This window comes from Schistocerca nitens, chromosome 6 (assembly GCF_023898315.1).
Source record: "Schistocerca nitens isolate TAMUIC-IGC-003100 chromosome 6, iqSchNite1.1, whole genome shotgun sequence".
Classification (NCBI taxonomy): domain Eukaryota; kingdom Metazoa; phylum Arthropoda; class Insecta; order Orthoptera; family Acrididae; genus Schistocerca; species Schistocerca nitens.
Window position 1 is genome coordinate 637401570 of NC_064619.1, and position 144179 is coordinate 637545748.

At 42.6% G+C, this 144179-nt stretch overlaps 1 protein-coding gene across 1 annotated transcript; it reads left to right on the forward strand.

Moving 5' to 3' along the window:
* The first annotated feature begins 43348 nt into the window (after window positions 1–43348).
* LOC126263548 (G-protein coupled receptor dmsr-1-like) lies at window positions 43349–101379 on the forward strand. The gene is made up of 4 exons (XM_049960641.1): window positions 43349–43458; window positions 78533–78907; window positions 83652–83883; window positions 100873–101379. Exons 1-4 carry the CDS (start codon window positions 43349–43351, stop codon window positions 101377–101379), a joined length of 1224 nt encoding a protein of 407 aa, XP_049816598.1.
* Window positions 101380–144179: the final 42800 nt, after the last annotated feature.

Genomic DNA, 144179 nt, shown 5'->3' on the forward strand with positions numbered 1-144179 from the left:
GCATGCAGTGTATGCTGGAGTCACTAGATGTGGAGCAAGTACAACCCCAAATTCAAAGTTGTTAAAACCGTCTGCCACACTGGTTATTGTAGGGGTGTAATTTTAGATTAAGTGCGTTACAGGAGAGATTGCACTCCTGCTTGTGTTTTTAATGCGATATTTTCTAATATTTTATACATCATAACAGTGTAGCTGACGTTGCGAGAGAGTCTAAACAGGGGGACCCCGTTGGTTGGTCTGTTGTTTTCGTGTATTGTGTCCTAGAGGTTCGGCTGCTTCCAAAATTTATTATCTTCAACACAGAATTGTATGTTCTCTTGCTGGTGCTGGAGCAAATGAGATATTCTTCTAGAGCTGAATTTCTTGTCTGTTCCGATTCTCTGAGCGCCCTTCGCTCACTCCAATGTTTATACCCAGCAGATAAAGTAATCCAGAACATCCATCCTCCATCTACAACAACTGGGAAAGATGTTGTCACTCTGCTGGGTACGAGGGCACATATGTGTTGCAGGGAACGAGAGAGTGGGTCTAGCATTCAAGGAGTCGTGTTGTTCTCCACGGTTCAGTCAGTGTGCCATCCCCCTGCATGCTATCACCTCGCTGTTGAGGTACAAAGACATGTGTTGGTGGGAAGAAGAGTGGCTAGAAGTTGTGACAGTAAACTCCGTGTAGTGAAACCAACAACTTGGCCTTGGCGTACCTCCTTCCACTCACGTCGACAGGACGAGGTCATTTTCGTCTTCCCATAGGCCGCAAGCCTATGACTTAAGGCATCTTAGTCCAGCGAGGGGACCCTCCAATGTGTGGTGCATGTGGCGTACACATAACTGCGCGCCACGTTTCATTGGACTGTGTTTTGTTTTCTGACCGTCGGACCACTGCGAATCTGCCTTCTACGTTAAGTAACGTTCAAACGAATGTAGTTCGAACCTTACAGCTCTGTGAATTGCCCAATATTTTTCCCAAGGTTTTAGGGAATGACTTCAATGCATTCACAGGGTAACTGGCTCACTCATGCTTTTTGTAAATGGGTGGAACATTTCCCTACGCCTATCTTTTAGCTGTTCTGTATTTTATTTGTGTTTTAATCTCTTGTACAGCAAATTTTAGTATTTCTTCGTTGTCTCAACGCTTATGTAAATATTTCGCTGTTTTATCCGCATTTGTTTCCTTTAATGTGTGTACAGGAGCTGACAGCCACACCGTTGCGTGCCCGTAAGTTACAAACACACACACACACACACACACACACACACACACACACACACACACATACACACACATTGTGTCTCAGTGGGATGAATCTCTAACGCTTTATGGTTATTACTTCTGAATGGATCGTTCTTTGATCGAAATGTGGCAGGTGTTCAGTTTTCATTGTACTGATCCTTATATCTCCATTCCCAAGCAATTGGTTTCCTTCTGCACACGTGTGCAAACAATAAAGAGATAGTGACATAATCAATCATCCTTAGTATTTCATAAGCTGTTTGTGATATTGAATCTTGTTGTTAACAAATGGAACCACTCAAACATGAGAGTATTTTGGCACATCATTAATATCGGAAACTTTCTTTTCTATCACTATTAACGAATACATGCGGGTTTTTGGAAATGAATAATGTAACATTTTTGAGGTCCATCGATAACTGGTGAAATAAGAATTAGAATGGATTTGCAGCAACATAAGTGAAGAAATTACATGTTAATTTTTGTTTTGAATAGAAAATTTTGACGAGTTATTGACTTCACTTGTTCTGTGTTGCACTGTTTCAAGATTGCGTCATAGCGACCAACAGTGAAAGAGTGTCAGTGGGTGATGTTGTGTAAATGGCAGTGTGATACGACAAAAGAAGCAAATTATAAAGTGTCAGCAACAGAAGAATTTCCATTAGTCGAAACTCGCCATTGATGATAAATCTCCAAAAGAAAAAGGGAACAAGTAAGACGAAAATAAAATCGCTTCTTTAGCAGCTTAATTCTCTAACGCTGTGTGTTTTTAATAACAAATCGTTCACTGGCGTAACCGCTTTAAACGATTGTCTGCACACCCAGCAGTTATATTTTGCAGGCTCTGCTTATGACTGGCCTTCTGCTGTCGATTTGCACCTCCCGAACCACGTGGTGGCCACGTGCAGTGGAGCCCCCAACATTCTTGCTTTCTCGGACGGAGTCCAAATGTAAAAATGCTTCAAATGGCTCTGAGCGCTATGGGACTCAACTTCTGAGGTCATCAGTCCCCTAGAACTTAGAACCACTTAAACTTAACCAACCTAGGGACATCACACACATCCATGCCCGAGGCAGGATTCGAACCTGCGACCGTAGCGGTCTCGCGGTTCCAGACTGTAGCGCCTAGAACCGCACGGCCACTCCGGCCGGCCATATGTAAAATTTATTGTTCAAAAGCTATAACGTCTTGAAGAAATTAAGAAGTTAGATCTACTTTGGAAAATTATGATCATATAAATAAAACTCATGCTGATACATTTACCAATAAATGAATAACGCAGAACGTCGAAATTATTGCAAACATTGACGTCCTCGCATGGAAAAACAGTGTGCTACCTCATCATTGATTCTAGATTAACAATTCAAAACACACATATAATGCAAGTATATCTGCAATAAAGGAAGTTAACACTTATCTCGAATTTGCCCACTGTTCGAAGGGAATACGCTCACCATCGAGGGTGTTGTGAAAAGCTCCTATAATATAAAACTCGCCATTGATGATAAATCTCCAAAAGAAAAAAGGTTAACAAGTAAGACGAAAATAAAATCGCTTCTTTAGCAGGTTAATAATATAGTTTATTGCTCTCAGATTAGGTCATTGGCGGAGCGGCCAATTCTAACATCAAGGTTGTTGAAGTTACAGAAAAAAATTAAATCTTCATGGGTTTCCTTCCGTAGAAGACCGCAGTGTGAGCATGACTTTTCATAAAGACGTTCTCTATTGCGAGATTTGAATGTTTGCTGCCGTTCCCCGTATAGGGTGTAACTAAATTCACTTTATGGAACTTGTGGACAGGTTCCTTACACCAAAACAGGAAAAAAATAGGTTCTACATTGCATAGCTTAAGAGATGTGAGCACTTGTCTAATAGAAGAGATGTGTTTCACAGTAGCAAAGATGAACAAGTGCTCAGTGCTCTTAAGGAATGATTTTAAAACCCTTATAGGGAACTTGTGCTGACCTTCTAAATGGCGTTTAGTTATACCCTGCATAAGGAGACAGATTGTTACACGCCGCCTCTCTGCCAAAAGATGCAAAGAGAGCTCAACACGCTCACACACACACACAGACACACACACACACACACACAGACATACATAGAGAAAGAGAGAGAGAGAGAGACAGGAAGAGAAACAGAGAGAGAGAGAATGAATGAGGGAATGAGAGAGAGAGACAGAGTGGACTTTCCGGAAGGTGACGCTCACAATGCGGTCTTATGCGGCAAGAAACCCGTAAAATCTGTATTGGATTGACCCCCCGCGAAAATATTCGTAGATAAATACTAAACAAATATTTACGAGTAACGACTCGCGCATACTGTTACCGACCAAAGACTTTGAAATTCCGAAAAAATTCATGTACGCAGTGATGTGTCTCCGTTATCATTAGAAGGTTCCTTGAACCAAATATTGTAATACTAAAGTGAATGCAAAATATTTGTGCCCGTAAAATCTTGTCTGAGTTGTAAAACAATTAGTTATGCGTTGTTTCAGTTTCACATAAGTAAACTACCAAAATCTGACAATGCTATAGAGTTCTTCTCGTATGAGTGGCACGTGCAGCAGAGAATGCAGGAAAGCAGTAGAAAAATGTTACGATTTGAGCACAAAAAACATGTTTCCGTTTTGAAATACTCCGACTCAAATGTGGAGAACCAGCTACCTCATTCTACTTCATCGGCACTTTTAAACATTTGTCATAATAACTTCACTTCACGATGGGAAGGGAAGACAATATCATTGGGAAGGAGACGAAAAAGTAATAATGTGATATATGAAGAGCGATACGTACAACGGCAGTGTGAGAGAAAGAGAGGAACGTAGTGACAGCAGAATGTAGATGACAGTGGCGTAAGAATGCTAGGAAAAGAGTGAAGGAGACAGTGGCACTAAGATAAGAATAAAGAAGAAAGTGGAAGTGGGTGAGAGCCAGAGGTAGTGAGAGACACACACATGACAATCACCATGAGGAAGAGAGAGATAGTGTCAGTGAGAAGAGACAGCAGCAATGGGATGGAATGAATGAGACAGTAGCTGTAAGAGACATACAGAGGAGACACTAGTAGCAGAACAAAACAAAGGAGACAGTGGCTGTGAGATAGGATGTATTGATGGTTAAAGACACACAAAGATATAATCAGTGATTTGGGCAAAATCAGTGAATGAGAATGGCCAAGTGTAAGTGGAGCGACATAGAACGATGGTGTAATGGGTGAGAATGAGTTACAGTTAGGAGAGATTGTGGAAGTAAGAAATGTGTTGTACATCAAAAATAGCAGTAATATGTTGACTTCAAAAAATTTCCGTGAAAAATTTTAAAGGGGCCGAGGAATGTTGAGGCCGCTGGCAACCCACTTTTCAGTCAGACTGTTTTAAAACTGGAGCATGTCAGTGACTTGCAGCTCCGCTAGGAGTATTTTCCTGCCGGTATTTTTACTGTCTCCCTTTGGGGCCTATTAGTGCGCTGTGAGCTCTTCATAGTGACACCCGAATTGAGGTTGTAGTTATACCAGTTATAACTTTTCACAAAGCTAGTTCATAAGAATCACTCGCTGGCGCCTGCAGTGATAACATTGGTGCACAGGTAAAGCACATACCGCACGACAAACGCGTAGTGGAGAGCCGGGCAAGTTGGCTAGGCTAAGATATTCCTATTTTTTAAGCTGAGTAGCAATAGAGAGAAATGCATATCACCGAATTATTAGAGCCGGCAGCTATTGATGTATAATGGTGAAAGGTTTAATTACCTTAGGAACAAATTAAGTTCTTTATGAATTCAGTTTTCGCACTGTGGCAAACTGGTCACTGTGACCGATATGAGCGGTCAAAGTGGTCACTTAGCTTTAATCTCAAAAGTAAGCGGCAAAAAACATTTTTGACCAAGAATAAAATATATTTTATTGTAAAACATGTTTCTAATTAAATTACTTTCCAGTTTTTGCAAAACAGAAGTCAAACTGTGTTTGTGTACAGAATTCATAGGCCCAAAGGGAGCACAAGTGGCAGTATATCCACTGCTCTTCTGTCTTTGAAAATTTTTCTTCGCAGTACGTGCGCTCTCTCTCTCTCTCTTGTGTTGGGTTTCCCGCTCTTCGCACCCTTCTTTTTACTGTTCTTCTTATCTTCGGTGGCTTTCCGTTTATCCTTTTTTAATATGTCATGTTTCTCCTCTCTCTTTTATTTGCCTCTTCTAGGTCACTGTTATTAGGACTTGCTGCAAGTTCCTCTGCGGAGGCGGTCTCCCGGCCGCTGCTTTGTCGTCTTTCCGCTGCAGAAGGTCGCATGAAGCCAACGCTGCTGCGGCCACTTCGCCTGCAGTGACGTCGTTACATAAGATATGTGTATCCCCTAACAGCTTGACCGAAATGTCCCTAACTAAAGAAAGATCATATACACATTTCTATAGTGGTGTCCCAGAAAATCAAAGAGCAAAATGGGGGATATCGATATTGATGAAAAACAAATTCAAAAGAATGGTCACAAACTGGGAACCTATTGATGAAAATCTGATTAAAATTAATATTGATATTCATGGATACAAAATTACTATTATAGGAGTATATTGAATAAGCGAAGATGAACCAATTTGTAAATAGGATGATTTCTATAATAATTTAAATGGAATCATAGAGGATATCGGGAAAACCAGGGAGATTATTATTGCAGGGGATTTTAACAGTAGAACTGGAAGTAAAATTGGAAATAAAATTATAGGACCATTTGGAGAAAATGTTATAAATGATAATGGTAATAGACTTATTGATATCTGTGAACAAAATTCATTGAAAATATTAAATGGCTTTTATCAACATAAAGAAATACATAAATACACATGGCATAAAGATACATTGAATCAAAAATCAATAATAGACTATATTATAATTAAACAGCAAACGAGGATAAAAATACATGACATAAGAGTATATAGAGGGGTAACTCTTAGCGATCATTATTTGGTAAATTCCAAATTTTTGTTCCCCTTCAGAGGAAAAAGCACTGAAGAAAATCGAAATTGTCCTATAGAAAATATACAAACAGAAATCAAAATTCCTAAATATAATTTGAATAGTTTTGAGAATGAAAGCACAGTATTTTTATATCAAAAGAGATTAGATGAAAAACTGGTAGAAACAGAGTTTGATAATACAGAAGATCAGTATCATTATATTGTAAATAAACTACATGAAGCCGCCAAGGAAGCTTTAGGAGAAACAGAAGAAACACGTACAATCCATCCATTATACTACTGGAATGAAGAAATTAAAAAGGAAGTGAAATTAAAGAAAGAAAAATATTTAAAATGGTTAAATACCAGAAATCTTCAAGATAAAATAGAGCTTAATGCACAACAAGCGAAAATCCGGAAAAAGGTTGCAGAAGCAAAAAACTAAGTTTGGGATCAGTCATGTCAAAAAATTGAATGCTGTATTGGTGGTAAAAGAAACACAGAAGCATGGAAAACTATTAAAAATTTAAGAAGGAATTCCAAAGAAACAACACATATTAAATATATTACTCATGACTCTTGGGAAAAATATTTTAAAAGTTTATTAACAGAAAACAGGGAAGAATATTTGGGAAACCCTGAATATAATGAAATGATAGATCTACAAGCAGAGAATTACATCCGTTTGGAAATAGAGACAGTAAAAACTGCAATAAAATCTTTAAAGAATGGAAGGGCTACAGGCATTGGAGGTATTCCTGCAGAATTATTAAAATTAGGAACAAAAAGAAATTAATGGAATTGTTAAGAAACCTTTTCGAAAGATGTTTAAATGGGGAAGATGTCCCAAATGATTTGAAAGTAGGATATATTTCAGTGATACATAAAAAAGGAGCGAAAGATGAGTGTAAAAATTATAGGGGAATAACAGTGACCAATACCTTCAGTAGATTATATGGAAGAATTATTAAATATTTGTTAGAACAAGAATACAAAGAAAAGGAGGCTGAAGAACAAGCAGGTTTTAGAGCTGGAAGATCAACAATTGATCATATCTTTTGCCTACAACAAATTATTGAAAAAAAATGGTTTTGGCACAACCTATACATTTAGTATTCATAGATATAGAAAAAGCCTATGATAGTGTGCCTTTATCCAGTTTATGGAAAGCTTTAATATCAATAGGAATAAATCCAAGAATAATTAAAGCAATTCAAAATTTATATAAAAATTCTATTTCAAAAATAAAAATTGGTAAATATCTATCACATGGATTCCAAGTCACAAAAGGATTACGTCAAGGATGTAGCATCTCACCTACATTGTATAAAATATATACAGAAGTACCTTTACAGAATTGGAAGAAAAAATGACACGCTATGGGAATACCAATAAATGATAGAACAATATACTCGTTACAATTTGCAGATGACCAACTCATCATAGCCCAAGACTATGAGGACATAGAGTATATGACCAGAAAATTGATTCAAGAATATAAAAAATCAGGTCTAAATGTAAACATGAATAAAACAAAGTACATGGTAATTGGTGGAGTGAATGGAGACTTAATATTAGAAGAAGGGATGGGAACAATAACAGCTACTGAGGAATATAAATATTTAGGTGTGAAAATTACAAATTATGGGAAACAGGACAAAGAAATTAGATCAAGAATAAATTCTGGAAAGACGACAATCTCTTTATTGAATGGAATTCTCTGGGACAAACACGTAACAACTGATAACAAAATAAGGATTTTTAAAACAATAGTTAGGAGCATTATTACATATGGTTCAGAAGTGTGGACAACAAAATGGCAACTGAAATCAAAATTATTAGCCACAGAAATGGATTTCTGGAGACGTTCAGCAAGAATATCAAGACGAGAAAGAATAAGAAATGAAGTAATCAGAGACAAGATGAAATGTAAAAATTCAATTATTGATTTCATCGAGCACAAACAACTTAAATGGTATGGACACATCAGACGAATGGAACAGGAAAGGCAACCAAAATGCATAATCGACTGGGTACCAATTGGAAGAAGAAAAAGGGGACGACCACCTGATACATGGATACAGGGAGTTCAGTCAGCAATGAGGAAGAATAACATTCCTGAAGATTTATGGACAAATAGAGAAGAGTGGAGAACAATAATTAGTGACTTACTGTAATCTAGAATAGGTGCTGGAAAAATGTACTCACATTGTAAATCCAGAATAATAAAATAATAAAGAAAGATTATAGAGATTAGATGTGACCCTTTAAACACGGCTTCATTATACACAAATGAGTCATATTCCCTTTTCACAATAAATACAGAAACTGACTTCTTGTCTTACATCAGGGTAACTAAAAAACAAAAATAATATTATAGCTCTCAGGAGTGGCACAGCAAACAGTTGACTTGGCCTCCAAGGAGAATGCGTTGAAGCACTTCCTGCGCCACAGCCGCACCTTACATGCGCCAGGACCGCAGTAGCCACGTTACCCGCCGTGGCTACTGTAGACAACATTTATTCGCTGTGGACTCAACCATAGTTTACACAATATTAGCTTCGTAGTTGCTAGCCATACAAATCTGACGGTGTTAATTGTACAAAAAAGTTCGACAAATGAGCGATAGACGATTCACGTCAAAACTGTGACAAGTCCGTCCCCCCCCCCCCCCCCCCCCGATAAATGAAGCCCTCCTCAGAATAAAAGATACATAGACTAAAGAAAATGGCTTCCGTTACATCTGCTGTTGAATGTTATCAGCTGAATTTTTCCGGTGGCATACACGTGGAAACAGCGCTGGAACATAGTCACACCCCCCTTCTGGAAACATTTTGCCCTTCGAGTGATTCATCTGTAATCTTTTTACCGCGCTACAGATATTAATGTAAAATTGTACGAGCGTATTGCCGGCCGCGGTGGTCTCGCGGTTCTAGGCGCGCAGTCCGGAACCGTGCGACTGCTACGGTCGCAGGTTCGAATCCTGCCTCGGGCATGGATGTGTGTGATGTCCTTAGGTTAGTTAGGTTTAAGTAGTTCTAAGTTCTAGGGGACTGATAACCACAGCAGTTGAGTCCCATAGTGCTCAGAGCCATTTTTACGAGCGTATCCTACGGTGTTTCAGTAGCTCTGCTCCCCACATGGTCTACTGAAGTGGGGTGCTTTTCGTGCTATGACCAGTCTGCATTTATATCCTCTCTACCTCGGCCTGTAGCAATTATTTAGTGCCGAAACAGCAGAAGTAACCAGTTACTTTTACTGTCCTGTTTGCTAATCAAATTCGCTTTGCTTTGCAAATCTCCCTTAACGAGGTCTATGGTTCATGAGAGGGTTTGGGCTGGGGGAAGCGGAGAGCGTTATTAGGTATACGAAGAGTGTACATGCTGTTAACATATGTGTCAAGCGTTTTGTTCTGCACTGCATTGGAACCAAAACCTATTGTCGCATGCGTTGCAACCGGTTACTCGAAATTTGGAATGTGGCGTATCAAGTTCATTTGAACTATGTGAGTTAGGAGCGGCTTGGAAATAAGTTCGATAAAACCCTTGCCCTCTTTAGCACTTCAACCTGTTGCACAAGCTCACGCACCCGCGCACATACTGAAACTGAACGAAGGGTTTTAGATAATGGCAACTATGCTTGTACTCCTGTCATAGTTGTATTGGAGCTGCGTGCTGTCACATCAACCGTTTAACCTCTTGTTTCAGCATGATTATCGATGCCCATTATGCAGCCGAACTATAGAATAGGCCTGAAAATACCAAAAAACTGTAAATATCAGGATGCGTGATATTGTATTCTCACAAGTCTATGTGTTGGTGCTATATGAAAGGTTTCATCTTACATTCAGGAACCGTTCTGTGGGAGCATGGCTTCAGCTCAGGGCGTTAAGATATTCTCAGACTTATGCCCAGTTACCACTCAAGTCATCTAACACATGGAAAACTGATACGTCACCTAAATCCAGTCTGAGGAACGGATCGCAGCGTATTTCAATCATTCTAGACAGCAGTCTGTCTGCGTGGTACTGCGCACCAACATATGCTGGAGCCTGTGTGTCTAGTATTAAATAGTAGGAGACAATATTTACCTCTTACGTCAAACACCCCACAAAATGAAAATCAGTAACAGTGCATTTTTTAAATGCTGAGTGTTAATTACGAAGGCGCGCTGAAAAGAAATTCCCCCAAACTTTTTATGTTAAAACTCTTAAAGCCTTTTAGATAAAGCAAGCGTTATGGACATTCTACAGTTTTATTCTTCATATATACGTATTTGCCGCCCTCTGCCGCTAGAGGGCTCTGAATTTTAGCGACTGACGGTGTGTAATGTAACTATGTCGGTGCGTGCGAAACAGTTTACTCTAATCGAGTTTCGACCGCGAAGAGTTCTTCGCACCCTCTCCGTCAGCGTGACAATACCAGGCAATACAAGAGCGATGCGACATCTACAACAATGCGACACCTTGCGTTCAATGTCGTCGGTCATCGACTATAGAGTCCCGACTTCGCCCCATCCAAAGTTTCTTTAAGCTTCTAATACTTGAAGAACACCTTCGAGGACTTCACTTTGATTCTGGCGAAGCTGCGTAAGCAGAGGTGAGTTTGTGGCTCAGCCAAAATGTCTGAGATTCTACACTGACGACATCAAAGAACTGATCTGACGTTGGCAAAAACGTGTTCGTCGCCAGGGTCACTATGTTGACAAATACACGCGTAGACGCGAAGAATAGAGATGAAGAACGTTAACAGCGTTTGATTTATATAAAATTTTACAGAGATTACAAATAAATTCTAGGACGTAACTTTCAGCATGTCCTCGTATAAACAACAGTCTACGCGCCACAGCTTTTTTTACTACCGAAATAGGCTTCAATACTCAGAATTCCATAATAGTACAACACTTTCTGTGAAAAAGTGTTTTCATTGTTGATCTGTTTAGTGGAATAAACTTTCGCTCTCTAGGAAGTGTTTGGTGGAAGCGACTGGAACAGCTAACAGCACGTCTAGATCTGAAACGGAACCATGAAACAGCTCACTTCCCGCAAAGGGAACGTTCTGCGTGGAAACTCACAGGGGCTTCCGTAGGGTAATTACGCGCGCTCACATAGCTGCTGTAATTCCGTCTCCATGCGGAAAACGAGAATTGATCCTTTGGGCACGGACCTAAAGCCTCACATATCGATATGCGCTAGTCGAGTGGGATATCATTTCTAATGTGGGCCGGAATACCACCTGCCTGAATCTCTTTTGTTTGTCTCGCAGGCTTGGTTTACCGCCTACATCGTACTCTGTCTCCATCGTACATGTTACCACTCATGAATACATTAACAGGACTGCAGTTTCGTGGTAGCGTGCCCTGATATACACATTTAATTTCGATGAGTCAGTGTGAAACTTCGTTGAACTGCCGATGGTTGAAACTTATGATTCTTGATTCTTGCAGAGTTTTCGAGTAGTTTCAACACAGATATGTCGTTAACGTCCTATTGCGGCAACGCCTGCGGTTGTTGATGTTGTTGTGGTCTTCAGTCCAACGACTGGTTTTATGCAGCTCTCCATGCTACTCTATCCTGTGCTAGCTTTTTCATCTCCCAGTACTTACTGCAACCTACATCCTTCTTAATCTGCTTAGTGTATTCATCTCTTGGTCTCCCTCTACGATTTTTACCCTCCACGCTGTCCTCCAATGCTAAATTTGTGATCCCCTGATGCCTCAGAACATGTCCTACCTACCGGTCCCTTCTTCTTGTCAAGTAGTGCCACAAACTCCTCTTCACCCCAATTCTATTCAATACCTCCTCATTAGTTGTGTGATCTACCCATCTAATCTTCAGCCTGCGGTACTGCAGCAAAAATGAATACTTGCAGGGGACGACACCACATCGACTTTAACCGACGTAAATGTAACGTACTGCGCAGGAACAGACGAACAGGTGTATTACTGTTAGATTGCGCTTCTGGGGATTATAACTAATTTTAGAGGAAAATGAGGTGGTGTCGGGTAGTGGATGTGTAGGACAATAGTTGCTTTTAAATTCTAGAGCGAGCTGCAGCAAATGCCTTACCCCTGCAGTGTGTCCTACGCAGAAACATCACTCGAGCCATTTTGAAAGAAAACAAATTGCGTTTCGGATTGTCCAAAAGTAGTCTCTTACTAGTGAGTGTAACAGCTCAGCTTTGGAGTGATGTGTTTTGTTTACAGCTAAGTAATGATACTTTCTCATTCTATTCTTAGCCACAACCAAGATGATTATGTATAGTGAGGGATATGACGTTGTACAGCCCAGGAAATAACAATGAAAATGGGAAATTACCACAGTGATATGTTTGGCTTTTGTCAGACAAAGTAATTTAGTGTTGCAGTGGAAGAACAGATGGCACAATCATTTCATTTTGACGGTTTTTGGGGTTGCGTACCTCAGTTGATGAAAACGCATTCTTATAGGATCACTCGTTGTCTGTCTGTCTGTCTGCCTGTCTGACAGTTCAGAACCACTCTTCGTAGGATTGGGTAGATGTATCAGGTTGAAATTTATGTCACACGTTTAAGTCTACGGCCGCCTGAAGGCAAAAATTAGAAGCCACTAAGGTCAATATAATCAAAAGATTCGGCTACAAGTGTTACATATGCTGATACTCGCAAACCAACAGGATACTTCCCGTTGACGTGGAATCATTAAATTTGGCAACAAGATAGGTTTCAAACTAGAAATAAAGGGAAAAACTCGGAATTGTTAATTTGAAAATGTATAATACGAAAAAAATAGTTGTTTGTTATACCGCTATCGGTCTGTCCCTCCGTCTCTTAAAACACCTTTCCTGAGGAGCAGGTTAACGTATCAAGCTGAAATTCATATCACGTACTAAGTCTAAGTACGTTGGTGCCACAAAAACGTTTAACTTGTAAGTCCGTGCAATCAAAAGGCAAAGCCATTTATGTTTCATATTTTGATACCCACAAAGCTGTAGATTATTTCCCGTTGAGGTAGAATCATTAATTATTTCCAGAATAGTGGTTTCATAGTACAAATAAAATAAAACAAAATCAGAATGCTATTATTTTTTCTTATATTATCATATGAAAACATTTTTCTTTGGTCATTTGTTATAGACTTCGAAACTGAAATGAAAACATTCTCGAGAGTAGTGGAATCCCTGGGACCGATATTTGTCCAGTGTCAATGCCGAAAATAGGCAAAAATTGAGGAATTCATCTATCCCTGGAATTGATGAACTGTCGCTATACGTAATTAAATTTGTTTGGAACCTTAAGTGCAAGACTCCTACTTGCACCTGGCCAATATTTCTTTTAGCTGGTGAAGTCTGGACATAAACGGGATGACAATAACACAAAGAAAACCGTAAACAAAGTCGGAGATTTTGAGATGACGACCAGGGAAACGAGTGAGAAATAATCTTCCAAGAAGTGCAATAGGTGATAGCTTTATGAGAAAACAAATAAGTGGCAGCAAGACCTATGACATAAGTAGTGTGTTCCGAATAAATGCACTGAAGAACAGGAAACTATATCGTACGGCATATTAAAGGCTTAGATATCCTGTTTGTTAGTCATTGGGTGAAGACGATTTGTAAAATGTTATGTACAAACGTGAATTCCAACTGAAAATAAAGCACTGGCTCATTAAGGCAAAAATGAAAGCAAATAAACACTCTTCATTTTGTGAAACGACTTTATGATATAAATCTGAGGAAAGCTAATCAATTAGTTTGCAGCGAGTATGAGATTTCAGCTAGAGAAAATCTGACAGATTCATTGACAAATTAGATAATATGATGGCCAAGTTCAAGTTTGTACAGTTTACAATTAAATTAAAACTTTTTCCCACATACTGTTAAGATGTACACATAATGATTTTAGTTATAAATAGCGGTCTAAAATTGTAAACGATCAAAATTTAAAGGGAGGAAAAAAATCGGAAACATTAAGGTAACTCTATTCCTATGAGTTCAGGGTTATAGAACTCAACAATACTTCGCAATTGCTACATATCTATGGGAATTTAATATACGTCTTAATCCCCTTCTCCCCTCTGTCGATATCTCCCCCCCCCCCAATCGCATATCTTTGTCCATCTGCTCCTCCTCCCCTTCTCTTATCCCTGTCCATCACGTTCTTCTCTCCTCCTGCCACATCTCTTTGGCCATCTCCATAATCTATGTGCATTTCTTCCCCCCATTCCCTTTGCCTATCCTGTATTTCCTCTACCCCATGTCTTTGATCCTGAGTCTCGTTTAATATTAGTGTAAATTCAGATTCCTTAATAGTGTTCTAATCACAGCCTGATAAGATATGAACACAGTGTTCCTGTGTTTTCTCTGAAAACCGACTGCGAGGAAGAAAACAAAACAGTGCATATTTCTAGACACAGATTTTTTTAAAGAAATATGGTAAAAACCATTTGTCTAAAGATTATACAGGGTGTCCCAGCTATCTTGTCCACCCAAAATATCTCTGGAACAATAACAGCTATTGGAAAACGACTTTCACCGGTATCAATGTAGGGCTGGGGCTCATGAATGTACATATTTGGAAACATACTAAAACGAAAGCATATGTGCTTTTTAACACTAACTTATGTTTTTTTAAATGGACCTCCCATTTTTTTTCATCAGCAATCCATAGCATGACAAAGCACATACACAATGGCGTTGATTGCATCGCAATATTCCCATTACATCTCGAGATATTAAGACGCGAAGTTGACGCTTGAAACACCCGACATGCGCTGCTAGCGCACGTCCTGAGGCTCAGGCGTGAACCCCATTCTGCCCGTAATCGCGATGTGATTGACATGCGTAATCACACTTCCATACTTATCAAGAGGTCCGAAACGAATAATACGGTCTGCTGCCATCCTGCAATTACGTCGTACATTCCAGCAGGTATTTATCCCATAGGCTAGGGGTGATGTGGTTCTGTAACATATCTGTGTACCGCAACGTTAGTCACAAAGTTAACTACGCTTATCGTTAATCCGTTACTAAAAAGGTAATGCCGTTCAACGTTAAAACTTTACTTTACTGTAGATCTAGCGCAAGTGACAGTTAATCATTCACTCGTAATAGTAAAATTCATGTTGATGGTTTTAGTGAAACGAGCAAGTGGACTAAAAGTTTTACCGTTGTTTAGGTAAAAATGTTTTGCTTTGGGAAGTTCAGGTAGGACATAGAAGATGAATGTAAACATGTTCAACCAGTTAGTTTTATTATCACATAATTATCAATGTTGTGTTTATCTAATGCGTTAAATGACAAATTGTTGCAAACAAATGTTTCTTAACATCACTGGGTAAAATGGCCCTTTGTAGAAACTTCCACTGTGATACGAGCACTACATACTAAACATAGCGTTCACATCTCATGCTCAAAGTGATGCCCATTGGCCTGCATACATAGGGTCACTCTGCGGATGAAGGATGCCCTACTTCGTGCTACTGTTTCCTCTTTGATGGCTGTACAAGCATCAATAATGCGTTGCTTCATGTCCTCTGGTGTTGTTCGTTCAAGTTGGTAAACAGCATCCTTCACTGCTCGCCAAAGAAAATAATCCAGCGGTGTAAGGTCCGGAGATCGGACAGGCCACCTAACTGGGCCACCTCGTCCAATCCACCCACCAGGGAACTTACGGTTCAGAAGTCGTCGTGCTCGTAAGGCGTTATGTGCAGGGCATCCGTCATGCTGATACCACATGACCATTCTCCGGTTCAGAGGTACGGTGTCCAAGAGAACAGGAAGATTGTGTCGTATAGATCTGGAGAATTGTCTGCCATTTTGGATGCCATTTATAAAGAAAGGTCCGATAATGGTATCTCCAATAATCCCACACCAAACATTAACTTTCCACGGACGTTGATGCTCTACCTGACGGAGCCATTTTGGATTGTCTGCGGACCAATAATGCATATCCCTCATATTGCCAATTCCTTTGTTGAAGAATGATGCCTCGTCGGTAAAGAGAACATCTGCAAAAAAATTTGGATTAGTCAGAAGTTTTTGCTGAGCCCACCGACAAAATGCTACCCTACTGCGGAAGTCATTTCCATGAAGATCCTGGTGTAAATGAACGTGGTAATGATGAAATTTATGACGTTTAAGAATGCCCTGTGCACTTGATTTCGACACACCAACTTCACGCTCAATTTGACGTGTGCTGATTTGAGGATTCACAGCTATGGTAGCGAGCACAGCAACTTCAGCACGTTCATCTGTGCGTGTTCTAGGACGATGTCGAGGTCTTGGATTTAAGCTTCCCGTTTCACGTAGACGAGATGTGAGACGACCAAACATCCGGCGTGAAGGCGATGGCTTGTCAGGGAATCGTCTTCTGTACAGTCGTTCTGCCTGAACAGCATTTCGTCCACCTACAACAGGGTACAGTACAGGTATGTAGAGTAGGGTAGAAAACAGACATATTAACTTAATAATCATAATGTTCGCTAACAGTACTATCAACAAACAAGCAATCTCATAACGTATTTCCCGTCAACGTACATTCTCCATAGATCAGCAGCATTTCTACCATATCTTCATGTGTGTACATTATACTGTACAGTATAAGTTCCACAACACAACGTTTATTCACAATGTTTACTACCTCCGTGCCGTCACTAGATTACTCTGATGCACGACTACACTGGCAAGCGGTGTACTGCACGCCAAAGCAACAACAAATGGAATGCTCGGAGGGTGCTGGAGTACAGGAGTTTGCATGGGTCGCAAATCATAAACAAGGCGAAGTGGTAACTGTGGCAGTAGTGGGAACTACGTTGGACACTTGACTAGGTAGAGCCAGCCCCTGCGCGACAGGCACAATGGCTCATATAACGCATTAGATAAACCTTATTTTGGGTATGCAGGATAAATAAGAGAACCTGACGGGTGTACACCGATCGGTACTGGTTCATATTGTGTACGTAGATACGTAAAACGTGCAAGAGGGAAACCATTATGTGCTTGTGAGAGTTGATGGCAGCAGACCGTATTATTCGTTTCGCACCTCTTGATAAGTATGGAGGTGTGATTACGCATGTCACATCGCGATTACGGGCAGCATGGGGCTCACGCCTGAGCCTCAGGACGTGCGCTAGCAGCGCATGCCGAGTGTTTCAAGCGTCAGCTTCGCGTCTCAATATCTCGGGATGTAATGGGAATATTGCGATGCAATCAACGCCATTGGGTATGTGGTTTGTCATGCTATGGATTTCTGAAGAAAAAATGTAGGAGGTCCATTTAAAAAAAACTTAAGTTGTTGTTAAAAAACACATATGCTTTCGTTTTAGAATGTTTTCAATTATGTACATTCATGGGCCCCAGCCCTACATTGATACCGGTGAAAGTCGTTTTCCAATAGCTGTTATTGTTTCAGAGATAGTTTGGGTGGACAAGATAGCTGGGACACCCTGTATACCCTGCTCTCATGGTTAAAAATGACAAAAAGCAGATTTTCACAACAGACCAGAGGAAAGCATTTGCCTTCTCAGAGTCCGTTTCAACAAAAAAACTGTGAACCTAATTTGCTGAAAATTACATAGCTCATGTTCATCTGAGTGTTTGTTAGAGCATCTTGCATACACGCGAAGAAAATCGGTAAAGAACTTTTCGATATTTTTGAGAACAACATTTCCCTGCTTAACTTTAGATACATATGTAGATTATGTGTTAAAAACGTAAATACCCTGCGTGTGAACCTATGTTAGAGCAACGTCTAAAATTTAGCAACGTCTAAAATTTTGAAGCAACTTTTGGAAGATTTTTGTGAACATCGTTTCCCTATTACACGCACACACACACACACACACACACGTGTTATATAAATGTATATCTGTCTGTTTGTTCACTAATATCGTGTAAAAATTTGAAGTACTTCGATCAAGATATATTCGATATTTTTGGTAACAATGTTTCCCTGTTAAATATTAAGTATCCATATAGTATATATACATATTTAAAAAAAATATGTAGCCTATCTCTGACCGCATGTTCATGAGAGTTTCAAGTATAAATCTGAACTCAGTCAAGAAATTTTACAGAGTTTAGATAAAAACAGTTCTCCTTTATTTATTTATTTGCATATTTATGTAGTGTATATATTCAAAACATGTATAGCATATGTAAAATAGTAGTGGGGTAGAGGGGGCTACAAGCCATTTTATTTGTGCACACATTCCGGGGCAAATTAACGCCCTCCCCGTTAATCTATTGTTCTGCTACATAACAGCCCATAACCTACTGTTCCTCTACATCACTTCTGATTCTTTAACCTATTGTTCTGTGCACACTTTTGAAATTAAAGTAAAATTAATTAACTAATCAATTAATTACGCCTCCAACCGATGATGTCGTGGGTTTTGCATTTCATCCCCTCCCTCTCTTGAATATAATGAGTGGCTTCCTCTCTGGCACCACTTTTGATATAAAAAATAGATCTATTGCGCTACAAAATGATTGACTAATTAATTACTGTTCTGTTCCATGTCACCACATGCCATAAGGTACCCCACCACCTCCTCTGCCGCAGTGGGAATTCCTCCAGACTTCCTTCCTCCCTTTCAGGACCCCTGTGCCGTTTTGATATAAATATGGTGCTATCAATTTGATTGACAATTTAATTAATTCGCTACCCTTTTGTGTATGTCGGACAGCATTTTTTTTCTTTCCTTGCATTCTACTGATGCAGTTCGCTGAAAAGCTATACTGCTTCGATCCCACAAGCCACAGTTCAGTCCCTCATTCCGATCTCGGTAAAAAATAGCTAAAAAATAAAAATAAAAAGAAATAAATTATTTATTACTGCAAATAATATATACTGACATATATACTGACTATTTACCGGAATATTTAAATACAGGGTAGGGCCGTGCATCTCAGATAGATCGCTTAGAACATATCTTGCAAAATAAAAACATACCCCGATAACATCACCTGCAGCTCCCGCGTGCTGCTGGCGCCCACTGCCCGGCACGCACTGTTGAGACATGCGCTGACTGCTGCAGCATGCTTTCTCGAGCCAGTAAATGAAGAATGAGAGCAGGGTTCCATTATGAAATGCGTGCAGTCTTATTCTCTCACTGGTACCATTGAGGATTGCTCGGTTCCCGGCACAAGCAAGAATACCTTCTAAGGAAACTGACAGTACTATGCCAAACCTGGCATCACCTCACTTTGCATTGTTGGCACATTTATTCAAGACGCGAATATAAGATGGTGGTGATAGATGTAACAATGTCGAAACGACGTCATGGATGGAAGTACAAATTTTGGTGAGAAAATATTATAGTCGGGCTATCTTCACTACCGTAAGTCATCTAACCAACACAACTGCCTTGGAATTGGCGGGAACAGGACTCAGTCTGTGCTAGGTTGCTGGATAGGATGGACGTAACTCTTTATTGTGAATGCATTGTTTATTAAAACAATTTGAGTTGTCATAGGCAGTAGGTCCATCCAATGTGTTCACCATGAGGTCGAAGTACAAAGGACCGCTACCAGAGGGCGCAGTCGTGACTCCCCTTTCCCCTTCCCATGACATAATCCAATATGGCGGTCAGGGGAAAATTGGGGGGAAAAGGACTCTGTGTTCAGCTGCTGAAAAGGAAGGAATGAACTTTACTTATTCCCAGTGTGAAGTTGGAACAACTTATTTAGCGATGGATTTCACCTAGTTTATTTATTATGCTGATGCAAAACACTCACCCTGACGTGCATGGAGTGTTAATAAATAGCCTACAGACTCGCAAACTACTAGTAAATTACGGAAAGAATGCAGTACACTGATGTACAAACAGCAAACAATTCGTAAAGTGTCAAAACAATAAATCTAAAACGCTCTGCAAACGTGCGCAGTAATTATAAACTACCAAAATAAAGCTTTCAGACACGTTCATCAAATAATGCAGTACACTGTTATACAAAAACATTAACTACGCCTAAAATTCACAAAATAATGCACGTATAATGCTCTACAAACATGCTCACCATGCTTAAACAGCCAAAAAAATGCCGTGCACAACACTCATTGTACATAAAAATGCTTTCGAACTATCGTTAAAAAATTCTACCGCAACGTATCGGCCACCTGTTCCATACTGAGGTACAAGCCGGAATGATGACCGGATGTGTGTTGGTCGTGCATGCCAGTCCAGCCTATACAAAATGCGAGACGCCTCCGGCAGCCCACGCATTTACCTAACCACTGTGGCTGACGCATAGCCTTTGTACCTGCAAGTCCAGCGAGATATTTTCCTAGCGACTCACCCTTTCAGGCGCAGATAAAAGGTTGTCAGTGTTATTTTGATGTCACGTGTCTATGGATATAACAGCTAAGCCTCCCTCTGGACGTGCTAAATAAATCTTTTGCAATGATTTCAGAAACTCTTTACGAAAATGTTTCAGAATGGCACAGGATGCATTCTTCCTACCGAACCTAATGGGACAGCTCGTTGATCACGTGTTACTCTTAACTGTAATCGTAATGTCTCGCTTTCGACATACGTTTTAGAAACGGTAATCGTTCGCCCTTTTTCTCATCGCTAAAAGCCTAATCAAGTCTGTGTATGCTTGCAAAACCAGTGTTAATCATGAAAGCATACTTGTTTTTTGGAAAGAGAGTACATAGACCAAAAATTAGAGAAATTACACAAACAGTATTTGAAGCCCTGTCCTACAGAAGAGAAAAATGGCTGGAATTTTTGGTGTCCTACAGCTGCTGGACATGTCCTAATGGCACAATGTCGGATGAGGCAACACATCATGCCAGAGATGGACGGTTTGCTTCAACTTGTCTTTGAGCAGTTGAACTAAGAAGACATCACATTACTCTCAGAACTTTCTGTACATAAGTTGATCCCATCTTCTTCGGACCAGTCTGTAGAGGCTTCTATGTCCCAGCACAAAGGACGTCTTGAGAATGAACGGAGCATTCTGATTGGATCTTACTGAATTCATCCGCCAAATGCTGTTGCTGCTAATGTGGGAGTACTGTCCGCCATTTCTTTCTGTAGACGAGACTTTCAGGGCAGTAGTATTTTGTGCAAATTGGCAGAATTCACTGACAACTATACTCTGTGAAGGAGGTCTACAAATAATTCAATACGGGACGATACTTCCTCAACTACACTGCCCTGCTATTGTTGAGGAAAGCTTGAATTTTTCGGTGTGAAACCCACCGAAATACTGCTGCTGGTGTGGGAGCATTGTGACCCATTTTCTGCGGACGAGACTTGCAAATGGCTCTGAGCACCATGGGACTTAACTTCTATGATCATCAGTCCCCTAGAACTGAGAACTACTTAAACCTAACTAACCTAAGGACATCACACAACACCCAGCCATCACGAGGCAGAGAACATCCCTGACCCCGCCGGGAATCGAACCCGGGAACCCGGGCGTGGGAAGCGAGATGCGGGCCGAGACTTGCAGCGGTCACACTACTTCCCGGAGATCAGCATACCGCACTGGCAGTTAAACCTTACAAAAGTGGTCTATAGATCATGAAATACTGAAAGTCACTCCCTCAAATACAGTACTGTGCTACTGTCGAGGAAAGCTTGAAGGGTGAAGCCGATCCCCAACAATGTTATTTTACCACATACCATATCGATGTAGTAAACACACAATTCGTATCCTGCGCCATACAAAATCAGCACTTCTGTATTCTACTTATGGCTGTCGACGACCAGACACTCGTACATATATTACGAAGACAGATAGCATAAGCACCCGCACCGTATATTGTCCTCACAACAGTGTATACTTCCCCCGATCTTGGTGGGTCATCCACTGTTGCCGACAGTATGTAATCTGCCCTCGCACACACATTGGACCGATGTGTGTCCAGAGCACCCCCATCAAACTGAGGTCATGCTCCGAACTGTTGAACAAAGGCTGGGACGTTTCCCATTGCCGCAAAAGCATTACTGTTTCTGACCACGACCTGCATGCTTGCTTGCTTTCTACACCAATCTTCATTCTCTGACATACAAGAACAGATGTATTTTTAGATGATTTGCTAGAATATCATGATTTTTGCGTCGTTATCACGCACGTAGTACTATCGCTTTCATAGCAGTGTCGCTTACACAGTATAATTCCAAAAAACTGGAAATTATTTGACTAGAAACGCGAAACTTTAGCGAGGTTCAGCGAGGTGGAGCATGCTGTAAACCACTGAGTCACTAGAAACGTATCTCGCCTGTGAAGTCCTTCATGTGCAAACTGGAGGACTACCATATCATGTGTGATGAAATGTGACCATCCTATTTCGACACATGCCTCTAAACGAATGGAGATTTATGCGACGTTCACCATTCCGCTGTCACATATTGGATATAAAATCGAGACTTCAGTTTCATAACTAAGGCGATTCTAAGTTGGTGACAGGTGTCTATGAGGCACTGCAATCCCTGTGTATATAGTAGCTGCTTGACAGAAGTCCTGTTTACGGAGCTAGTGGAGGCATGACATGTAATTTCACGTGTCAAACACCACTGCTATGCTTTTATATGTTTCTTTGTAAGAGATATTCTGTGTTACTTATTGTCACTTTATACGAGTGATGCGAGCAAGGTGTGATGTCTGAACAGTGGACGCTATAAACCTCTGGAAAGCTATATTGTGCATGTATCACACATAATCGATGTTTTGAGGAGGTAGTTTTTTTTTTTCATTTTGCAGTTTGTCACCATAGTTTATCGTAGAGAAACCTTTAAGACCGTTGTGTGTCATGCGCTGTTAACATATTTCTTACACTGGTACATAAATGGCGTTTCCTTCTGCATGAATAATAGGTTGCAAACTGCAATGATCTAACATTATAGCCAGTTTTAAGCGCAGAATAGTGTAGCCTTAGGAATGCATGTACTTATGTTCTCTCTTACCAGTTCCTTCTTGATTCCGACCCAAGATACTAGAAAAATTCTTTAGAATTGATAGCGTAGTTGATTTACGCAAAATGCTTCGAACTCCGTCTGTATGAAGCATAAAAACCACTTGTTTCTTGTTCTTCTTAATTTTCAGCTGTTACAACACTTTCATATCCACTATAATACACGATAAGGGGTGCTAACCTCCTAGACGTGCATGGATCTGGAGAAGTCTTGTGCACTTGAATGGATGCGAGCAGCAGTCATGGATTCGGTACACTCCATTCTTTGAGGAGACGTGGCATGTATCAGTATACTTCTGGTCAGCTGCAGATTGAATCAGTGAAAGTGCTACAGGGTGGGCTGGTTAAAGATAGTACGAGGAGAACTTTTAGCCTCTAACTTTGTCTTAAGAACTGTGGGACGTCTAGGTTTTTGAGAGAGGCAATGGATCAGAAGGTGGTAATGTCAGTTTAGAACCTGACGCAGACTTCGAAGTTGTGGAGGAAAAAACAAAATGTGTGGCATGTACAAAGCGTGTTACAACAGAAGAAAAAACAGTGTTTCAAATATTGACACAGGGCCCTCTCTTGCGACTGTTTGTTGTGGGGTATGGTCCTCCTACAGTACAGGCGTTGACACTTTACACCGGTCTGTACCTAAGATCAATACCTGAATATTTAATAGGGTCGATGCGTATGCTCAATGCTGGTATGCATACGGTACTTTTTTTCGATATATCAGTAAGAGAGTTCAGGTAATAGTCTTATCAGTTTCCCTATCGAATGTAGTTACTGGAGATTTTATAGTTCGTAATTTTTCCCTGTTGAATGGTACAGAATAACGATGATAGATTGAATGGGCCCCGAGCGGCGCGGATCTGCTTTGGATTGCAATACCTGTGTGATGTTGAGTCTGTCCAGTTTTCCTGTTAAGGAACACCATCCTAACTGTTTGCACTCTCCTTTATACAAACTCGCTCGTAGCACAGGAGAAGGCTTAGTTTGGCGTTGACATTACACATCGCACACGGTTGGCGGAGCTACGACATATTCCCATTTCTACAGAATAGTCGAAACACGGTCCAATCGCATGAACTTATCTCACTCTGTTTCTGCATGGGCTGCAGAAGTTGGTAGATGTAGCTCTCTCCGACTTCTGATCAGTTCCGACTTAAATTGGGACGAACACATGAGCAAAGCAGCAAGGTTGGCAGAGCGGAGTCAGAGAAGCAGTAATAAGATGCACAGTGACTATCTTAAACCACGTCGTAATTTTACTGTAGCAGATAACTTCGAAAAAGGTGACTCGTTTCGAAGCATGAGAGTGTCGCGATTATGATGTACTAGTCACTGTAATCATTAAAACACTTCTACATAGGATCCAACGCAGGAATGTGGTTGAATAGAAAGACTTGATTCGAAATCGCAGACACCATTTCTACCAGAAAGCGTAACAGTATAGATCCGAAGAGTCTGTGTTTAATTCTTACGACCTCAATCAGCAAACCATTTACAGTATGTGATCGTTCTCAATTAACCATTACATACACTACTGGCCATTAAAATTGCTACACCAAGAAGAAATGCAGATGATAAACGGGTATTCAATGGACAAATATATTATACTAGAACTGACATGTGATTACATTTTCAAGCAATTTGGGTGTATAGATCCTTAGAAATCAGTACCCAGAACAATCACCTCTGGTCGTAATAACGGCCTTGATGCGTCTGGGCATTAAGTCAGAGCTTCGATGGCGTGTACAGGTACAGCTGCCCAAGCAGCTTCAACACGATACCACAGTACATCAAGAGTAGTGACTGGTGTATTGTGACGAGCCAGTTGCTCGGTCACCATTGACCGACGTTTTCAATTGGTGAGAGATCTGGAGAATGTGCTGACCAGGGCAGCAGTCGAACATTTTCCGTATCCAGAAAAGCCCGTACAGGACCTGCAACATGCGGCCGTGCATTATCCTGCTGAAATGTAGGGTTTCGCAGGGATCGAATGAAGGGTACAGCCACGGGTCGTAAAACATCTGAAGTGTAACGTCCGCTGTTAAAAGTGCTGTCAATGCAAACAAGAGGTGACCGAGACGTGTAACCAGTGGCACCCCATACCATCACGCCGGATGATACGCCAGTATGGAGATGACGAATACACGCTTCCAATGTGCGTTCACCGCGATGTCGCCAAACACGGATGCGACCATAATGATGCTGTAAACAGAACCTGGAGTCATCCGAAAAAATGACGTATTGCCATTCGTGCACCCAGGTTCGTCGTTGAGTACACCATCACAGGCGCTCCTGCAGCGTCAACGGTAACCGCAGCCATGGTCTCCGAGTTGATAGTCAATGTTGCTGCAAACGTCGTCGAACTGTTCTTGCAGATGGTTGTTGACTTGCAAAGGTCCCCATCTACTGACTCAGGGACCGAGACGTGGCTGCACGATCCGTTACAGCCATGCGGATAAGATGCCTGTCATCTCGACTGCTAGTGATATGAGGCCGTTGGGATCCAGCACGGCGTTACGTATTACCCTCCTGAACCCACCGATTCCATATTCTGCTAACAGTCATTGGATCTCGACCAACGCGAGCAGCAATGTCGCGATACTATAAACCGCAATCGCGATAGGCTGCAATCCGACCTTTATCAAAGTCGGAAACGTGATGGTACGCATTTTCCTTCCTTACACGAGGCATCATAACAGCGTTTCACCAGGCAACGCCGGTCAACTGCTGTTTGTGTATGAGAAATCGGTTGGAAACTTTCTTCATGTCAGCACGATGTAGTTGTCGCCACCGGCGCCAAACTAGTGGGGGCCAGTAGTGTATAACCCAGTGGATATATCACAAAACTCTGACGTGGCATCGAGACAGAATGTGTTACAAATACTGCAGAAATGTATAAGAAACTATCAGCCTCGCTTGCGGCTATGAAACCAACGCATACCTAGATTTCAGCCCAAGTAATTGAGCCATCTTCAGAATATGTGCCTGATTCTATAATATATCTACGAGGGCATGGTCTATAAATAAAACTAAAACTGCCTGAATAGGCGTAGTCACATTTTAAAAATGCGGTACATACGTACTAAGTCACCACCAAGACTTAAGCTCAGGCGAGCGCCTCGTCTCCATGGACGCCGTGTAGCGGGCCTCAGGAGCTCACGTGAAACTAAGAAGGACTAGATGACGCGCTGCATATCAACATGGCGGGGAACATTGCGCAATGTCCTGGTCCTTGTCCAGGCTGTTATTCCGTTTGACATTATCTGTTAGAGTTGTTGGACATCATCATGAATGATATCGTGCCTCATTGAGTCCAATTAGTGCATAGCATCTTCGAAAGACCAGGAGAGTTAGAAGGCACAACACATAATGCCTCAAGTGTTCTCAGTTGTGGAGAGATCCAATGACATTACTGGCAAAGATATGATTTGGAAAGCACGAAGGCTAACTGTAGAAACTCTCGCCGAGAGCGGGGGGGGGCATTATCTTGCAGAAATGTAAACCCAGTATGGCTTGCCATGAAGAGCAACAAAATGGTGCACTGAGCACCGTCGACGTGCATTGCGCTTTAAGGGTGCCATGTATGACAAGCGAAGGGGTTCCGGCTATGAAACGAAATGGCACCATCACTCTTGGCTGTCGAGCTGTCTTGCGGGCGACAATCAGATTGGTATCCCACCGCTGCCCAGAGTGTCTCAAGGTCCGTCTTCACTGGTAATCGGGGCTTAGTTCGAACCAGGACTCATCACTGAAGACACTTCTACACAGGCAATTTGATACCAGGGCGAGGACGTTTCTGGAGACGCTCCAGACAACGGTGGAGTACCATCATGACTGTCGTCTGCCATACGGACCGACAACCCGGAGTGATGGTCTCGAGTGCCATTATTTTCGTAGTAGGACTGCTTTGGTTCTCATCCGCGGCATCCATACAGAGCAGCAGTACGTCGACGATATTCTGCGACGCAGTTTGTTGCCCTTTATGGAAATCCATCAGGGATTACAATTCACCAATGCCATACCCACCAGCACACGGCCAAACCCTGTCTTGGCCAGCAAGTTTGGAACGCTTGTAGCATTATGGAGAGGGCCCTCTAAACAACTCGGGCTTATGACGATCCAACGCTCTTATGTGAGAGAATTTGGCACGATATGCCTCAGGAGGACATCCAGCAACTTTATAATCAATGTCAAGACGAATAACAGTTTGAATAATGACCAGAGATGGACCAATGCGTTGTTCACTTGCTCAGTTTTTAAAGCTATTTTCCGTGAATGTTACTGACGCGCTCATTTTGTAAAGCTATTTTTCGTGAATAAATCACTCAATTTTTTCTGAAATTCTAATCCTTAGTTGGTCTGTGCATGTATACCGCATTTACTGATTTCCGTCCCATTTGGATATTTTCTTTGATGTGTGCCCTTACACAACATACAGTATGCAAACTGTATTACACTTTACTCGGTGACAGCTATGAAAATACGTGGCAAACGTCTGATCCGAAGCTTTCTTACGCGCAATAGTTCTATAGTTCTTATTACATTTCTGAACAGAAGATAGTTAAGAGAAACTGCTTGCCAGGTCAGTTTATGACCCGTAAACTAACTTTTCCAACATTAATATTTATTATCTAATATGAAATTTTTGAGTCCTTTCACAAAACTGCTAATTGTCAATCAGTATCAGTATCACATCAATGAATTAGATGAAATAGCTATCTCCACGTTTCTGCACATAAATTGGTGTTAAGTATTTAGTGACCGTTTCTTCTTTGTTTACTTTATCAGCCCGATTACCTATAAATAGTGAAACGGTGCTACGGACTATTCTTTTACTTTCGTTACACATTGTTTTAACATCTACTATTGTAGTTACACTTACATGTCACTTCGATTTCCCTTCCACAAACTGGAAAACTGCATTACAGTTGTGTGAATTTCAAAAAGTCAATTTCACCCTCCTTTTACATTTAAGAATACCATTAAATTTATCTTAACAGCATGTGCAGTGTAATTTATGCCATAATATAATAATTAATTCATAATGAATTTGTTTATCGAACTTCATTCTGTTAAGTAGGATGCAAAGGAGAAAATGTGTGTCTGCAAGTGACCACTGCTTTACATACGGCGGTGACTTGTAAAGAAACATGTGGCAACGAAATGTTCTACATTCTTAGTTCTAGATTTCCAACTCTGCTTCTCCCGGTGACAGAATTTAGAGTGTAGAATTAAGAGTAGTCTAAATAAGTACATCTCAGCAGTCTTTTCCGAAATTCGTCTCATATTTCTTGAGACGGGACGCAGTGCCCGTCACCACGTTGTGATTTACTACAAAGCAGGAGGGAAAGCCATTTATATCGTCTGTCTGTGTGGCCTGTAACTTTTTTTTTGCCTGTGTTCCTCTTCCTACAGCGTGTGTCGAGTTTCTGAGAGTAAGATGGACGACCAGGCCAGTATCCGCCTGTGCGGAGTGAGAAACGATCTGAGAGAGGCTGGCCGTTTCCATGACCAACAGTTGCAACCTAAACAAGGGAATTCAGTAGGTACAACAGAGGTGACGGTCCCTCTGGTTTTCTTCAGCACAGTATCCTAACTCGAATCTGAAACAATACTCCCCCGAAGTTCTACCAGAATAGCCTAACTCAATATTTCGGTTTTGACACGCTCACACAAATCACGAAGTGTATCTTGTTACTTCGAAAATATTTATCGGAACAGCGAGCATAGTGAATGGCGAAAAAGATTTCCTGCCCGGTTGGGGAAGGGGTGACATTATAACCAGACCAAACCCCAAGAAACAGATAAATCACAATATTTAAGTTATAAAAAATATTAAAATATCCTTTGAGTAAATACTACTAAAATTACACGATAAATTATCCAGTTTCTATAACGCTCTCGCGGGTATGTTGCTGTATTGTTGTGCCTTCATGGTGCATAGAAGATAGAGAATGGTTACAGGGAGCAGTAGTTACCTACAAACCAGTAATATAAAGTTTAAAAAATCTTTGACCATCATAAAATCCAATAAGAGGAATGTTTAAAATATTTCAAACTCAATACGAAATTAGACAAAATGACGTCCGAATACACATGCGGCTGTGTCCGCCGAAAACGTGAACCCGGTTGTATCTGAGTGCACATGATTCAGTTTGATCTGGCGATAGTGACTGTAACAGGCAAAGGAACCTCGTGTGTAGGGTGTTCTACATAACGAGTCTCCTTCCCCAGCACTGCTGAATACGGTGGTGAACACGGACACAGTAAATAATTTTACTAATTCTTTAACTATCGGGCCAGGTCACAACACTGCATAAAAAACGTGAACTGTATCTCTTTCTTACACACCTTTCCTGTGAGTAACACCTGATTTCTCAGATTGATACAAGTTTTAGTGATAAATTCTAATTATTATGTTTCATTAAAGAAGCGTGAATTCTCATAAAAATAAGGTCCATGTAGTAAACAATATCTCTTTGGAACGACAACATTCATTCACTCAATCTGTCTAGTCGGCGCAGTTCTCTGTTGCCTACAGGTTTGCCGCAGTTGAATGACTGCGTTATTAAATTACACCACGATTTAATTCCCGAAAATCTGTAACGTCCTTATCGACTGGGAGATATAGGGACCCGCTGCGGCAGGCTGTAGACTGAGTTGCGGGCAGCCGACGTTCAGGGGAGGGGGATCAGTCGGTAATGGCCGGGCGGTCGCTTATCTATTCAGCGGCGGCAGCGCTCGGCCTAATTAAGTTGTTTGGCGCAGGGCATGACGCTGCCTGCCGATGGGCACTCCGGGGTGGGGCAAGGGGGGGGGGGGAAGGGTAGCGGCAGAAAGAGCGGGGGGGGGGCAGGGTCTACGGCATCAACACGGTGCGGTCAGTGGTCCGGCTTGCGACAAAATATGTTCGCTATCGGACAGTTCAGTGTGATGTCCCTTATGATTGTTGCCAAACACACGCAACAAACGTGAAAATGCGAGGGTAATGTCATCCTACGGTTTTACACATTAGAGAGTTATAATTTTAACATTTTATTCTCGAATATTTATGAATGAAAGCAAATTCTCTTACGCATTTGAGTTTCAATCATGTGTGCAACTATATAAGTAATTTAGCCATACAGGGTCAAAAACTGTGACTAAGGCGTGATAAATATAGACGACGACCACATCTAGTCCACGTAACTGAACAATAAACTAAATTCATATGGAATACAACTGCAGTTAAGATTATTTGGAATTCATGATTTTAAATGTTACATATTTAGAAAAAACATTATTGCCTTTCGTAATTCATATCTCAGTGCAAAGATGAGGTGCAGCATGTAGAATAAACGTTATAAGTTCTGCAATAACTACTGAACCTAGAAAAATCCAAGTCTGTAGTAATAAAAGTGCGTATTAGAATGGTGCGCAAAACTTAAGGACAAAAGTAACTTTCACTAGACGTGTCACCCCCAAGTTTGATAGTTCGATAAAACCTCGACCATACATAGAACTGTTATAATATTGCATAGAATGTAACAAAAAGAAATATACAATGAGGTGAAGAGAAATTACATTTTTATTCAAGAACAATAGTTGCACTGAATTCACCACAACTCATAATGGTCTCCTAAACATTACAGATGACAGTCTTATGGAAAAGATAAATTATTACTCACCATACACTGGACATGTTGGGTTGCAGATAGGAACAACAAAAAGATTGTCAAAGGCGTTAGCTTCTGGCCAAAAAGCCCTTCATCGGAATTCTACAACATGCACACAAATACTCACCCTAACGCAACACACACACAAACAGTCATATTCTCTGGCTTCCAAGGCCAGACTGCGAGCATCAGCACATGATGGAAGACGCAATCTGGGTGACGTATGTAAGGAGGAGGCGGGGGCGGGGAAGGGAAGGCATAGCAGGTTGTCTGAGCATACAGGGATGAGGTAGAGAGGGCAGGGCAGCTAGGTGCAGTCAACAGGTTAGATGGAGGGCAGCATGTTCAATAACTGGATGACTCAGCTGTTTCTTGGCCAAATTTTGTTAGTGGCCATTCACATGGACAGACAGCTTGTTTTCTATTATGCACATGTAGAACACAGCACACCTTGTATTCTTCAAGCTATGGTGCAATCACTGTGCTGCATTCTACTTAGGTATGATAACCAACAAGCTGTCGGCTTCACAGCCTGTGCCATCTGCATCCTTCTTACCATCAGCTTTCCTGAATTGCACAGGTGAGAACTCTCCCTGCATTATATCCTTCATTCCTGTAACCCTTTCGTTAGGCATTTTCCCAGACTCACCTAGCCCCACCTCTGTTGACACTCTGGCACTACACAGCACTCTGTTCCGCCAACACACCTATAGTCTTTTTACTTTCCTCCTTTTCCGCTAACCCCCGCCCCCTGCACTCTCTTCTACACCTAGTAGCCTGCTCTCTCTCGACCTCACCGGTGTATATTCCCACAAGCAGCACTTTACCGACCCCTATCCTTACCCTGCTATCCTCCCCTCCCTGCCACAGCCTCCTCCTTACCCCTACCACCCACAATTTATGCCATCATGCACTGCTCAATGTCTAGCCTTGGCAGCCATGTGTGTGTGTGTGTGTGTGTGTGTGTGTGTGTGTGTGTGTGTGTGTGTCTTGTCTAATCACAGTGAAGGTCTTTCTGGTGGAAAGATTACTAGTCTGACAGTCTTATTGTTGTGGCTAAATGTGATTCAACATTTCGAGTATATGGCCGATAGTAATCTACCCTTTTTATGACATTGTCATTATTTCACCCTGGATATTAAATTGTTAAACATTACAAATGGTGGTACATGATACTGAACAGGATGTATGACCTCCACAGAAGGCAGTTTGTTTACTGCAATGTGTTCCCAAGCTGACCACAAATTGGTAAAGAGTTCTTGTGGTAGAGCATTCCATTTCCTACACCAACACAAACGACAACTGCTTAATGGTTGTTAGTATACGTGCAAGAGTTTTTATATAGCTCCCTGATGTATCGCAACAAGTTCTCCATGGGATTTTAGTTGGAGAATGGGCAGACCAGTGCATTAGCGAAATATACGCTCGTTCCAGGAGCTCATTCACCTGAGTTATTCGATGTGATCGTGCGCTTGTCATAGATAAAAATGATATTCGGGCTCTATCCACCCTTCGAATCACACACATGGCGAAGTAGTACAGTGACCAATAATGTTGGCCAGTGAGTATACTGTGTTGAAAGATTTGGATGTCATTACGCCCATGCAACATTAAGGCTCTCAACATCATACCACCAAAACATCATTACCGATAATGCTGGACATAACGGCTAATGGTGGAAGTACGTAGTGCGTCCAGGAACATGGTCGATCATTGTCGTTTTCGTGATCTATTTAGTCTAGTGTTGAGAGACATGGTGTTCCATGGACATACTGACCTCCAAACCTTTGAACATGGTACATTCACCAGTCAACATTATTGTATGGGGTACTCCGTCCACATTTATGTCTTTTCAAAGCAGACAAAGCACGACCTCATCAAATAACACAGCTGGAGGAGCTCTTCGAACGAGAGAACAATCGGCGAATGGACGTGCCTCACAGTTCCTCCATATTAAATCCCATCGAGTATGTACGCGATGCGTTGAAGACACATATTGTAGGACGTCCACATGCACCAACGAGGATCCAGCAGCTGTCAACCATGCTGATGAACAGCAAGAACTCCTTACCAACCTTGGCGCCGGCATGGGAGCACATTGCGCACCACACATTGACATAGGTGGTGATATCACACATTCTTTCGTAATGTTCAGGAGACCATCACGAATTGCACTGAGTTCAGCGCAAGACTTCAGTGCATTTATTGTCATTTCTGTTTATTTCATTTCATATTCCTTCCATTTGCCTTCTGTAATATACTGTAACAGTTCACTGTATACACATTCCTAGTTTGATCGAGCCATGTTATTGGTAATGACACACAATGTGAAAGTTACTTTTGTCCACAAATGTTGCTCACCTGTGCACATGGAATCTTAGAAATTTGCTTATTGGCACACATGAGACCCTTTTCTTGGCTTCGGAATTTTTGTAACACTGAAATAACATGTATAACTAAAAATGTTATAGGAAGACGAGAAAATGAAATTACTTTATAACACTTCTATAAATAACTTAGGGAAAAGCATACCAGTCAAATTACGCGTACTGTTAAAGTATGCAAACGTAAGTTAAATTTAAATAAATGTGGTCACAGTAAAGATAGGGAAATTGATATTAAGCTGCTATCGTTACTGGCTATTTATAATTTAGATAACTATGAATTATGTTGACAATTAAGCTTTCTTATGAAAAGTGCATTGAGTCTGTTTAGGTGAGTCGCATTTGACACTAAGAAAGTGGTTAAGTAGTATTACGCTGGGAGTACTACTGTACAAACGAAAGAGAAATCTTTTGCTTTCGCTAGCCATCAAAGGAGCTGAACATGGTATCTTTGGTACTTTTTAATTGATTATGTATGCTGTAGATTCAGAAATAAACTAAAAATATATCTACACCAGAGGACGAAGAATGAAGAAACAAAATATGGAAATTCTTCAATTGAAACGCACATAGCTTAAAAAGTTATTTCATTTTAGTTTAAGCCGTCAGGTAAATACACGGTGGTCATTTTAACTGAAGACACTGAAATATCTCTGCAGCTACACATCATATCAAAAAAGTTATTGTTCCAAGTTATTTGTCTCAGAAGGGGCCGTTCAACGATACCACACTTCCAGATCTTTAAAGGAAACCCTCGTCTTTTACTGCAGATTACGATTTACGACAAAATCGATACACGTTTTGTCTCATGCACTTCCTTCGTTTCGTCACAGATGGCGCTCTAATCAAAGAAATATAAATGAGTAAACAATCGTAATATACTACATACTGAATGGCTCTTGAATATCGTACGGCCAATGGCATACGAAGATGCCTGCAAGGGTAAGACAGGCCAGTACCTCATAACTTGTAATTGGAAAATCCAAACAACGTTGTCCTCCAACATATCGAAGAAGAGTTTACTAGATACGCTACCGTGACTGTGGTTTCAAGTGAACAATACTCTTCTTTTCCAATTAGAGTGAGTGTTCAAATGTAGTAGCACTAACTTCAGATCGCTCAGTAATTCGCTTTTCAAGTGACCGTACTCTGGCAGAAGTATATCTGCGGAAAATGGGAATATGAGCACAGGCGTGTTTGATACAGTAGATCATCTCTCTAAAGCCTGTTGGCACTTGCTGGTACACCTTACCTTCCAAATATCCCCACAAAAACAAATTCCTTGACGTCGACCTAGTTGGCCTATCGGGCCCCTATTATTGGCACCTCTGCTTATCCACCGACAAATGTAAACATGGTCTAATACCTCCTGTTCTTTATGTGCGTAATGTACTGGGTTCAAAAAAGGTTCAAATGGCTCTGAGCACTATGGGACTTAACTTCTGAGGTCATCAGTCCCTAGAACTTAGAACTACTTAAACCTAACTAACCTAAGGACAGCACACACATCCATGCCCGAGGCAGGATTCGAACCTGCGACCGTAGCCGTCGCTCATCTCCAGACTGTAGCGCCTAGAACCGCACGGCCACTCCGGCCGGCTATGTACTGCGCAACCGTTATTCTGAAACCACATACGTTGTCGAACGTCCAGGGCAACATCCTGAAGTAGAACCGGTAGTTCCTGTTCCAGAAACGTTTGATATTTGCGTCCATTCAACCTACTGTCAATAAAATATGCACCAGTAACTTTGTTCCCCATGATGCCACACCATTATTAAACGTTCAAAAGCGCTGATGGTCAGCTATCCGCAACCAGTGAGAACTGTCTATACTTCAGTAATGTGTGTTATGCTACCATTGTCTGTGGATGTAGATTCATTGGAAAATAGTAGCTTGGCAAAGAATGTGGGGATTGTTCGTATTTTTTGACGTACCCATTCACAAAACCTGGTTATGGGAATCGGCGATATGAAGTATTTGCTACAGCGACACGTGGTTTGGATGGTACTTATGACGACGAAGTGTTGTGATGATACTACACTCATGCTCATAAATTAAGGATAATTGCAAAATGTGGTGCCACACAATGTGGCACCACACAAAACTGGCACTAATAGCATAGGCGCAATGGGAACACACACGACACAGATCTGTAAGACCACGGTATTGGTGATAAGTTGAGAAAACCGTACCGAAACACATGTGCTACAAAACTCCCCTGTTTCTTGCGCATGCACCCCGACATCAGTATGGCATGTGATCACTATGCACACGTACACAGGCCGCTCAACGGGGTGGCATGCTCTGAATCAGATGGTCGAGCAGCTGCTCAGGTACAGCCTCCCATTCTTGCACCAGTGTCTGTCGGAGCTCCTGAAGTGTCGTAGGGGTTTAAAGACGTGCAGCGATACGTAGACCGAGAGAATCCCAGACGTGCTTGATGTGGTATGGGTCTGGAGAACAGGCAGACCACCCCACTCGCCTGATATTTTCTGTTTCAAGGTACTCCGCCACGATGGTAGCTCGGTGGGGCCGCGCGCTATCATCAGTCAGGAGGGAGGTGGGACCCAATGGACACCTGTAAAGGCGGACATACTGGTGCAAAATGACGTCCCGATACACCTGACCTGTTACAGTTCCTCTGTCAAAGACATGTACGGGTGTATATGCACCAATCATAATCCCACCCCACACCATCAAATTACGACCTCCATACAGGTCCCATTCAAGGAGATTAAGGGGTTGGCATCTGGTTCCTGGTGCGCACCAGATGAAAATCAGGCGAGATTCACTGTTCAGACTATACCTGGACTCTTCCGTGAACATAACCAGGGACCACTGTTCCAATGACCATGTACTGTGTTCTTGACACCAGGCTTCACGGGGTCTCCTGTGACATTCTCTATACATGAAGACATTTCACTCTTTCTTCTGCCCAAAAAAATTCATCGTCCACTTAGACGCCCGTTTTCCAAATGACAGGTAGGTGTGCAGGCAATAAACACTGCACAAGTTTTACGTTTAGAGACACTGTCTGTTTTACATCTGCATGATACGTGAACTTTGGCTACAGTGTACTGCCTGTTATGATGTGTCATACTACACCGCCACGGTAGTAGGCGGATCATGGTCACATAAGTTCACTTTTGATATCAAATTAATATACAACAAATTAATTAAATCTAACAATTAATTACCCCAACCCCAGATGCCATCATGGGCATTCCCCGGCCAGCACGTCGATCTCCTCCCCCACCCCTCCCAACCCCTCCCGTCTCCATCCAGCCCTACTGGCAGCAATTTCGAATATTGGTAGGAAATTAAAAATTGGTCGAAATTTCTAAAATGGTTGGACAATTACAAGGACTTGAACCCTGGCCCTTCTGTAAGGAAAGCCCAAATGCACCCCCAACTGTTCAACTGTAGTAGAGGAAGTTCAGCTTAGGGCACTTTATTTATTTTGAGTGAAAACTGAAGCAAAGATCAGTCCATAAAGCGTAGGCATAATAACACATCTATTTGCATAATGCTACACAAGAAGCGCCTGAAATCGCAATAGAGATCAAAAATTGTCGCTGTCATGCTAATGGGGTTATGCTTCTCGGAAAAAATTTCACATCATTCGAAAATAGTGGCAGACATACTCAGACTCGACACAGGATGATCCGTTCACCCATAATCTGGCTGGAAAAAGGCTCGAGTAGGAGGTACTATCTTTATTTTAGGATAGAAGTGTATTCAAGTGATGAGACGTTTTGGCTGGACAGAAATGAGTTTAATAGGGGTACTACATGTATGCACACAGCTGAGGACTATGTCTATCGCTGTTTGAAGTCTGAGTTCGTTATATACAGCTCCCAATGCATTGCTTTACAATCGACCTGCATATCATGTCGTTCCGATATGTTTAAGGTCATTATACACTCCTGGAAATTGAAATAAGAACATCGTGAATTCATTGTCCCAGGAAGGGGAAACTTTATTGACACATTCCTGGGGTCAGATACATCACATGATCACACTGACAGAACCACAGGCACTTTGACACAGGCAACAGAGCATGCACAATGTCGGCACTAGTACAGTGTATATCCACCTTTCGCAGCAATGCAGGCTGCTATTCTGCCATGGAGACGATCATAGAGATGCTGGATGTAGTCCTGTGGAACGGCTTGCCATGCCATTTCCACCTGGCGCCTCAGTTGGACCAGCGTTCGTGCTGGACGTGCAGACCGCGTGAGACGACGCTTCATCCAGTCCCAAACATGCTCAATGGGGGACAGATCCGGATATCTTGCTGGCCAGGGTAGTTGACTTACACCTTCTAGAGCACGTTGGGTGGCACGGGATACATGCGGACGTGCATTGTCCTGTTGGAACAGCAAGTTCCCTTGCCGGTCTAGGAATGGTAGAACGATGGGTTCGATGACGGTTTGGATGTACCGTGCACTATTCAGTGTCCCCTCGACGATCACCAGTGGTGTACGGCCAGTGTAGGAGATCGCTCCCCACACCATGATGCCGGGTGTTGGCCCTGTGTGCCTCGGTCGTATGCAGTCCTGATTGTGGCGCTCACCTGCACGGCGCCAAACACGCATACGACCATCATTGGCACCAAGGCAGAAGCGACTCTCATCGCTGAAGACGACACGTCTCCATTCGTCCCTCCATTCACGCCTGTCGCGACACCACTGGAGGCGGGCTGCACGATGTTGGAGCGTGAGCGGAAGACGGCCTAACGGTGTGCGGGACCGTAGCCCAGCTTCATGGAGACGGTTGCGAATGGTCCTCGCCGATACCCCAGGAGCAACAGTGTCCCTAATTTGCTGGGAAGTGGCGGTGCGGTCCCCTACGGCACTGCGTAGGATCCTACGGTCTTGGCGTGCATCCGTGCGTCGCTGCGGTCCGGTCCCAGGTCGACGGGCACGTGCACCTTCCGCCGACCACTGGCGACAACATCGATGTACTGTGGAGACCTCACGCCCCACGTGTTGAGCAATTCGGCGGTACGTCCACCCGGCCTCCCGCATGCCCACTATACGCCCTCGCTCAAAGTCCGTCAACTGCACATACGGTTCACGTCCACGCTGTCGCGGCATGCTACCAGTGTTAAAGACTGCGATGGAGCTCCGTATGCCACGGCAAACTGGCTGACACTGACGGCGGCGGTGCACAAATGCTGCGCAGCTAGCGCCATTCGACGGCCAACACCGCGGTTCCTGGTGTGTCCGCTGTGCCGTGCGTGTGATCATTGCTTGTACAGCCCTCTCGCAGTGTCCGGAGCAAGTATGGTGGGTCTGACACACCGGTGTCAATGTGTTCTTTTTTCCATTTCCAGGAGTGTATATAGAGCACATGTTAACTTTGGGGAAGAGCCGGGTGAAGAAACTGGTCATATCATTTTCATAAAAATCTTCCTTTATAGATTTTATGACACCACAGAGCACTTACACCTGGGGGTCATATCGTTTTCATAAAAATCTTCCTTTATAGATTTTATGACACCACAGAGCACTTACACCTGGCTGTTGAAATAGGGGTATGAAACGCAGTCCTCCCAACTGTGAGTTAGGAAACTCACCACTATGGTACCTGATTTTGTGAATAATTTTTTCCCATTGGCAAAGCCTGTTCCTTCGAGAGTAGTACGTAAAATCAGATTCACTAAGTAGGTAACTTACGGCATCCAGTTGAACGTTAATGCTGACGACGATATAAACTCCCGAAACTATTCATTTTCTACACAGATATCACAGCTTATTTAAAATGAAACCTTAAGCGTTACCGTATTAATGTTTTCATCCTGACACGTAATGCAAATGACGTCACTCGTAGATACAGTTTGCCACTTGTGACTTATAGATTGACTGCTTATCATCTATTCCAGCGCCACTGGAGAATTCGATTGCAGCTTCTGAGTTTAAAATATGTACTCATATAATCACTGTAATGAATGACAACTGCGCCGTATTTGCATAAGACGCACTTTAACCACCGATCAATGATTCTTGCTTTAGACGTTATAATAAAAATACATGTCCGCCCGTTTAGCTGGGTGGTAACGTGCTTGCCCGGGTTCGATTCTCGGCCGCGTTGGAGATCTTATCCGCTTAGGGACTGGGTGTTGTGTTATCATCAACATTTCATCCTCATCATCGAGCGCCAGTAGCCCAAAGTAGCGCCGACTGAAATGAGACTTGCACTTGGCGGCTGAACCCGAACGGGACCACCCTGGCAACAATGCCATACGATCATTTAATTATTCAATGAAAATTCCTTTTTTATAAATTTTTCATAATATTCTGCAATGGCTTAACATCTATAAATTGCACACACACAATCAGATCTGTAGTAAAATTTGTCACTTCAAGAATTATCTGAAATGCAGCGTAAGAAAGTATAGAAGTGTTACTACGAATGTGTATATGGCGTTTTTTAATTTTCTTCGATTTATGCTAATTCAGCTTGGATACAATTACAGTGAACATTGTCGTTGTTCATGCTTTGAAACTGCGAAGCACTGGTTCTGATCACCGACACACCGGATTTCGAAAAACGGAAAACTGCAGGCAAGGTGAATTACGAGGGGCGTTCAGAAAGTAAGCTCCGATCGGTCGCGAAATGGAAACGACTATGAAAATCCGATAAAGCTTTGCACAGATGTGTTGGGTAGTGTCTCTAGTATAACCCCAGTTAGCATCACGTCGCTCTTCTCATTTCTGAGCTCGCAGTGAGTGCGTAAAGATGTCTAGAAAATAGTGTCGGCCGCCAAGTACGAGGGCCTGGTGACAAATTTCGCCTGAAGCTATGCAGCTAACATTACATAACTGTCGTGCTGTTTCTTCTTCAAGACAATTCTCAGCCGCATTCTGCAGGGGCAATGAAGATGCTCCTGCATCGTTTTCAAATGGAAATGTGAGATTACCCACAATACAGTCCGCAATTGTCTCCCCCTGAGTTTCATCTCTGGTCACATGAACCGCTGTCTTTGAAGACAACATTTTGACACAGACAACGAGGTGTAGGCCAGCGTGGAGAATTGGCGGAAAGCACTGGCGGCTGCCTTCTATGATGAGGCTATTGAATAGTTGGTACAACGCTATGACAAAAGTCTAAGTCAGAACGGCGACTACGTAGAGAAGTAGCTGAAAGGTGTGGCTAATTGTTACAAGTAAAACATTTCTGATGTTCACTGTGGTTTCAATTTGGCAATCAATCGGAGCTTACTTTCTGAACAGGCCTCGTACATTTTCAACCGTATTATATAAAGCATTCCGTACGAATGTGAAGTGGTACAGGACTATAAATTACACGACAAAGCGTCACGCTTTGAGGTTAACTTTACAACAAGTTTTAGAGGGGTTTCATTAAAACTGTTTAATAAGTTCCCAATGGTATAAACGGGACGTTATATGTGGTACAGCTGTTCCATTAGTTTTAAGTGGAAGAAATTGTGCTTCAAAGCAGTTTTCAAACTTCACCAAGGGACCTTAGTACACTTTTTGTATGTTGGGATAGACAAGATAAAATTAAAACGTTATGTAGTACCTGTATTACATTCAGTCCCGGGACTCAAAGCGACAGCATGTAAAAGAAGCAGGATAAAGAAATGCTATTAATTTTTTCATATTTGTAGAAGCAAAGACACAGAAGTAAGAGGTAGATGAAAATTACCTCCAAACTAAGATTTTCCTCAGTACAAACCAAAGCAGTATTTCCATCACAGAATCTTCTTAAGTTATATAAAAGAGTAAATCTGTAAGAAACTGAAATTGAAAAGTATGAGAATGTAAATTTCTGTCCATTACACTATAAGAGGGAAAACGTAGATACTAGTTTGTGTCGTTTGATTATAAGTTGGAAACACTTCTGTAATTGTAACTTTTTTTAGAGAGCGCTGCAAATGAAAGATTATATTTTGATTTTTTTATATGGCTACGTAAAGTTTTGTCGTTTTATTTGGCTTTGACAAACACCGGATGGAGATTATTTTCGTTTGCCTTCAGTGTCACTGTCAGTGCAGCAATAAGTTGTGGTGAGGTGGGGCAGCTGGAGTTGGTGTCATGTTCTTCAATGTGTGACGCCAAAAAAATTCACCAAGAAGTAGAACACTAGTAGAACTTTACCGTGTCTTGCTCTGTACTGCATATCTGATGCCCTGACATCTGTAGAAAGCTATTAATTCGAAATTTAGTGGAACCACAAAATAATAACCCGCAAAACAGTTGCATCTCATCTATTCACGATCATCCTATATTGAAATGCTGCCCCCTTCATGGATACTTCTGAAGCATATAATTATAAGACGCTCAGAAGGATGTATAAATACAAAGAAAAAATAAAAACTAAACATTACAACAATGGAAAACTATGCAGTATTATCTCGTCCACAATGATAATTTCTGAGGCAGGTATCATTCTAGACACATCACTAACAGCTGTATAGTGCGTGATAATATGAGTTTTGCTGTCAACAGCGACCTCGTCATCCATCAGTGTCAGAGGTAACTCAGATCTTCTTTCCTTTCTGATGCTTTGTTCAGTTTGTACCAGCAAAGTAAGGTGCCGTAGCGGTCTACGGAAAAAATTAAGACTATAGTGATATGTTTCCTATACACTGTTGTAAATGAGTTCGGTGTAAATGAGTGAACGAATAAATAACAGTAGTAAATGTTGAAATGGAAAGAGCCTTCAAGTCGTAAGCTCCCTCAGATAACATTATCACTTTCCTATTCACAGCATGCCCGTCCACGTACCGTCCTAACAATAGAAAATACACTGAGGAGCCAAAGAAACTTGTAGACCTGCCTTATATCGTTTTGGGCCCCCTCGAGCACGCAGAAGTGCCGCAGCACGACGTGGCACAGACTCGACTAATGTCTGAAGTAGTGCTGTTGGGAAATGAGACTATGAATCCTGCAAGTCTGTCCATAAATCCGTGAGAGGCATCCCAGATATGCTCAATAACCTTGATGTCTAGGCAGTTTGATAGCCAGCGGAAGTGCTTAAACCGAGAAGAGTGTCCCTGGAGACACTGTGCAGCAATTCTGGACGTGTGGGATGACGCAATTTTGTGCTTGATTTGCCGAAGTCCGTCGGAATGCACAATGCACATGAACAGTTGCATGTGATCACACAGGATGCTTACGTACGTGTCACCTATCAGAGTCGTGTCTAGATGTATCAGGGGTCCCATATCACTCCAACTGCACACGCCCCACATCATTAGAGAGCCTTCACTAGCTTGAACAGTCCACTGCTGACATGCAAGGTCGATGGATTGATGAGGGCTTAGGGCGCAATTTTCACTGTGCATACTGTCATGAGAGAGGCGCTGCAAGTGATGTGCTCTTACAGTTGTCTCCACGACCGTAGACATCCATCCGCTCAATAGAATTTGAAACAAGACTCGTCCGACCAGGCAACATGTTTTCAGTCATCAACAGTCCAATGTCGGTGGTGAAAGGCCCAGGCGAGGCGTAAAGCTTAGTGTTGTGCGATCATCAAGGGTATACGAGTAGACCCTCGGCTTCAAAAGCCCATATCGATGATGTTTCGTTGAACCATTCGCGCGTTGACACATGCTGATGGCCCAGCATTGAAATCTGCAGCAATTTCTGGAAGCGCTGCACTTCCGTCAAGCTGAACGATTCTCTTCAGTTGTCGTTGGTCGCGTTCTTGCAGGATCTTCTTCCGGCCGCTGTAATGTCGGAGATTTGATATTTTACCGGATTCCTGATATTCACGGTACACTCGTGAAATGATCGCACGGGAAAATCCCCACTTCATCGCTGCCTCGGCAGTTCAGGGTCCAATCACTCGTCCGCCGATTAGAACAGCCCGCTCAAACTCACCTAAATCATGATAAGCTGCCATTGTACAGCAGTAACCCATCTAGAAACTGCGCCAGGGACTTGTCTTATATAAGCGTTGCTGACCGCAACGCCGTATTCTACCTGTCTCCATATGTCTGTATTTGAATACGCATGCCCATACCAGATTCTTTGGCGCTTTAGTGTAAAATTACATTCACATAGTACAAAATATGTAATTTGAAATGTTATTTTATCCTTTTTAGTACTCTGTTTACAACGTCAAACTTCTCTTTTTTTTTTTTTTTTTTTTTTTTTTTTTTGCAGCTAAACGCGAGTTATGTGACGTCCAAAAGGCATTCTTCGTCCCGCTAAGTGATTCGCCGGCGGCTGGTGTAAGAGGAAGCCGGCGCCATGTTGTCCATGGCGAACGCCACGGAGCTGATGGCGCGGTTCAACCTGTCGTGGGAAGAGTGGGCCATCCTCATCAACTTCTCCATGCAGACTGTGCCACCGCCATTCGTGTGAGTACAGCCACGTGTTACGTTAGACTTGTTGCTTGCCCCTCTTCACGCTTGCCACACTGAAACGCTGCCTGACCGTACGTAACGCGCCGTGAGCTTCGCATCGCCAGCTCACTGCAATTAGTCTGAGAACAACGTGCTAAAATGTACTCCAGTAGAACGCTAGCCGCAGATGTTTGACTTATCTCAAAACAGTAACTAAAGTACAGGAATGTGATCCTGGGGTAACTGTTGCAAAATCGGTATATTATCTTATTAATTGTAGAATGCCTTTGGTAAATATCTGTAATAGAGTCTTACAAAGACTAACTGCAGTGACTTTTCTGTGGTGTAAAGAAGATATTCACTGCCTAACGAAATAAATGAAACGCCCAGTAGGTGAGGGGGAAACGGAACGGATCTTATCGGTTTGAGAGATCATGTGATGATATTTCAAAGATATCAAAATCGAATCAGATGTGTAATGAACATGATGACAGGATGTATGCACTGGTTCCGTTGGGAGTTGTTTCTCCTCCTCATGCAAGGTGGCCCAGTAATTTCTGAACTGTCCATTTCCTGGATACCGGCACTGGGACGGAGTCGACATCAGAACTAACCCCACACATGTACTATTGGAGACAGATCTGGCGAATAATCTGGCCTCTGGATTACCTCAACATGACGCAGACAGGCTTTACAGACAGGTGTGTGGACGAACATTGTGCTATTGAAAAATAGCAATACGATGATGAGGCACGAGAGGTAACATGTGAAGATGTAGGATGTTCGTGAATCATGGTTGTCACACCAGAGTTACGTAAATCACCTGATATTACACTTGACGTCTCCGCAGAAAATAGGATACTTGTGGTAAGGTTTTATGGGACCAAATTGCTGAAGTCGTCGGTCCCTAAGCTTCCACACTGCTTTAATCTAACTTATAACTATGAAACTACCTGGCAGATTAAAACTGTGTGCCGGACCGAGACTTGGGATCTTTGCCTTACGTGGGCAAGTGCTCTACCAACTGTCTTACCCAAGCACGAATCACGCTCCGTCATCACAGCTTTACTTCTGCCAGTACCTCGTCTCCTACCTTCCTAAGCGAAGCTTCTGTAAAGTTTGGAAGGTGGGAGACGAGGTACTGGCAGAAGTAAAGCTGTGAGGACGGGGCGTGAGTAGTGCTTGGGTAGCTCAGTTAGTAGAGCACTTGCCCGCTTAAGTGAAAGGTCCCGAATTCGAGTCTCGGTCCGGCACACAGTTTTAATCTGCCAGGAAGTTTAATATCAGCGCAAACTCCGCTGCAGAGTGAAAATCTCATTCTGACAACTTGAAATAAGTTACACTAAGAACAACACACACACCTATGCCATAAGGAGGACGCGAACCTCCTACGGGCTGAGCCGCGCGGACCGTGACAAGATGCCTAGACCGCTCGGCTACTCTGCGCGGCACGCCTCCGCAGACCATGACGTCAGAAGCAACACTGCTCTGCGTCTCCTAAACATGGAAGAAATGGCCCTCTCCACAGGTGACACCACACGTGCTGACGACGTTAACATGGGGCAGTACAGAACCGCAATTCATCTAACACAATGCAATGCTATTCATCAGGCGTCAGTCACAGCACCACTCAACTCTCCGCCGCACATAGTGTGAAGTTAACGGCAGCCTATCGCTTGGACGCTAATCTCATAATCTGGATGTTGGTAGTCTTTGACCAGTGGTATGTGATGGCGTAGAATAGTCTAGAATGGCAGGCGCAAATGTGATGCTGTTATGACGTGCATTGTACCGGTACGCGACAGCGTAGGTTGGGAGAGTAAATTAAAAGTTTCCTTAAATTCACTCTAGTGTATCCACAGGCGACATCCAGGGAGAGGTGTTGACATAGCTTGCTGCAGAAAGAAGCTAGCATCATTGCAAATTGTTCGTGAACATGAGCAGACGTTCTTATATCGTCACTGATCGCCAGGCATAAGTTACACATGCAGCAGAGCGTCCACTGTGAGGCGGAGAGACAGAGATATATTCGTCAGCCCTTGTTTCATGAAACACGCTATATGTGAGACACAATAACACCTATCATAGACTTGATAATGCAGTTAATAGCATGTAATTAATTGTTAAGGAACAGGAACAGGAACCGCTGATCTCTATTAAAGAAGCAGGCCGCATTCTTTCACAATGAAAAGAGCTTCACGTCACTGCCCCCCACCCATCTCCATAGATACTGCCCTTCTCCAGCTCTGAATTCAGTTTCTCACTAGTACCGCTGCCGTTCGTACTAATGTAATCGATTCAACGATTATTATTGCGTACTGACATTCATGTGTTAGCTGTTCCAGCTGTTTTAGTGAACATGTTGCTTGCTGTAAGCATGATCTGCCACTCGCAGGAAATCACACTGACTGTCTACCCCATCGCTGATGGGGATATTGAGGATCTTCCTACAAAAGCATATCTTAGGTTATTTATTATATAAACAAATTGTCATTGATGGGTGACAGGTGCATCCATTGCTCCTGTACCTGATCATCCCTGCTAGCCCCTCTAGTTTCCAGTACCTATTGTTCCGGTGGGGTCAGGATCTGCCAACTACTAGACTTCTGATGGGTCACTGTCTGTCATCGGCATCTTCAGGAGCAGGACAGAAGACGGCCTAATTAGGTGTGGGGGTATAACCTCACGCTACAGCTTCGCCTGCCAGGCATCAGCTTGCGGGGCTTCGGCTGAACTGCTTATATAGTGGTATTGGGTTCCAACACAGCCAAGCTGACAACAGAAGTGAGTGGAATTCCTCCTTGTCACTGGCTTGAGGCATCAGCTAGCATTGCCTATCAGCAGAATTTCTCCATGTCACTGGCACAAGGCAAAAGCTGACATTAGCTACCAGCGCTGCTCTCTGACAACAAAGACCGCAGAAGTCCTCTCCGCCACCGGCACAAGGCAACAGCTAAGCTTAACTAGAAGACAAAGAATTGCAAATCTGAATATTAAAATCCTAATCATATTTTATTAGCTTCAAAAGATGCTGTACAGATTCCGAAACACCATCCTAACAATGTATGACTTTCTCCACTTGGCACCTCTACAATTTGGTGCCGGAACTGGTTCTCTGACAACATCTTCATGACATTGATGTCCTGGAATGATTTACGAGCTAGGAGAGGGCGTTACATCGTTAGTAACAGGGTTCTGACCTGTCGAACGGTGTTCACATGTCTCAGCTACTAGTGCAACGTGATTTTCTACTAACAATTTAACATTTTTTTATGGCATACAACATGGAAACTGTCTTTCGACAGATCTGAAGAACCGGTAGACCTGTCGCAATTTAGAGGAAGTAAGGAATCTTATTTCGTAGCCTCGAAGTGTAAGATTTGTATTTTAACTGGACAGTGTGGCAGGTTATACACTGGAACCAGCAACTTGCGCCACTAGTAAGCATTATGGTCAAGCAACACACGATGGTACTGAGTGACTGTGCAATGATTAGATGTAAAGATTAGTTTAGATTGTTTATATAAATATTGGAAGTAGTCATGTCTGTCGAGTTTTGCTGTTGATTTTGAAAGTATAAGTGTCTTTTCCGTATATGTCTTGTAACTGTAAAAGAGATAACCAACTGAACAAAGATGTTGGAAAGGTGTTGAACGAAGATGCCGTATCCCCTGTGATGGAGAAAATATTGAAATTGTTAGACGATAATACCCAGCAGAAATTAATAACCGTGAACTAAGCAAGCAATTAAAAGCTTCGGAAGCTGTGCAACAGTCCCTCTCGGGCTCAGATGTGGTCAAGGCAGTAGTGAGTATAACCTCCTCCTCCTTCTCCTCGTCCTGCTCCTCCTCCTCCATAGATCATTTAACAGATAACTTTATAATACCATTCTCTGGTAAAACTACAGAGAACGTGACAGTACTCATAAATGATATATTAGAGACAGCCGAACTGGGAAATTGGGCAGCTGAGAAGAGTCCACTGATGACCAACCTACAGCTGACGGATGAGAATAAAACGTATGTGACATACCACGAAACGCCCAGCAAAGCTTGCACATTTGAACAATTAGCAAACAATTACGTTAAGGATATCGTAAACAGTGCTAGATTTTTCTGAGAGAAGTTGAGTAGATAGTGCAAGAAGTCAATCAAATTGTTTGAGCGTTTCTTACAGAATTATAAAAGTGAACATACAGACGTGTGAAATGACACATAATCCAGAAGCGGATCGAGTCATTCTCAGAGGAGCGGAAAGGAGGGTTCTAGACGTCTGTCTATGAGGAATTCCCGTGGAACTTTCATGTAGTGTCCGGATGGAAAATCCGGATGATATAGTTGCAGAACCTCGCATTGCTATGCACTTACAGGAAATCTACACTACTATGAAAATAGGCAATGATCGACAAAGCTTTGCATCCGAAAAAAATGTTATCAGTGTGGGAAGAAAGGGCGTTTGAAGGTGCAATGTCTCAGTCACAGTGTTATATTTCTTTGGTCACAAGGCAAGTAAAATCAGAAATGAGAAGCAGGTTAAACGAAAGAGAAATAGGCATTAAATGCTAATGGGAATGTTTCTTCCGTCAGAAAGCATTTACAGCAAACCAAAATACTGCAAAGACATGGGCAGCCACGGTTCGTTGCTTGATGGGTTTAGTACACGGCAAGTAACATAAATTTGCAGTAATCACTGGAACACGTGTATGTCAGTAGTCTGGACCTCGATAGCACGAGAAAACTAAACGCTCCTAAACACAAATTACGTGGCTTAGAAAATAGTGACATAAGGCCACTGCAGACAACACACCTCAGCTTTATGATAGGAACTAAAGCGCTTCGTGAGCAAATGGAAGTGTTGCCAACTGTAGGTCAAGAATATTCCACGACTGACTTCCTAGACAGACTGCACACCAAAACTGATCTTTAGCAGCTTTGAGTTGAACTTAGCGGGAGTTAATTCCAATGAGTGTAGCAGCTGTAAATGTTTCAATGTTGCAAGGTGCACTGATTGCTTAAGTGGCACCAGCTGAACTAAGAATATGTGACAAAGTACCTGCGGGTACCGGGAAGTTGATTTGGGCCGGCTGGGGTGGCCGAGCGGTTCTACGCTCTACAGTCTGGAACCGCGCGACTGCTACGGTCGCAGGTTCGAATCCTGCCTCGGGCATAGATGTGTGTGATGTCCTTAGTTTGTTAGGTTTAAGTGGTTCTAAGTTCTAGGGGACTGATGACCTCAGAAGTTAAGTCCCACAGTGGTCAGAGCCATATGAACCATTTTTGAAGTTGATTTGGATAACTGTGAATTTCGATGTATTAGTTTCTGTTGAGCCACTGGAGAACAATGAAGCATTAGATGAGACGCATTGTTTTATACGCAGAAGGTAGCGCACGTAAGCAATGTACAGGGCGAATTAACAGTTCCAGTAAGGGTGGATAATCTCCTGAAGAGATTAAAAGTAGTAAGTTTAGATATACCCGATAAGGAAACCGATAGATCATCAGATGATCACAGCCGCAAGCAAACCGTCAATAGATCTGCACTGCCGGCCGGAGTGGCCGTGCGTTTCTAGGCGTTACAGTCTGGAACCGAGTGACAGCTACGGTCGCAGGTTCGAATCCTGCCTCGGGCATGGATTTGTGTGATGTCCTTATGCTAGTTTGGTTTAAGTAGTTCTAAGTTCTGGGGGACTGATGACCTCAGAAGGTAAGTCGCATAGTGCTCAGAGCCATTTGAACCATTTTGCATCTGCACTGTGTGCAAAGGGAAACCACATGAAGGACAGTGACCAGGAAGCCATTGCAACATTGTTGTTAAAATACTCAGACATGTTCAACTCAGATAGTCCGTCGCCAGTAATATACTACATTTAATTACAACAGGTAATAATACACTAGTCTACAAGAAATCATATAGAATACCAAAGCACTTGCAGAAGCTGGTAGATGAATGTATAGATCAAAAACTAACCGAAAGCACTATCGAACTTAGACACAGCCTGTGATCAGATAATATTGTGATTGTACCATAATCGTCATCCGACTGAATCAGGAAGTGCAGGTTCTGTTGAGAGTACTATTTCCTAAACACACACCCTAACCAATACCGAATATTATGGAAAAATTACACTTCTTGGGAGAATGGGAATTTGCCAGCAGATCTTAGGAACGGTTACCACCAACTTGAAGTATGCCCAGAAGACAGACCTGAAACAGCATTCACAGCACCCTCAGGACATTATCAATATCGTAGGATGGCAGACACTCTTCAGGTTCCTCAACACCATCCTCACTACGTAGAGGTTGTAACGTCATTACAGCGGTAGAGCAATGAGATTGTTAGTTCTTATGTATCGGTATCGACGTTATAAACCGAACATTGATGAACTGACCTCGCGATTAGTGATAGATATTTACTTCGCCAAATGTCGTAATTAAATCGTTTATAATCGACGGTTTATTAGTTGCTATTTAAATATTTATGATAAGTTCAAATTAGTTCCAGCGACACCAAATTCCCTATAGACTGGTTGTAATCTCAAATCTATAATCAGTCACAACAGTGTTGTTAATTCCTAAGGTCAAAGAGTTTCTGTATAAGCGCCGAGCGCTTCAGTCAAAGAATATCGCAGCACGTTATGTCTATAAATAATATTGTAAAACTTGAATGATAAATGCGTGAATTGTCACGATATGCTGGTTTATTACACAGAGCCGTCAGGAAGAAGCTTTCCCAGGTGTTGGGGGGGGGGGGGGAATTATAAGTTATATGCTCCATAACTATCGCCAAGTTCCATGGTCCATTAGTTATTACGAATGAAATTGTCTATCTGTGTTCACTTTCTAAATAGTGTTAACTTCAGGCTATTTAATTAAAAGTCACTTCTGTCTAATATATGCAAGTCCTCTGAATTCTAAAGTCAAAGTATTGTTTCACTGCGTCATAGTAGATCGCAATAATCAGTTCTGAAAAAAACCATCTAATTCCATCTACAAATACGAGCGTTCAAAAGTATGGCCTGCTTTGGCTAACTCTCGTAATGTAGTGATAATGGACTGAATTATCCTTAGCCATTACTCACGAATCTCAAAGAGTATTCACACGGAGTAGTCTTTGGGAACGTCGGTTCTACTCTGCGAATTTTAATTCTAATGATTTTGCGATTTACTATGATTTTGAATTTTGAGTTTGATTTTACTGGAATCCTATCTTTCTTTCGTATGTTAATAAATTACTAGGTATTAGATTCCTGATTCAGTTTCTGGTTAATATCCAAGTAATAGTGTTAACTGGAAATTTGTTTGCATGTTCATTTTTCATGTAATTTGGAACTTGTTTTGGGGAAATCTTTGGGAATTTTGGAGGTGATTCTTTTATTTTCATTTCTCGTCCGAGGAAGTGGCATTACAAGGTGTACTGTAGGCACTCCTATAGTACAAAGTATAACGATCCTCCCTCGCGGAGGCCATGCGTGGTTAGTCGGAACCTCACACTTCCATCCAGCCCAAAATCGGGCAACTGACGCAACCGTATGCACCACAGACCTGGAAATTGTATGATTCCACCAGCCAGCCAAATGGCGACCCACTATGAGGTCCCCGTCAAACTTATTCAGGTGCTGACAACGCTGTCTCACACGATTTCGTTGGCATCTCCGTGCCTTTCACAGTGATCACACAACCTCTGAGGCTACTCGTGTCCCACATATACCCTACCAAGACGGGTAACTACACTAAACACGAAACATACTAATGCACTCTGGTAGCCATTCCATATAATTCCAAATCTAATCATTTATGAACCTTCTGAGGGCGTGTGACTGTCCAAGTTACGTCGACATCCGATCATCTCCTCTTATATGTATCCCTTTTATGTCAGATAGGGTATTTTGTTTATATTAAACAATACTAATACACTCCTGCAGATGGCGCCCATTACTATTTCGATTTCTTAACGCCTGTAAACCGAAATAATTCGTCACAATAAGTGTGATTAAAAGAAATTACATATGCAACATGCTGGTATATACAAAAACAGTGCAGTATATAAATGGTGGCCAACATGTTTTTCAACTGCAAACATTTCATACAATACAGGGTTCAATAGGAAACTTTATGATACGAAGTGATCCACTCCCTACTGATCCCCTCCCTACGCCATTCCCATCCCCCATCCCCTCTACATCCGTTTCTCATAAAACATTACTAACGAAAAATAATCTTAGCTTTAGAACTTCAATCAGCAACTTTAATGTTGAGGACCACACTATGAGCTCATCTCAGCTACATAGATGGATGACAACACGTTGCTGGAAAACCAAGAATTTCTTAGTTTGTGAGAATGAGTCCTTGAAATATATGAGGAACTCGGCATATGAAACATATCAGTCGGAGCAAGGGAAACGAGTTGGCTCCATTGCCACGTTCTGGCTCTTCTTGCACCATATCTCTTTGGCTGACATTCTGTGCCAATTCAAATGTATCATAACGGTGAAATTCAGAACTGACTGCCTCAGTCTCCAGCAACTAAGCCTCATAGACTGCATTCACCTGTTACCATAATTATAGACACGAACTTCGTTTCATAGGGAAGCAATGAAATGTTAAAAGTAGCTTACGTTTTCGGAAGTAGGACAGCTCTCTCCTGTATGAGCCCATATTCAACGTAAAGTTGACCAGTCCAGAATAATGGTTTCTGTTTGACATGGTAATGGGAATAGGCAAATACGTTAAAGATAGAAATAATATCTGACGATGCATTACATTGCTTTGACATAACACTGATGCGAGAATTTGCTTAGTGATCCTGAAATAAAGGAGCAGAGTGTTCACAGAATAACGTGGCTGATAGATTTGCAGTTGGCAGGGCATGCATGGGGAGAGCGGTAGTGGTGGGGGATGAGGGCTGGTGATGTAGAGGAAATACTGAGTGCTTGAGGGGAAGTGCCATTCTGAACTAAAGCCTTCACTCACATTTTCTGTAAGTATTAAGGGGGAATGTAGGTGAAAATGGACGTGTTCACATAATATTACACACGTTTTCGTGTTTGAAAGATAATCGAACAAAATTTTGCATGTGAGATAATTATGTAATGGACTACATTTTGGAAATTTTTCAAATTTTTTCTCAAAAAGTTTCACCATGACATTGCTGGAAATTTTCGCAACACATGCTGTCACACAAAAATTACTTTACATCGAACTTTCATATTGTGGCAGGTAATTCCTAGCAATCAGATAAGCAGAAATGAACAGTTTTTTAACAACAGTTTTAGAACTCTTACATTAAAAAAAATTGTGTATGAAAGAAAGAAATATAAATTTTACAGAAAAGCAAATAAATTTGACAGAAATACACTTACAAAAAATATATACCACAGGAAGTTGTGTTATACTATGAAAAAGCCTGCAGAAAACTTCACTTCTGTAAATCCAATGGTTCTGGGGAAAATGTTCCTTATACACTAAAAAATGAAAATTCTGGGAAATGCACATAAACGATTTTATAAGGATTTACACCATAAACGAATACCTTAGTGTTGACCAGAACCATACATTTGGTCTTCCTGTTCTTTGTGTACCTGTTTTCTTTTTATCTGATGTATCAGGTGTGCACTTTTGGCTATATCCTTTACAGGCAGTTTAGAACGTGCAACATGTGCTGTATCTGTTTTCTTCAAGAGCTTCTCGGTGAAGCAACCTGCAACAAATCCTAGTCCATTAAGGGTCCTTATTCTTCCAATGTTACCATCATTAAACACCAGGCATGCATCATATGTCGCAGTTTTAACAACAGTAGATGAGCTAAATGTTGTTCTTGGGCGTCTCTTCCAAATGAGACTGTTGAAGCTCTCATTTGGGTTTTGTGTTCCACCATGGACAAATCTGGATTACCTAGAAACTAGAATGTTGGCTTAATGGTATTTAAGACTGCTTCAGGAAGAGTGTGTTTATGTGTATAGGTTTTGTTTTGTGCTTTTGCCTCCTTACATTTGCGCCACGATATACCACACAATTGATGTGCTGGCTCCTCATCAGGCGACAGCTTGTGTAAAAATTTTGCCCACACTGACTTCTGCATTGGCTTCAGTTCTCTGGTACTTTGCCTTAATACTTTGTCATAATATACACTCCTGGAAATGGAAAAAAGAACACATTCACACCGGTGTGTCAGACCCACCATACTTGCTCCGGACACTGCGAGAGGGCTGTACAAGCAATGATCACACGCACGGCACAGCGGACACACCAGGAACCGCGGTGTTGGCCGTCGAATGGCGCTAGCTGCGCAGCATTTGTGCACCGCCGCCGTCAGTGTCAGCCAGTTTGCCGTGGCATACGGAGCTCCATCGCAGTCTTTAACACTGGTAGCATGCCGCGACAGCGTGGACGTGAACCGTATGTGCAGTTGACGGACTTTGAGCGAGGGCGTATAGTGGGCATGCGGGAGGCCGGGTGGACGTACCGCCGAATTGCTCAACACGTGGGGCGTGAGGTCTCCACAGTACATCGATGTTGTCGCCAGTGGTCGGCGGAAGGTGCACGTGCCCGTCGACCTGGGACCGGACCGCAGCGACGCACGGATGCACGCCAAGACCGTAGGATCCTACGCAGTGCCGTAGGGGACCGCACCGCCACTTCCCAGCAAATTAGGGACACTGTTGCTCCTGGGGTATCGGCGAGGACCATTCGCAACCGTCTTCATGAAGCTGGGCTACGGTCCCGCACACCGTTAGGCCGTCTTCCGCTCACGCCCCAACATCGTGCAGCCCGCCTCCAGTGGTGTCGCGACAGGCGTGAATGGAGGGACGAATGGAGACGTGTCGTCTTCAGCGATGAGAGTCGCTTCTGCCTTGGTGCCAATGATGGTCGTATGCGTGTTTGGCGCCGTGCAGGTGAGCGCCACAATCAGGACTGCATACGACCGAGGCACACAGGGCCAACACCCGGCATCATGGTGTGGGGAGCGATCTCCTACACTGGCCGTACACCACTGGTGATCGTCGAGGGGACACTGAATAGTGCACGGTACATCCAAACCGTCATCGAACCCATCGTTCTACCATTCCTAGACCGGCAAGGGAACGTGCTGTTCCAACAGGACAATGCACGTCCGCATGTATCCCGTGCCACCCAACGTGCTCTAGAAGGTGTAAGTCAACTACCCTGGCCAGCAAGATCTCCGGATCTGTCCCCCATTGAGCATGTTTGGGACTGGATGAAGCGTCGTCTCACGCGGTCTGCACGTCCAGCACGAACGCTGGTCCAACTGAGGCGCCAGGTGGAAATGGCATGGCAAGCCGTTCCACAGGACTACATCCAGCATCTCTACGATCGTCTCCATGGGAGAATAGCAGCCTGCATTGCTGCGAAAGGTGGATATACACTGTACTAGTGCCGACATTCTGCATGCTCTGTTGCCTCTGTCTATGTGCCTGTGGTTCTGTCAGTGTGATCATGTGATGTATCTGACCCCAGGAATGTGTCAATAAAGTTTCCCCTTCCTGGGACAATGAATTCACGGTGTTCTTATTTCAATTTCCAGGAGTGTATTTGCAAAGTGTGGATCTCTATGTCAGCCAGGTGTTATAGCTCACCCAGTGGCTCTCCATCTTTGAGTTTCACACCTTGCTGTTCTCGCTTCAGTTTCCGAAGTCTCCTGCCCATCCATTTCTGAAATTGCCCCACACATTACATCTTTTCAATGGTGCATCTATTTCCATATGGCTTGTTATCTACAACAGATTGGAAAGCACTAGAATCTCCAAGAAATTTCACATATCTAACTCCATGTCTCATTTCGCTCTGATGAAATATTAATTTCCTCCCTTTTGGCTCCATGCCACCACTAGAAACATGATAATACTAGCTGCATATTATTTTGTGTATTATTTTCCATTGCCTGTATTCCTTTTTGTCTAACATCTTCCTCGGTGCACAAATAGAACAATATTTGAACATCAACTCCAAACCCAAAACTTTTCCTGTGTCAACACTTATAACTGATGAAACACCGTGTAGGGAGGTGTGGCCACTTTTCGTGTATCTGCCCTCACATGAAACACATGCATCTGTAGAAGGCAAAGGGTCATTTACTTCTGTCAGAATGTCCATGTTAAATAAAACTGCCTCTTTCACTGCTGCTGACAAACTGCTGTTGAATTCTGTTTCCAAGGCGCTCAGAAGATGATTGTTTAGTGTTGACTACGAGGCAGGCAGAAGTGACGTATTCATTACTGCACAAAACAAATTGGTACCTTCCCTTGTAACACCAACACATCTCGTCCCACAGCAGAATCTTATGTTTAGGCTTCATACACCCAATTCTAAGCACTTGATGTTTTGAACTGAATCTCAGTTTGACAGCTGTCACAAAACGAGTGCATATTACACACAATACAATCTCTGTCATTGCTGTCACATGATCTTAAAGATTTATTGCCACAGTTACCACATGCACACGAATTTCTGATAGTAGAACACATAATTTCTAAATCAATTATCCTGAAACCACTATTCAATTTCTCTTTAGAGGACTGAAATTCTACGTTAGTTCCAAGCTTCGTCTATGAACTGCTCGTCGTCTTAGTTTCATAACTATCTTCCGCGGAATTATGTTGACTCAGTTGTAGAAACTTGTTATTCACATGTAAATGGCGAGCTTTAGCCACTTTCTTAAACACTTTACCGTCATATATTGGCATTTTAAACGTTAAATCATACAAAATAACCTTGAACGCAGTCCTAATTCTCACATTGACAGCAGAACTGAAATGTTAATATTTCTGCAGCAGAGACAATAACAGCTGCTAAATTAGCTAGCGGAAGATAACACGACGTAAACGGGTCCACAGCGTTCTGTACTCTTCCAGTGCTTTAATGGCAGCAGGAAGTAATAAAACATCGCAAACAAGAAGGGTGACGTCTAAAAAGTTGGTGTGGTGCTGAGCAGTGATTGAAACAAGACAGCTTTTTTATCATTTGTAGTTCGAATTAATGTATGAAATTTGGAGAGAGTATTTCTAACATGCTACAGAACTATCTGGTGGCAAATTTTTGTATCACTTTTGATCAACTTTGCCTACGTCCCCACTTTTATCGGAGTCCCTCCACATTCCCACTTTCATAATAACCATTCAAAAAGCTCTGTGTGACGTCTGCTTTAGTTAGTATCTGCAAAGAATTCGGCTGCAAATGCAACATTTCTCGTGTTGCCATATTAAAATTTCCTTCTTCTTATGAAACACAAGAGAATTTACATAGTGTTACTTCACTAGCACGCTGCGCAGACAACTGCGAGAAAATTCTGAAACAGCAGTTTATTAATTTCATTAAGTGATGAACTGAGGGAAAGTAAAGTCAACAGCTACTGAAAAAACACATTCCCGGTACAAAAATAAACCACGAAAATCCTCTGTTACGCTCTTCCGTAACCCACGGCATTTCTCGTTTCACCAGCTATCGATGGCCCTTATACGTTACAATTATTTCATCGCAAACACCTGTAGTTAGTGGAATAACGCGGTACATAATGAAGTTGTACTTCATAATCATATGGCAAAAGACTCTTCTCCTTGTATGCTATCATTTGACAAAATCTCATTCCAATCTCCTAAACCGTTTATGAAATACACTGAAGTGCCAAAGTAACTGGTATAGGCATGCGTATTCGCATACAGAGATATGCAAACAGGCAGGATACAGCGCTGTGATCGGCAATGCCTGTATAAGACGAGTGTCTCCCGCAGTTGTTAAATCAGTTACTGCTGCTACAATGGCAGGTTATCAAGATTTAAGTGAGTTTGAACGTGGTGTTACAGTCAGCGCAAGAGCGGTGGAACACAACATCGCCGAGGTACCGATGAAGTGGGGATTTTTCCATACGGCCATTTCACGCGTTTACCGTGAATATCAGGAATCCAGTAAAACACCAAATCTCAGACATCGCTGCTGCTGGAGAAAGATCTTGCAAGAACGGGACCAACGACGACTGAAACCAATCGTTTAGTGTGTCAGAGGTCCGACCCTTCCGCAAATTGCTGCAGACTTCAATATTGGGCTATAGACAAGTGTCAGCGTGCGAAACATCCAAAGAAACATAATCGATATTGGCTTTCGGAGCCGAAGGCCCACTCCTGTACTGCAGGACACAAAGGTTTACGCCTCGCCTGGGACCGCCAACGCTGACATTGGACTGTTGACGACTGGGAACATTTTGCCTGGGCGGACGAGTCTCGTTCCGAATTGTATCGCAGATGGACGTGTACGGGTATGGAGACAACTTCATGAATTCGTGGATCCTGCACTTCAGCAGGGGACCGTTGAAGTTGGTGAAGGCTCTGTAGTGGTGTGGGGCGCGTCCTGTTGGAGTGATACGACTCTCAAGGGTCAAACGTACGTAAGACTCCTGTGTGATCACCTGCATCCATTGATGTGCATTGCTACGGACTTGGGCGATTCCAGCAAGACACTGCGACACGCCACACGTCCATAATTGCTACATAGTGGTTCTGGGAGCACTGTTCTGAGTTTAAACTCTTCCGCTGGCCACCAGACTCCCCAGACATGAATGTTATTGAGCATATTGGTGATGCTTTGCAACATGCTGTTCGGAAGAGACCCGCACCACCCTCCCCCCCCCCCCCCCCGGTACTCTTACGGAATTATGGACAGCCATGCTGGATTCATGATGTCACTTCCCTCTAGCACTGCCTAAGACATTATTCGAGTCCGTGCCACGTCGTGTTGCGGCACTTCTGCGTGCTCGCGGGGGCCCTACACGATATTAGGCAGGTGTACCAGTTTCTTCGGCTCTTCAGTCTATGAGGAATGTTGTAGATGTTTAATTCTGGTATTATCGCTAGTGCGGGCAAACACAAATGAGTGTACTACATCAGATCAATCTTCTACGGTTTGGTGACAGATAGAGTTCTCCATGATGTCTAAAGGAAGCTTGAGTATGTCAGCTAAATTTCATACGCCGAATTTCATACACCGAACACATAACTATAGCAACCGCTGTTACTCACTGAAAACTTTCTCGAAGTTTGCACCGTATCTTACTTACATGCAAGTATCACAGTCACTATGACCATTAACTAAATGATGGCACTTCATCATGGAGCTGACATATAAATGTAACAATGTATGTTTTTACGGAATATTTTCCACAAAATCATTTGACAAATATTGCGGGTCATGCACCTCGACTCTACCATCGCAGCGTTTCGGTGATTAGACAAAAACGATCAAACGTTGTCGGCCTCCCGTCTTGAACAAACGAATGAATTCGTCCAGCCCTTTTCACCAAAACTTGTCGCAGCGCACACCGTATTCTGTGCAGACTCTCCGTACTCTCGTTTTCTAGTCCCTGACCCACCACTAGCGCCTTTATTTCGTAATAGTCATGAAGCTCTTCTGCTGAACGACGTTTTATTTTTATTTTTTTTAGTTTGTATTCAGTGGACATTCAGTACAGCTAGCATGTAGTACATATGTGTTAAATCTGATAATATAAACAAACTTCTCTAAACATCAAGTTCATAGTAGACCACAAAACTATCGTGACAAAAGGCAGGACATAAATTTTTTTCAGACTGCTGACAGAAAATCGTATTAAAAAAAAAGGTACTGATACTGTAATTTGTTCTGTAGTAATACTGTGACGTGATCTTCGGGTTCTTCTTTAGTTTCGACGAAGTATAAACTACTAGTACTCAGTTACAGCTATGCCGCCTGACACAGTACACGGCATGGTATAGAAGCTCTCTGTGGGAAGAGACATGCAAAAACATGTGCAGGCTACAACTTCTTAAAACGTCCATGATCACTTTAGAAGACTTCAGAATTTCGGGAGCGAGGATACGGGTGGTATTAGGGGGAACAGCGTAGTCACTTAACGAAAGTTACTAGCAGATCACGAAAGCAGTCAAACGAATGGAATGTATGCTTTAAATCACCATGTGATATTTTATCACATGGACGATTTGTGTGGCCCCTCATGTCTTTCCTGCGAACATGACCGAGGATGCTGCTGACGTGGTTGCGCCTCCACACAACGGACAGTGGGTATCGTTTGCTTCTTGCTCAGTCCACAAACCACGACCTACTATGGACAGCAGGTTAGTATGGTGGCCCCCATGCCACTGCGTTTCTCTATATTTTTATCGCAGATGCATTGTATGCACTCGCATCAAGTTGAGGACTGTGGACGGATACGTCGAAACGTGTTGTACAAGTAAGGGCCCATTGTACATCGCGGCGCCGGCCAGTGTGGCCGAGCGGTTCTAGGCGCTGCAGTCTGGAACCACGTGACCGCTACGGTCACAGGTTTGAATCCTGCCTCGGGCATGGATGTGTGTGATGTCCTTAGTTAGGTTTAAGTAGTTCAAAGTTCTAGGACACTGGTGACCTCAGAAGTTAAGTCCCATAATGCTCAGTGCCATTTGAACCAGTTTTGAAGTTGATTTGGGTAACCGTGAATTTCGATGTATTAGTTTTTGTTGAGCCACTGGAGAACAATGAAGCATTAGATGAAAGGCATTGTTTTATACGCTTAAGGTAGTGCACGTAAGCAATGTACAGGGCGAATTAACATTTACAGTGAGCGTGGATAATTTTAGATGGACTACATGAGCCATTTGAACTATTTGTACTTCGCGGCGTCTACGAGGAGCTGGAAATACTCATTTCGTTGGAGGCCTCGGTGCAATAGTATTGAGACAAGTTTCGCTGCTGATGGTGGATAATCCATTGGTGGAACTGAACGCTAGACATCTCTTTATGGCGTGAACGACTCTATCCATCGTAAGATGGTAACCATTCAGATAAACTTCTTCCAGTTCGGCTGACGACCGTTGCGAAAGCGTTCTCTGTACATTTGTGAACCTTTACAGCACTACATTCTGCCACACCATACATTAAATTTATGTCAACCAACTCTAGTGACGAGTAACGTTCCGTTTTGGCTATGTGTCATGCACTGCACGCAATAGCACACCTCAACGTGGACAAACACAGACTGTCTGATGCAGTGGACAACTGACACAAGGAATAGTGGTGTGCGCGCAGCACGGGTTAATTCACTAGTGCGATGCATGCAGCCATCCCATGACACATCGGCTATAAGCTGTGTGCAGCGTTTCCGTTTGGTGGTCGGTGGCGTACGCTGCTTATCACTGCTGCCTGATCCAGTGTTCAGCACTCACCCGTGATCTTTGCGAGCGTGCTGCAGAACTACATGTGCCATCGCAGTACACTTACCGAGACTGACAGTCGCCGCTTTGAACAATTACTACGACTTACGTTGTTGTTTTGCAGTTCACGCTGTTCAGGTACGTAACACAATAAATATGCTTGCAGATTTTCGACGATTGGTTCCGTATCTCAATATAAATCTGTCGTAGAAAAACTATACACCTATTTCAATTTCAGCCAATAGGTTTGAGACACCGCCGTAGTGCAATAACTGAAGGACGAGTAAGGGACGAGGTGGACAGCGTCACAAGAAGAGTAGGCATCAATCCTTCGTTTTCTGTCGATCAGGTGGGTGGACAATAGCTGAAATCTGAACAAAGGGTACTGATACCTTACAACAAGTGTTGAGATAATTTTAAGGAAAAACACACGGAAGGTGGTCCCACATATTTCGTCGTTTGTTGTTTCATAGAATACAAAAGAAATGGCTCTGGGCACCATGGGACTTAACATCTGAGGTCATCAGTCCCCTAGAACTTTGAACTACTTAATGATAACTAACCTAAGGACATCACACTCATCCACACACATCCAGGATTCGAACCGTAGCGGTCGCGCGGTTCCAAACTGAAGTGCCTAGAACCGCTCGGCCACACCGGCCGGCCATAGAATACACTTCATTGCTTATCAACAATTTTATAATCACAATCTGAAAAACCTTGTTAAGAGAATAACTATGCCCACGATAATTTAAACGTCTTGAACCGGCTCAATTCGTTAATAATAAACTTTAACAATTTATGTCGTTAAGAGCAGGGCTTGAAACCAGGAATATACAGGGCCCAAACACAAGTAAGAAGTCACACCAACTAGGGGTGGCTGCAAGCGGGTTCAACAATCCCCAAGTACTGATAACACGTTGAACAACTGGATAACGCCCATACAAAACACAGAAAGGATAACATGTCACACCACTGATTGTGGCGGTTGTAAGTCCCTTAGTAAAATACAAGCCTTAATAATATGCCTTAAGCAATAAAATACACAACCCCCGTAAATACAAGCAAAGCTCAGAACGCATGTAATTTAGAGGTGATTTCCAAATGGCACACACCAGCAGAAGCACTGGAGAATAAATAAATATACAATCCCCCAAAATACAAATAAGCTGGCAAATACGGCAGGCGGCTATCACAGCCAACAGGGAACAAACAGGAAACATCCACAATGAGTGGAGTTAGCTAATGACTGTGGAAAAGCTCAACAGTTCATATCCATAAGTAAACGGTCTAAAATGTAAACACGCTCCAGAAGTAGCAATAAGGGTGCAATTTTTAAATGAGCGTTGAAAAGCAGGTATAGTGAGGAGGAACTTCGGGCTTGTGGAGTACGCTTCAAACCACGTGAACTTACTGAATTCATCAAATATGTTGATTAATAGTTCCAACTTAATTGGTGACACTCACTGTGGCACGCAATAAACGATCAACTCTACATAACTCGATCCAACATGGTGCGGTTGTTAGAGGAATCAGACAGCGGGACAACCCAGTCGTTGACGATGGAAGTGCCACAGCAGCAGTAGGAAAACAAGCCTCTGCTCCGGGCCCGGAGAAAAAGGACACATCGACCCCTGCCGAAGGTACCCTGCGAAAATACGACAGAAGTGAACTATAATATGCTAAATAAGACTACAGACGAGAAAGCTTGAAATTTAAGAAGTTTTAACTAGTTGCAGAAGCAACTGCACATACAAATTGCAAGCATAACACTCCTTAAAACTATTTTTAAATTACAAGACGAATTTGCAGCACCTGGTAGTGCAATGTGTAGGGCGCACTCATCTACAAAGGGTGCCTTCCCTCCAACACTAATTATGTTGTAAATTTCATTTCATCAAGTCAATTTATTTCACTGAATGCTCGTACACTTGTATGTAATATGGTCTGTAACAAAAAATTACCATCAGTTACACCGACCGTTGTAAATTTCGTGTGACTAGGACCTCCCGTCTGGTAGACCGTTCACCAGGTGCAAGTCTTTCGATTTGACGCCACTTTGGTGACTTCGGCGTCGATGGGGATGAGATGATGATAATTATTAGGACAACACAACACTTTGAGCGGAGGAAATCTCCGACCCAGTCAGGAATCGAACCCAGGCCCTTAGGACTGACATTCTGTCGCGCTGACCACTCAGCTACTGGGGGCGGACCACCGACTGATTATCATACACACTCGGAGGCGCGTTAATATCGCGGGTCCAATTCCACCTTAACACAGACACGGCCTCACAGTAACAAGTACCCAAAAAATAAATAAAATAAACACTTAACTCCACTCAGGTGTGAAGGAGCCGTGACTTCCAGGATTCCAAGCTGGGATGTTATTGCCTCTAACTCGTCTTCGAGTTGCTGTAAAATTTAAGCCTGCAGAGAGGGCTACGAACGTGCCAACCAGGTTGCACGCGACATCCATTGTTCTTCTCGCAACACGCCGCTATCAATCCTTAAGCGAGACGGCAAGGTTTGTCTCCGACTAATTTAATCAGTCGCGGCTTCTCGATGCCCGTACCAGAAAGCAGGAGTCCCCAAAAGCAACCGCTTGCAGCCACATGCCCTCTAGCTGTCAGTACCAGGGCCCGCCAAACCAACAACACACGTCTCTACCACGACTCTAGTTCGCGACATATGATCAGTCAGATATCAGCAAAATTAATTAGTGACTCCAGCGGATTGCCAAGCCGTCAAAACTGAGGTCGTGACTGCACACGTACTGGCACAGTCTCACCGCGAACAGGTTACCAGCGTCCATTCATCTCAGACACCCACGCCACTGAAAGCCGAGACCGGCATGGTGGGGAGCTAGGCGCTAAGGGGACATTAAAAGCCATTGTGTGGTATTCAGTGATGAGTCTCATCCAGGTCGATACCAGGCTGTCCACAGACGACAAGGCGATTCCCGAGAACCATATCCGTCCTCCTGTTGGAATCGTGCTGTGATGGGCTGTTGGGTTCGACAAAGGACATTGTTGATAGTTCGTGGTGCGACCAGAATGCCTGCAAGCACCTTTTAATCACGTATGTCAGACTTTCAGTACTAGCGATTACGGGACTTCCAAAACTGACTGTGTAGAGCCGGACGATAAATCACTTGAGACATTCGAGACGGCACTTGAGTGGATAGAAAGCCTAGTTTTACATCCGTAGTAGATCGAACTGATGCTACATCACACACAAATTACTAGGTCACTTTATTACAGTTTGAACACCATAAAATATTTAACTTGGAAACAATCATTCTCCACAGGAATATCAATATATTGTTTCCTGTTGCTGAACACTAAAAATACGTATCATTAATTCCTGAATTCCTATGGAAGGTAATTAAATGTTCTTTTATTCAGCGATACCGTTTCAGAAATTACTTCCTATATTATCCAGTTTGTATGACAGTTGAACTATGCCATCTAGCCTGTTCTTGGGGAACAGAACATTACATAGGGGACTGTCAGAAACGTCGCTGTCTCCATTAAAAAGATTTTCTACCCAAATTCTGGAGTCCCTTCCTGTGTATTAGAGATAGGCGTAACTTCACCACACACAACACATACGTTCCCTTTGAAATATATTAGACAGTAAAATATTGCAATTACGTGCCTCTTCCCTAAATTGACAGATAAATAAAACGCGAATGAGTTCATATGTTTTGACTATATTATGTTAAATAAGCAACTAAAATGATCGCAGTGCTGTACAAACAATTTCATGTTGTGACGCTGGCTCGTATACTCGTAAATAGCAGACGGCAGCGACAAATAATTCAGCATGACATTCAATATCTGGCTCTTGAAAACCACTCGATTAACAATAACTGCGTTCTGTTCACCTATAGCTATCTGTATGAAACAATAAATGACACTACAGTGCATTCCATTTTGAATAGTTTGCACGACCCCAAAGTAGAATGTTCACATTACATAACTTTCTATTGGTGACCAGTTATAATGTTTTGTTTAGTTACAAATGAGTTCTTTCTCAAAAGTGAGAACATTTTCATTCTGTCACTAGCTTTAATCAACATTCTATTTTAGTGGATATTTAGTTCACTCTCACAAACAAGTAATTACGTACGAAGTTCTCAATAGCTTTTCTCATCACCGCTGAGTTTCGTCAAAGAAGAGAAAAAATGCAGAGAGGACATACAGTGGGATGACGTAACCTCGATGACGCTGCAATAAAATAAGCGACCTCCTCTGTACCAAGACAATGTGGACGGACTTAGTGATGGCGTATCGCCGAAGTTGCATTTCAAAAAAGTCTACTTAATTCAGTGAGATAAAGTACCGCGCAAGGACTCCACCGTTCGACACTTTGCAACAGGCTGAAATTCTCAGCAACCATTGGCGGTTCCGTGCTTAACAGTTTATGTTCCTTTAGGAAGAAATACGTTTAACAGAGTCAACAGTACACGGTCGTTCCCAGTTTATTATACACTCCTGGAAATTGAAATCAGAACACCGTGAATTCATTGTCCCAGGCAGGGGAAACTTTATTGACACATTCCTGGGGTCAGATACATCACATGATCACACTGACAGAACCACAGGCACATAGACACAGGCAACAGAGCATGCACAATGTCGGCACTAGTACAGTGTATATCCACCTTTCGCAGCAATGCAGCCTGCTATTCTCCCATGGAGACGATCGTAGAGATGCTGGATGTAGTCTTGTGGAACGGCTTGCCATGCCATTTCCACCTGTCGCCTCAGTTGGACCAGCGTTCGTGCTGGACGTGCAGACCGAGTGAGACGACGCTTCATCCAGTCCCAAACATGCTCAATGGGGGACAGATCCGGAGATCTTGCTGGCCAGGGTAGTTGACTTACACCTTCTAGAGCACGTTGGGTGGCACGGGATACATGCGGACGTGCATTGTCCTGTTGGAACAGCAAGTTCCCTTGCCGGTCTAGGAATGGTAGAACGATGGGTTCGATGACGGTTTGGATGTACCGTGCACTATTCAGTGTCCCCTCGACGATCACCAGTGGTGTACGGCCAGTGTAGGAGATCGCTCCCCACACCATGATGCCGGGTGTTGGCCCTGTGTGCCTCGGTCGTATGCAGTCCTGATTGTGGCGCTCACCTGCACGGCGCCAAACACGCATACGACCTTCATTGGCACCAAGGCAGAAGCGACTCTCATCGCTGAAGACGACACGTCTCCATTCGTCCCTCCATTCACGCCTGTCGCGACACCACTGGAGGTGGGCTGCACGATGTTGGGGCGTGAGCGGAAGACGGCCTAACGGTGTGCGGGACCGTAGCCCAGCTTCATGGAGACGGTTGCGAATGGTCCTCGCCGATACCCCAGGAGCAACAGTGTCCCTAATTTGCTGGGAAGTGGCGGTGCGGTCCCCTACGGCACTGCGTAGGATCCTACGGTCTTGGCGTGCATCCGTGCGTCGCTGCGGTCGACGGGCACGTGCACCTTCCGCCGACCACTGGCGACAACATCGATGTACTGTGGAGACCTTACGCCCCACGTGTTGAGCAATTCGGCGGTACGTCCTCCCGGCCTCCCGCATGCCCACTATACGCCCTCGCTCAAAGTCCGTCAACTGCACATACGGTTCACGTCCACGCTGTCGCGGCATGCTACCAGTGTTAAAGACTGCGATGGAGCTCTGTATGCCACGGCAGACTGGCTGACACTGACGGCGGCGGTGCACAAATGCTGCGCAGCTAGCGCCATTCGACGGCCAACACCGCGGTTCCTGGTGTGTCCGCTGTGCCGTGCGTGTGATCATTGCTTGTACAGCCCTCTCGCAGTGTCCGGAGCAAGTATGGTGGGTCTGACACACCGGTGTCAATGTGTTCTTTTTTCCATTTCCAGGAGTGTATTAGAGGGTGCACAAGCTCTTTCCAAATTTATTTTATCACAGCCTGCACATTTATTTTAGTCGTAAAATGTGCGTATGATCCATACATTCGGTACTTTCTGACCGTTTAATCTTCACTTTGCTGTAGTTATGAAATGGACTGATTAAAATCTTTGTTGTTCCTTGATACAGCTCTACGGAACACATCACATTTCAAATTTCAACACTTTTCAATATTTAATTGACAAAATTCACACTTGTTGGTGTTGATGGTACTTCTCACATATTAAATTTATCGCCCCCCCCACCCCGCACCGTCACACAAACAAACACACACACACACATACACACACACACACACACATACACACACACAGTTCAGATCTACAAGTGCAATTTCTCAACAATCTCTGGGTTTAACATGGCTCTAACCTACATTTGCGTCATAATGTGGGCTTCAAAGCTACATTCCGCGGCCATCTACATTTAGACGAGTACCAAAAAGAATGTCTCTGACGAACTAATTCAGAAACTAATCACAGTCAAACTTCAAATCCTTTACCAAAATAATTCAAATCAAATAGAAATGTCTACAAAGTGCGTCATAATTACGGCCCACATACATGTGAAGATTAGTTCTAGAGTCTGTCACAAAACATACATTATTTATTAAAGCAATAATTTACGCAAGAAAATACGAAATGAGCAGATGGTGGCACGTAGGGATCGATGTGTATACTGTAATAAAAAAACTCCCTTTTCAGCTCTTTCAGTAGAATAGAGCAAATACAAACTTTTTCTTTGTGTGTTGCGGTCCAAGCAATTGTTACTAATCAAGACATGACTCCACAGAGAGAATATATTTGACGTTACTTGCTCCCAGCTGCTGACGTCTGCTTAGTATCTGTAATATTATCCAACTACTGCTAAACTCAGTGTTATTAAGTCCAATCATGAAGAAGATGAAACCAGCGACCTGATTTACAAATGTCTGCCACGTAGAGAATAAGCTGTGCTGCAGACATCAGTCCCAACACCTACTGCTGCTGCTCTGTCCCTCCAATAGTCAACTATTCTTTTCGGAGTACTGCGTTTTAAGGATCTACCATTACTCCTTGTCCTATATGTCTTAGTATACTGGAAACTATACTCTAAGGATGTTAAGTTTCCATAATTTTCAATACCGAATTCTCTGTTATTTTCACTTGTATTAAGCTCATGTACGTATTTGATTATCCGAACTGTCTTTTGACTATATGATAGGAGAACAGAAGCTAACATTGTTTTCTCATGATGACAATAACTGTTTTCACATTTACGTTCCAGTTGGAAACATGGTGCCGCGTTAAGTTGCATTCACAGTTACAGCCAGCATTCAGAGACAAATCTAGCAACATATTGCTCCGATGATTCTAAGAGAAAACATTACTGGCAGATTAGGATTAATTCTTGGCACTGCGTTACTATTACAACTAGTCCAATTGAGGAGTGCCAAACCCTCATGGAACCTGAGCCTACGTCAAACTTGTTAGACTACTCTTCGCCTAATAATCAGCCCTTGTAGCTATAAGACTGCGTTCAGAAAGATTCCGAGATCTGGGCACTGTATTGAAAACTGTTAAAAGTCAATAAACCATCTCTGAATTACACGACCGGAAAAAAATTCAACACACTCAATGACTGTATTCAGTGATACCACATTGGTTGTAGTGCTAGTGATTCACTTTTCACTGCAATCGGTGATCAGATGGCGCTCAGCAGGCCTTTCTGTCCATTCTCTGTTTTGACTCCGCAGGTAGTAACTGTTCTGAGTTTAGAGGCGGAAAGTGTTTGCAACATTCATTCTACAGTAAAACCATACTCCACTGACAAGTACATACTGCCGCACAACAGCATCAGCCATTTCAACCGGGCCACCTGGTGACCTGCTATAAGGTGGATGGAGATATGGATGGATGGCTGCACATATTCGACACAATGTATTGATTTTGTGTCCCCATTTTCAACCGTGGTCTGTGAGACATTCCCACACTTGTAGACTAAATTCTGGGCAACCGTGTTATACAAACATACGTCATAATGGACACAATGCTCGAGCAGCGGTGGCTGACCGAACATCGTCCAGCGGCGAAATTTGGGCACATGCTGCACTTTCTGCGTCATCACAGCCCACTAGCATCCCTCTGATGGCAGCAGGACTGACATCACATGTGCTTATGGCCACGTAACCACTGACATCATAACGACTTCATAAAGTTTTATAATCGTTCACTCGCTGGGTTTTTTTAGTTTTCAGTGTGTTGAAGTCGTTTAGTAAATTTCGTGCTTTAGTTTTCAACTGAAGTTTATTATTCTTTCTAGCGAAATATTTCAGTAAAATTTTGATTCAGTGTTTTAAATTCGCTTAGTGTTACAGTGGTCGTTTTAATTTTTTGGTTTTAGCTTGCGAAATTTTGCTGGTATTGGTATTGGCTGTGTTGTAGTAGTATTAATACAAGAAGCTGCTTTCTTAGTAGGCAGAGAATTTCGAGACCATTATTGTTATTTCTTAAATAATTCCACTGGTGTAACTGTACGTTGGTAACGTAGACGTATAGTTTTTTTTCAGTAACTGTAAAATTTTACCATGAGTGAAAAGTGTGGGCTCTGTCTTAGGTTTGTGAGTAGTGGATTACGGTGTGGGATTTGTTCAAAGTATTTTCATTGGGGGGATTGCAGTGGGTCGTGTAGCTGTAGATTAGGGAACTTGCAGCAGTCCTCAGCAATTAGGAGGCATAGGTTAGTTGCAAAGTCTAGCAGAAAGAAGGTTCTGCTGCTAGGTAGTTCCCACGGTAGAGGTGTGGGCCAGCAGTTGCAGGAAGTGTTGGGGAGTGAGTACCAGGTCCCCAGCATTGTAATGCATAGTGCAGGGTTGGCTCAGGTAACTGAAATCATAGGGGAGTTATGTAAGAATTTTACAAAGAAGGATCAGGTAGAGATAGTGGGCGGAGCAGGGAACAGTCTCGATAGGGACGGGGAATATGATGTAGGTGGTGACTTGGTTACGATAGCTACTCAAACTGGTGGCACTAATGTACATTTCGTGCAACTGTTTCAGCGACATGATCGGCCTCACCTTAATGCCGCTGTTAGGTGCGTTAATGTGGGGCTGTGGAGGGCACTGATGGCGGAGGGCACGGATCACATCTCAGTGGTGCCAGTTGGGTCTAACAGTACATGGGGTTTCACTAGGCATGGCCTGCACCTCAATAGGTATGGGAAGGGAAGGCTGGGTAAGCTTACAGGTGAGAGTGTAGTGGGTGGTGGTGGTGGTTGTAGTGGTGTCACCATGGAAAAATTCCTGTAGTAGTTGGTGTTAGAGCTGCACCTGTTTTAGATTGAAGTCAGCTGATAGGTATACCTCTTAAAGGAAGTCCCTCCAACTAAGGGCTCACCTTCAGAGGATGTAATGTTTCCAAGTAGAGAAGGAATTAGCATATTTCATCGAAATATGAGAGGTATTAGATATAAAATTAATGAACTGCTAGTTGATGTTAACTCTGAAATTATTGGTATATCAGAACACCACTTAAATAATTTGATAATTCAGAGGCTTCCTTTAGCAGGCTACAGATTAGCTGGCTGTTTCTCAAGGAATTCCTTGTGGGGTGGGGGAGTGGCTCTGTAGGTAAAAAACAGCATTTCATTTGACTCCATAAACGTATCACGACACTGCACTGAACAGATATTTGAAAGTTGTGCAGCATTAGTTGAATTTAGTGAAACTAAACATCTAATTGTTGTTGTTTATAGGTCCCCTAAGTCCGACTTCAGAGCATTTTTGCTTAAGCTAGAGAGGGTCCTTGATTCACTTGGTAGGGAGTACCAGAAAGTAGTTATATGTGGTGACTTCAATATTAATTTTGTTTATGATTGTGCAAGAAAAAGGATGTTGGTAGATCTCGTAAATTAATATTATCTGATGCAAACTGTGTTTTTTCCAACTAGGGTGCAGGGGAACAGTAGCACAGTCATAGACAATATTTTTATTCATTCTTCATTACTAGATGGGCATTCTGTTAGTAAAAGGGTGAATGGCCTTTCTGACCATGATGTCCAAATTTTAACACTAAAAGGCTTTTGTACTCAAACCAATGTCATATTTAATTACAAACTATGTAGGAAAGTTAATCCAACAGCAATAGAGAGTTTTTGAAACTTGTCAAAGAACAAGAGTGGCAAGATGTTTATAGTGCCGATAATATAGATGATAAATGCAATGCTTTCCATAACACATTTCTCATGCTCTTTGAGAGTTGCTTCCCATTAGAACATTCTAAACGGGGTACTAGCGGTAATGGACAGCCCGGTTGGCTGACTAGTGGGATAAGGATACCTTGTTGAACAAAGCGGGAATTATATCAAAATGTTAGAAGTAGTCACAATCAAGCTACAGTAGCCCGTTACAAACAGTATTGTAAGGTGCTTAAAAATGTTATTAGCAAGGCAAAGAGTATGTGGTATGCAAATAGAATAGCTAATTCACAGGATAAAATTAAAGCCATATGGTCAGTTGTGAAGGAAGTGTCCGGTCAGCAGCACAAGGTCGATGATATAAAGTCAGTTCACAGTAATAATATTTTTTTTATTATTTTTTATTATTTTGAGCTTTTCCTCATTACAGAGGCTTATCTCCAACGTAATAATTTACTTGGGAATTACAATACAAACAATAAACGTTCTTAAAATATAATCTCAAAATATTTCTCCAGGTGTTTCGATCTTGTGTTTCCTCTTCGTCTGCGCCCATTCTCCTCATTTTGTGCTGTACATTTTGGAGCCAGGTTGTCAAACGTCGTCCTCTTCTTCTTCTCCCCTCCGGTTCCAACTCCACTATCAATTTTGTTATTCTGGTTTTCTCCATTCGTCGTACATGACCGTACCACTGTAATTTCTTTCAATCCATTACGCCATACATTCTTTCTTTTATTTCCATTCTCCTTATTACTTCGGTGTTCCTTATCTTTTCTTTCCTGGAGATTCTTGCCGATCCTCTCCAATTCTTGCCAATCTGGAAAAAGGGTATGATACTGTTCCAAGAAAATTACTTCGGAGAGCACTACATATGGCAAACATATACCCTTCCTTGATTAAAATAATACAACAGATGTATAAAGATAACATTTGCCAAGTGAAAGTTGGTAATAAACTTTCACAGAAACTTAGAACAAGCAAAGGCCTTTTACAGGGCTGTCCCATGTCACCATAATTATTTAAAATCTATATAGATATTAGCCTTAGAACATGGTCTCGTAAATGTAATAGTATGGGATTAGAAATAAGAGATGAAGTTTACCTACATCATTTATTATTTGCTGATGATCAAGTAGTCGTAACACAAGATGGGGAGGATGCTAACTATATGTGCAATCAACTAGCAGTTGCAAAAAAACTTGGGGTTTGAAGATTAATTACCAAAAAACAGAATACTTGACTAATGATTCAGATGAGCTATACATTGAAGGAAAGAAAATCAAAAAGATAAAAACTTTCTGTTATTTGGGATCCATTTTAGAAATCGAGGGAAAATCAGAGTCAGAAATCAATAAAAGAATTAGTAGCAGACGGAGGGTAATTGGGATGCTTAACTCAGTCTTATGGAGCAGGAATGTAATGAGCAGAACTAAAAAATTTATATACAAATCCATATTAGAGAGTGTGGTTCTGTATGGAACGGAGACCTAGACAATTAACATGAAGCACATTAAAAAATTACAAGTAATAATAATTCTGTTACTGATAAATCAGATATGTACAGTATTTAACAATCATTTTCTGAGCATTGCTGGTGAATTAAATAAAAATTTAGTTTTTACAGGAAATCATATAAATTTCTTAGCAAATGCCTTTCCGAGATTGATGTCTGAAATACTCTTCTGTGATACAAACAAGAGGGCGATTGAGTCAATAATTAAATCACTAAAGACTAAGGACTCTCATAGTTATGATGGAGTGTCTAGCAGAATATTAAGGTACTGTGCTGCACATGTTAGCCCTGTATTTAGCCATATTTGTAATTTTTCTTTTAGGAATGGTCAGTTTCCTGAGCGATTAAAGTACTCAGTAGTAAAGCCACTTTATAAAAAGGAAGAAAGGGATTATATAGATAATTTTAGACCTATTTCTATGCCATCAGTGTTTGCAAAAGTTATCGAAAAGGCTGTGTATGTAAGGTTAATTGATCACTTTATATCACACGATTTGCTATCAAATGTACAGTTCGGCTTTAGAAGTCTTTTAACAACTGAAAATGCTATATTCTCTTTTCTCTGTGAGGTACTGGATGGGCTAAATAAAAAGTTTCGAAGGCTTGGCGTATTCATTGATTTAACTAAGGCATTTGACTGTGTTGATCTCACAATATTGTTCCAGATGTTGGACCATTACGGAATAAGGGAAGTAGCTCACAATTGGTTCACCTCTTACTTTAGCAACAGGCAGCAAAAGTCATTATTCACAATGTTGATAACGGCTGTGATATGGGATCAGAGTGGGGTACTGTCAAGTGGGGTGGGGTGGGGGGTGCCCCAGGGATCAGTGTTGGGGCCGCTCCTGTTCCTAATTTATATAAATGATATGCCCTCCAGTATTATGGGTAACTCTAAAATATTTCTGTTTGCTGATGACACGAGCTTGGTAGTAAAGGATGTTGTGTGCAACATTGACTCGGTTTCAAATAGAGCAGTACATGACCTCAGTTCATGGCTTGTAGAAAATGAACTAATGTTAAATCATAGTAGGACTCAGATTCTACAGTTTCTAACACACAATTCAACAAAAACTGACGTTTTAATCTCACAGAACGGGCATATGATTAGTGAAACTGAACAGTACAAGTTTCTAGGTGTTCAGATAGATAGTAAGCTGTCGTGGAAAGCCATTTTTACTATTAGAACGGTATAAAAAGTGAGTGATACTTCGACACATAAATTAGTCTACTTTGCTTATTTTCATTCACGTATGTCGTATGGTATTATGTTTTGGGGTAACTCTTCCCTTTCTAGAAATATATTTTTGGCACAGAAACGGGCGGTTCGGGCAATAAGTGGTGTGAGCTCACGAACCTGTTGTCTGTTCACGAGTCTGGGTATTTTGACATTGGCCTCTCAATATGTATATTCCTTATTGTCATTTCTTGTTACCAATATTAGTTTATTCCCAAGAATAAGCAACTTCCACTCAGTTAATACTCGGCAGAAATCAAACCTCCATTTGGATCGGACTTCCTTAACTGTAGTGCAGAAAGGTGTGCAGTGTACTGCTGCATACATTTTCAATAGGCTGCCAATCGAATTCAAAAATCTTATGAGCAGTCCACACGCTTTCAAATCGAAACTGAAGAGTTTCCTCATGGGCCACTCCTTCTATTCTGTCGAGGAGTTCCTTGAAAAATTAAGCTGATTCTTTTGTATTGCTGATAGCGTTTACTTAAACTTATGGACAGACTTTTTCCCAGGTTTATGAACATTTATTTTTACGTGTTATTACTTTTATGTTGCAAGTACATGTACTGTCACGTTCTATGACCTTGGAGATTTGCTCCTCAAAATGGTCCTACGGAACTTGACGTGTAAATAAAAAGCGAAATAAAATAAAAAAACAGTCAAGCATGTCGTGAATGTGTTGATTGGCGTGTAGATTGGTGCAGTCTCGTCATCAGTGACGAGAGTGGGTTCTTTCTGTATGCAAGTGATTGATGTACACGTGTATGTCGTAGACTTTGACATGCCTACCAGAGACTACATTCGCTCATGACACACAGGTCCCATCCTAGGCATCAGTTGCATCTCGCGATTATATATAATGTTTCTGCAGGATAAAGCAACACTGTCTGATACATTGCACATATTGTTATCCCCATGCTAGTGCCATGTCTTTGACAGGGATTCGATGTATTTCTAGAGCAGGACAATGCGCGTCAACATATGGCTAGTGCAATGCAACATGCTCGTCTTGGTATATAACAGCGGCACTGAACAGCATATATCATCAGATCTCCCGCCAATTGGACACATATGGGAGATGGTGACGTGGCATCTTACACGTTCTCCAGGGCCTGAAAGAACCATTGACTAACTGCGACAGAAGGTGCAAGATGCAGGGAGCTATTCGGCACATCTATGATTGCTCGCATGCCAGAACATACGCCTGCATTGGCTCCAGAGGGGTACATTGTGTACTAATGCAACTGTCTTTTACTGAGACATGTGTGTTTCATTTTGTGTAATGACGTGTACTCCTACAATGTTGAACAATATGTCACCTCGCTTATGAATAAAGTGGCATTATCCCTGAGGATTTTGCATTCTTGATAGTGCTGTACTTTGGATGACATATTGAGGAAAATCTCCATAAAGATATTAAGTGGTGACAGTTTAAACTCAGTATGACGAAATCCACACCAAAACAGCATTTCGTTAGCTATAATTTGACCTTGCCAACTTTTTATAAACATCACATATAGCGAGCTAATCTTGCCACACTGTGCTGTGAGGCTTTTTTGCACATATCATTTCTGACTTGTCTGCAACGTGGAATACCGTAAAATGACTAAAAAGAAGTCTATGAAACGGCACAAGAAGGAATTTTTGATTTTTTCAGCAGTATCCATTATGTATTCTTACTCACCTCATATCAACTTCTCAAATGAAATCTTTTTCCTGTGTAAGCTGTTCTTTTATTTTTAAATAAAAACTTGATTCATTTATTTAGAAATAAGAAAATTTACCCCATTTGGGTTATCAAGGTGCATCACGATTAAAAGCTTTCCGTTCACAGAACCTTATATTCCAAATATAATTAGCTACTTGCGATGTCGTCACTAACGGTTTCTTCCACGTACTGAAGAATGGAATATAACATGCTGCGAGCGTAATAATTTTCATTGTAATGTAGCACTATGTTGCCGAAGGTGATGAAATTAGATTATACTTAAATAAAGAAGGAATGTCTATATTTCGAAAGAAAAGAGTAGTGCATGTGGGAAACTAGCTGTCGTTAATGAGTTTCGACTCTTTGTAGGATTTACATCTTGGAAAAGTAAATATCTTGGCTATGAATTATAATTACCTCCCTACTTCAGAGCTGCATAGCACTTTGAACTATCGCCTCCACTCCAGTGGGCAAATGACTTACCGCCTACCCACAAGAGGGCTTCCAGGGGATTCCACAATAGGCATACGCCTCAAAACTCCTGGAAACTTTCATCCAGTGAGGATGAGGAACAGGATGCAGACACGACCACTGGCTGTTTCCTACCCACACTCATAGCACTTCTCTGGAAAATGCCGCTCTGGCCAGGACTTTACAGAACTTCTGGATTACAGGAAAGGCCTACCTGTCATCTAAGGGTGGGACTAACGAGGAAAAAACAACAAGTACCATAATACAATTTCTCTTAAATTTAGCTCTGAAAGATGAATCATAATAAGCGAACACGTGTCTCGTCTAAGTTTTTCAGGTACTTTATGTACCTATTAGCGAGTATGTAGTTCAAACTAGTGGCTGGCGTGCCGCCTCCATACTTTTGCGCCTGGTGTTCGATACCCGATAGTTGTTTTTATTTTTGTTTTTAATTTCTCTAACCATGGCCTTAGAATATTATTACATGAATGATTTCACAGTGTATGCTGAAGTACCTTTACCTTGTTCTTCTATTAATCGTATGTCTGGTGAATGAACTTACAAAAAACAACAAATGATTGGGAAAATTATTTTTAACTGTTTTAGGTGAATTCCTGTTATGTATTTTGATTCATAATCAATCCCAAGCAGTAGTTTTTGAACAAGTGATCCGTTATGTGTACTTCTCTGCGATATTGTTCCCAACGCAAGAAATTTTCAGCAGTGTTTACGACATTTCTACCCTGAGTGAGATTTTTACGAAGAAATGTCGCTGTAGCAAACCTGCCTGCCTGTGTTTCGAATGTTTCTACGATCGGTATCATCCAAAGGAATGCACCAAATCTTCCTGAAGAATAAACTTGCGAATAAAATATAAGAATTAGGAATTTATATAAGAATGAAATATAACGATAACGGTGTGATAGTTTAAAAAGATTACAAGTCCTGAAATTACCATATATAAATTACATAATGAATGTATGGCACTTACTGTGATACCCAGCTGTAATTTTACAATACACCCTTCTATCCTCTAACTTGATAAGTAACATTCATGTAGTAGCCTTCTGCGGACATCGGTAGATACATGAAAAAATGAAATAAATCAAAATAATATTTAGGTTTCGAACACAGGGCACTAAAGTGAGAGGTCGCGAAACTGCCCGCTACGCCACAATTTGGGCTGAGCTTCTCGTTCCCTAAAATGCTTCTAGAATATGTCGGAAACTACGACGGTCGTTTTCTCAGAAACAGTCGAATGTCTATGGATAAGCTGAGACGTGAATTTACTTATTTCCACTCCTTTCCCTCGTAGGCCTGCATGTACCAGATTGCACAGAAGAGGTGAAATGCCCCTGACAGCAGAGGGAGCAGACAGCTCCACAGGTACAGCCAAGAACAATATTTTGGAAGCTGGAAAGAGAATTCAGCGGACCAAGCTACTTGCAACATAATAGAGTGCAGACTTTCTTGCCGAATTTTATTGGTTGGCTTCGTGATATCACAACGTTTCAACAAGATCTTTTCTTCCTTCATTCTAATTTTATTTCCCTATCCCATATGGACAGGGGAGGGCTGGCAGTTGCACAATCCACCCGCTCTACAGCCAATGGGCTTTACAAAAATACATTAAAAAGGGGGATAAAAGGGGGATATAAAAAACACAGTAAATAGGGATTATGGGAGTTAAAATATACACTGATGCGGACATGGCCTGGGGGACAGCTAAAAGTTGACATAAAGTTAAAAGAACACATCTGGCAAATCAAAGTGCACTGAAATGAGCACTGGAGGCAAACTCAAGTTAAAAGGTGGCCATAGGATAAAAATGACACATAACAAGACACTTAAATAAAACACTGGAAACGACGGAGCTCTCATGAAAAATAAAAAACCGCTGATAGGACCTGCTGATAGGACCTGCAGGATGTGCACCAAGGGGCAGGAGACTGACAGGGAGGGATATGAAGAGGGAAGAGAAGGCAGGAGGGAGTGCAGGGACAGTGAAGGGGAGCACGAGAGAGGGATGGGGTGCAGGAGAGAGAAAGCTGCTCAGGAGAAGGAAGGGGCAGGAGAGGGAGCCCTGAGGAGGAGGCAGGAAGAAGGTGGGATTAGAGTTGGCAGGAGGGATAGACGTCAGGGCGAAGTTCATCATATGGGAGGGCTAGGTGCCGAAAGCTGGGTTGGGAAAGGAGGTGAAGGGCATGGAGATAGGGTGGTAGACAACGGTAAACGCCGACCGGTGTGGCCGTGCGGTTCTAGGCGCTTCAGTCTGGAACCGCGTGACCGCTACGGTCGCAGGTTCGAATCCTGCATCGGGCATGGATGTCTATGATGTCCTTAGGTTAGTTAGGTTTAAGAAGTTCTAGGGGACTGATCACAACAGATGTTAAGTCCCATAGTGCTCAGAGCCATTTGAGCCAACGGTAAAGGCGCGGCCATGGGGCCGAGAGGGAGGGGGCAACAGGGTGTGGTGGGGGGGTGGGAGGATCGAGTTGGCAGGCAATATACAGGGTGCGGACGTGTTCAAGGAAGAGGAGTGGGTGGGCGAAGGGGATGAGGCCGTACAGGGTTTGTGTAGGGGACGGAAGGCGGATACAGGAAGCCAGTCGGAGTGCAAAGAGTTCTAAGATTCTACAAGTTTCCTCCTCGTCAACTTGAGGGGAAAATAACGCCAGAAGATGGCGAGTACGAATCTCATCGAAACGTTGCGAGAACAATACGCCATGATCGACTGACAACAAGTCGACCTCATCCATATCTGTGGCACCACTAGCAGGTCTACAGTTTTGCGAGACCCACCAATGGCCGCCACAGCAGATTCCTGAGAAGTGTGCCGCCCTTGTGCGCAGCTCGGCGTGCTACTGTGGCGGCGCGCTGCAGGAGGCGCTGCTGGCGTACCGGCGCGCGCACGGCTACTGTGCGCTGCTGGTGTGCGCTCTCGGCACGGCGGCCAACGCGCTCAACGTGGCGGTGCTGACGCGGCGCGAGCTGGCCGCCGCGCCCATCAACCGCCTGCTGACGGCGCTCGCCGTCGCCGACATGCTGCTGATGCTCGAGTACGTGCCCGTCGCCGCCTACCTGTACGTCGTGCTGCCCGAGCAGCGGGAGTTCCCCTACGGCTGGGCCGCGCTTCTGCTCGCGCACGCCCACCTCTCCTTGTTGCTGCACTCGGTCAGCGTCTGCCTCACGCTTGCGCTGGCTGTCTGGAGGTACATCTCCCTCAGGTGAGTACCTGTCGTTCACTGCTGACATGTAGAAAGGAGCAGAACAAAACTGCCCCAGAAAATATTTCACTCACCTTAAGATAGGCAATCCAAATGTGTGTGTGTGTGTGTGTGTGTGTGTGTGTGTGTGAAGTCCTAAGGTACCAAATTGCTGAAGTCATCGGTCCCTAGACTTACACACTACTTAAACTAATTTAACCTAACTTATGCCAACATACAGTCACCCATTCCTAAGGGAGGACTCGAACCTCCGGTGGGAGGGGCCACACAATCAGTGACATGGCACCTCAAACCACGCGGTCACTCCACACAGCAGGCTACCCAACTTGCTACATCCGATAACGGGGCATATGATTTACTGAGATGTTATAATTAAAGTATAGCTACTCCTGTAGGCCTAGTATCTGCTGTAATAGTTGTCCAGCAGTGAAACTTGGTAGATACATTAATGTGTTAATGAGGAACCAAACGAATTTGATTTACGAAATTTCACTTACACAGTTTGTTCAGTATGAGTTCAGGATTTCAAGGAGTAGCTGCAACCACAAAACGACGTGATTGGCAATTGCTGGTGGCAGCTACAGTGAAATCTCAACCACACATCCCTGTATACTTCTGACCAGGTAGAGACCGAATATGTCTCTCGCAATTCCACTGGCATACGATGCCATATTCTTCCTCATGCCACACTGACCTCACCCATATTTTCGAATTTTATCATCAAATTCTTTAAACTATTTAATGACACTGGTCCTCTCCTCCGACTGTCCAGTCAGTGATACTCTCTCAATGCGGCATTTTAATTGCTGCTGTTGGCAAAAACAGTTTGACAAGCAGTGGTTGCGCCACATTCCTCGGTGCATTATGTGTTCACACCACTCACTGCATCAAAGGTAAGTCCAGGATCACTAGTCAGACTGAATCTGCTCTCATCCGAGTTCAGCATGGAACCCAACTGCTCGCTGATACAGTCTCTATGCTCTTTGCACAGTCTCTGTTTTCGATAGCGTTATTGTTCACTCATATTATTGCCTGTCAAGTGACAGCATGTATGTCACACCATCAGCATACAATGTCAAAAGTGCACCAGGTGGCAATAGTTGGAACTAATACCCGGCCGCGTTGGCCGTGCGGTTCTAGGCGCTGCAGCCCAGAACCACGGGACTGCTACGGTCGGATCCTGCGTCGAGCAGGGATGTGTGTGATGTCCTTAGGTTAGTTAGGTTTAAGTAGTTCTAAGTTCTAGGGGACTGATGACCTAAGATGTTAAGTCCCATAGTGCTCAGAGCCATTTGAACCATTTGGAACTAATATTTTTCTACTGTAAATTAGTTCCACATCAACACATTAGCATACCTATCAAGTTTCGCTGCATTATGATGATTAATGCTGACACTGTATCTCCGTGAGTAGCTTCACTTTAATTTTAACCACCCAGTATTTCGTGGACCTTAAGACCAACACAACCTACATCATCCAGTCCCAGGGCATATGAAGTATAAGACATGATGATATGAAAACAAGAATACAGTTACATGCAAGGAAATGTTAATAACAATTACGTGTGGAACAGTATAACTATACATAATTGATACTGAAAATAACGCACCAATCTCAAGGCTTAGGAAGGGAGTGAATCGCTTTAGTGTAGAAACTCGTGGGTTGCTGAAAGATCCAGTTTTCCACAGTGTCCTGCACAGACGAACTTCTGATCTTCCGGAGAGTAATTTAAGGAGCTGAAGATATATGAGTAATATGTCGAGACGATGCTGTAAGGACAATGTTCCAGGATCTCCCCCAGAAATTTTTTGGAGAAGTTCAAGTGTACTCTAGCTTTGTCATGGAGAATCACGATCTTTTTCAAGAGCTTTCACCCGCACTTGTTCTTGATGGGCTCTTTGAGCCTCACAATTCTGTTGCGGTACTGCTCAGTCGATGAGAAGAGGTCCTTCTTCATGGAAAAAAGATACTGACTATCACTTTTCCGAAATTTGGGGCAAAATGAACTTCCTTTGGACGAGGGGATCCGGGATGCCACCACGCCACATTCATGCGTTTGGAGGCAATGTCGAAGTGGTGACGCCACATTCCTCAGTGTATTACGTGTTCCCACCACACGCCACATCAAAGGTAAGTCCAGGATGACTACTCAGACAGTTTGCTCTTATCCGAGTACAGCATGGAACTCAACTCCTCGCTGATACAGTCTCTATGCACCATCCCAAACAGAGCCTTCGATGTGGGAGTGTCAACAAGATACAGTGTACTTCTCGCAAGACAGAGACCACACTTGCACAGTCGCTGTGCCACAGTGAAGTGTGAGATTGCATTCCTTGGTGTCCTGTTAACTGTTCAAATGGTTCAAATGGCTTTGAGCACTATGGCACTCAACTTGTCATTATCTTCTAGAACTTAGAACTAGTTAAACCTAACATAAGGACATCACACATATCCATGCCCGAGGCAGGATTCGAAACTGATAACGTAGCGGTTGCGCGGTTCCAGACTGCAGCGCCTAGAACCGCACGGCCACTTCGGCCGGCGGACTGTTAACTGTGATTGTAATTGCAACCAATGTTCGACCTGAGTGCCTTCTCGCCTGTTGGACAAAGAAGGGTCTTCTGCTGGTGTAGTTTACTACGGTCGACCAGAGCTCTCCCTCGGGCAGCAGTACCTTGGGTTTTAAACGCACCCCATGCAAGTGAAAATGATGTAATCATTACCAAACCCCTGAGCTGCACTCATCACACTTCTAGTTTCCAGGGGACTAATGACCTCACCAGTTGAGTCCCATAGTGCTCAGAACCATTCTAGTTTCCATACAATTCTTCCCCATTTGAAGTAATCTACATGTTGTCTGAATCCACAGTGTAATGAAGTACACCATTTCTGTGCACCGTACATCCCACCTAACTAACACACACATCTTCTAACGTTCTGCAGTTGCTACTTGTTGGAGGTCAGTCCCATTTTGTGCTGCAATAACGCAGACCTCACGCCAAGTCATGTCCATCTTTGTCTGCATGACAGGGAAACCCGTGGAAACATGCTGTCACAATTTCATTTATTTCCTCCCATTAGTTAATATGTCAATTTACACTCCTGGAAATTGAAATAAGAACACCGTGAATTCGTTGTCCCAGGAAGGGGAAACTTTATTGACACATTCCTGGGGTCAGATACATCACATGATCACACTGACAGAACCACAGGCACATAGACACAGGCAACAGAGCATGCACAATGTCGGCACTACTACAGTGTATATCCACCTTTCGCAGCAATGCAGGCTGCTATTCTCCCATGGAGACGATCGTAGAGATGCTGGATGTAGTCCTGTGGAACGGCTTGCCATGCCATTTCCACCTGGCGCCTCAGTTGGACCAGCGTTCGTGCTGGACGTGCAGACCGCGTGAGACGACGCTTCATCCAGTCCCAAACATGCTCAATGGGGGACAGATCCGGAGATCCTGCTGGCCAGGGTAGTTGACTTACACCTTCTAGAGCACGTTGGGTGGCACGGGATACATGCGGACGTGCATTGTCCTGTAGGAACAGCAAGTTCCCTTGCCGGTCTAGGAATGGTAGAACGATGGGTTCGATGACGGTTTGGATGTACCGTGCACTATTCAGTGTCCCCTCGACGATCACCAGTGGTGTACGGCCAGTGTAGGAGATCGCTCCCCACACCATGATGCCGGGTGTTGGCCCTGTGTGCCTCGGTCGTATGCAGTCCTGATTGTGGCGCTCACCTGCACGGCGCCAAACACGCATACGACCATCATTGGCCCCAAGGCAGAAGCGACTCTCATCGCTGAAGACGACACGTCTCCATTCGTCCCTCCATTCACGCCTGTCGCGACACCACTGGAGGCGGGCTGCACGATGTTGGGGCGTGAGCGGAAGACGGCCTAACGGTGTGCGGGACCGTAGCCCAGCTTCATGGAGACGGTTGCGAATGGTCCTCGCCGATACCCCAGGAGCAACAGTGTCCCTAATTTGCTGGGAAGTGGCGGTGCGGTCCCCTACGGCACTGCGTAGGATCCTACGGTCTTGGCGTGCATCCGTGCGTCGCTGCGGTCCGGTCCCAGGTCGACGGGCACGTGCACCTTCCGCCGACCAGTGGCGACAACATCGATGTACTGTGGAGACCTCACGCCCCACGTGTTGAGCAATTCGGCGGGACGTCCACCCGGCCTCCCGCATGCCCACTATACGCCCTCGCTCAAAGTCCGTCAGCTGCACATACGGTTCACGTCCACGCTGTCGCGGCATGCTACCAGTGTTAAAGACTGCGATGGAGCTCCGTATGCCACGGCAAACTGGCTGACACTGACGGCGGCGGTGCACAAATGCTGCGCAGCTAGCGCCATTCGACGGCCAACACCGCGGTTCCTGGTGTGTCCGCTGTGCCGTGCGTGTGATCATTGCTTGTACAGCCCTCTCGCAGTGTCCGGAGCAAGTATGGTGGGTCTGACACACCGGTGTCAATGTGTTCTTTTTTCCATTTCCAGGAGTGTATTAAGGTCGTCCATAAGTTTTGCACAGTAGTGCCATTTGTGCACATCATGATAGGCAACCTGAGTTACATCATCAGCTTCCAGGAGAGACAGTGTGAGCTGGGTTGCCTACCTTGAGGTTCACGTAATGTTTTCGAGGCCATTTCTTCCTTGGCCACCGTGCAGCAGATCAACGTACCTCAGGTGCTGACTGACCGCAGCTCCCCTTCCCTGCTCTCCGGCAGGTACCCGGAGCGCGCGCGCACGCTGTGCACGCTTCGGCGCTGCCACGCGGCCATCGCGCTGTGCTACGCGCTGCCCGCCCTCGCCTGCAGCCCGCCCATCGCCATCTTCGAGATCCGCGAGACGCAGGTACGAGAGCCGGAGGGCGAGGTGACGCTCTACCACGTGGGGCTCAGCGACGCCGCCGAGCGCGATGACCGGCTGCTCTACCACGCCAGCTTCTGGCTCTACTCGGTCAGTACTGCGTCAACACTTTGACCAGCAAATCTGTCTCTGTTACACGTACTTGATATTATCAGCGTGGAATTATAAAGCATGGCTCGAGCTGAACACAATATCCTGCATATCAACAATATTCTACAAGATATAACCGCTACAAGTTTCAGATATTTCTGTTGGTGACTGACGAAGATGTACTGAGCAATATTTCATCGGTGATTACTTCATTTACAGACTAGTAATTATAGATATAAGAGTACTATGTTTCATGTTGGTTATTACCTCGAAGTACATATGGCAAGAGCAGGTCTTACCGTCTGCAGAGCAGTAGGTCAGATGCTGAAGTGTTGACATGTGGACGCAAAACGAGTAGTCTGTACTGACAGGTGTAGTCCACTTGGTGGTGTAGTTGGAGCCAGGTCGTAAAGTCTGTGAAGTGTTTGTGTGAAGACTGTTCGATGTAGAAAAAAAAACAATCAACACACTGATGTGTGTTGACATTAAGGTAACACATATAAAAATAGCTGCATATCTGCATATTTCGTTATGTCTAGAAAGTGTTCGACAGTGTACTATGCTGTACTCAGTTAACCATTTCTCAACCCCAGCTCAGAAAACCCTACAAAAAGTTTAAAAAACTGAAAGACCGTCCAATACGATGGAATCACGAGAAAGGCAAAGCATGAGTATAGGCTGAAAATGGTACCATACTATAGTTTCTGTAACGAATGTATTCAATTGCAAGGTGAAGTAGTAATAGTTATAACTGCAATTTAAAGAATATCGTCTTTTATCAACTCAAGTACATACAGGGTGTACCATAATTAATGGCGTAAATGCATACATTTGAAACTACACGATACTAAAAGAAAATAAGCCTCAGTAAACATAGGGTCGAAAATGCTTATCTTAAGAGCTACGAGCAATTTTTCATCTTCTTTACTCTGAAACAAACCTCTTGTACTGCAAGTTCTTTGCTTTTCATATTTTGGGAATTTGTAGTATGGAACAAAATAAGAAAAAAATGTCCAACATATATGTGCTCTAAAACGCATACATTAAAAGTTACGAGCACTTGATCATTAGAAGAGTTGTCCTTCAAAGTAGCCAAGATGACCAAATGCTCATAGCTCTTAAGGAATGCATTTTAGAGCACATGTTTACTGGACCTTTCTTTCTTGTTTTGGTCCACTCTACCAGTTCCCAAAATATGGAAAGCAAAAATCTTGCAGTAGAACTGATTTGTTTCACATTATTGAAGATGAAAGATTGCTCGTAGCTCTTACGGTATGCATTTTCAACAAATGGCTCTGAGCACTATGGGACTCAACTGCTGAGGTCATTAGTCCCCTAGAACTTAGAACTAGTTAAACCTAACTAACCTAAGGACATCACAAACATCCATGCCCGAGGCAGGATTCGAACCTGCGACCGTAGCGGTCTTGCGGTTCCAGACTGCAGCGCCTTTAACCGCACGGCCACTTCGGCCGGCTGGTATGCATTTTCTACCCTATGTTTACCGAGACTTTTTTGCTTGTAGTATCCTGTACATTCAACTGCATACGTTTACGACAATTGTTACTGTTCCAACTATTACGTTATAATGTTTTGGACGAAAGTCTCACACAAATTTTCGACACTACCTAACACAACTTTAATTTCACTCAATTTTACATGTCGAACAAACTGTCTCACCAAAGCTAACGTTTTCCGCTACTAAATTTCTTAAAAAGCAAGTTAAGTCTTTTCTAAAAGTAATTGTGTGCAACCTTTCAGTTACGATGAACCCTTCACTGCTCAAACTAAAAGTGAAATTTTCTTTAAAACTGATCCCTCAACAGTAAAATTTTGCCATCGAAATTAATAAAGCATTTCTCAAGATATGGGAACTAACCTCGGTGGATCCGCTGTCCCCCCACCTTACGTTTTCAGCAATCTTATCTTAATGCTGCAGGAATTACCACCAACATATACTTTTATTCTTTACAGTACATCCTATTTTTCTTCGGTTTTTTATTTCTTCGGCTCTTTGACTGTTTCTTTTTTATCTGAACAATTCGAATAATCGGGTTTAACCACTTTTTTCGATTTATGGAGTGTTTCGAGCGGTCTGTCATCACAATTGCTTGCATTTATAAAGTATACCAAAACATATCAGATATCGTCAACATATCGATAATTCTCCTATTAAGTTGACCAAAGCATCTATTTCAGCAGAAATTAGATTTGTTGAGGTTCCAATCAGTGAGAGTATACTGCTGTATGACACAGCTGAAGGCTTTTTGTAATACGAGGGTTGTTCAGAAAGTAAGTTCCGTTCGGTCGCTAAATGGAGACCACAGTGAAAATGAGGAACATTTTATTTGAAAGAGTTAGATACACTTTCCAGATACTTCTCTACATCTACATCTACATCTACATTTATACTCCGCAAGCCACCCAACGGTGTGTGGCGGAGGGCACTTTACGTGCCACTGTCATTACCTCCCGTTTCTGTTCCAGTCGCGTATAGTCGACGCTCCGACTTAGACATTTGTCGGAGCGTTATACCAAATTTCCAACACCATCGTCATAGAAAGCAGCCGCTTCTGCTTTCCGATAATTCTCTACGCTGGTCTATAGCGCGTAGTCTGCGGCCAAGTGTTGTCTTCGTATGCAGCGTTTCATGTGAATAGAGGTGACACTCAGGACGAGCCAATTAGGGCTGTGTTGTGGGTGATCGAATACCTCCTATCGAAAAGGCTGCAGGAGCGTCTTCACTGCCCCGAAGGAAATGTGTGACAGTTGTGTTAGATGGGCTGCATCCATTAAGGCCAAGCCTCTCAGCTGACCCTCCTACTTGGCGGGAGAATCTTTGTTCTAGGCACTTTTACTCGCTCACAGTGCGCTCACAACGGAAAAGAGTGTCTTGGTGCGATCGACAGTCATACTAGAGACACTACCCAACACATCTGTGGAAAGTTTATTCGGGGTTTCACTGTGGTGTCCATTTCGCGACGGATTGGAACTTACGTTCTGGATAACCCTCGTAATAAAATGGTTCAAATGGCTCTAAGCAATATGGGCCTTAACATCTGAGGTCATCAGTCCCATTGACTTAGAACTTCTTAAACCTAACTATCCTAAGGACATCACACACATCCACTCCGGAGGCAGGATTCGAACCTGCGACAGTAGCAGTCACGCGGTTCCGGACTGAAGCGCCCAGAACCGCTCGGCCACCCTCGTAATAGAACCGACGGTTTTGTAGTGGGTAGTTAGTGTTCATCAGAGACGATGATAACCTCAGAATGCCCAAGGGAAATGTGTTAGGACCGTACCCCTTCTACAAGTACACAAATAATTTGTCAGATAGGGTGAGCAGCATTTTGAGTCTAATTACTGACGTCACTGTTGTGTACCTGTAAGTGCTGTTGTTTTCCGAATGTACAAGGACCTAGACTTTCAATATGCTGCTTGGCATATGGGTAAATCTAAGGTAATGGGGACTCGTAGGACAAATATTCTAGTCCTCTTTGAGTAGATAAATAATGATATGCAATTTTGTAACATCATAGTTCCAAAACCATGCGATGTCACACAGCTATAGAACCGTGACTTTACCAAGCTCCATTAAATGAATTAACAACTTAATCTCTGCTGTGCAGAAGGTGAATGGCCACCAACAGTATATTAGGAGAGATCTAGAAAAATTTTGTTCAAGTGCATAGAAGACTGCGTATGGAGTACAAGAAAAATACTCAAATGTTTGGGATCTCGATAAGGTCGAATTAATGAGGGATGTCGAGAAAGTTAATAGAGATGCAGAAGTATTTCTTACCGGTCAGTTTGATTACTATGAGAGGCTTAATGAAAGGCTCTTTGAGGATAGAAGAAAAGATGTGAATTTTCGGAAAACGTTAGAAGCGAGGAGGTTTAGAGAACCTGATATTATGGCAGACAGTAGAACGAATTTAATGCTTCAGACTATTATCTCGGGTATGGGCCGTAAGAACACACAAGGGAGGTAATGGTTGCTATCCGGACATACATCCTGTAATTTTTCCCTCATTCCAGTTTGGAGTGGTGCTAGGAAGGCACTAATTAAGTAATGTCACGACGTACCAGATGCCTAGTTGCCCGCAGTTGGCACACAGGACGGTACACAGTGGGAAGAAACATGCGCCTCTCACGTCTCATAGCCAGAGTTTGGACTGCACTACGTGCATTGTGGATCCACAACTTTAACTCAGCTTCACCCAAACGCAGTAATGCGGTAGTTGGCGATTACACTCCTGTTGAAACGTCTGTGTCGTTACTGATGAAGGCAGTTATCTGGTTCCAATTTAGGGGTGACAACTGTCCTGTATGATTAGTGCTGCTGTGTGTGTTGCACGTGCTGCTGTGACTGGTACCATGTTCTACGGTATGACTGGTCACGCTGCAACTGGTGTACACTCCAGTGTACAGAGAGAAGCAGCGAGCATTGCTTGTGGGCACTGGACGATATACGTTATAGTGGAAGAACTGTTGACAAGTGATGCCTATGGGTCGCGATACATCTAGTGAATATTGGTGACTGTGCCCATTTTTAATTTGTGACAACGTGCTTGTTACAAGTAGCGCTTTGGATGGAACCTGTGGGTGGCTTCCTGCAATTAAAGTGTCAGTGCTGTAGTTATCGCATATGTGCTGAGGCAAAAACCATGTTCCATGCTCTATCAGATCATCTCATGGCATGTTCGTATACGGGAAAACACTGCAAGGATGCACGCTGTGGTTCTGGGCTGCAAGCAGTAGGTGCAGTGCACCACATGCATAAGGTGCAGAACTGTTTGTGAATTACAACTGCAAGTGGGTTCGCAGCTGATGGAAGCATGTAGTTAAATCCCACTGCAGTTATTGATACGATGACAGTGATCAGAGCTATGGCTGTACACATGAGTGTCACCACAGCATCTTAACTGTCAACGGGTGACAGTTACTGGTGGTACTGGGGCTTGTGGCATGGCTCTGAGCACTATGGGACTTACCATCTATGGTCATCAGTCCTTTAGAACTTAGAACTACTTAAACCTAACTAACCTAAGGACATCACACACTTCCATGCCCGAGGCAGGATTCGAACCTGCGACCGTAGCAGTCGCGCGGCTCCGGACTGAGCGCCTAGAACCGCTAGACCACCGCGGCCGGCGCTTGTGGCATGTGTCAAACTTGCACTGCTCAGCCTGGATGGTATGCAACAGAAGGCAGTACTACACGATTACAAACTGCATCTAACGCATCTACTTCACTATGTGCATTAAGGTGACAGAATTGTTGTTTCTGTTTCATTACGTCAACAGATGGTGATACAGCTGTTGAGACTAGTGGTTGTGCCCCTCTTTAATGCTCAGTGCCATGGCTGTTGTGGGCAGTGTTCCGTGTGCATGCCCTTCATGGTGTGCCTGTGGAACATTGTGTTTGTTGTGGTGCCACATGTCATGCTTTCGCTGATCAGTGTTGAGCTTCAGTGGGAGGCAGCAAAGGAAGTTGACAAGTTGCAGCTAATACCAAACCTATACTGTGTGCATTATGGTGCCAGGCCTGTTATTCTGTAATGGCTGCTTGTGGTGATAATATTGGTCCACGCTAGTGACTGTGACCACATTTACATCCATATCTACGTGGATACGTGGCAAATATCACTTTAGTGCCTGGCATAGGGTTCATCGAACCACCTTCAGAATAATTCTCTGTTATTCCACTCTCGAACCTCACGCAGAAGAAACGAACACCTATGTTATTCCGTGCGAGCTCTGAATTCCCTTTATTTATTTATTTATTTATTTATTTATTTATTTTTTTGACGATCGTTTCTCCCTATGCAGGACGGCGTCAACAAAATATTTTAGCATTCGAAGGAGAAAGCCGGTAATTGAAATCTCGTGAGAAGAAAACGCCGCAACCCGAAACTCGTTTGTTTTAATGATGTTCATCCCAAATCCTGTATCATATCCATGTCACCCTCTCCACAATTGCCCAATAATACAATACGAGCTGTCCTTCTTCGAATTTCCCCGATGTACTCAATTAGTCCTGCCAGGTAAGGATCCCACACCACACAACAGTACTCCAAAAGCGAAAGGACATACGTAGTCTAGGCACTCTACTTTAGTACCTCCGCAGCATCTTCTGTGTTCCGCCAGCGAAACGCAGTCTTTGATTCCCCTTCCCGCATTTTCTATGTGTTCTTTCCAATTTAAGTTATTCATAACTGTAATTCCTAGGTATTTTGTTGTATTTATGGCCTTTAGATTTTCTTGCTTTATTATGTAAACGAAGATTAAGGAATTTCTTCTAGCGCTCATGTAAATGACCTCGCAGTTTTCATTATTTACGGTCAATTGCCAATTTTCGCATTATCTAAGTCGTTTTGCAGTTCGTACGGATCTTCTGATGACTTCACTAGACGATAAATCTGAATCGTTTACAAAGATTAGGGACAACAGAATGCGTATAATACTACGTTGGGGAAAGTCAGATATCCTTTCACTCTTACTCCATGACTTTCCGTCAGTTACTACAAACTGTGACCTCTCTGGCAGGAAATTACGAACACAGTCACATAACTAAGACGATATTCCATAAGAACGCAATTATATTGCAAGTCACTTTTGAGGTACGGTCTCAAAAGCCCCTCGCAGTCTAGAAATTCGACGCCAATTTGAAATCCGTTCTCGGTAGCGCTCAACGCTTCGTGTGAGAAAAGAGCTTTTTGGATTTCACCAAAATGATGTTTTCTAGATCCGCGTAGACTAGATGTCAATTGACCGATCTCTTCGAGGTAATTCATAATGTTCCAAAACGGTATATGTTCTAAAATCCTGCTGCATATCGACGTTAATTATATAGGTCAGTAATGTAGTGGTTTACTCTTACTGCCTTTCTTGAATACTAGCATGACCTGTGCAACCTTCCAGGCTTTGAGTATGGATATTCCGTCGAACGAGTGGTTGTATACAATTGTATGGAGCTGTTGCACCAGCATCTCTGAAAGGAACCTAACTGATACACAATTTGGACCGGAAACTTGCGTTTATAAAGTGATTTAAGTTGCTTCACTACGCCGAGGAAACCTATTTTGATGTTACTGATGTTAGCAGATGTTCTTGATTCGCATTCTGGAATACTTACGTCGTCTCCTTGATGAAGGAATTTCGGAACCCTGAGTTCAGTAACTCCGCTTTAGCAGCACTGTCATCGATGGTATTTCCATTGCTATCGTGCAGAAAGACATTGATTGTGTCTTGCCGCTAGCATATTTCACATAAGACCAGAATCGACTTTCAGCCAGGTTTCGAGACAAAGTTTCGTTGTGGAAACTATTATTAGCACCTCGCATTGACGTTCGCTTTAATTTTTGAGCTTCTGTGAAAGTGGCCAATCCTGAAGATTTTCCGTTCGTTTAAATTTGGCATGATTCGTTCGTTCTAACTGAAACAGTCTTCATACGTGTTGCGTTTGCCATGCGGGATCAGGATGTCGCTTGTTAATTTATTTAGTATGAATCTCTCAATTGCTGTCGCTGTTTCTTTGAGTTAAAGCCACATCTTGTCTACATTTAGTTTGTTAATTTGGAAGAAACGGAGATTTCCTCTCACGAAGGCGTCAAACGAATTTTTATGTACTTTTTGAATTGAAATACTTTTTGTTTATTTCTCGGAGTTACGTTATTCAATCTCGCAACGAAAGCCCTATATTTACTAATCCCTGTATCCGTTTCCATGGCCGTTAGTAGATCGGGATTATTTGTTTCTAAAAGGTGAAGTGTGTTTTCACAACCATATACTACTCGGGTAGATTAAAACTGAAGAAACTACAAAAAGTTGGGAATTTAAGGAGATGGGACCTGGATAAACTGACTAAGCCAGAGGTTGTACAGAGTTTCAGGAAGAGCATAAGGGAACAACTGACAGGAATGGGGGAAAGAAGAACAGTAGAAGAAGAATCGGTAGCTCTGAGGGATGAAGTAGTGAAGGCAGCAAAGGATCAAGTAGGTAAAAAGGCGAGGGCTAGTAGAAATCCTTGAGTAACAGAAAAAATATTGAATTTAATTGATGAAAGGAGAAAATATAAAAATGCAGTAAATGAAGCAGGCAAAAATGAATACAAACGTCTCAAAAATGAGATCGACAGGAAGTGCAAAATGGCTAAGCAGGGATGGCTAGTGGACAAATGTAAGGATGTAGAGGCTTATCTCACTAGGGGTAAGATAGATACTGCCTACAGGAAAATTAAAGAGACCTTTGGAAATAAGAGAACCACTTGTATGAACATCAAGAGCTCAGATGGAAACCCAGTTCTAACCAAAGAAGGGAAAGCAGAAAGATGGAAGGAGTATATAGAGGGTCTCTACAAGGGTGATGTACTTGAGGACACTATTATAGAAATGGAAGAGAATGTAGATGAAGATAAAATGGGAGATGTGATACTGCGTGAAGAGTTTGACAGAGCATTGAAAGACCTGTGCCGAAACAAGGCCCCGGGAGTAGACAACATTCCATTAGAACTACTGACGGCCTTGGGAGAGCCAGTCCTGACAAAACTCTACCATCTGGTGAGCAAGATGTATGAGACAGGCGAAATATCCTCAGACATCAAGAAGAATATGATAATTCCAATCCCAAGGAAAGCAGGCGTTGACAGATGTGAATATTATCGAACTATCAGTTTAATAAGTCACAGCTGCAAAATACTAACACGAATTCTTTACAGACGAATGGAAAAACTGGTAGAAGCGGACCTCGCGATAGATCAGTTTGGATTCCGTAGAAGTACTGGAACACGTGAGGCAATACTGACCTTACGACTTATCTTAGAAGATAGATTAAGGAAAGGCAAACCTACGATTCCAGCATTTGTAGTCTTAGAGAAAGCTTTTGACAATGTTGACTGGAATACTCTCTTTCAAATTCTAAAGGTGGCAGGGGTAAAATACAGGGAGCGAAAGGCTACTTACCAGATGGCAGTTATATGAGTCGAGGGACATGAAAGAGAAGCAGTGGTCCGGATGGGAGTGAGACAGGGTTGTAGCCTCTCCCAGATGTTATGCAATCTGTATATTGAGCACGCAGTTAAGGAAACAAAAGAAAAATCCATGGAGAAGAAATAAAAACTTTGAAGTTCGCCGATGACATTGTAATTCTATCTGAGACAGCAAAGGACTTGGAAAAGCAGTTGAACGGAATGGATAGCGTCTTGAAAGGAGGATATAAGGTGAACATCAACAAAAACAAAACGAGGATAATGAAATGTAGTCGAATTAAGTCGGGTGATGCTGAGAGAATTAGATCAGGAAATGCACTTAAAGTAGTAAGGGGGTTTTGCCATTTGGGGAGCAAAATAACTGATGATGGTCGAAGTAGAGAAGATGTAAAATTTATACTGGCAATGGCAAGGAAAGCGTTTCTGAAGAAGAGAAATTTGTAAACTTCGAGTATAGATTTAAGTGCCAGTAAGTCATTTCGGAAGGTATTTGTATGGAGTGTAGCCATGTATGGAAGTGAAACATGGACGATAAATAGTTTGGACAGGAAGAGAATAGAAGCTTTCGAAATGTGGTGCTACAGAAGAAAGCTGAAGGTTAGATGGGTAGATCACATAACTAATGATGAAGTATTGAATAGAATTGGGGACAAGAGGAGTTTGTGGCACAACTTGACTAGAAGAAGGGACCGGTTAGTAGGCCATGTTCTGAGGCATCAAGCGATCACAAATTTAGTATTGGAGGGCGGCGTGGAGGGTAAAAATCGTAGGGGGAGACCAAGAGATGAATACACTAAGCAGATTCAGAAGGATGTAGGTTGCGGTAAGTACTGGGAGATGAAGAAGCTTGCACAGGATAGGGTAGCATGGAGAGCTGCATCAAACCAGTCTCAGGACTGAAGACCACAACAACATACTATTCGGTGAGCTCATGAACTAATTGGCTGAAATAATTTTCAGAGAATGCGTTTAGCACAATTTTGGGCATCTCTGGATATAAATACGTACCTTCGTCAACACGTGGGGGGTAAATTAAAGGCACAACCAACTTTAACTGAATAAATCGGGTATGTGCTTGAAATTTGAATCAAGTTTTCTTTGAGACTTCCAGCGATTGTATGATCTGAGTTTGGAAGTAGATGAAAATATCTAATTATTATATTATCCCGGTTCCCAAGAAGGACCTCTACCCAAAATAACCAACAGGAACGATCTACTTCAGTTTCGCTACAGGATAAAGTACTTCCAATAGTATCAAACACGTCATCGCCAAATGTTTTCAGGCTAACGTTTCTGAACACTGTTAGTTTCTTCCCAAAAATTTCGGCTGAACTTATCTCTGGCTTGAGACAGGCTTCTGTGTTATAGCGATTAGAAAATCAGTGCTCTCTATTAGCGCTTGGGACTCTGGTACTTTCCCCACGCTGCCAAGACAATCTACAACTATTGTATCGATAGTTTCTAGATCCATGTTTTTCCTGTGTTCAGCCTGCAACATTTGAGACTGGAGCCCGTTCTGTGTTTCCGAAAGGCTCTCTAGCCTAATAAACCTCCATGCCAAACAGCCCCTGCTACCCATGTAGCCGCCTTCTGCATTTCCTGACCAATTTAGCGGAACGCGAAACCCCATCACCCTACGGCGCAAATCGAGGAATCTGCAGGCTACGCAGTCACAGAACTGTCTGAGCCTCTGACTCAGAACCTCCTCACTTGGCTCTTCAGCAGAGGTCTGCAATCGGTCCTGTCTACTACACTGTCAATGATGAGCTCTACTTCCATCTTGCAAGCGAGACTGGCAGCGTGTACCACTTGCAATAAACTTTCGAAACTAAAGAGAATCTTTATGTATCCATAGCTACTCACATTATTGGTACCGACATAACCAACCACCTGATGTTGGCCGCACGCTCTGCTCTGGTTGGCAAGTACTCGTTCCATATCTGGAATGACTCTACCTGTTACGCACAAGGAGTGCATGTTGCTTTCTTCCTCTTCTTGGCAGGCGTGCCCCAAAGGGGCCCCATAATGCACCTACTACTGAAATTACCAGATACCAATAATAGTACCCTCTGTGACTGCGCGGACCTTGCAGGTTGAGAGTTTTCCTTTGAAACAGGACAAGCGACAGTTTGTGGCTGAGAGACAATGCCAGCCATAGACAGCACCTGGAGACCTTATGTTCGACCTTCCAGAAAGTCTTTTGCAAAGTCTGAAACCCAAAGGTGACTTCCCACTCGTCCACGGGTGATGGGTCAACTTCATTGGAGGCATACTTGGACTGGCCACGAGTGCATACCGACCGGCGGACTTGTGGATCATACTGCACGCCTGTTGGATCCCCATGGGTAGTCTCCTGCTGTGTAACCGAAACCTACACAGCCTGGAGCTAACAGAGATGCGTCACCAACTCAGCTCGCATCTGGACACAGGAATCGCAGTTCCTATCCATACTAAAGGCGATGGAAAACTACACAACGGATACCATTCTCAGTTTGATGTCTGTGAGCCCCTTATAAGAAGTTATGATAGTATATTTTATGGGCGCTGGCGGTGTTCCGTGCATGTACCGTTATAATACGCTCAGTTTTTGCTGAGTTGATGGCTAGTTTGTTGTAGATGAGTATATAGATTGACATATACGGATTTGTTCACCACAATACCCTTTGCGTGCTCCTGGGTGACACAATGGTTTATTTTATTGATTTTAGAATTCAAAATTTTAACACTTAAAATGTTTAGTTTAAAAAAAAAGAAATTCTGAAGCTCTCCAGTATCCGGATAGCATAAGTAGGACTTGGGCAATTGTGATGCCATTAGTTTATATAAGGGGTGTATGAGGTATTCTATTTCGGCAATCATGGTCCATGAATATCGCTTGGTTGTAGTTCAATAGGCGGATGGCTGCCGCCGACGTGTTTGCCGTTAGCTTTAACAGATGGCGCCTAAGGTCGCTTGTGAACATGAGCTGATCATAGGGTTTTAGTTTAAGATGGATAATGTTGGTTATATTTAAGTTGGTGGTATACTTTTAGATATTTGGGAGGTTGAAAGGTCCATTCATGAAGAAGTTCCCCCCTATTATTTATTTTAAATTGACATATGGTTTCAGTTGTGCTTAGTGTCACTACTGGCTATAGGTATAGTATGGCAATGTAAAAATTTTGAAGCGTCTAAAATTTTTTTTAAACATCATTTAGTGTTCACGTGTACAGAAGTACCATTCCAGTTGTTGTTGTTGTTGTGGTCTTCAGTCCTGAGACTGGTTTGATACAGCTCTCCATGCTACCCTATCCTGTGCAAGCTTCTTCATCTCCCAGTACCTACTGCAACCTACATCCTTCTGAATCTGCTTAGTGTATTCATTTCTTGGTCTCCCTCTACGATTTTTACCCTCCACGCTGCCCTCCACTACTAAATTGGTGATCCCTTGATGCCTCAGAACATGTCCTACCAACCGATCCCTTCTTCTGGTCAAGTTGTGCCACAAACTTCTCTTCTCCCCAATCCTATTCAATAATTCCTCTTTAGTTATGTGATCTACCCATATAACCTTCAGCATATTTCGAAAGCTTCTATTCTCTTCCTGTCCTGACTATTTATCGTCCATGTTTCATTTCCATACATGGCTACACTCCATACAAATACATTCTGAAATGACTTCCTGACACGTAAATCTATACTCGATGTTAACAAATTTCTCTTCTTCAGAAACGCTTTCCTTGCCATTGCCAGTCTACATTTTATATCCTCTCTACTTCGACGATCATCAGTTATGTTGCTCCCCAAATAGCAAAACTCCTTTACTACTTTAAGTATCTCATTTCCTAATCTAATTTCCTCAGCATCACCCGACATAATTCGACTGCATTCCATTATCCTCGTTTTGCTTTTGTTGATGTTCACCTTACATCCTCCTTTCAAGACTCTATCCATTCCATTCAACTGCTCTTCCAAGTCCTTTGCTATCTCTGACAGAATTACAATGTCATCGGCGAACGTCAAAGTTTATATTTCTTCTCCATGGATTTTAATACCTACTCCAAATTTTTCTTTTGTTTCCTTTACTGCTTGCTCAATATACAGATTGAATAACATCGGGGAGAGGCTACAACACTGTCTTACTCCCTTCCCAACAACTGCTTCCCTTTCATGTCCCTCGACTCTTATAACTGCCATCTGGCTTCTGTACAAATGGTAAATAGCCTTTCGCTCCCTGTATTTTACCCCTGCTACCTTTAGAATTTGAAAGAGAGTATTCCAGTCAACATTGTCAAAAGCTTTCTCTAACTCTACAAATGCTAGAAACGTATGTTTACCTTTCCTTGATCTTTCTTGTAAGATAAGTCGTAAGGTCAGTATTGCCTCATGTGTTCCAGTATTTCTACAGAATCCAAACTCATTTTCCCCGAGGTTGGCTTCTACAAGTTTTTCCATTCGTCTGTAAAGAATTCGTGTTAGTATTTTGCAGCTGTGGCTTATTAAACTGATTGTTCGGTAATTTTCACATCTGTCAACATCTGCTTTCTTTGGGATTGGAATTATTATATTCTTCTTGAAGTCTGAGGGTATTTCGCCTGTTTCATACATCTTGCTCACCAGATGGTAGAGTTTTGTCAGGACTGGCTCTCCCAAGGTGTCAGTAGTTCCAATGGAATGTTGTCTACTCCGGGGGCCTTGTTTCGACTCAGGTCTTTCAGTGCTCTGTCAAACTCTTCACGCAGTATCGTATCTCCCATTTCATCTTCATCTACATCCTCATCCATTTCCATAATATTGTCCTCAAGTACATCGCCCTTGTATAGACCCTCTATATACTCCTTCCACCTTTCTGCCTTCCCTTCTTTGCTTAGAACTGGGTTTCCATCTGAGCTCTTGATGTTCATACAAGTGGTTCTCTTATCTCCAAAGATCTCTTTAATTTTCCTGTAGGCAGTATGTATCTTACCCCTAGTGAGATATGCCTCTACATCCTTACATTTGTCCTCTAGCCATCACTGCTTAGCCATTTTGCACTTCCTGTCGATCTCGTTTTTGAGACGTTTGTATTCACTTTTGCCTGCTTCATTTACTGCATTTTTATAATTTCTCCTTTCATCAATTAAAATGCATAATTGTTCTGTTACCCAAGGATTTCTACTAGCCCTCGTCTTTTTACCTACTTGATCCTCTGCTGCCTTCATTACTTCATCCCCCAAAGCTACCCATTCTTCTTCTACTGTATTTCTTTCCCCCATTCCTGTCAATTGTTCCCTTATGCTCTCCCTGAAATTCTGTACAACCTGCGCTTCTTTCAGTTTATCCAGGTCCCATCTCCTTAAGTTCTCACCTTTTTGCAGTTTCTTCAGTTTTAATTTACAGGTCATAACCAATAGATTGTGGTCAGAGCCCACATCTGCCCCTGGAAATGTCTTACAATTTAAACCCTGGTGCCTAAATCTCTGTCTTACCATTATATAATCTATCTGATACCCTTTAGTATCTCCAGGGTTCTTCCATGTATACAACCTTCTATCATGATTCTTAAACCAAGTGTTAGCTGTGATTAAGTTGTGCTCTGTGCAAAATTCTATCAGGCGGCCTCCTCTTTCATTTCTTAGCCGCAATCCATATTTACCTACTACGTTTCATTCTCTCCCTTTTCCTACTACCGAATTCCAGTCACCCATGACTATTAAATTTTCGTCACCCTTCACTTTCTTAATAATTTCTTTTATTTCATCATACATTTCTTCAATTTCTTCGTCATCTGTAGAGCTAGTTGGCATATAAACTTGTATTACTGTAGTAGGTGTGGGCTTCGAATATATCTTGGCCACAATAATGCGTTCACTATGCTGTTTGTAGTAACTTACCCGCATTCCTATTTTCCTATTCATTATTAAACCTACTCCTGCATTACCCCTATTTGATTTTGTGTTTATAGACCTGTAGTCACATGACCAGAAGTCTTGTTCCTCCTGTCACCGAACTTCACTAATTCCCTCTATATCTAACTTTAACCTATCCATTTCTGTTCTTAAATTTTCCAACCTACCTGCCCAATGAAGTGATCTGACATTCCGCGCTCCGATCCGTAGAACGCCAGTTTTCTTTCTCCAGATAATGACACCCTCTTGAGTAGTCCCCGCCTGGAGATCCGAATGGGGGACTATTTTACCTCCGGATTATTTTGCCCAAGAGGACGCCATCATCATGTAATCACACAGTAAAGCTGCATGCTCTCGGGAAAAATTAGGGCCGTAGTTTCCCCTTGCTTTCAGCCGTTCGTAGTACCAGCACAGTAAGGCCGTTTTGGTTATTGTTATAAGGCCAGATCAGTCAATCATCCAGACTGCTGCCCTTGCAACTACTGAAAAGGCTGCTGCCCCTCTTCAGGAACCACACGTTTGTCTGGCTGCTCAACAGGTACCCCTCCGTTGTGGTTGCACCTACGGTACGGCTATCTGTGTCAATGAGGCACGCAAGCCTCCCCACCAATGGCAAGGTCCATGGTTCATGGGGGAGCACCATTCCAGTTGCTAGTCGTAATTACACCCTGTTAGGTGTTATATGCTGAGTAAATATTAAATTACATGTGAATGCATGGCGCACATGACCATGCAACGGCCCCTAACGAGCGCACTTCACTACTAGTTGACGTGTGTAGTGTCAGTATATGCTCTGCTCCAAAACTGCTTTTGTTGCAGTTTTATTCGTATTTCACCATATAGCTGTGATGCTGAGTCGCGATAGGCACAACAAAAAGATTTACACAATTATAGCTTTCGGCCATTAAGGCCTTTGTCAGCACAACACACACACACTCTCACACACACACACACACACACACACACACACACACACACACTCATACACGCACGCACAGGCCGAAAGCTACAATTGTGTGAATCTTTTTGTTGTGCATATCGCTACTCAGCATCTCCGCTATATGGTTGAGTAGCAACTTTCCCTCTCTGCTATTGTTGCATTCCATCCTGGATTTTCCATTGTTCGAGCTATAGTCGTATGTTATTGGACACTTTCTTTGAGTTGTCAACGCTATATGCCTAGTTGGTTAGGTAGGAATTGAAGTTTGTGGTATGTAATTCATATGACCCGATCTCATTTTCTGTACCGTTGAGACGTGTTGAGTGTGCTGTTTACTTACGTTTTGTATTGTTTTGTAAGAGATGTCTGAAGATGGGTGTAATCCAAAAACGCGTAACGTGTTCTAATAAGAAAGTCAATTCAACATCTTATGATTTTATTTGGATTGTACAGCATTGGTTGCCAATTATTAATGAACAAACAAACTACTATCGACATGCGCTACCATCTTTGGTATAGACAGTGACGAAAATACGAGAACTGTGTCTAATAAACTTTTTTAACGTACAGAGTTTAAAAAACTGAACGATCAAAGCACACATGTTAGACTAGATAATTCGTTTCTGTCTAGGAACTTGTAAAATGTCGACAAAATCCGACACAAGCGAATACGAGAGATCTTGGTCTATTGAATATTATATTAATATGCAAAAATTGTAAAACTAAACGACCAAAGCACATGGACGAAACTATACAGTACACTGCTGGATTGGAACTCGTAAAAGTCTGAACATTGGTTACTTCCCCACTGCTTCTGTGTCTTGGTTGGTGGCTGCTGCCACAACTGCTGCAGACAGTGTTGTTATCACCATCTCGCCATGACGCGTTTCGATTGTTTTGGCGCCGCGGCTGTTGCAAGTGAAGCTACGCTGGTGCCATGCGCCATGCTCTAACTGCTGAGTGTGTGGCTTCTGCCATGACTCCTGCAGACAGCGTTGATGTCGCCAGCTCGCCATGACGCATTTCGATTTTTTCGACGCCGCAGTTGTTGCAGGTGGTGCTGTGGCTGGTGCCGTGCGCCATGCTCTCACTGCTGAGCTTGTGGCTTCTGCCATCACTCCTGCAGACAGTGTTGTTGTCACCATCTCGCCATGACGCGTTTCGATTGTTTCGACGCCGTGGCTGTTGCAGGTGGTGCTGCGGCTGGTGCCGTGCGCCATGCTCTCGCTGCTGAGCGTGTGGCTGGTGCGCACGCTGGTGCGCAGCGGGCGGCGGCACGCGGCGCTGACGGGCCGTGGTCAGCGCGCGCATCGCACCACGCGCATGCTGGTGGCCGTGCTGCTGCTGTTCCTGGCCACCGAGGTGCCCAGCGGCGTGCTCGGGCTGCTGAGCGTGCTGCTCCGGCCGTGCTTCTTCCTCAACTGCTACAAGCTGTTCAGCGAGGTGATGGACATACTGGCGCTCTTCAACGGCGCCGTCAACTTCATCCTCTACTGCACCATGAGCCGGCAGTTCCGCACCACCTTTTCGCAACTGTTCTGCCGACTCATCAAGCGCGGTGCCGGGCATGCAGCGAACGCTGGAGCATCGTTGGCGATGGGAGACAACTGTGCACCGCCAGTAGCAAACAACATGAACCATCATCACCATCATAACCATGCAGTCTCATGCACGGAAGTGCATTCGACATTTGTGTGACACTGCATATACATGGCGCTTCCCTCTTTCAGTTGTTATTCAGAATTCAATAATCGTAATTTCTCTTATTATCTCCAGAGATTGTTGAAGTATTTGAAATCCTAACTCCACTTGCTATGTGACTGCAACAAAGTGAGTGCTTGTACCTGATGTGATGTGCTTTAAAGAGTTAAGAGAAGGGTGAAACAATTCGACAGAAGTTTGCGTTTTCTACTTTCCTTTCTTTACGCTTGTGTGACTTACCTTGTTGCACATGTTTGTATAAGGAGTATTGTTGTCCATTATGAAACTTGCAATTAGCTCATCTATTAAATGTTTTTTTATTCCAGTCTTTGATCACAACATGAATTCTTTCTGCGATGACCGGTTTCAGTCCGTAATTACCATCCTCAGGTCTTTCCTACACCATGCCCTAAAGTGATAAGGCCATAATGGCATCGTCAAAACATATAGCATCGTCATATAGATCTAAAATAAGGTGTAGAATAGGCCGCATCGTCCACAAAGTCATTATTGCAACTGGCTACTCATGGCCTTATCACTTTAAGACATGGTGTAAAAAAGATCTGAGGATGGTCATTAAGGACTGAAACCAGTCATCATCTAAAGAATTCATATTGTGATCAAGGACTGGAATAAAAAACAATTGACCGTATTGGATCACTGTTTGTGTACGTGACCATGTCGCAGTTCGTGAACATCTATTGTTACCCCTTTATAGATATTTATTAAACTGCTACACAGAATAGGAATCCAGTAAGGGTGCTGTTTCTACCATGTTATTACGACTATTTTCATTATGACTAACAAGATAATTAAAGAGGCACACTGTGAGATTAAAAAATCACGAAACTGTTTTCCAAAATGTATGTCCAACTACACCAAGACCAAAGATAATAACTCTGACAGCAGTTGCTGCTTTTCAGTAGGATAGTTTGCCTTTTAACTACAAAAGCTCTGGTAATATGAATGGCGTATTTTATTTCTTTATGTGGAATGCTCTACATTTTGAATTAGGGTGAGATCAATTTTTTCGTCACTGGTAAGTAGCTGGATTGTAGAGTGCTGTTTACCATTTTTATTGATTGGAATTACGACGAAACTAACCTTTAATTAACATTTATGCATCACTGAGATGGCAGCTGATTTAAAGTTAAATCCTCACATCTTGATGACATTGAAAATTGTTTACCAGATTACCAAAGCCAATATCTTTGATCACTTACATAAGATGAGCTCAATAAACTAACTGGTTGCGTGTGAAAATCATGAGAAGGAAATTCCTAATTGAATAATAATTACATGTGCTCCATCCTTTAAAGTATCATAGCTAGCTCAGTAAATGATAATGGAGAACTTATTTTTGTAACTACATAAATTTTCACAGGTGAAACTACAGGGTAATGTACTTAAAAACGTTTCAAAACTGACATTGAACGTAAATCAACATAAGTATTTTGTACAATAACTGATGTTTTTAGGCTGTAGTTACTCTATGTGTCTATGTCTGTAAATCATGTAGGTTAAGAACACAGAATGATGAAATTTTCCTCTGTCTCTTTCCTGTTATCTCAGCAATGTGTTATGAAGTAGTGATTACATCGGTGTCTTAGAACTTGTTGTTGCTTTCTCAAACGACTCTATTAAACTTAAATAAATAACACAACGAAGAGAATTTACGGAAATATTGAATCTGTGCTTCAGTTCAATCTATAACAATGTTATTAAAGTGAAAACACAATTGACAGTTTTGAGAAAGAGCTAAATATTATGTTTCCATTGGTGAAAATTCATATTACTTAAGACGATTTTAGCATTACTTGCTCAATGATGATATTCTTTCATCTGATGTTTCCGCTTAGTATGTAATTTACTGTAAGTAATGTCTTTATTTCCTTTTAAATTTTATTTCACATTACAGAAGGGCATGGAGGTAATGCTAAATGAGACTGTCTGTATTATTCAAACAACCTATGTTCCAGATTCAGTTGTTATAAATTCAGCTAAAATATTCATTTCAGGTAACCCAGTGGATTTCTCTTTTCACTGTTGTGAGCCCGAAGTGGAATGAGATCCTATGGTAATCTGAAATTTATAATTAAATAAAACGAATATGCTGTTTACACATATGACTTGTTTTATATTCATTTTACCAGTGTCCTTATAGAAAGACTCAAGTGTTTCATTACAATGTATAAGGTGATCAGGACATTAAATGAATTTAAACAGCACTAGACTTAAACTTATGGCCCAGTTACCTTCATAACAATCTGATTTGAAGCAATTATTTACAAATGCACAGCTGGATAGTAGGTATCAATCTATTAACAACCTCTTACATATTCATGTCTCTATGTTCATTACAAGTTGCAAAAATTTTAAAGTCCTGACCTATAATATGCGATTAGATATCGAACTTTCAGACTACCATGTAAAAGGATGGATTTTCTATTGTTGAAACCATGTACTGTCCCCCTGCCACTTGAACTGATATAGGTAAAAATCGATTGCGATTTTATGTATTCAGTTTACCAGAATGCCATCGATTCTGAAGAAAATTGGTTGACATGATGTGAAAAAGCGTAGAGGTAATTATTAATATGCCAACTAAACCCACTGTCCTAATAAAGACCCAGTGCAGTGAAGTGTAACTGTTACACAGGTTAGTCGAATTTATCGTTAGTGAGAATGTGTATTTTTGAGAAATTATAATCAAGAGTTGAAGTAACATGGTCATTACTCCTAAAATAGATACCCTGCTTCTGAAATTGACTATTACTATGTTCAAATTTACATAATGTACACATGTATTGATAAGGTTGGTTACTGCATGTAAAGCCGTAAATTCTTATATTCAAGGTATGAATAAGCTGTTGAGAACAACTTCTGTATCAAAAATTTAGAAGTGTTTAAAATAACGATTAAGAAAATGAAAATTGAATAGATCACAGTAGTATGTTTGGTAATAATCACATAGTGGGGGTTCACAGTAATCTTTTAGTTAACAAATTTTGGGACTGATGACTGTAGGAGTCTGGTCCCTTTCATCCCACAAACCAACCAACCAGTTACAAATTATGAAAGATCAGCTTTTACAAGAACGTTATTTTCACACTCAATATTACTTCATTTAAATGTCAGTGTCTTCAGGGCGACAGTAAAATACCATGGCAGTGCTGAGATATGATAGCTGAGACAAAACTGTAGAAAATTACGAAATTCACAAAAAATTCATTTCTACCATTAAATGAAAGAGAAAAATAACATCAAACTTTAGTCGATATTGTTGACACAGAAATTTTTACTAATGACCTTCATTGGTATGCAACCATATGGATTTTCACAGTCTAGAACTAATTTAGTTTTACTTTCTGAGAAAGTTAATATCCTCAGCATCAAACCATACTTAAATTATTAATGTGACACTCTAAATATGTTAGTGTTGCAAGTAATAATGTCTAGGGTTACTGATGACCATGAACTTGTGTTTATAGTCTGCACAGAATTTATGATCTTCAGTCCATTCAAAACACTGTTAAGCTTTTACAATCCTAAATACATTTATCGATACTGCAAGTGCAAAGAAATGTCTCAACAAATATAATGTTCCATAAATTCAAGTTATGAACTGTGGAGCAAGCCAGGCATATGTACGTTTGCAAGGAGACGTCAGTCATAATACAGCTTATGAAAATAACACAGTTCTTTCCTGGAGTCAAGTCATCCTTTCACTATAGGTAGACTGGGACACGTTAATCATTTTACAACTAACATAAATATCTAATATATAAGAATCTACCAGCCTCGATTGCGGTAATGAAACCAACATTTACATTGGTATCAGCCCAAATAATTGAGCCATCTTCAGAAGATATACCTCAATCCATGATTTGTCTAAAAGGGCATGTTCTAGAAATAAAACTAAGAAAATGCGTTACATACGTACTAAGTCGACACCAAGACTTAACTTGAGCTGTGGCGTGCGCCTCGCCTCCATGGACGCCGTGCGGTGGGCTTAGGGAGCTCACGTGAAACTAAGTAGGACTAGATAACGCGATGCAAACCAACATGGCGCGGAACATTACGCGTGGCTGAGATCTTGACTGTCAAAGATGAAAGAACAATGCAGTTACATCGTAAACAAATAACTTATAGAAAAGTTGAGAATCTTAAAAACTAAGCCTCTGCACCACGTTATGACTAAAATGTAACAAACTACACATGGATTTATGTAAGTTCGAACCCACTACCCCGACTTACACTATTAGAATACATCGGCCGTTTCACAACCATTGCTGCCTAATACACCCTTCGTTATTAATGAAAGATGACACAGGACATAAAACAGCGAAATTGTAGTATGTAAACGCCATAATGGAATATCTCGGTTAACCTGTACACAGATGGTCGAGTAGGTATTTTTATCAGTTGATGTAGATATACTTCTTATTGCTGAGACGCGCTGAATGAAGAATATTATCAAGTTAAATTTTTTATCTTATTACTAAAAATAACGTGAACGAACAACATTACTGCATCGCTATGTAATGGAAAATGATCAACGAAGGTCAAATTAAGGTTTATGTGTGAGAAAATACGGTAATTGCGAGAACGGACGTGCAGCGCCTTTCCATCGCCCTTATACTCTATCGACAGACAGAGGTGAATTTCACTACGCTTTACAAAAGAGAATTATCGCCTCTAAATTTGAGACTATTGTTAAATAGATATGGTATGATAAAACGTGCTTGACCCGAAAAGACACATACGAAAATTTTATGGAGACTTGACATGGGAAACAGCATGTTCTTCACAGGGAAGAATTAAAAAGAAATAAAAGATGGCTACTAATATGTCCATGCGCATGCCATAAATATACAAGGATGAAGTCGTCTCTTGATATCAACTACAAATAAATGTATAAAGAATTAAACACCAAAAGGTCGATACGGACCAGCTAAACTTCATTTTGTCACCTGAGGCTCCATTTCACCGCTCGTGGGCTAGTAACCTCCTATATGAATATGACTACTGTCTATGGCATGAATGCGGGCATCTTAATTATTTAAAATCTATGTGTGCCACAATATGTAAGCACCGTATGTGGAAAGATCATTTGATGGGAATCATATACCAAAATGTCACGTGCTCAAATGCAGTCATGCTAGCCATGCCTTAAGGGATGTCTAAAATGAAGTACATCAAACACCGACCATCTGTGTCACACTGCCACCGAAATACTGCTCGGCTCCTGACAACGAACCATTATCTGGTAATGATATTCTAAATAATGGCATAAAACATTGTTTTGTAACTGAAGTTGATCATTAAGGAAGTTATCGTTATCAAATTTCAGATGTTTAAAAACCTCCATTTCTTCTAGCTTATCTAATCTAGTACCTTTAATCTCATGATGAAGTAGCTCTGTGCTGGTTAGGGGATTAGGCGCATGTGCCATTGGGATCAGGTGTTCGGCGAAGGAGGAACCTCTTGTGCCGTCACTCCTTATATCTAGTAGCAATGGCTCTGCCTGTTAGACCTATATAATAGTTCAGGCAATTCCCACAAGCGATTTTATAAACCCCAGAGCGAAATAGTTTGTCATGTGATGCTTGCAGTGTAGGGACCAAAGTTTTTCTCAGATTATTATTTGTTAAAAATGTTACCTCACACCCATGATTCTTAAGCATCTGATCTAATCTGTAAGAAACCCTGCCCATGAAGGGAAAAGATAAAATAGCAGCAGGTTCACTTTCTCCCCTACCATCTAATGTGGATGACGTGTTATTTCCTTTATTTAGTTTCTTGTTGTACATTTGCCTCATGAAGTCAGCCTTGTAAACATTATTTCAGGCAATTTACTCAAGCGTTACTAATTTAGATTCTAAAGCATCTGGAGACAGGGGAATTGTCAGGGCACGGTGTATAGTGGAATGAAAGAAAGCTAACTTATGAGCTTGCGGATGGGAGGAATCGGCCGGTATGATATTATAAGAGTATGTACATCTTCCGAAAAATGCTGAAGCAATGTGCCTGTCTACTATAGTGAGGGTAGGATCTAAATAATTCAAAAATCTGTTAGAAGATTCATTTTGAAGTATAAAATTAATCTTCTCATGGAGCTCGTTAAATGTTAGGGAAACTTTGCCTATGTCGTTTTGGTTACGGTAAATAATAAGTATATCGTATATGTATCTTGCGTAAAAGGTTATATTATCCATGATTGCTACGTTACTGGTGGAAAAAGACGTTTTGAATAATTCAGAAAAATTTCAGACAGAATGCAGCCAGCAGGCTTCCCATTGCTAGTCCACACGATTGGGAATATATTTTTCCGTTAAATATGAAATAATTATGTTTCAATACAATACGCAGAAGATTCATTAACACATCTATTTAATTGTCCAACATTTTCTTATATTGATGCAAATTAACTTCTAAAATCTGGAGAGTTTGGTGCACCGGAACATTGGTGTATAGACTTGTTATATCGAAAGACATTAACTTGGAGTTTTCAGAGCACGTTACGCGTTACAACCGGTTGGCTACCTCCACAGAATTTTTAACGGCGTAATTCTTTGCACACACTAAATTATCTTTTATTTTTAGATGCAGATATCTAAGTAACTTGTGGTAGGCGGTACTATCTACGATCGGGCGGCTAGGATGATTACATTTGTGAATGTTAAACTGACTCCTCATCTTAAGTGGTTTGGGATTGATATTGATAAGCCACTTTTTGCGGAACTCGCCTAGTAACTTTTTTGAGTTCTGAAGCCCAACCCTTATTTCCTTCAGCACCACGGGAATGGGATCCCTATGAAGTTGGACAATCCCATTTTCATTGAAGAACGCTTCTGTTTTACTTACATATTCCGTTTTAGTGAAAATAACTATCGAATTCCTTTCATCGGCTTTCGTAACTATGGCATTTTCTGTTTTAACTTCTGATTGATACTTTTTATGGTCTTATGTGTGTCACCATCCTTTTGATTGTTCTTCATATTTTCTAAAATGTTACAAAACTCATAGGCTATGCGTGTTTGCGTATTTCTGGCTGTTTTAGACCCCTCTAAACCGACTTTAAGACCTACTATCAGATTTTCCATGATTTTTGTTTCTGTAATCCTAGGTTCAACATTATACATAAGCCCTTTGACTAATAGCGCACTTTCAGAAAGTGAAAAATAATATCTGTTTTATTAATGACCCATTCATAATTTTATTTTGTTCGGTTGTTGCTCTATTGTAACTAGTTGACTTGTTGTCTACATTAATCTTACTCGTCAAGCTAGAAAGCTTCTCGTCTTGTTTGTTAGCAATTTCTTCTTTACGTTGAACAAGCCAATCGTTGACGGCTGCCCTGAATGAATCGATTTGAAAATTATAAAAGGTTGAACTAAACTTTGAAATCTGAAGGTACAACATTTAGGCTTCTTCATTTAACCTATCTTGTTTTGCATAAAGATCACCCATTCTACTGTTGAAAATCTGCATGGTAAGTTTATTTTTTAAAGTGGGAGATTTGTCTCAAGATGTACCTAACTAACCGTCAATAAACATTGGGGGCCCGTTTCGCTGTTTACATTGTTTAATAATATTAATTGCCATGCTCGTTGTGACCACCTTATACCTAACACCTAAATATTTGACAGGTGCACTAAACACCTCTACAGGAAAAAACTTTTGTACTTAAAGCATTGAAGCCCAGTCATCAATCGTGATAATCTAATATATAACAAACTATCAGCCTCGATTGCGGTAAAGAAACCAACCTTTACCTAGGTTTCAGCCCAAATAATGGGGCCTTCTTCAGAAGATCTACCTCAATCTATAATTTGTCTGAGAGGTCATGGTTTAGAAATAAAAGTAAACAGCCTGAATAGGCGTAGTCGCATTTTAAAAATGAGGTAAATACGTACTAAGTCAACACTAAGACTTAACTTAAGCTCTGGAGTGCGCCTCGTCTCCATGGACGCCGTGTTGTGGGCCTCGGGAGCTCAAGTGAAAGCAACTACGACTAGATAACACGATGCAAATCAACATGGCGGCGAACATTGAGCATGTCTAAGACCATGACTGTCGAAGGTAAAAGACCGACGCAGTTACATGTTGAAACAAGTAACTTGTAGAAAGGCTGAGAAGCTTAAACATAAAGCCTCTGCACCAGGTTATGACTAAAATGTAATCCAGCTTCGATTCACGTGAAGTCCCGAGGCCCACCGCACGGAGTCCATGGAGACGAGGATCAAGCCAGAGCTAAAGTTAAGTCTTGGTGTTGACTTAGTATGTACCGCATTTTTAAAATGCTACTACGCCTATTCAGGCTGTTTTAGTTTTATTTCTAGACCATGCCCTCTTATACAAATTATAGATTCAGGTATATCTTCTGATGAAGGCTCAATTGTTTGGGCTGAAACCTAGGTGAAGGTGGTTTCATTACAGCTATCGAGGCTGATAGTTTCTAATATATTAAGATTATCACGATTGCTGACTGGGCTACAATGTTGAAAGTACACAAACATCTAACATCGTATCAAATATTTCTTTGTCATTCTTTAGGAAAGAAAAAGTTGATGTAGTGTTCAGTGTGAAGACTAGTTTTTTTGCAGCTCTCCATGCTACTCTAGGCTGTGAATGCCTCTTCATGTATGAGTAGCTACTGCAAACTACAATCTTCTGAATTAGCTTACTGTATTCATCTATTGGTCGCACTCTAATATATTTACCTCCAACACTTCACTATAGTACCAAATTTGTGTTCCCTTGATGCCTCACAAAGTGCCAAACCAACCGACCCCTCCTTCTAGTCAGGTTGTATCACACTCTTCTCCCTAATTCTTCTGAGTACCTCCTCATTAGTAACATGGTCGACCCATCTAATCTTCAGCACTCTTCTGTAGCATCACATTTAATAGCTACTATTCTCTTTTCGTCAAAACTGTTTATCATCTATGTTTCACTTTCATACATAGCTACACTCCATACAAATACTTTCAGAGAGGACTTCCTGACACATAAATCTGTACTTGATTTTAACGAATTTCTCCTCTTCGGAAATGCTTTTCTTGTCATTGCAAGTCTACATTTGGTATCCTCCCTATTTTGACCATCATCAGTTATTTTGCTTCCCAAATAGCATAACTCATTTACTACACTAAGTGTTTCATTTCGTAATTTAATTCCTGATTTAATTAGACTAAACCACTAGTCTCGTTTTGCTTTTGTTGGTGGTCAACTTACACCCACCTTTCAAGACACTGCTCTTCCAAATTCTTTGCTGTCTCTGACAGAATTACAATGTTATTGGCAAACCTCAAGGTTTTTATGTCTTCTTCCTGGACCTTAATTCCTACTCCAGATTTTTCTTTTGTTTCCTTTACTGCTTGCTCAATATAGAGATTGAATAACATAGTACATAGGCTGCAACCCTGTCTCACTCCATTCTGAACCACTAGTTTCCTTTTGTGCCCATTGACTGTTATAACTGCCATACGGTTTCTGTACAAAATGGAAATAGCCTTATGCTCCCTGTATTTTACCCTTGCCGCCTTTGGTACATTGTGAAAAGCTTTCTATAAGTCTACAAATGCTATAAACGTAGCATGGTCTAACCTTTCTATAAGCCTACAAATGCTATAAAGCTATCTTCTATTAGAGGTGGTAAGGTCAGTATGGCATATGTGTTCCTGCATTTCTATGGAAACCTTCGCAAGATCGGCCCCACCAGTTTCTCCACTCTTTTGTAAAGGATTTGTGTTAGTGATTTGAAGCCATGACTTATTAAACTGAACGTTCTGTAATTTTCACACCTGTCAGCGCCTGCTTTCTTAGGAATTGGGATTCTTCTTCAAGCCTAAGGATATTTAGCCTGTCTCATAGCTTTTACACAACATATGGCAGAGTTTATTGTCATGGGTGGCTCTCCCAAGGCTATTAGTAGCTCTAACTGAACATTATCTACTACTGGAACCTTGTGTCAGCTTAGGTCTTTCAGTGCTTTCTCACATTCTTCACGCAGTATCATCTTTCCTTTCTCATCTTCATCTACGTCCTCTTCCTTTTCCATAATATTGTCCTCAAGTACATCCCCATTGCATAGATCCTCCATATACTTCTTCCACCTTCCTCCTTTCCCTTCTTTTCTTAGAACTGGTTTTGATGTCTTCAGAGGTGGTTCTCTTTTTTCCAAAGACCTCTTTAACTTTCCTGCAGGCAGTATTTATCGCAGACCAAGTGATATATTCTTCTACATCCGTACATTTCTCCTCTAGCCATTCCTGCTTAGCCATTTTGCGCCGCCTGGTGATCTCATTTTTTAGACGTTTGTAATCCCTTTCGCCTATTTCATTTACTGCATTTCTATATTTTCTCCTTTCACCAAATAAATTCGATATCTCTTGTATTACCCATGGATTTCTACTAGCCCTGATCTTTTCACATACACGATCCGCCGTTGTCTTCACTATTTCATCCCTCAAAGCTACCCACTTTTCTTGTTCTGCATTCCTTTCCCCTTTTCTTGACAGCCATTTCTTAACGTTCCCTCTGAAACCCCTGTAGCCTCTAATACTTTCAGTTTATCCATGTCCCATCCAATAAATTGTGGTTAGAGTCCTCATCTGCCCTGGAAATGTCCTGCCATTTAAAATCTGGTTTCAAAATCTCTGCCTTACCGTTCTATATTCAATCAGGATCTTTTTGCGTGAAAACGTCTCTTCCTTATATATAATCTTTCTCTTACATGTATACAACCACCTTTCATATTTCTTAAACCAAGAGTTACCTATGATTAACTTATGCTCTGTGCACAATTCTACCATTTGGTTTCCTCTTTCATTCCTTTAACCAGTCCACATTCACCTACTACATCTTTTCTCTTCTTTCCCCTACTTTCAAATTCCAGTCCCCCATGACTATTAAATTTTCGTGTAGCTCAACTATCTGAATAATTTCTTTTATCTCATCATGTATTTCCTCCCCTCAATCTCCCCTCATCTGCGGCGCTAGTTGACATATAAACTTGTACTACCATGTGCGTGTTAGTTTTGTGCCTATATTGGCTACAGTAATGTATTCACTATGCTGTTAACAGCAGCTTATCCATATTTCTGTTTTTTATTCAGTTTTAAACCTACTCCTAAATTGAGCCATCCAGACCATTGTCCATACAACTACTGAAAAGTCTGCTGCCCTTTTTTAGGCACCACACGTTGGTCTGGCTTCTCATCTGATACCCCTCTATTGTGGTTGCCACTACAGTACGCCTATCTGTATCGTTGAGGAACACAAGCCTCCCCACCCGTGACAAGGTGTGTGGTTCATAGGAATGGATTGGGGAACCACGATTTTGAACCACTGCTAGATAAATCTCACTCATTTGGAACGAGGGTGTGAAGTAAAAACGAAGAAAAAATTTATATGTTTCAAGAGTGATTTGTGAATCATGATGTAGTGACAAATAGTAGACAGGTAATGCGATTCTATGCTTCTATGTTTCTGTAGGTCGCATTGAAAGATAACCCTGTGTCGCTGTTGTATATGATTGACAATGTATAGAAAATTGAGTTCACTAACAACAATTATTTTCCGGAAACGAAGACAGACATAAATTATGCTAAACAAGTAATTGATTGAATACCATAAACAACTAACAGGTTGACCACAATGAACGAGGATTCTGGGTGGCAGAAGTGAGTGAAGCACTCTGGCCCTAAAAATGTGGATAACACACTCTGAATTGATCTGATGCTGAGGAGACTTTGATTGATTAAATCTACAGTGGTTTTATTACATAGGTGCAGCTGACAGCAAGAGCCGATTGAGATCTGTATGTCCTGACAATGCCGGAGCAGCAGTATGTTACCCTGTTTGCTTCGTGCAGTGTTGTAACATGCACCTAGCGAGAAATGCAAAAAATCTCACAGTCATGAGATCACGCAGACAGATCGCAATTTACTCTCTACGAGAGCTCTGAAATAATAATAGATTTCAGTGGGTGACACACCCATTTCCTGGTCATACCAAGGAACAATTTGGTTCACTAGGGGAGTGCACAAGGATACCAAATGTCAAGCCTGGTAAACCAAAAACTAATGTGTGCACTTGGTAGACGAGTAGTCCGAGACGTTTGAAGTCACATTGTAGGTACAGTGAGAACTTCACCATAGACTCCCCAGTCTAAACTACTCGCAACTTCATTCTAAGGACAGGTCCCAAGCACCAACCACACATGCCAGTACTTCAACCAGAAGTCGCTCTTACCAGACCAAAGTCCAGCACCTGAGTGCCTCGCTCATCTTCAGAAAAAAGTCAGTTTTTGCGCAAAGTGCATGAACTACACCGCCTTGACGCCATCTTGAGCCAATGACAGCGCTGTAGTTGCGCTAAGTCTCCCCTCCCACACGATAGCACAAACTCCTGTTGAACCAGGGAAAGTGATAAGAAACCTCCGTCACTGGAAAAAAAAGAAACCACCAATTACTGTGTTTTTTAAGTTTTCGTGGTGGGGGAAGATGTTTCTCTCCGAATTCATGTGGCTTCTCGCAACAACAAGCGAACATATGCAATCTTAAAGATCATTATTGAAATCGCCTGTGCCTTGGAGCTTGTTAGTCCTAGCTATGAGATGTAATAAACATTCTATCTGCAAACGTTCGTCAGACACAGGACTTTCTTATACAACTGAGGTGGCCGATGGAAATGGATCACAGGCCTATTTCCAGTATTGGCAAATATGAAAACTTGTGAATTTTTATTATACATGGCTCTGCACACAATGCCCCGTTTATGACTCCACTGTGTAGATTCATCCCTTCAGTCCGTCGCCCCCAGCCCAGCCCTTGGCGGGCGCCAATGCAGGTAACGCTGCGTTGTTCTGTAGGAGACCTGTCTCGATGACAGGCTGCTCTGTCTGCCCTATATGGCTGTGGACCTGTCTTGTATGATTTACGGAGGGATGGGGCCGCCGCCAGTTGCTTTCAACTTCATACATGCCTTTTCTGTGAGCTAAGAACCATAAAAATACCTCATGCTCTTAGCACCCTAAAGTCTCCATCAACATGTGCTCTGGCCGTTAACTTTCTTGAGTTTCACTCAAGGTGCGACAGATTGTAGTAAAACGTTTAATAATTTTCTGTATACGAAAAATAGGTGAGAGAGTTACTTGTCCTCTCTCAGCATACTGGGTGATCAAAAAGTCAGTATAAATTTGAAAATGCAATAAACCACGGAATAGTGAGGATAGAGAGGTAGAAATTGACACAGATGATTGGAATGACATGGGGTTTTGTTAGAACAAAGAAAAAAACAAAGTTCATAAAATGTGCGACAGATGGCGCTGGACACCAAAACTTCAGTGACCGTGCATGACAATCGTGTACAAAAGGAGCTGTAAGGAGAGAGAGAATCAGATGCGCCAGCAGTCGCAGCATGTTGACGTTACCTGAAAAGGTGCTTTTAGTGAAGCTGTATTATCAGAATGAGGAATGTGCTAGTTCAACGTTACGATCCTTTCGCCGTAGGAAGGGGATTCGAATCGGTAAAGGTCTGTCTAGAAATGCAGCTGTGGCGGGAATGATTTCGAAGTTCGACGATAGACCCCGTAGTGACCGACCGAGCAGAAGGTGTAATGCTTCTGGGAACTCACGCTCGTGCAGTCCAATGTCACACCGGCATTTCATACACTACTGTTTGGCTGACACTTAGGCGTACCCTCCGATGCTATCCGACCAAAATCCATCGTCATCATGAACTGTTACCTGGCGCTTTAGTGAAGCGGAGGGCATTTGCGGTGTGGGCGTTTCAAAAGATGGCGGAAGATGACGATTGTTTGAGTAATGTGTTGTGTACCGAGGAAGCTCATTTCACGCTCCGACGGTCTGTCAACGCCTACAACTCCAGAATTTGGGCTACCGAAAATCCTTGAATTGTCGTGGAAACTCCATTACACGACGAGAAAGTCACAGTATGGGTGGGATTTACCATATCTACCGTTATCGGGCCTTTTTTCTTCGAGGAAATGCTTGATTCATGTTTTGTAACTGTTACTGTGACGGGTGAGCCGATACGCCTATATATGTTACAGAATCGCATCTTCCCCAGCCTGCTGGAACGTACGATGTTTATGCAGAATGGCGCTCCACCTCATATTGCTAGACATGTGAAAGATCTCTTGCGCATGTCGTTTGGTGATGATCGTGTGCTCAGCCGCCACTTTCTTCATGCTTGGCCTCGCAGTTCCCCAGACCTCAGACCATGCAGTTACTGGCTTTGCGGTTACCTGAAGTCGCAAGTGTATCGTGATCGACCGATATCTCTAGGGATGCTGAAAGACAACATCCGACGCCAATGCCTCACCATAACTCCGGACATGCTTTACACTGCTGTTCACAACATTATTTCTCGACTACAGCTATTGTTGAGGAATGATGGTGGACATATTGAGCATTTCCTGTAAAGAACATCATCTTTGCTTTGTCTTACTTTGTTTTGGTAATTATTGCTATTGTGATCAGATGAAGCGCCATCTATCAGGCATTTTTTGAACTTTTGTAGTTTTTAGGTTCTAATAAAACCGCATGTCATTCCAAGCATGTGTGTCAATTTGTACCTCTCTATCTACATTATTCCGTGATTTATTCAGTTTCCAAATTTATAGTGACTTCTTGATCACCCGGTACATTGAAGGGCAAGCATACATTCAGGGGCACATTATTACCCTCTCATCCACTTAACCTATTATTATGTTAATTGATTTATGAACCGCGGGGGATAATTTGTCCTTCTGAGAAACCCCGCCCCCCATTCCCCACCTCTCTAGGAAATGTGACACCAATATTCAGGCTATTTCTTGTTATCCTCTCCCCAGGTCAGTGTCGAGCCACCATTTGTCTTTGTCCCACTTCTGCACATCCCTCCCCCCCCCCTTTCTGCTCTCATGCTCCACTTGTGAACTGGTTGAAAGAAGACACAGCCTGTGCTGAGCTGCTGGAGGAGAAGGATGCAAGATATTTTCATTTATTTTTGAGGGTGTTATCCTATTGCTGGATTGTCATACAGATGTCTATCTTTCCCATCTCGTTAAACAGCATTAAAAGAGTCTGTATGTGTTCAGATTCCACGCTGGGAGGGTATCATGTCACGAAATGGGCAGTAAAGTTGAGCAATATACTGTTAATTTAATTAAATATTAATTAAATTGTGGTAAATGTTCGACTGTGGTTTTCTTTATTTGGGTGGGAAAAATGGGCCACTCTTATGGTATCACAGGACAAATGATGAGATGGTACGTTTGCCATTCCAAACATGGCAGGAAATGGCAGGAAAAAATCTATGGCACGTGTAAGTAAAATAGATCACTTAGAACACTCATCACCACTTTACAACGATTCTTCTTTGTAAGAAAATGTATATGAGGTCCTCAGGATTTGAGTACCATGCACACAAACACACACACACACACACACACACACACACACACACACACACACACATATATATATACACACACACACACACAGACACACACACACACACACACACACACACACACACACACACACACATCTATGCACACACATACATACATTATGCGAATCAAGTAATTAAATTTCGAAAATAGAAACAATTACCACAATACTTTTTAGCGTTAAATACGTCCAAGATTTTGTATGCACCAACGTTTCAGAACACGTGTAGCCTCATCCATGCACTGCCTAACTCACTACCATCATAACGATTCCGCTTTACCCTAAACATATTCGACTGCAGGAGTGCCAGGTGTTGGCAAGAAGAGGACTAGAGACCTGCACACACGTCAGCCACACTGTCAGTGCATGCTCATCTCACAGAATCTACACTCCACCCATACCCGACACTGACAGCCCGCAGAAGCTGTCACTGTGCTTCACCAGCCATCAAACAATCGGCCAGTGCAAACATCCGTCATATTGAATCTTCTCAAATGTCTACTCAAAAATCGGTGAAATTACGCAGCAAAGGCGTCTGCTTCGGTCGCCGTTAAGCCAGCATACTGGTTAGTTCGCTGTTAACCCACCTACAGGGCACTGCGAACGCCAGCGCCAGATACTGCCACCGCAACTGTGAGCGAGGGACGACAGGTCGGAGCCTTTCGTTGTACCCGCCAGTCTCGAGACGCTAAGCCGTCGCTTCTGTCCAGCCGAAGCCTCAAGACCTCTTCTGCCGCTGGCCACAGACGGGCGTCGCTAACTCTTAATACATTGCGAGACAACCAAGCACAGCTCGTAGGTATGGCTCCAAATGAAATTCCGCCCCAGACATAGATTCACCAGTTTAAACAATACACTTTACCCAATCGGAAATGGGGATGTTGTTGTTCATACACATCGAATTTGTCAAGTGAAGTCAAGATTCATCCATTTTATACTAGTTATTTTCGAATACAAAAGAGATCATAGCATACAAGCACTTCCCATATGCTAAAGTGTCGATACTAGCTGTGAAAATCCTGTACGACAGGGTGACATATATCCTCTAAGTACTCTCTCATCAGAAAAAAGTATGTCCTAGTCAATTTAATATCTGTCATGTCCGGCGTCACAACACTAAAATATTGCACTCGTTTTTGGCTGATGACGCTAAGAGCACGCTCTGCCTCTGTCACAGAATGTCTCTTCACTTTTGAATTCTCTTAAGGTAGCAAATGAACCACCACCTACGAAGTCTCTTAAGGTAACCAAATAGCAGCACAAAAGAGCTGTAAATGCCACGTTAACATAACGTATCGCTTTATAAATTCGGTAATGTACCTTATAATACTAGGGCGACCATCGCTCCTTGTGTATATGGGAGGTTGAGAACTTTGTTAAAAGATCTCTCCACGGCGAGAAACTGATCCAACTTGCGAATCATATCCAACTTTGCCAATACTCGCCCAGCTACATGTCATTGATGTGAAACTGATTGACTAATAATCCCTTCGTATGGTGAGTGATTTTATTCTTGCCGTTACATTACACTTGCCAGGTCACCGTTATTGACTCTTCAGTGACAACACTGTGAGTTTACCACAGGAAAGATAGTCCTTACAAAATGTGTGTGTGAATTGGTTCAAATGGCTCTGAGCACTATGGGACTTAACTGCTGAGGTCATCAGTCCCCTAGAACTTAGAAATACTTGAACCTAACTAACCTAAGGACATCACACACATCCATGCCCGAGGCAGGATTCGAACCTGCGACCGTAGCCATGGCGCGGTTCCAGACTGTAGCGCCTAGGACCGCTCAGCCACTCCGGCCGGCTGTGTGTGAATTCCTAAGGGACCAAACTACTGAAGTCATCTGTCCCTATACTTACACACTACTTAAATTTCCTTATGCTGGGAGCAACACACACATCAATTCCCAAAGGAGGACTAGAACCTCCGGCGGGAGGGGCCGCACAGTCCATGACATGGCACCAAGAACCACGTGGTCACTCCGAGTGGTGGTAGTCCTTATTCCCATACCAAAATGGGTGGTAACATCATCAAATAGCTCAAGATATCCAACGCTAAGTATGTTCTGTCATTTGGTTGCTTTGTCACGCTGCCTGAAGTAAGTCGCATACAATTCTGGTATACTATTGACGAGCAAATCTTGCTGAGACCTATCGGTCTATGGGGCCAGTAGGATGTTTCACTGTCTGCTCCACCCACGTGATACTTCCGTCCCCATCAATTGCACCTCCGACGCGTCGCATGTGAACAGCTGCCACCTCCACTACCACCACTCACATGTTAGGACTGCACCACTCCCAGCCGACTACCCACCGCTTGACATGCCGAACAAATGTTAATGATATCAGACTCGTAAAAGTTGTCCTATTATTCTCAGGATTATGTCCTTAAATGCCACTGGGGTAAATACTAAGACAACTCCTCCTCCAACTTGCAAACTTAAACGTTCTGAAATGTGTTTTCAAAATACGCCACAAAGGCTAGTGAACAATATCAAAATTCCTATCTGCTGACTAACCCATCCCAAAGGTGTATGGGCCTGCAGACCTGGGCTTCTCTGACAAGGGAACCTCCCCATCGCACCCCCCTCAGATTTAGTTATAAGTTGGCACAGTGGATAGGCCTTGAAAAACTGAACACAGATCAATCAAGAAAACAGGAAGAAGTTGTGTGGAACTGTGAAAAGATAAGTAAAATATACAAATTGAGTAGTCCATATGAACGATAAGCAACATCAAGGAGAGTGTGAGCTCAGGAGCGTCGTGGTCCCGTGGTTAGCGTGAGCAGCTGCGGAACGAGAGGTCGTTGGTTCAAGTCCTCTCTCCGGGGAAAAGTTTAATTTTTTTATTTTCAGTTTAAATGACAAATTCTTGTGTTTTCATCACTTTTTTGGGAGTGATTATGGATCCACAAGAAAACCTAAATCGGACAAGGTAGAAGAATCTTTTTACCCTTTCGCCAAGTGTACAAGTTAGGTGGGTCGACAACATATTCCTCTCATGTGACGCACATGCCATCACCATTGTCGTATAGAATATATCAGACGTGTTTTCCTGTGGAGGAATCGTTTGACCTATGACCTTGCGATCAAATGTTTTCGGTTCCCATTGGAGAGGCACATCCTTTAGCCTACTAATCGCACGGTTTGGCGGTGCGGTCGCAAAGCACAGACACTACACATATTACAGTGAACAGAGACGTCAATGAACGAACTGACAGATCATAACTTTGCGAAAATAAGAAATTTAAATTTTAACTCGAGGGCAGACTTGAACCATGGACCTCTCGTTCCACAGCTGCCCACGCTAACCACAGGACCTTTTTTAATTTTTTTTTCATTTTGTTCGTTGTAGATCGTTGTGTATGGTCGTTGTGGACGTCACAATGACATCCGTTTAAGTTCGTTTGTTGATCGTTCCATTCAGTTTTCTTTTTATTACAGAGGCCAACCAGCTGAGCTACCGTGCCGGTTTAAATTTTCACTCGACGGAAGACTTGAACCAAGGACCCCTCGTTCCGCAGCTGCTCACGCTAACCACGGGACCACGGGGCTCCTTTATTTCTTTTCATAGTTCCATACAACTTCTTCCTGTTTTCTCGATTGATCTGTGTTCAGTTTTTCAAAGGCCTATCCACTGTGCCAACTTATAACTAAATCTGAGGGGGTGAGATGGGGAGGTTCACTTGTGAGAATACAGCCCTGTAGAAGCGTTCCTACTCGCTTCCACCAAATTAGTGGGTAGATTCTTCGAGAACTGTAATGAGAATCCTTGGAGGAATGGCGATGTTCTTTTCAAGGAACACTATTGAGAAAATTTAGAGAACCTGCATTTGAAGCTGACTGTAGAAGAGTTCTACTGCCGCCAACATGTATTACCCATAATGACCAGTTAGTGCTCATATGCATGCATACAGGCAGCATTTTTCTCCTTTAACCTATCTGCGAGGCGAACAGGTATACGAAAGAAAATGCCTAGCAATAGTACAGTGTACCATTCACTATGCACCGTATGATGGCTTGCTAAGTATGTGTGCAGATGTAGTCATAAATTTAGTATGCCTATGAACATATAAGTCTTTTCATTTACAGGCACACAAAAGTCACAGAAAAATACTGTCTCTTATTAATCGAGAAGACAAATGACGGAATTTCTGCTGCTGATTGGCTCTCAGTTACAATCTTCGTATTAGCCCCTAGTTTTGTCACTGCAGTCACTTCAAGGACGTTTGTGACAGATTGTAATACGTTTGCCCACAATACTTAGAAGAAGCAAGGAAGTGGTACAGAGTTCACCTCCCAACTCGCCTTTTGTCAGAGTATCGCGTACCTGACATATTATCATGAATATCCCAGTCTTCGATGTATAGCATTAGAGTCCACCTGATTTCGACGAGTAAGAGACGTCAGACACCAAGTCACAGACTACTGCTAATTCTCTCGATATCCCAGCCGAGGGCATTGTTCCACTAGTGTTTGTATTGCATGCCCTGAGATTCCAGCAAATGAAACCAAAATGCTAAAGCATTATCGTCGTGTTCTTCTCTTGTTTTTCTTCCCACATCATCACACGTAGGTCTGCTTTTAAAATGATAGCTATGATTACGTTATGATTTTAACACCTCTTGACCTGTGTTGAAGAATGGTTCACCTTTTCTTTATTGTCGACGCAATGAACTGACGTACAATGACACCCTCTGTCAGCATAGGCAGCTTTACATGGGGTTAAAAATAACATCATTTCGTCTTCGAGCAGACTGCTACTGTTAAGATCTGTGCTACAGAGTTCCATGTGATCAGCTAACAACTGTTTTGCTAGTAGCCACTAAATTATGTATTGGGGTGTGTTGAAGGTAGAAAAAGAAAGTCTGAGTGCTACCTACGTCCAGATGTCAAATAACCTTGCTTGGGTTCATAATGTATGCCTATATTATGTATGGAAAGATGATGTCATGTATCAGTACTTTAATACTAGTCACTCTATACACTCTAGAGACACATTGTACCATATTCCTAGTAAGGTCCATGGTGTCTGTTGGAAGAAATTGGTATGGCTGCAGAGTGAAACTAAAAAAAACTATCCAAAATAGAACTGGTTGCCCATCAGCCTGCACTGTTGCAATTTCCGCCTATGGATGACTACTAGCTTAGGGATTTGGATAATCAGAATGGATATATGTGATTATGTAAATTTTGGCAAGAATGTTTACACCTTCCTCCTCTAAAAATAACCTGGTTTTTAAGCTCTGCTTTATAATTACGGTATCATACTGTTCTCGTTTGATCCTGCCTTAATACTAGTGATATGGAAGAAAATTACAAAAATCCGTGTGGGGTATCTATGGTGCAGAACACTGTAGTGTTAATGGAATATTTGTTAATTATGGAAATAAGTACCCTGCACAGCATTACTGTCTTGAAATAGCCCTGATAACAGTCTGGGACGTTTGTTACATGCATCTGATTCCAGTTCACCACTACATTACTGTGTATATTTTTCTTCGTAGACAAATTACATTTTGAAGTTAACATGGAGTCTGTATCTATGTATACGACGTCGGATACTGTAAGTTTTTATGGAATATTTGTTAATGGCAGAAGAGAGTGCCACACACAACGTTACTACGATAACAAATACTTAAATAGCCCTGACAGACATTCGGAGATATACACGCATCTCATTCCACTCTAGCACTGGATTATTGGGTATATTTTTTCTCTTTTTAAGCATGTTACTGTCGGATCCTCTCCACTCGTTTTAATATAGCGTACCTAGAAAGCTGTTTTCTCGAACAGCTAGACAACTTTCAGGCAAATCTTATTAACGGAATTTATTACAGTAAATTGAATTGACAATACTTCACTTTCCCTTTCCACAAACAGGTGTAGTAAGCACTGGCGACATGCTAATAATCAATGTCCTTCGATATATACAATTTCCATGGAAGTAATACGTAAATCACGAATAAAGCTTTAGGATGACAGCTGGTTTTCTAGTGTGGCTCTTCCAGTGCGGCTGAGGCTAGCTGGAACGGCACTTATATGGTCGTCGTATAGAACCCCTCCACCACCAAAGCAACGGACCGTCATCGTGTAGGGAGCATGATAACGGCGTGGGAGGCCGGATGGTGGACGCTGCGCTGGACCGGAAGCTGTGGCTGCAGGGGACGTAAAGCTTCTGGCCGTACCCTACCAGCTGGCCTTCGCTCTGGCGGAAACGTCCCACAGAAAAGACCAGAATGGTACGCGATCATCTCTTGAGGCCAGTAACCAGTTGTGGAAGGCGGCAACGGTTGCGGTGTGGGCGGATCCGGCTCCATCGGTAGGAGGAGAGGCGGCGAAGAATTTGTTTTATATAGGGTGCCTAGAAAGCTGTTTCCTCGGATTGCTAGACATCTTCGATGTAAATATTATTAATGGAGTTTATTACAGTAAACTGAATTGACAATACTTAACTTTGGCTTTCCACAGATCTATGTAACAAGCAATTGGTGACATGCAAATAATCAACGTCCTTTGGTATATATCATTTCCATGCGAGCAACACGTAAGTTAAGACTAAAGCATTAGGATGACATGTCGTCTTCTAGTGCGGCTCTTTTAGTACGGCCGAGGCTAGCTGGAGCGGCGCTTATCTTCTCTTCGTATAGAGGCCGCTCCTGTCGTGGTGTCATCCTGGTCAGTGTGCTAACGGCTGAAGTTGTCTCTCAGCCTTCTCTTTGGTTACGTTCCGGGCCAACGTGCCAGCGTTTGATGTTACGCCAGAACAGTTACATTACGAAATCACAAGGGAATCCACATACTTATATATGGCATGCGAGATGGTATTGTAATAGCACATTTATTAATGGTGTAAGAGATTACCACATACAGTATCACTTTACTTAAATAGCCCTCACAAACGTTTGGTAACTATGTTACAAACATCTTAACCCATTATGTCTTTGGGTAGGCTATATTCTCATCATAAGCAGATTACATTTCGAAATGAAGATGGAGTCTATATACATGTATAAGGCACGGAAGAGTTTAGTGTTAATGGAACATTTGTTAAATGTGGAAAAGAGTACCACATACAGTATCACTGTTCATAAGCAGCACTAACCGATGTTTGAAAACCATGTGACAGAATTTTGCAAATAATTGTGTTCTCTATACTTTGAATTCCACGTTTATTGCATGCAAAACACACTGGAGTGAGTATAACATCTTGCAAATGAACTTTACTTCATCTTAGAATGATTGAGTGGCCGAAATCATGAAAAGCACATCTCTATCTCAATGCTCCCACAGTCTTAAGGAAAACAGTACCACAGATGTTGCTTTAGTAATACGTTCTGTGATGACTCTCCATCTGTTAGTATTAATGTAGCAACACTAAGCACAATGAGCACTGATGAACTAAAACTGCTGATGTCAAAGACGGGAATGCCGAGACAGAATGTGTCGTACTTAGCCATCAACTGCCACTCAATATACATGCCAGTTTGCAGCCCAGCTTCCGCCACTCTATTTCAGCACTGAACGTAGAACCCCTTAATGGGGTACGCAGGATAGATACATAAAAAGGAAACTAAAGTGGGACTTATTGGAGAATAGTCGCAGCACCACAGGACTTCTGATCAAGTGAATGTAAGGTAATAAACACAGAGTCAGATATAAGTAACGAAGGAGTATGTCTGATAGTGAATAAGAAAATAGGAATGTAGGTAACCTAATATGACGAGCATAATGAACTCTTTATCGAACTCAAAACAGACACAAAGCAAACACCTGCCAAGGTAGTACAACCTCATGTACCAATTAGCTCCACAAAAGTTGAGGTTGAAAGAATCTGTGTATGAGTAGATAAAAAAAATCAATCGTATAGTTAAGGGAGAGGAGGATTTAATTGTGATGGTAAACTGGAATTCGATAACAGGAGAAGGAACAGAAGGAAACGTAGAAGAATAGGGATTGGAAATAAGGGGGTGGATTAAAAAGCTCCCTGATAATGCTTTGCCCTGACCACAAAATAGTTACCGCTAACAGTTGCTTTCAGAATCATTAAAGATGGTTCTCTGTGGAAGAGACCTGGATACACTGGGAGGTTTCATATTGATTATATAACGGAGTGATAGAGATGTCAGAGCTACACTTTAACTGTAAAGCACTTCCAGCAGCGACTATGAACTCCTGCAGTAATTTATCGGTTATGAAAATGTGGATTAAAACTGATGCCAATTGTCAAAAGGTAGGAAATGAAGAAGATGAGACCTAGATAACTAGCAAGAACCAGAGGTTGTTGACTATAGCAAAGGGACTACTAGGCCACAATAGACTGAAACGGTGTGAGGAAATACGTACCAATCACAGGAGATACAGAATTCAACTCAAGAAAGAAAAAACGTAGAAGTCAAGGAAATGCAGCAAACGAAAAGGAATACAGTCATCTAAAATGTTGAACGAAATAAAGTGCAAAATGGCAAGCAAGGTCCTGAGAGCACAGTGCAAGTATCCTACTTAGGTCTAGACTAGAAATAAAAAGGGAAGGAAGTATTTCCTTTGTTGATACAGAGTTGTAAGGAAGTAACCTTTGCTCCCTTTCTATCCATTTCCTGGCTAAGAAAGGTTGTTCACAATGGATAGTCAAGTAAGCACATACATACAAATGGTCTACAGCGCATTTTTATGCATCGTGGAAGGCGGCTTTTACTATAGCTGTCCATGCCATCTCTATTACTATTGGGCTAAAGCTGCTGCCAGTGCGCAATCCCAGTTACAGATCACCTGTCCACTGCCTTTCAGGGGCAACAAAGATGTGATATTCAGTATTTCATGCAATTATTTACCGAATTAAGAAATGTTAAAAGCTGTCATATTCTACTGATTAAGAGATATAATCTCACGCGAATAGTTTAACACAACAAAAAGGGTTTTAAAGTTATAAATAATGTATATATCCTGAAACTGCATAACACATACTGTGCAGATTATTCAGATTACATCCATCCAGTATTTGAGAGTGAGAGTTGTTAACGACTTGCAACAAGCTTTACAAATAGTTTCAAAATATTTTGAAAGTGTTTCTCTCTGACGTACGATAAAATAATGAAGGGTTAATGTTTCATAATTAACTACATTTTCGCTCTCTATGCAGTAAAGCTTCAGCACTAGCTATGATGCTTTAATGTAGCAATTGTTTACTAATAACGGTATTTGAAACACATTTAGCAGACAGTATCCACATATGCTCCTGAAAGTACATGCCACATTATGATATATTATACGTGGGGGTTCAAGCCTTTAAAGAATCAGGGGAGGGACTGCTGCAAATCACTGAACCATCATGTTGGATGAGACCCAGTGGTAGCAATCTACCTGCTTTACGATATTTATTCATCCCATTGAAGTCACTGCAGTGATATTTCAGATATGAAGAGCTATCATACTGTTTTTCCAATACCCTACAGCTCATTCTGTACAAGAATGTACGAATAAGTTCAGGACCAGGTCACACACCTCTAGTTATGAGACAGTTATTCTCAATATTTCACTTATTACACGACAATGTTTTTCAAAATTGTGTTGTAAATTATGTACGTTCAGAACATTAAGGCCCAATAGATTGGAATAATTAATAATCACCGAAAAAAGGAATAGATATGAATAACAGTTGTTAACAGTAGTTAATTAGTGTAATTTACATTTCTATTCGAAACTGCCTGTTTCATATAAGTAAGAGAATTTGGAGGCACGTTGGGGTGAGATGACTGAGCTCAAATGTTCAGTGGAATCATGTAGGTAGCCAGAGGGACTATCCTTGAAGTTCTCAGGAGGATGTGCCAGCAAGGGTCGAGGTCAATGCCATGGAGTGCACTGGAGTTTCTGTTGCTATGCCATGACTAAACTACAGAGGGGACCACATAGTCAGCTTTGCAAATCAGAAGTGAAAAGAGAAGGAATGCTGCTTTGAACAGGTGCTAGGAAGGCACAGTTGTGCACTAAACGTAGAAATAGTTTTTTTTTTTTTACGCACACAGCACATGCCATAGATATCAGCTACGAAATGGTGTGTAAACCAGCAGTATGGCGTGCCTTTGACATCAGAATGCCGCCAAAGGTTGACTTCAAGAAAACTAAATGTTTACATAACATGCAAACTGCCAAGATTGGATGCATAAATAATGTGGAGGAGAAAGAGAGAAACTCGAATGTGTTGGCAATGTCCCATTTACTGGTCACAGAGGGAGACAGAAAGAGAAGAAGATGCCTATTTTCAGCGCTAAACGGTGGGAGATACATTACTGATTAAGCGCCTGAAGAGGAAAAATTAAGGAAGTTTAAAAGCATCTTCTTAGGATTATTGTTACTGGTAGAAGCTTAGAATATCCGTAGACCAGCCAATATGAACCGTGTGATGAACACAAAACGCAGACATTCGAGTATTCTATTCAGTAACCTTTTGGTACAAAATTACTTCACCTCTTGATCACTGGGACAGGTCACTGCCGGATGACCTGATCACTGAGAGCCTCCACCCTGAAATACCTCTAGAACACGTGATTATGAAATATAGGACGATTTCTCTCTGGCGTGAACTTACCCATTGGTGAGGATCGTTGATTTGCCGCAAATGATTGATTCTGCAGCTGCTTTAGCCTCCACCTACCGTCTGATGAGACCGTTGCATGAACTCAAGATCAGTAGGGGCAGTAAAGCCATTTTCATATCATTTTAATAGCCTCAAGCTTCACACTGAAGTCTTGTTCTTTAGTTTCCAATGACCAGTTTGCTTTCAACTTCAGCCACAGGTGCAATGCATTCCTGTCTCTAGTACTGTCTGTCTTAGTGTACTAACATCACGACACTCATGGTACAACTTCATGACTGCAATCGTTTCATCCCATACGTTACTACTGGAATCTTGCTCCAGATACGTTAAGTACCTGATTATGATTTATGAGTTATTTCATAGTAATAAACAGAATTAATTGTGATACTTGAGTCATTTATTAAGCACTGAACTTATAATTCATTTTTTTGAGGGTGTCTAAATAATTCATGCCAGTTCAGAGGGCCACTTACCATATTTCCAGATTAGAGACAAACTGGAAGCTTACACAGTTGAGTGTACTCAATGTATGAAATTTGTAACACGACGGTTTCAAAACAAAATAACTAAAAGCATTTTACTATCATCAAAGTACCAAATATACACTCAGCAGTTCCTAGTTACCAGTAAATTTTGAAATTACGTAGTGGTAAACGGCGCATCGTAATGTCCCAAATTCACGCACACACCAGCTTCCCTGTGTAGCCAACTGTTTTTTTTTTTTTCTTTCGAGTGAATTGCATGTGTATTGCTTGTTACAGGAGTTGTATAAGTGTATGTTACTACAGAATAGGGTGTCATTATTGTGTCTGATGTGGTTGGATAGAGAGGGCAATGTGCGGCCCATCGCAGGAGCGAGCAGAGCAAAGTATATCTGGCCACTGGCCACAACAAGTCGAATGCCATCACGACTACGAAAGGTGCACGCTCTATACAAGGAAGTCACGAAAGTAGTTATTCAAAGAAATAAAAACTGTTACAAGAACTCTCCTTTTTTACCTCTGATGACTAAACATGAAGTTATGCCGTCAAGCATTCAATAAATACCTACGTTGAACTTAAATTGTGAAGATTTTACTGCTGGTATAGTGCAGCGTTGGGAAACTGTAATTTAAGTCTAACTTTTACTTAAAACCTGAGATAGTGTTAAGGTTTTCTTAACTTGCAGAGTGCACGGAAAGTTGTTCAAGGGTTTTTTTTTTTTTTTGCAAGAGGAGATTGGTTTGTGGATGTTTTAATTTTATCAGATAAAGAAGAAGATTATATCTACAGTACAAATTATTGCAGGCTTTGGAGTTTTTATAAAATTTCTTTACCAATATTACACTTCGTTGCAGGAGAGCAGTGATGGTGGAACTCATACGGAGGTTTTTTCCTTATCAGCTGCCCTCTCTACATCTTCTCTGAGCAAGTTACTGACTTCTCGTACTGTGAAGGGGAACGTCTACAAAGTTTACTTGAACGTCGAAATGAAGAAACGAAGTCCGAAACCATAGGTTATTAATACACCACGATGGAACTCTAAAGAGCTTCTTCTCGAAAATCAGTACTGACAGATAACTATGAATTAAACGTTACTACCCATAAACGCTTCTCATTAAAATGCAATTAACTATCCTTATGAAACCTGATTTAGATCATTAAAAAATTTGCTTTTCATACACTTTCAATAACAAAAGACAGAGTTGCGCTATCGTACTCTATGTCAAATGTATCATGAATTTTTGGAACATTGTCTGACTTCTTCGTAAATATATTACGTCGCTGATCCTTCACGGTAGGAGCTGATCACCTGTAAAGATACGGTTTAAACGTAAGTAAATTAGCCGGATGTGGTTTTTGAACTAACTGGTTTTTGTTTCTTTCCTATGATCGGAAAATATTCTCCCAAAAATATGTCTACATCTACATCTACATCTATACTCCGCGAGCCACCTTACGGTGTGTGGCGGAGGGTACTTATTGTACCACTATCTGATCCCCCCTTCCCTATTCCATTCACGAATTGTGCGTGGGAAGAACGACTGCTTGTAAGTCTCCGTATTTGCTCTAATTTCTCGGATCTTTTCGTTGTGATCATTACGCGAGATATATGTGGGCGGTAGTAATATGTTGCCCATCTCTTCCCGGAATGTGCTCTCTCGTAATTTCGATAATAAACCTCTCCGTATTGCGTAACGCCTTTCTTGAAGTGTCCGCCACTGGAGCTTGTTCAGCATCTCCGTAACGCTCTCGCGCTGAATCGGATGAACAAGCGTTTTGTAAGCTACTTCTTTCGTCGATGAGTCACATTTTCTTAGAATTCTTCCTATGAATCCCAACCTGGCGCCTGCTTTTCCCACTATTTGTTTTATGTGATCATTCCACTTCAGATCGCTCCGGATAGTAACTCCTAAGTATTTTACGGTCGTTACCGCTTCCAATGATTTACCACCTATGGCATAATCGTACTGGAATGGATTTCTGCCCCTAATTCTCTAAATGACAAAGGATTAAGTCCTACACTGAGATTTTTTCCTGTGTCTCATCTGACACTAATTTAAGGCCATGACATAATCTCCCCGGATAAAAATTATTCATATGACCAACGTTTGATCAAAAATCACAACGAATTCTGACAGAGAACACGAAACGAGACAGGCTCAAGACACATCCGTAATGCAACAGAGTTATGTGAATGAAAGTCAATATAAATATTTGTACCCTTCCCTCTTTTTAGACAACGGCCATGCCGCAGTGGATACACCGGTTGCCGTCAGTTGACCGAAGTTCGGCACTGTCGGGCCTGGCCGGCACTTGGATGGGTGACCATCTGCGCCGCCATGCGCTGTTGCCATTTTTAGGGATACACTCAGCCTCCTGATGCCAACTGAGGAGCTACTTCACCAAACAGTAGTGGCTCCGGTCAAAGAAAACCATCGTAACGAACGAGAGAGCGATGTGCTATCCGCATCCTCAGCTGAGGATGACACGGCGGTCGGATGGTCCCGATGGGCCACTTGTGGCATGAACACGGAGTGCTTTTTTCTCTCTTTTTAAATTTAAGTGTTATGTTTGCGATGTACTTATCACTCTTGCAACTTCGAACTTTAAAGCAACTATGTATTTTATTATTATTAAGTTTGATGAAACTTCATATTTTCTTATGAAATTCAATATGAAATTCACATTTCTCATTTCCATGAGCCTCTCTTCATTTTTAATTTCATTTTAAAATAATACTCGGAAATTCATGTAGGATAGTAGGAAATAGGATGCTGCATCTGGTAACAATAAGTAAAAATAAGAATTACTTACAACTACAGGACATTAACCCCAACAGTGTCAGCTGTAAATCTAGAGAGTACCCAGATCGACAGTTCGACGCAGAAGAGGCCGGCGGTGATGACGACGTAGCAGTGACGTCACTGTCTCATGAAAAACGGTAGCTTTCCACCAGACTCTCCTTGACTGAGCCGCTGTACATCATCACAGCGTCACTGTGATTAGATTATCAATGCAGTCCATCCCACTGGTCCCTATAGCTCCTCCTGCAACCACGTGTGACATGTGTGACATACGTAACAGAGTTTGTCGGCTTCATATGCATTAGCAAACGCCAGCATTTCACCGATTACACTCTATCAGTGCTCATAGATCACTAGGGCCCAGGACAGACTGCCTGCGCCCATGGGATCTGATGTGTCGGCAGAAGTGCCAACACCGTGTTGTTTGAGGAAGCCGAAATGCACGCTATAAGCTCACGCAGGATGGCGTGAAGTCTGAAGCAGGATACTTAATGAATGCTATAAAGAAAAGGACATAGCTGCTGGAATACTTAACTTTAATCCACAATTGGTGAACATTGGTCTTGTTACTGTACATGCTTCATTAGATACATAGCAAAGGATAAATGGCGCCTTGCTAGGTCGTAGCAATTCACTAAGCAGAAGGCTATGCTAACTATCGTCTCGGCAAATGAGAGCGTAATTCTCAGTGAACCTTTCCTAGCAACGTCGGCTGTACAACTGGGGCGAGTGCTAGTAAGTCTCTCTAGACCTGCCGTGTGGCGGCGCTCGGTCTGCAATTACTGACAATGGCGACACGCGGGTCCGACGTATACTAATGGACCGCGGCCGATTTAAAGCTACCACCTAGCAAGTGTGGTGTCTGGCGGTGACACCACAGATTCTTTTCTAAGGCAATGAATTGCGCTCTAAAGCACGTTGAAGTTACCCTGCTCGTGTCCCTTGCGTTGCCTCCAACTTTTCATGAACTACTCATTACACTTCCTTAGACCATAAAGAATCACAGTACATGTAATAATCATCTTCAGGCTCTGAGCACTATGGGACTTAACATCTATGGTCATCAGTCCCCTAGAACTTAGAACTACTTAAACCTAACTAACCTAAGGACATCACACAACGCCCAGTCATAATCATCTTCAGGTTGACGTATTCAATCCGTTACATTGAAACAAGCATTGCATGGTCAACCTTCTGCCTCTTCAATAGGCATCGATCACTTGGTTGGTATAAAGCCTTTTTCAACAGCGCGTCTGTCATCCAGTTGTAAGGACTGCTCGTATCAGATACGTTTTCTTCCTATCTTTTCATTTACATTAAACCAGCTAAGAAACCTTGAAATGCATGGGTATTTATTTATTCCAGTCTTCGAATTGCACATCTGTATACGTCCGGCTCCTCTTCGCTCGTCTTCTTCCCCATCTCTTTCTCTGCCCATCTCCACGTCGGTCCCTATCCATTGCCTTCTCCTCTTCTCTCAGTCTATCACCCCTGTCTCCGTCTATCTCCTCCGCCCATCCCTCTCTGACCACCTCCTCCTCCCCTCTCTGCCACCTTATCTTCCCCCTCTGTGTCATTCTCCTTCCCTCTCTCCCTTTGTTCATTTCCTCATCCCATCGCCCCCCCTTTCCATGCCCCCCCTCCCATCCTCACTCCATCCTTTGTCCATAAGGATGTTGGCACCGTCACATCAACCCAAACAAGAGGTTTTTGGTTTAACCCCCACAATACATCTTTAAAGACAGTAAAATTTGTATCATGTTTGGTTGAAATCTATCGAGTAGCTTAGAAGGAGATGATAACCATATGCGCATGTCACAAATAGTGGACACACATCTGTTTAACTAACTGCTGTTTTTTACAGTAAAAGACTCCAGAGAGGATGTTAAATTTATATGTCGTATCCAGTCCTGAAATATCTTCATCTGCTTTATCGTGCTGTGGCCTGAGAGACCATATGCATTCTTTACATTTCTCCACCAATCATTTCTGTTCCATGGTCCATTCTAATTTTCATTGGGCCATCGCCTCTGTACGCCTGTTGATAACATCATCTTCTACATCTACTTCTACATTTATAATCCGCAAGCCACTCAACGGTGGGTGGCGGAGGGCACTTTACGTGCCACTGTCATTACCTCACTTTCCTGTTCCAGTCGCGTATGGTTCGCGGGAAGAACGACTGTCGGAAAGCCTCCGTGGGCGCTCGAATCTCTCTAATTTTACATTCGTGATCTCCTCGGGAGGTATAAGTAGGGGGAGGCAATATATTCGACACGTCATCCAGAAACGCACCCTCTCGAAGCCTGGACAGCAAGCTACACCGCGATGCAGAGCGCCTCTCTTGCAGAGTCTGCCACTTGAGTTTGCTAAACATCTCTGTAACGCTATCACGCTTACCAAATAACCCTGTGACGAAACGCGCCGCTCTTCTTTGGATTTTCTCTATCTCCTCCGTCAACCCGACCTGTTACGGATCCCACACTGATGAGCAATACTCAAGATAGTTCGAACGAGTGTTTTGTAAGCCACCTCCTTTGTTGATGGACTACATTTTCTAAGGACTCTCCCAATGAATCTCAACCTGGTACCGCCCCCAGAGGCTCAGCATTTATTTGCTGAGTACGGGCTTAGCGACCCCGGGGTCCTGAGCTGGGGATTGGTTGGCGACGCGTCTCCTGTCACCGTAACCCCGGACATGCTTCAGCGACCAACGTATGGTGCGGCGGTGGAATGTTGTGTGCTGTGGGAAATGGTAATCTTGGCTTGACCCCCTGGATTGCGAGGAAGGTAAACCTCTATAAAAAACCCTCAATCTTACGGTGTGCGGCGCGCCTATAAGATGCATGGCTGTTGGGGTGGAACAGTCGCAAGCGGGCAACCTCTGGGGCACCTGCCGCGCCCCAGTTGTATAAGGCTTACCTAGGCACGCGGGGCTCTGTCTAGGTGGACTTCTAGTTCCCTAGCTGCTCGTGGGACCGAGATGGATCATTCGAAATCCTCTTTTCTTCCTCCCAGCGGAAAGGGTGGGCCGCTGGAAGGTTCTAACACCCAGTCTCTTGGCTAGTGCAGTCAGTCCCCCTGACTCCGGCACTTCTTTGACAAGTCGAGTCTTAAGTAACAGAATGCATTCTGGTAACCCGAATGTGTTTCTCATTGTGAAACGGAAGGAGGGTAGTTTCGAGATGGTTTTGCCCTTCTATATACAAAAGGGTTTGAAGGGAATCTGTGGCTCCTTAAAATCGGTGAAGCGCTTACGTCATGGGACCTTGCTAGTGGAAACTTCCACTTCCCAGCAAGCAGCTAACCTCCAGTCTGCTAAATGCCTTGGAGAGTATGCCATAGACACTGAACTGCACAGCTCCTTGAACTACAGCAAAGGTATTATGACATTCCGGGATCTAGTTGACATTCCCAAGGAAGAACTGCAACGTGAGTGGGCTCCGGAATGTATCGTTGATGTCCAACATATCATGAGGAGGGTTGATGGCAATCTTGTCAAATCCGACTCCTTTATTCTGACCTTCAGTAGCACGAAACTTCCTGAACATGTTAAAGCTGTCTTCCTTCGCCTTAGTGTGAGGCCTTATTTCCCGACCCCAATGCCCTGTTTCAAATGCCAGCGTTTTCGGCATACCACCGTAGGATGCAAAGGCGAAGCGACTTGTGGCAACTGTGGTAAGGCTGCTCTTGAAGGAGTTGGTTGCTCCTCTCCAGCCAAATGTACCAATTGCTCTGGGAACCACCCTGTTTGGAGTAGGGACTGCCTAATATTTTTAGAGGGTCGCAAAGTCCAGGAAATAAAAACAACCAAGCGTATCCCCTATGGTGAGGCCAAGATGATTTATAAGTCGATGCATCCTCCCACATTTGCTACATCTTTTGCTTCCCTGGTACAGAAGCCTACTCCAAAAGTCGATGCCTCAACGCAGACAGAGGTGGTGAGTGCTGGCACTAACACCTGCAGCGGTCAGTGCACTTGCAACGCAGCCAGTGTTTCAGAGCCAGTAGCCCCTATTCGAACGGCAGACAAAGGTACAGTGGCGAACTTGGGCCAGCCCCTGGCGCCTCCAACAGCTGAGAATGTTCCAAAGCCCAGTACAGCCATTACCATTCCCACATCAGCTCCCCCAAAGCCCACCAAACCGCAGAAAGCTCCCGTACAGCAGCAACAGCGGGTCAAATCCCGTGGCAAACCGTCTGACCTTGAAGATGTTGTTTCACGTGAGGCTTCATCTGACTCTTCCTTAGAGTTGATGGAATACAATGTATGTGTGGGGCAATCATCTTGCCCCACGCCTGCCCCTCCACCTGCTGCGGTCTCCCCGCCCCGTCGGAGAGACAGGATGAAGGTGCTACCCCCATCATAGATGGCTCCCATACTTCAGTGGAACTTGCAAGGGTTCAGGTCGCATGTGGCGGAACTTCGTCTACTATCTCAGGGTAGACCACTGTGTCTATGTCTCCCGGAGACTTATTTTCCTCTCTCTTACTCTCCTGAGCTACGCGGCTATACACTCCACAAAAAGGACGACCTGCGTGGAGAGAGATTTAGAGGAGACATAGGTATTTTCGTCAGGACGGACTACCACTCCTCGCCTCTGTCACTTACGACGACTTTACTGGCCGTCGCTGTGTCCGTGCACGTACGTCATCCATTGACTGTATGTTCCCTTTACTTGCCCCCACATGACGCACTTGATGAAGCGGCCGTCACCGACCTTCTTACACAGCTCCCCCAGCCATTCTTTATTTGTGGTGATTTTAATGCCCACAATGTGCTTTGGGGCTCTGCAATTACCTGCGCCAGGTTTAGAGCAATTGAGAGGATTCTCCTGTCATCCTGTGCCTCCTTGCTCAATGGAGGACAAAGTACTTATTTCTGCACGGCGACTGGGTCGTTCTCTGCAATTGATCTGTCGCTTTGCTCTCCAGCTCTTGCCGCCAGTGCTCACTGGGAAGTGGTCGCTGACTTGCACGGCAGTGATCATTACCCAATCTGGATTCACCTGTCAGATCGCGTGGGTCCCGAAAGGAGACCACCACAATGGGTGCTCAGTGGAGCCGACTCGACATTTTATAGCCAGCTGGCCCAGTTCGAACACTGTGCGAATGTTGAGGCGTGGGTGGATCATATTACCAAAACGGTCCACCACGCCGCTGCAGCATCCATTCCACAACCCACAGGCCACCGGAAGAGGCCACCTGTCCCATGGTGGAGTGCCGAATGCCGCTCTGCAATCAGGACCAGGCGTGCGGCTCTGCGTCGGTTCCAGTGTCGGCCGACTGCTGAGAATCTTGCAGCCTTTCGGGTGGTGAGGGCAAGATGTCGCCGCATTATTCGTGAGAGCAAGAAGAGGTCGTTGCAAAACTTCCTGAACACCATTAATCGTTCCACCAGAAGTTCCATTGTGTGGGAGACCATCAGGAGAATTTCTGGCAGAGGAGGGAGGTGCCCCATAGCTGCTGTAATGAATAACGGCACTCGCCACACGGATCCGCGAGACATTGCCCAGACTACGGCAGCGTATTTTGCCACAGTTACTGCAACAACCAGTCAGCATCCAGGTTTCCAGCGCCATAGAGCGGTTGCTGAGAGGTGTAGTATGGACTTCCAGTCCACCTCTCATGAAGTTTACAACTGCCCATTTTCTATGTGGGAGCTGGATTCTGCATTGCCTGGAGCTCGTGACACATCCGCTGGTCACGACAGGATCCATTACAGTATGCTATGGCACCTCACAATGCGCAACAGAGAAATCCTCCTCGCACTTTTTAATGCCATTTGGGCGTCGGGTCACTTTCCTGACGCGTGGCGGGAGGCAGTTTTAATTCCTTTCTTAAAACCTGGGAAAGACCGCACGAGCCCAAGTAGCTAACGTAGTGTTTCCCTCACTAGTTGCACAGGGAAGACCTTCGAGCGGATGGTCAACCGCCGCCTTGTCTGGATGTTAGAATCCCGGCAACTCCTTAGTCGTTTTCAGTGTGGGTTCAGGAGATTTCGTTCCACCTTCGATAACCTTGCCCTTCTGGAGGCGGCTATACAACAAGCTTTCCTACGCCGTCATCACCTTCTAGGTGCGTTTTTCGACATCGAGAAGGCCTACGATACCACTTGGAGGCGTCTCATCCTGGAGCAGCTTCACGAATGGGGTTTTCGTGGTTGTCTTCCTCTTTTTATTCAGTCTTTCCTCTCGTCACGATATTTTAGATACCGAATAGCTGACGTCCTGTCTGATCGCTTTGAGCAGGAGAACGGTGTCCCTCAGGGTAGCGTTCTAAGTGTGACTCTCTTTGCCATCGCTATTAATAGCATTACGTCCATAATGAAAAGTCCTGTCTAGTGTTCTTTGTTTGTGGATGATTTCTCTTTGTTTTGCTCTTCTTCAAGCCTTGCAACGACAACTCGTCAGTTGCAACTTACGATTAGGCGTTTGGATGACTGGGCGCAGAGGAGTGGTTTTAAGTTTTCCACCGAGAAGTCTGTATGTGTTCTTTTTAACCGTTCTCGTTCGATTTTAACCTTTCCTGAGTTGCGGATGAGGGCCACTATTCTTACTTTTAAAGACATGGTGAGATTTCTGGCGCTCATTTTTGACTCGAAGCTCACGTGGTTACCTCATCTTAAAGACCTGAAACTGCGGTCGCTTCAGGCTTTAAGTATTTTACAATGTCTTAGCCACAGTACATGGGGAGCTGACAGGACTTGTCTGCTCCAGTTTTACGGGGCGTTTGTGCGATCTCGGCTGGACTATGGGTGCACGGTGTATGGGTCTGCGAGGCCTTTTTACTTAAAGATGTTGGACGTTGTGCACCATGAAGGGCTTCGGTTGGCTACTGGGGCATTCCGAACTAGCCCCATACCAAGCCTCTGTGCAGAGGCTGGTGAACCGCCACTTCATATGTGGCGACGGCTACTTACAGTATGCCAGGTGTATAAAACTTTGTCCACACCATACACACCTGCGTACCATACCGTTTCTCAGCCTCCTCTGGCACAGTTATTTCATAACCGGCAACGTGCGACGCGGCCCTATGGCATTGGCGCACAGGATTGCCTCGCTGCAATGTCCATGGCTGGTCTTCATGTTTTACGTCGCGATTGGAGCAGATCTCCACCTTGGCCCCTCCGGAGACCCGAACTTATTTTAGAATTGACTCATTTTAAGAAATATAGCACACCAGATTTTACATTCCAATCTCTGTTTTTTAACATTTTAGATGTGCATCACGGTTTCACTGTCATTTACACTGATGGCTCCAAACAGGAGAATTTCCTTGGCTGTTCTGTGGTGTTCCCTGACCATGTTACCCGGATTTGCCTCCCTGCTAAATATACCGTTTTCGCAGCGGAGCTCCACGCGATCCTGAAGGCACTGGAGCAGATGACTCGTGTTCGGGGCGATCGATTTCTTCTCTGCTCCGATTCTCTTAGTGCCTTACAATCACTGCAGTACCTGTACCCGACTGAGGAGATAGTCCGGCTGATATATGACCAACTGTACTTGCTCCAACGGCGGGGTAAAGAGGTATCCTTCTGCTGGGTGCCTGGTCATGCTGGCATATGGGGCAATGAACAGGCCGATCGGGCTGCCAAGGAGGCCTGCAGAGAGCAGGATGTGGTCCAGTGTCCTATCCCCTTGCAGTCTGTCATCTCTGCATCCCACAGGAAGTGCATGGAGTTGTGGGAGGACGAATGGCTGGCGGTGACGGATAATAAACTGCGGTCGGTCAACCACTCGGCCGTGGCGTTCCTCCTGCCGGTTGCTGAGGCGGGAGGAGGTGGCCCTCACACGTCTTCGGATCGGGCACTGTCCTCTCACACATACCTTTTTATTACGGCGGGAGGATCCTCCGTATTGTAATGCTTGTGGTGTGCACATCTCTGTCCGCCACATTTTAACAGGCTGCATTTTATACCGTGATGCAAGGGCAGAATCACAAGTTGATGGGGATCTGGCTTGTGTTTTAGCAAACGATGAGACCTGTGTGTCTAGGGTTTTTAAGTTTTGCGATGTGTCTGGACTCTGGCCTAAACTTTTAGGCTGGAGGTTTTAGTATATTGCAGAGTGGCTGACTCCTCCCTTTTTTCCTTGCGGTCAGCCAGCCAATTCCATCTGCTCCATTGTTTTAGCTCCCTCTACCATTTTCTTTCTGTGTTGTCCATGTTTAACTGCTGACGCCCTGCTTCATCCCACCCTTCGTTGTGGGTGAGCACATATTTTTCAATGATTGTTCGCCGTGTTCTATGTTCCGTTTTATATAACTGTTCTGAGTTTTTTCCTTACACCCGTCTCACTATGTTAGTGAAAGGGCGCTGACGACCTTGCTGTCGTGCGCCCAAAAACCCCTATACTACTACTACTACTCAACCTGGTACCCGCCTTACCAGCAATTAATTTTATATGACCATTCCACTTCAAATCGTTCCGCACGCATACTCCCAGATATTTTACAGAAGTAACTACCAGTGTTAGTTCCGCTATCATATAAGCATACAATAAGGGATTCTTCTTTCTATGTATTCGCAGTACATTACATGTATCGATGTTAAGGGTTAGTTGCCACTCCCTGCACCACGTGCCTATCCGCTGGAGATCTTCCTGCATTTCGCTTCAATTTCCTAATGCTGCAACTTCTCTGTATACTACAACATCATCCGCGAAAAGCCGCATGGAACTAGGTCATTTATATATATTGTGAAAAGCAATGAGCTCGCATCTCGTGGTCGTGCGGTAGCGCTCTCGCTTCCCACGCCCGGGTTCCCGGGTTCGATTCCCGGCGGGGTCAGGGATTTTCTCTGCCTCGTGATGGCTGGGTGTTGTGTGCTGTCCTTAGGTTAGTTAGGTTTAAGTAGTTCTAAGTTCTAGGGGACTGATGACCATAGATGTTAAGTCTCATAGTGCTCAGAGCCATTTGAACCATTTCAAAAGCAATGGTTCCGTAACACTCCCCTGTGGCACGCCAGAGGTTACTTTAACGTCTGTAGACGCCTCTCCATTGAGAACTACATGCTGTGTTCTGTTTGCTAAAAACTCTTCAATCCTGCCACACAGCTGGTCTGATATTCCGTAGGCTCTTACTTTGTTTATCAGGCGACAGTGTGGAACTGTATCTTCTCTATAGCCTTCCTTGGCTACTTCTGCCTTCCATAAATCCTCAGAGCGTTACTTATCGTATTCTTTTCTCTTCCATCCAATTTGAATTTCCTGCCCACATCAGTCCACTTTTCTCCATCCCTTGTACAATATCAATTTGTGAGTATAGGTTTGCGGGTTCCTCGTGTTTTTTAGTATCTTCCATTCCCTCTTCTGACCAAATATTTTCCTTAATATCTTGCTCTAGAAAACAGACAGGATTTATTCATGTTTTATCCTTACTTTAAATGTTTCAGAGGAACGTAGAGCACAGGGTGACTTGCACTGCGGTAGACAGATTTTAACGCTCTACTGCACAGCACATCCCGTAATCCAAAATACGATATATTTGCTAGTGTGGCAAATGCCTTAATCTCAACTTCCATTCTACTCTATTCGCAGAAAATTCTTCCCTACAATTTAAAAATTCGTATATGTACTCTCCTAATAATGAACTCATCAGCAATGGGGTTTGATCAATGCCTTGCTCACGACCATATGCTCAATTTTATCCTTGTTAGTTTGTAATCCTGAATTTCTTGGCATATTGCTGTAAGAACCTGCCACGAGCTGCAATTCGTATTTGCTACCACTAGTTAGGACAGCATCTTGCACATGTATGTTCGGTTTCATTGTGATTTTGAGCAGTTTTATTCAAGTTAGATGCAATTTTTGGCTAACATGAAGTCTAACAGTATTGAGATAATTTTCTCATAGAAGACCAGTTCCGACTTCAAACTGTCCTGGAAATCCTGTAGTGACCTTTACTTAGCAAAAAATTTCCTCTGAATACCTATGTACTACCTTTATTACCTTTTATGGAAAGTGAATGTCTTTTAATAGATTTGTGATAGTGCCGCTAAGTAGGCTGTCATAAGCTTTTGTTAATGGTAAAAACACCATGTGAATATCAACGTTATGTTCACATCCTTCCTGAGTTACCAGTCTAAGCATAAAAAAGGCAATATTTAGTTTATATTTTCCTTCTGACACCACACTGATAGTCCCCTGTAAATCCTTCTGCAATTGGGATCATTCTCCTAAAGTGTGATGAAAATTTGTATCTTAAATTACGGAGCGAAATCCTTCAATAATAATCACATTGTTCTATTTTAGTACAGGAGATTTTCCAGTCGCATGGTAATCCTTCATATATCCCGACATTCTTTAAAGGTTTTGGCATTATTTTAAGCAGTATCAACCCTCCAGTCTTTGCCAGATCTCCCAGAAATTTTATTTCTACCGAATGCCTGGTTATTTTTTAAGGTTTTCATTATTTGTCTATTTCTGCTGCGTTGGGAGCCTCTACTTTGCTGTCTGCGGTGTCTGGTACCTCACATGGAAGAGACCGAATGGTGTCATCAAAGTTTAGTAATTCTGTGAAGTACTCTGACGATCGCGTTTCTACTTCTTATTATCGTTCGTTATATTTTCCCTTGTGTATCTTTAACAATTGTTTCTTTCCCCTTATATTTGTATGTCACGTTTTTCATTTTTTGGTACATTTGTCGTGTCCTGTGATAGATACAGCCCTCTTCTACTTTTTCTATAAGTTCCTTGTAGTATATCCATTTCTTCTGCCTTAGTATGGTTGCCGAATCCTTCCTTATTCTGATATAACTGTCTTTTAAACCCACACCTTTCATGTTTTCTAACCGCCTCTTCCTTGTCAACCTTCTCTCTTCAGTTTCTTGCTGGGCCACGTGACTGAACTTATCCTTCTCTCACCGCTTCCTTTTGCCTAGAATTTCGGGTGCTACCCTGTTTGCTGTTTCCTTAATTTCACACCACACATAGATATTCTAGTTTTGAGTCTCATTTTCCTTTAATTCCTGTCTCTTGTAATCTGAGTGTATCGTAATTTGTGGCCCTCTTACCTAGTCTAAACAGCTTCTTAAATTGAAGGTTTATCTTACTTTTCACTAGGAAGTGATCAGTGTCACAATCTGCTCCTCTTTACATATGTTTGAGGATGTTTTGCATGCCTTTTCTAGAGACAATCGTGATCTTCTTTATTTATTGTTTTCCCATTTGGTGCGATCTGTCTCCCTTTTTATATTTACATATGTTTTATGTACTCATTACGCAGATATAACTGTCAATTTTGAATTTGATGGAATGGATGCCTTTGTCACTGCTTCCTTGGTGCAGACATGCATTACCGATCAACGGTTTATAGACTTTTTCTACAGCCAATTTGCCGTTCAAATTTCCCAGTACGATTTAACAATCTGGTCTGGCAACGAATTATACGTACAGTCCAATTTATTGGAAAATTTCTGTTTTATAAGTTGCTCCTTATCCTCGCAATTTGTGTGTGCGTTAATCAGGGGTGCGTCACTACATAGAAATAACTATCTAACTCATGCCACTCACCACAGTCTGTATACCGGATATCTTTAATTTTTTCCTTGATTAATCCTGTATCCTTCCGTCTAACCACTTGGAGAGTAGGTACTTTAAACTTTCAAGTCACTAACACCTTGTTCATATTCTCTGCAGTTTTGGCCGGTGTAGGCTCCTTACATTCCAGGTCCCAAAACAGAAGCCTTCTTTCTGTCGTCGCGTCCAAATCCAGATATTCCTGATTCCGAGGCTTCTCTAGGAAGTCCTGAGCAATGTATTCCTCTGTGAGAGAGGGGTAGTAACCCTCTGCACAAACCCCAGCCTGCAGGACAAGGAGTATTATGTTTGGATACACCTTTTGACCCCCTCCCTGGCCGTGGTAGTTTTTGTGGACCCCGAGTATTTTATTTCCTCCGTACCCACTATATCTACTGAGCGTTCCTCGATCCGCCATCTGAGGAAACGCCCAATGAGGGACTAGGAACACCGAAACAAGTTGACTATATGAATGTCTCGTGGCAGTGTTCATTCTTGCGAACTGAACAACAGAAGTGAAAGACCGATTGCCCTTTATATGTTAAGAGTACTCCAAGTCAACGAAATACATGAAACAAATGCCGATAGACGGTTTTGGAAGGTTTTTAGGTCACTACTTGTCACCAACTGCACCACCCATAGAGATGGTGGAGAATCATAGTTCCACAGTATTTTCATACAGAAAATGGGTCACGAAAAAACTAAATTTCATTCAAAAGGTTTCCAGGCGTCCAAGAGCTGAGCTACAGTGTCACCCGCTTTTTATTCCCACGCCTATGGGATGTAACCCCACAGCGCTTCTTTGGTTGGTTGGTTGGTTGGTTCGTTGGGAGACGGGACCAACAGTGATGTCATCGATCCCATCGGATTATGGAATGGTGGGGAAGGAAGTCAGCCGTGCCGTTTCAAAGGAACTATCTCGGCATTTGCCTGAAGCGATTTAGCGAAATCACGGAAAACCAAAATCAGGATGGCCGGACACGGGTTTGAAGCGTCGTTCTCCCGAATGCGAGTCCAATATGCTCACCACAGTGCCACCTCGATCGGTGATCCCTTCCAGATCGCAAGTGATACATGTAAAATGTTTAGGATTCTGGAGGCACCGATTTTTTTTCACAGCGTTACATTTACTCGTCTATATCATTGTAATCCCTTATTAACCATTCTATATACAGTTTTGCCATCGCTTTTACTGTTCCTAGAATTACTGCTGTTACTCGAGCTTTGGGGTAGCTCTCTCGTCTATGGTTGTAAGACGATTCTGCTTTAGGATTTTTTAGGTATTTTTGGGAGCAAAGACATCTCTGACGAATATGGAAGGTTTGCCAACATTGTAGTATTGTCTTTGGCCAAAAATTCACAAATAAGGAACGACGCGTAGGCAACAGCATTATCGTGATGTAAAATCAACGAATTGTTTCGGCACGATCCCTGAAGTTTTTCATCGGATTTCTTCACGAAAATGGCGTTGGACTTGTTAGTAGCACTCAATACTTAAAACAACGCCTTGGGGAAAGATCTCTTGGAGCACTGTGCCGCTAGAATAGAGGGACACAGTGAGCCTAACCTTCACTTTTGGTCCCACGTGACGGAGTTTTTCATCACTTGTTGTAACACGTTTAAGCAGTTCTGCATCGTCAAAGAGTCTGTCCAACGATCGACTCGAGAGCAATGACTTGCATTCGACACTGTTTGTGTGCCAAATTCAGCAATTTAGGAACAAATTTTGCTCTCTTATATTTTATGCCCACAGCATTCGACTAAAAATTCTGTGACATATCTGATTGTGATTCGGCGATGATTCATGATCATCTCTTTCCATTTTCCCCCGATTTCATCGGTTATTGAAGTGCTGGGGCGTCCGGGGCGCGGCGCTCCATACCAACGTCTGCATGACTGTCATAGCAGGGCTTATACCAGTCG

Coding starts and splice junctions, on each gene's coding strand:
- LOC126263548 (XM_049960641.1), top strand. CDS start 43,349: ATGTTGTCCATGGCGAACGCCACGGAGCTGATGGCGCGGTTCAACCTG. Junction 78,908..83,651: donor TGGAGGTACATCTCCCTCAG/GTGAGTACCTGT, acceptor GCTCTCCGGCAG/GTACCCGGAGCGCGCGCGCA. Junction 83,884..100,872: donor CCAGCTTCTGGCTCTACTCG/GTCAGTACTGCG, acceptor TGGCTGTTGCAG/GTGGTGCTGCGGCTGGTGCC.